General features: G+C 43.6%; 4 protein-coding genes and 1 long non-coding RNA gene across 11 annotated transcripts; 2 read left to right on the top strand and 3 right to left on the bottom strand.

Moving 5' to 3' along the window:
- The first annotated feature begins 14,349 nt into the window (after positions 1–14,349).
- Positions 14,350–14,706, top strand: LOC136503671 (secreted RxLR effector protein 161-like). The gene is made up of 2 exons (XM_066498671.1): positions 14,350–14,481; positions 14,524–14,706. Exons 1-2 carry the CDS (start codon positions 14,350–14,352, stop codon positions 14,704–14,706), a joined length of 315 nt encoding a protein of 104 aa, XP_066354768.1.
- Positions 14,707–15,368: 662 nt separating this feature from the next.
- On the bottom strand, positions 15,369–30,503 carry LOC136505052 (protein MHF2 homolog). Of its 7 annotated transcripts, XR_010771073.1 has the most exons (6): positions 30,211–30,503; positions 28,072–28,125; positions 27,875–27,968; positions 25,809–25,884; positions 15,765–15,818; positions 15,369–15,669 (listed from the first exon to the last, which is right to left on the bottom strand). XR_010771073.1 is itself a non-coding variant. In XM_066500132.1 (4 exons), the coding sequence occupies exons 1-3, from the start codon at positions 30,358–30,360 to the stop codon at positions 27,876–27,878; spliced, it is 297 nt and encodes a 98-aa protein (XP_066356229.1). In that variant the 5' UTR covers positions 30,361–30,503; the 3' UTR covers positions 27,309–27,688; position 27,875. The 7 variants fall into 7 exon arrangements, 3 of the variants coding, with proteins under 3 accessions (XP_066356229.1, XP_066356230.1, XP_066356231.1); XR_010771076.1 differs by lacking the exons at positions 15,369–15,669; positions 15,765–15,818; positions 25,809–25,884 and adding exons at positions 27,309–27,688; positions 30,006–30,111; XR_010771074.1 differs by lacking the exons at positions 15,369–15,669; positions 15,765–15,818; positions 25,809–25,884 and adding an exon at positions 27,309–27,688 and having other exon boundaries at positions 30,006–30,503.
- Positions 30,504–51,809: 21,306 nt separating this feature from the next.
- Positions 51,810–56,167, top strand: LOC136503672 (protein FAR1-RELATED SEQUENCE 5-like). Its single transcript, XM_066498672.1, has 8 exons — positions 51,810–52,288; positions 52,720–53,102; positions 53,498–53,961; positions 54,233–54,500; positions 54,603–54,740; positions 54,841–54,932; positions 55,046–55,147; positions 55,721–56,167. Exons 1-8 carry the CDS (start codon positions 51,810–51,812, stop codon positions 56,165–56,167), a joined length of 2,373 nt encoding a protein of 790 aa, XP_066354769.1.
- Positions 56,168–58,777: 2,610 nt separating this feature from the next.
- Positions 58,778–60,169, bottom strand: LOC136504186 (uncharacterized). The gene is made up of 4 exons (XR_010770803.1): positions 60,038–60,169; positions 59,862–59,902; positions 59,232–59,286; positions 58,778–58,881 (listed from the first exon to the last, which is right to left on the bottom strand). It is a non-coding gene; the product is annotated as an uncharacterized lncRNA (long non-coding RNA).
- A 19,109-nt stretch (positions 60,170–79,278) lies between these two features.
- Positions 79,279–80,448, bottom strand: LOC136503674 (uncharacterized). The gene is made up of 4 exons (XM_066498673.1): positions 80,314–80,448; positions 79,965–80,120; positions 79,575–79,872; positions 79,279–79,397 (listed from the first exon to the last, which is right to left on the bottom strand). The coding sequence occupies exons 1-4, from the start codon at positions 80,446–80,448 to the stop codon at positions 79,279–79,281; spliced, it is 708 nt and encodes a 235-aa protein (XP_066354770.1).
- Positions 80,449–110,795: the final 30,347 nt, after the last annotated feature.

The following is a 110,795-nucleotide window of genomic DNA, read 5'->3' on the forward strand; positions in this document are numbered from 1 at the left end:
TGATGACTACATACTTGGCTTCCTGGACGTAAGATTAAAAATATTCTTTCAAACATATCATTAATACATTAGATTCTTTAAGTTAACATAGTTTTGTACACATGCTCTCGACAGTACAACAAGAAGTTATCTAGCAAGAAGTGATGAACCTGCCAACGAACATCGGCCCAGCCAAAGCCAGACTGAGCTTTCACCTAGAACCACGTGCATCGAATGGCACCCCCGAGGCGGGCCACCGCAACCACACCAGCCACGAAGCCGCGCAGGGCACCCACACCAGCCACGCCGCCGCACAGGCACCCACTCCAGCCACGATGCCACACAGACACACCCCCTGGCCGACCAAGCCCACCCGCTGAGCAGGGTTGGCGGCGCCGGTGCCAAATGGATATATTCACCAAATTTGCTAGCTATTTTTTGTTAAATTTAATTAGGTTTGGCCTAACTTCAAATCAAATATATTTAAGGATTAATCTCATATGGGAAATTGACGGTTAAATAGGTAGCTATTGTGTGCATTTTTTTGTAAATTTAAGAAAGATGGATGGCGAGCCGCATGTTCGTACGTGCTCCACAAAATGTACATGCTCAGGTAACTAAGCCACGACACTAATGAGGTGACACCAATAAAGGTTTTACAGCTCTAAACTTAGAGTACTATGGTTGAGAGCCAGGGCTCAAGTAACCAAGCCATGACACAAGCTATGTGATGCCAAGCTTAAAGCAGTAAAGGTGAGTGCAAGGGCTCACGTGCCATGACATTAGTGGCCGGTGTGACGTCGATGAAGGTTTTAGAGCAAGATGATGATGCAAAGGGTGAGAGCGCGGGAAGACGAACCTAAATTAAGGACAAAAGAAGAGTGCAAAGGACAGATGATCCAAAGGGTGAGAGGCGCGAGAACGCAAATCCGAAGGACAAAAGAGGAGTGCAGAGGACAGAGAGAGTTTGAGATGATGATATCATTTTTTCACTTTTATATTAAAATATGTATTGTTTATTATTACTATTACTATTATATTTAATTTAATTAGATTTAAATATATCAATATTTTTATGACGACCAGGCTGTGTTTTGTTGTGTCAAACACCGTAGGAACACGAAAGCTACAAGTAACCATATGTGCTTCGTAGTTCGAACAAGTTTACAGAGTTACAACAACAATGGATATTCAGCTTGGTGTTTGGTACAGCTGTTCTAGCTGCTGCAGCTGCGGCTGAAATTGTCTCGGTGAAACATTGTACTAGCAGCGGCAGACGGCAGTAGTAGCTGCTTTTTAGCTGCAGCGACAGTGGCCTCACGCGACATCTTTGCCGCCATTGCCTCTTCTTCTTTTCCTTTTCGTCATTCCTTGCATCACATTCTTGTTTGCTCAAGTTGAAACCGCAAACCGACGGATCCAACCATGTTGACTCGGTTTGGACACGCTAAACAATCCAATCCGTATCAAGCGTCGGATCGGATGATGACTCCATCGAGGTTTAGGTGAGGGCATGTTGACAGCTATAAGTCTTGTCTTTATTTACCTAGAATACTTATCTAGAGTAGTGGGTGGCTGTGTCAGCCCTTATCTTTATCCTTAGCATCTATTTTAGTATCTCTAGAATATGTTGTAGCTTTCTTAAATTGCAAATAAGTTACCTTATATGTATCCCCAACCTAGCATAGTTATGGCAAGGCTAATGAAATAAAAATTTCAGTTTCAAACCTGTGATTTGGTTCTAACAAATGGTATCTGGAGCCTAAGTTTACCTGGGGGTTTTACCCTTACCAATCCTCAATCTACAGCCATGTCCCTCCATTCCTCATCCTCTTCCTCCAACCGTTCCACCACCTCCAGCACACGTGCTGCAGCGGCTGCAGCAGCCAGGTGCGAGGAGGCGGCGGCCGAGCGTGCAACAGCAGTGGAGCGGGTGGCTCGCATCGCCTAGGCGGAGCTTGCTGCGACGCGTGTGGCTGAAGCCACCCACCAGGCGGCAGCGGAGGCGCGGGAGGCTGCAGCAGCGGCGACCGCGCTCCGTGCAGAGGCAGCCGCGGGCGACCAGTCGGACGAGGGCGAGGCGGATGCAGAGGCATTGCACGTGGGCCTGCGGGGCACGAGGAACCGTGACGGCCTCGACCTGCGTGGCACGGGCGGACGCGTGGACCTAGAGCGGCGCGGCGTGGCACGGATGCTGGTGCAGGCCACGCGGGATCCTCGGACGCTGCGCGGGCCTAGCCCGGTGCGGATGGCCAGGGCGGACGGGGACTCCACGAACGCGACCACGACTATGACGCGGACGACTTCGAGCGGGCCCGGGACGCGCGAGACCGCGAGCGGGCGGATGCAGACCTGCGCGGACATGACCTCCGTGCTCTAGGCGGACGCGGCCTCGACGGCGCTCCAGGAGGACAAGACCTCGGAGGTGCTCTAGGCGGACGCGACCACTGGCGAGATCCGTGTGTCAAAAGCGCACTGGAGGCGCAACGACTGTGGGAGGAGGTGGCGTGGCTGGAGGCGGAGCAGGACATCGACCGGGAGCACGGCGGACAAGACGCTGGTGCACAAAGCCCTCACAGGCGGCGCGCCTCCCCTTCCCCGGACCGGCGCCGCGGTCGCCGTGGCTGCCTCGGCTCTCCTCCCGCCGTCAAGGATTCCGACGCCAATGAAGGATGGCCCATGCTCACCAAGACCAACTACACCAAGTGGTCCATGGTGATGAAGGTGAAGATGCAGACGCGACACATGTGGGTCGCGGTGCGGTACGGCGATGCCAACTTCGACGAGGATCGGCGGGCGCTGGAGGCACTTCTTGCTGCTGTTCCGACAGAGATGCACTCCTCCCTCGTGAACAAGCAGACCACCAAGGACGCCTAGGACACCATCGCCGTAGCATGCATCGGCCGCAACTACGCCTGTAGGTCCATGCTTCAGAAGCTGCGTCAGGAGTGGGAGAACCTAGCTTTCAAGCTAGGTGAGTGTTGACGGTAGTTAACAACTAATTTAAACGGTCAACTAAACATCGATAAGGGCATAAATGTAATCACCAATAAAGGTTTAGGGGTTTAAACTAATAAATTCTACGAGTTTTGGTGAATCTATGTTTTCAGCTGGGTATATCTAGAAAACCGCTAAGGAGGATCTAATCATCAAAAGAAAACGATGAAATTCCACCAAATAAAAGTATCTCAAATTATGAATTGGAGTACACCATTGCGAAGAGCTCATCGCGCTGATCGAAACGGATATATCAGTTGCTAAATTTGGAGTCCGGAATAAAAAGATATCAAATCCACGACAAAACCTACATGAGAAGGTTCTAGAGGACACCACACCGAAGCGAAACCCAAGAGGATGACAGGTGGTACCGACCGGTCCCACCCCCATACCGGTCGTTCCCTGGGTCCTACAAGTCAGCCTCCCCTTCGAACGTCGGTTTCCTACCGCCTCCTAGGCCGCCGTTCCTTAAGTCGGTTTGATCCAAGGGCTTACGTTGCTCCCCCAGGGCTATATAGCTAGACCCTGCCCCCTCTCTGGAGATCATCCCTGAAACCCTAATTTATATTCATCTCTTGGGATCAAGACCTCACTAGGAGGATTAGTGCATGGATTGAGAGGTGTCCCATTGAAGGATCAAACTCTCTCCAATGTAGTAGATTAGTTCTAGTTGAGAGTTAGGGAGAGTCGAGCTATGCTCAAGTTCTGGAGAATTCTTTGGAGGTCTGGTATGTCTATGTATCTTACCTTTACAAGACTTATGCTTTAATATATTTATCTTCTCTATCTACTTTTATGTCTTTCATATGATTGGTTAGTGTAGTTATTACACCTTAGCATGGGATCTTCGCTCGCATCGGGTGCTCTAGTTATCGTACATGATTAGAGTAGTAATCGATAGTATAGACATGGTGTCTAGACTAGAGATTACCTGAGATTGCACTCAACCTCACGGATAGTTGTGGTAGCCCCAGTTGGTGACAGCCGTGATGGCCGACGTAGTCCACCACGTGTAGGTTGATGTTTGTAGGACCGTAGTCAGAGCTTCCTAGCCCTTTTCTCATCCCTCTCTGTGGCTAGAGTTCTGATGTCCCAAAATGTTATTGTGTGTTTGCTATATCTACCTATGCTTCAATTATCATAGAACCAAAGTAATAGAGAAGTATATAGGAACCTTGAACTCTCCTGTTGTTTTCTCGATTTAGCTAAACTACTCTTTTATCATAGAATCCTCCCATGTGTGTCATTATGCATAACTCCTATCATTATCAGTACTTACCCTCACTTTAGTCAACTTGGTATATTAGTTAGTAGATATATGATGGTGAACTATCAAGTTCTTTAAAACATTGCTTTCCTATGGATAAATACGATACTCTGGAATACTCCTGGGTAAAAGCTATAATGGTATCCATGCGCTTGCAGAATTTTTCTATGTGCATTAATAAATATCAACAAGCTTTTTGGTGCCATTGTCGGGGAAGCAATTGGTGTAAGGATTTTGATAGTGATCTTGATGTTTGCTAATTTAGTGTACCACTAGTTTTAGTAGGATTAAGCATGTTCTGTTGAATTATGGAATAAGACAGGACAATAGAAGCCATTTTGACCTTCTGACAAACTTCCACAAGAAAATAAGAAATATTGAAGAACCCCAGGGTGCCTGAGCATTTATGATCCATCAACTTTGGAACCCTGCCATCTCACAGGTTTGTGCATACATATATATATATATTGTTCTAACCATGTGTAGATTGGAGAAAAGGTCGTCGTCACAAGAATTCAAATCACATCTCAAGTGACGAATAAGGATGGCAATGGGTAAATCCCCATCGGGTATGGCCACCCCAGACCCATCCCCACCATAAAAATTTGGTACCGCTAGAATACCCATACCCGCCATGGGTGGGGAATTTTCCCTAGACCCATACCCGGCCGGGTAAATCATACCCGGCGGGTCACCCGTACCCGCCAATAATTTATTCACGCACATGAAAATCAACAATTCAACAGCAACCACCACTAACCAGAGCACATAAAATTAGATAAATAATAGCATATAATAATATCTTCTGCAACCAGCAGTCGCATTATACCATCACACAAAGTCATTCTGTCATAAATCATTATATTACGACGCGCTTTACTCACACGCCTATTTTTTCGACGGCGGGACCGTGGGAGGCCAGGCGTCAAGCCTCCCTCGAGAGGTCGAGGGCTCCAGCGGCCAAGTCGCCAGGCGGGACCGATGGGTGAACCTAGGGTTTTACATGGGCTAGTGGGCTTATTTAGTTTTGGGCTAGGTATTTTTCACCCATGGGTAAACGGGTATGAGAATTGCTGGAACATACCCACACCCGCATACCCGATGGGTGAAGGGTTTGGTCCATTTACGTACCCGTGGGTAGTGTGTTTAGTCCATATTTAGACCCTAATGGAGTAAATACCCGTCGGGTATCAGGTCATGGGTCCCCATTGCCATCTTTAGTGACGAATATAGAAGCTACACTACTCACAGATTCCATCATGTGAGTCATGGTAAGTATGATCAAGAAAGGTGAGATAGTCTTGCTCATGGACTTTAAACTTTATGAGTAGTTACCTTCTTAATTCTTGCATTCCATTGCATGTTTACTTTAAACAATCCATGCATCCATCTCATTTAGCTCGAATTTTCTCATATCAAATCCACAACATGTTTAGTTCCATTTATATATCCATCCCACTTGCATCTTTATTAAATAAAGAAAAAAATATGGGCACATGAAGGTCCAAGTAAAAAAAAGAAAAAAAATATAAATACATGAAGACTCATGCTTGTTAAAAAATAACAATAAAATATATATCTCACCATGATCATGCTCTTTCATCTCCATTCGAATAAATCTCTTATGTGTTTTCATGCTATCTTTGTTTGCTATAGTATGCTTAGGTTTGGAGTATCTTCATACACCTTTTAAATTAGGCATGGTGCTTAGTTTAAACCATTTTATTAAATCAAATTAGACAAGGTGTTTAGTTTGATTTTCAAACCAAGAGGTGTGTTGATCTTACTTCTAAAGGTTTTTTAAATTAAGCATGGTGCTTTGGTTAAAATGTGTTCCTAAATCAAATTAGACGTGGTGTCTAGGTTGATTTTTGAGCTGATAGTATACTTTAGTAGATATTGGATATTTTGTTGGATTGATCCCTATAGGAAACTTTCAAATTCAATCTGGGTAAGTTAAGAGATGAATTCATATCGGAGATGAATCAAGGCAAGTGATGAACTCCAATAACTTTGCACAACGAAGATCCAACTCATTCTTCATGGAAGGAATAACTGTGAGTATCAAGGTTTATTCACTTATCTTTTATTGCAAGTAACTTTTGCCTTGAATCATAATAGAATGTAGCAAACACATAAACACATGATAAACAAAACCTATGCTAAAGTAATTCAAAACCATCTTTTCATTAGCATAGATGAAAATTATAGAATTCTGGACAAACAACCCATGTTTCAAAATTGTATGTTCCTTCGGGTATGTGTTGTCCACTAATCTTTTGCAGGCATAAAATAATAAGTGAGGCAAAAGGTTTAACAAGGATTTAAAAGATCAAAGAGCAGAAAGATGGCATGACAAAAGGATGAGAAAGAAATGTGTGACCTAAGAAATAAGAAGCTCATGAACAACTCATACTATGAGGCTAGCTGGACAAGGAAAACTTCAAGCAAAAGAGAAGGACCATCACGAGTCATCTACCCTTTGTCATATGGTGATTTCATGCTCTAATAACAAAGGTAACATCATAAGGTAAATGGTCATTATTTAAGATTTTTTCTTGATTCTGGTAGGCACATAAATAAGAAACAAAATATGTTAGAGTTATAATTTACCAACATCAAAACTAATTAACTCAACCTAGTACCACTTTCTTAATTTCATAGTCTTAACCAAATGAGCTAAAACACTACACATCTTATCTCTAGAAGATGATAGTCATAATCATGCAAAGTTTGATACATCATGTAGAGATAGACAATCCTTCCCTGGGTTACGCAACTCAATCCTTTCTGTCAAATGAACTTAAATGCTATATTCATACCTAATCTTCTGATCTTACCACCCATGATATCAATGAACAAAACATATAACCTCAGCTTCATCTAGTTCAATGTGCCTAAGGTTAGAGAAGAATAAGGAAAGTTTTGGTTCTGTTGGTGATTTCCCACCAACAGATCACATGCACTTGACCTCTACCGTGTTTGTATGAGCAGGACACACTTCAAGCAAAGTGCGAGAGAATCATTGATTCCCCAAGCGAAGGTCTTGAACCTGTCCAAACAAAAATCAAAACTCAAAACCAAGACGGGTTTGACGGAATAAGGTAACATCATCATTAGAGACACCATCACAAGATAGGCAGCCATCTAGGTCTCCATCGCTGAGATCGGATGATGCATCCGAAAGGTAAGAACTCTTCTCTAGCCGAGTCCTGTCTAGAGGACTTAAAAATCCAAACCCTTGTCGTGAGGTAACATCGGTAGTTATTCATATTTACCTTTTAGCATTGCATGAATTATTTTCACTTTTAGCATATTTACTTTTCTATATTAGCATTGCATTTAGAAAGAAAAATTAAAAAAATCATTACTGCATTACATTATTGCATCATAAAAAACTAAAGCCCCATGTGAAGCATTTTCTCGGTATGTAAAAGCCCAAGGTAATATTCACTGTGGTGGCAAAAAAAATATATATAGCATGCATACATATTCTCTCTATGCATATTTTTCTTTCTAGATTATATAAATAAGAAAATCCAAAAAAATATATTAATAGACATCCTGCTAGAACTTTGTCAATTAGAAAATCTTTCTAAACCTCCAAGGACAACATATCTCTGAATGGTTGACCGCTAACTTCTTATCCTAATATATGCAACGAGTTTTGGTGTTCTTGTTGGAGTATTTTACAGGATGATCAAGAGTAACATCATTCATCCGAAGTACATTATTACAAACCGCTGCTACACCCGCTATGCGAGGAACAGAACTTCTGGATGGATAGGAAAAACTATGATAACATCTAGCTTGGGGGAGGAGCATCCCCATATATCCAGCTAAGTATTTTTTCTCTTTTCGGTTTTACTATTTTTGAGTTTTCTATATATTTGTTAGAGTCATAAAAAGATGCATAATAAACTAAAACAAAATAAAAATTTATCTTAGCTATATATATATTATAGGTGTGATCTTAAATTATGAAAACAAAAATAAAAGGCATGTGTCTAGTTTTTTGTTTTTAAGAGTTGAATAAAATAAAGAGAACTCAGAAAAATCTCTTGCAATGGAAATGATGAATAGTTATTCTGTCATAATTCTTTTTAAGTACCTAGTTTTCCACCTTGAATTCTCCCGAGTTTTGTATAAGATTGATTTGATATAAAGATTTACTCTAAACTTGAAACTCATGGGTTGCGAATGCTTGATCTAAGTCTAGGTAATTGATGGATATGATATGAGTAGTTCTGAGCTGATGTTTATCTTATTCCTAGTGACACTAAAGTTCTAGAGATTTACTTTTTGAAAAACATAAAAATTCTACATGACGAGTTTCTTTTAATGACAAAGCTTGAATTCCCACCAGAGCTATACATGTTATTTAGGCTAGGAAAACTTCCATGTATATGCTGCTTGCTTTTGCATTGAGTTTTGTCAAGCTTTGTTAACCCTTATGAGAGGTTTGTCATGCTCTTAAAATCAAGATCACGTACACTACACTCCACCTACATATGCACTACTCCTACACTAGGGGTAGGAGTAGAAACATGTCATTCTATCTAGATCCACCCAAAAATATTTTACTCCTACACTTGGAGTAAACACCAAAAATTCTTGTTGCTATCTCTCAAGAGTTTTGTTGCAGAAAAGAGACATGGGGCTATGCAAAAGTTATTCATAGAAAAACAATATTGAAAAAAGGGACAAGTGTTCAAATTATCAAAACAATGGGTACTTAGATGCCCGCCTGAAAAAAAGAGAAGAGTTGAATAAGATAGCCCCTGTTCTCTAGCAGTTTTTTCTAAGTTTCAAAAGAGAGATATGTTTTCAAGGAGCAAAGTAGAATTAGAATTAGCCACCATATACATCCACACACATGCACATCTTGATTTGATTGTATGATTTAACTCTCTTTGAATCTATTGTTTGACTTTACAATATATGCATTGCAAATATGCTCCATCTTTCTGCCTACCTATGAACTCCACATAAACCTTAGTGGTAGGAAGAAAAAGGCATAACATCATTATTGCCTTGGTGAGGATCCACAAATACCACATATACTAAGAGACTTGAGAGTGTCATACAATGTAATCTCTAAGTTTTATTTTGAAAACCTATAAAAAAAACTATGAAACAATGAGTAAAACAAAGAACTTGAGACATAGTACTTGACTTGATCGTTCTGTCTTTCAATTGCTCAAGACCCAAGTGAAGGCTAAGAAGCCCCATAGCTAAAGGTAATATGGATAAGTTTTGAAACTCAGGTTAGTTTATTCGAATTAGGAGGAGAATTTTTGTTTGAATACTTGTGTACTTTTGAGGCGTGAAAACATTGTAGCAACTCCTGATTCATTACTAAGTTTAGATTTGCTAAGGGACTAGCAAAGGTTAAGCTTGGGGGAGTTGTTGACAGTAGTTAACAACCAATTTAAACCATCAACTAAACATGGATAAGGCATAAATGTAATCACCAATAAAGGTTTAGGAGTTTAAACTAATAAATTCTATGAGTTTTGGTGAATCTATGTTTTCAGCAAGGTATATCCAGAAAATCGCCAAGGAGGACATAATCATCAAAAGGAAATGATGGAATTCCACCAAATAAAAGTATCTCAAATTATAAATTGGAGTGCACCATTGTGAAGAGCTCATCGCGCTGATCGAAATGGATATATCAGTTGCTATATTTGGAGTCCGAAATAAAAAGATATCAAATCCGCGATGAAACCTACATGGGAAGATTCTAGAGGATACCACACCGAAGCGGACCCCAAGAGGTTGACAGGTGGGACCAGCCGGTCCCACCCCCATACCGGCTGGTCCCTGGGTCCCACATGTTAGCCTACCCTTCGAACGTTGGTTCCCTATCGCCTCCTAGGTTGCATCTACGTCGTTCCTTAAGTCTGTTTGATCCAAGGGCTCACGTTGCTCCCCCAGGGCTATATAATCAGGCCCTGCCCCCTCCCTAGAGATCTTCCCTGAAACCCTAATTTATATTCATCTCTTGGGATCAAGACCTCACTAGAAGGATTAGGGCATGGATTGAGAGGTGTTCCATTGAAGGATCAACCTCTCTCCAATGTAGTAGATTAGTTCTAGTTGAGAGTTAGGGAGAGTCAAGCTACGCTCAGGTTCTAGAGAATTCTTTAGAGGTCTGGAATAGCTATGTATCTTACCTTTGCAAGACTTATGCTTTAATATATTTATCTTCTCTATCTACTTTTATGCCTTTCATATGTTTGGTTAGTGTAGTTATTACACCTTAGCATGGAATCTCCGCTCACATTGGGTGCTCTAGTTATTGTACATGATTAGAGTAGTAATCGATACTATAGACATGGTGTCTAGACTAGAGATTACCTGAGATTGCACTCAACCTCATGGATAGTTGTGGTAGCCCCAATTGGTGATAGTCGTGATGGCCGACGTAGTCCACCACGTGTAGGTTGATGTTTGTAGGACCGTAGTCAGAGCTTCCTAGCCCTTTTCTCATCCCTCACAGTGGCTAGAGTTCTGATGTCCCAAAGTATTATTATGTGATTGCTATATCTACCTATGCTTCAATTATCATAGAACCAAAGTAATAGATAAGTACATAGGAACCTTGAACTCTCCTGTTGTTCTCTCGATTTAGCTAAACTACTCTTTTATCATAGAATCCTCCTATGTGTGTCATTATGCATAACTCCTATCATTATCAGTACTTACCCTCACTTTAGTCTAGTTGGTATATTAGTTAGTAGATACATGATGGTGAACTATCAAGTTCTTTAAACATTGCTTCCCTGTGGATAAATACGATACTCTGGAATACTCTTGGGTAAAAGCTATAATAGTATCCGAGCGCTTGCGGAATTTTCTATGTGCGTTAATAAATACCTACAGTGAGGACGTCGACGACTTTGCTCTCTACCTCTAGACCCTGATGTAGCAGTTGGCATGGTACGGTGACAATGACATCGACGAGGAGAGAGCTGTCGAGAAGCTCCTCCACGTCGTCCCCAAGAAGTACTCGCAAGTCGCCATTGCGATCAAGATGTTGCTAGACTTCTTCGAGCTGTCGGTCGAGGAGGTGATGGATCACCTCAAGGCAGTTGACAACCATGAGCAGCCACCTCCCTCAGAGCCAGTCACCATCGATGGCAAGCTTCTCTTCACCTAGGAGCAGTGGCTCGCCCGCTAGCGGGAGCGGAAGAAGGGGAAGGCCTCGGGTGCGTCTACATCTGGTTCATCGAGCAGCTGTAAGCGTTGACCATGCAAGAGGGACAAGGTGCATGGTGGTGCTCCTGATGGCAAGCGCAAGGCCACCCACGACAATACTTGTAAGAACTATGGGAGGACCGGCCACTAGGCCAAGGAGTGCTGGTAGGCGAAGCGCGGTGGCCAGTCACACGTCGCATAAGCGCAAGAGGGTGATGAGGTGGCTCTGTTTTTCAGGCATGGGAGCATCGAGCTGCACTTCTCTCCCACGCTGACAGCCGCCATGCTCCTCCACCTCGAAGAGCCATGGGCCCATGTCTTCCTTGGCACCGGGTCCAATGAAGACAAGATCGACGGCTAGTACCTCAACATCGGCGCCACCCACCACATGACCGAGCGGTCGGAGTTCTTCTTCGAGTTTGAATCCAGGATGCAAGGCTCTGTCAAGTTCGGGGATGCCTCTGTTGTGGAGATCAAGGGTGTCGACTTTGTCATCTACATCACCAAGACGGGCGAGCACCGGCTACTCACCGGCGTCTACTATATCCCCACACTGAGGAACTCTATCATCAGCTTGGGATAGCTAGATGAGAACAGCTCACACGTGGAGATCGAGCATGGGATCCTACGCATCTGGGATTGCCATCATCGCCTTCTCGCTAAGGTGAACAGAGGCATCAACCGCCTCTACGTCCTCCACGTGCAGGTGGTGCAGCCGGTGTGTCTTGTAGCCCGCTGCAATGACGACGCCTGGCGATGGCATGAGCGCTTTGGACACCTCAACTTTGAGGCCCTGAAGCAGCTCAGCAACAAGGAGATGGTACAGGGCATGTCGTGAGTCAAGCACGTGGAGCAGTTCTGCGACACCTGCGTCCTCACCAAGTAGTGACGGCTCCCCTTCCCCTGCCAGGCGAGCTTCCACACCAAGGAGATGCTAGAGCTCATGCACGGCGACCTCTATAGCCCCGTGACACTGGCCACACCTAGAGGCCAGTGCTTCTTCCTGCTCCTCATCGATGACATGTCCTGCTACATGTGGGCAGTGCTGCTTGACACCAAGGCAATAGCTACGGACGCCATCAAGCTGCTGTAGAGAAGGAGTGCAGGCACAAGCTTTGGGTGCTATGCACCGACAATGGCGGCAAGTTCATGATAGCTGAGGTCGTGGTGTACTACACCGATGAGGGAATCCAGTGCCACTTCTCTGTGCCATACACCCCATAGCAGAATGGCGTCATTGAGCACCACAACCAGACGGTGGTGGCCACCGCTCGTGTCCTCCTCAAGCAGAGAGGGATGGATGCCAGCAATCTATTAAGGGAGGCGGTGATGACTTTCATCCATCTCCTCAATCGCTCGCCCACCAAGGCCCTTGATGGCAAGACACCATATGAGGTCTGGCATGGGCGCAAGCCAGTGGTGAGCCACCTCCGTGTCTTTGGTTGTCTTGCCTTCGCCAAGGAGCTTAACCATTTCAGCAAGCTCGATGATCGGAGCACGTTGTGGGTCTTCATCGGCTACGTGGAGGGCGTCAAGGCCTACTGCATCCTCGACCCTACGACACAACGCGTCCGTATCTCCTGGGACGTCGTGTTCGATGAAGGGCGAGGCTGGGCTTGGGACAAGGTGGTGGACGATGGCTTGACTTTGACTCTTAGAGACTTCATCATCGACTACGTCCACTTCGAGGGAGCCAAGGGAGCTAGCAGCTCATCTTCACCGAGCTCGTCCACCTTGGCACCCGACTCACCATCAACTCCGACGAGCCCTCCACCGCCAACACCACTAGTGAGTCCTCCACCACTGGCTATGCCCCACTCTCCTACACCGACGGTACCTCAATCTCCTACACCGGCTCCTCACTCTCATGCATAGGCACCCACACCTCCATGAATGGCACCAGCAGCTTCGGTCCGTGATGGGCAGCGCTCGTTGGAGTTCACCACTCCATTGTCCAACGATGAGGATCGCGTCGATGCCTACCACGATGACGAGCCTCTGCGCTACCGCACCTTGGACAACATCTTCGGTGATCAGCCCGTCCCTGGACTGGCGATGCACGACTTTAAGGCAAAGTTGCACCTGGCGCACGAGGATGGCGAGCCTCACTCCTTCACTAAGGCGGACGAAGACACTGCATGTCACGCCGCGATGCAGCAGGAGATGGACACGGTCGAGCGAAACCGGACATGGGAGCCGGCAGATCTTCCCACTGGCCATCATGCCATCACCCTCAAGTGGGTCTACAAGCTCAAGAAGGACGAAGCCAGAGTGGTCATCAAGCACAAAGAGCGTCTAGTGGCGCGCGGGTTCGTCCAGCAGGAGGGAGTCGACTTCGATGATGCCTTCGCACCCGTCGCATGGATGGAGTCTGTTCGTCTCCTCGTGCTAGTGGTCTAGGAGGGTTGGCGTGTGCATCACATGGACGTCAAGTCCGCCTTCCTCAATGGTGACCTGAAGGAGGAGGTCTACGCCCACCAGCTACCGAGATTCGTCATCCCCGGCAAGGAGAACAAGGTTCTCCGCCTACGCAAGGCCCACTACGGCTTGCAGAAGGCGCCACAAGCCTAAATGCCATGCTAGATTCCACTCTCAAGCAAATGGGGTTTCAGCAGAGTCCTCACAAGGTTGCTGTCTACCGGCGGGGCAAGGGCGGCAATGCCCTGTTGGTAGGCGTCTACGTCGACGACTTGGTGATCACCAGCACCAAGGAGGCCGAGGTGGAGGCATTCAAGGAGGAGATAAAGGCCACCTTTCAGATTAGCGACTAGGGCCTTCTCTCCTTCTACCGGGGGATCGAGGTCCACTAGGACAGCTCCAGCATCTGACTTCACTAGACCGCCTACGCCAAGCGCATCGTCGAGTTGGGCAGGCTCACTGGCTGCAAACCTGCCTACACTCCCATGGAGGAAAAGCTGAAGCTGAGCCGCGATAGCATGGCCAAGGAGGTCGACGCCACGCAGTACCGGTGCATTGTGGGCAGCCTTCACTACCTCGTCCACACGCGGCTAAACCTTGCATTCGCTGTTGGCTACGTCAGTCGGTTCATGCAGCGACCTACAACGGAGCATTAGCAGACTATCAAGAGGATCCTCCGCTACGTCGAGGGCACCACCGACTACGGCTTACACTACTCAAGGTGTCCCGGTGCGGAGCACTTCATTGGGTACAGCGACAGCGACCTCGTCGGCGACATCGACACAAGCAAGAGTACCAGCGGGACGCTATTCTTCCTCGACAAGTGTTTGATTAGCTGGTAGTCGGTAAAGCAGCAAGTGGTGGCTCTGTCCAGTTGCGAGGCGGAGTACATCGCTACCACAACCGTTTCGACTCAAGCTCTCTAGTTGGCTCGGTTGCTGGGCGATCTCCTGGGCAGAGACACAGAAGCAGTGGAGCTCAGGGTGAACAACAAGTCCGCTTTGGCCTTGGCGAAGAACACCGTCTTCCATGAGCACAGCAAGCATATCCGAGTCAAGTACCACTTCATTAGGAGTTGTTTGGGTGATGGGAGCATCAAGGCTGACTACATCAACACCCAGGATCAGCTCGCCGATCTTCTCACCAAGTCTCTTGGGCGGGTCAAGTTCCAAGAGCTTCGCTCTAGGATTGTGATGGTTCAAATTCCCCGAAAGGCGCCACACAAGACTTAGGGAGAAAATGGCAGCTATAAGTCTTGTCCTTATCTACCTAGGATACTTATCTAGAGTAGTTGGTGACTGTGTCCGTCTTTATCTTTATCCTTAACATCTACTTTAACATTTCTAGAATATGTTGTAGCTTTCTTAAGTTGTAAGCACGTTACCCTATATGTATCCCTAATCTGTCATAGTTGTGGCAAGACTAATAAAATAGAAATTCCAGCTCTAAACCTGTGATTTAGTCCAACACAGGCGGGAGGTAGTCGATTTTGGCGAACCGATGAACAGCGATACATGCCGGTATAAACAGTCACCATTTCAGAGTCCATGTTACAGCAAACAAGAAAATATCATGCGTATGATGATATCTAGCTTTTTCCTTTCCAAGTTTAGCTGGTGTAGAACTAGAAGCTGCGTGTGTTTACAAGACATTGGGCAGCTATACGACTCTGCTGATGCATCTGGACATCTCTGGGTTACCTCAAAAATCCAAGAGCAGTTGTGGCAACACACGCTCTAGGTAGGTGGGCTCGACGACAGTACCATCCTCTGCTTCAGCAATAAAAGCATAGCGTTGAATAGTCTCTGCAAGAGAAATTTGAGTTAAAGTACAAAAATGCATATGATTCCCCAGCATAATTAGAGCCTGCAGTGATGCATCAATTTTCAGAGGTGCAGACCTGTAACAAATATGCGTAGAAGTTCGCAGCTGACCTTAAGAGCACTTGCATTGGCTGTCAGGTGAACATATCATGTCAGCATATCATGAACAATGCACTCAAGAGAAGTTACTTTGAACCCTATATTGTCCACATTAAACCAAAGGGTGATAACAACTGAGTCACATACATCTTTCGAACTCTTCTATTACCAAATTCTTCATCTCTTATAGTTACAGAAACAGAAAACCAGTCCCCATTTTTTGTTAAAGAACCATTTGTTCACCAAGTTTCATCTTACTGATATTCTTACCCGAGTCACCAGCAGAATTAAGCCACTTAGACATAAAAAACACAGAAATACCAAAGTTAAAAGCAGGTTTTAACATACTATCTGGGAACCTTACACCATCTAGTTCCAATTTGACAAAAGAACAGAAGATCTTTTTTATAAAAAAAAAAACACTACTCATGATGTTCTTGGATGGGGTGGAGAAGCAGCTCGAGCGCCTGAGCTGCATTAGATGGAACACAAGGGTGAGATAGAAACAAGATAGCTCAATCTATCCAAGCCAACAAACGATGTGCTTGTGAGCTTGTCTGACAAACCAAATAAATCATGCTTGTCTCCTAAATCCAGATGGCGGCCCTGTACTTTTATATCCATCTAGATTTAGGCTCTGTTGATTGAGAAAGCTAAATGTTAGCTGCTAGGTGGGAGAAAACCAGCTAAGGTCCTTTTTGAATCCTAAAGATAGTCGTTAGCTGATAATAATTAGCTTATTTGGATCTAAGCAGTTCTAGCTACCAATTTAGCTAATTGTTATAGTTGAACACCTAACTAACAACTATTTCACTGCTAGTTGGACCAAATTAGCTAATAGTAGTTAATATTAGCTATGAACTATTAGCTAGCTAACTATTAGCACCAAATGGATCCAAACAGAACCTAAGTTGGAATGAGGGAGTAGTATTTAATTAAATAGCAGCGGCTAATATTTTTTTTATTAGCTAAATAGTTCTTCTTGAGATATTAGTTGACCTATTAGCTGAGGTATTTGGATCGACAGGCCCCGGCAAAGAATGTTTCGAGGCACTTCATCTGAATTCTGTATCTAAGCTATAACTCAGAATGCTGCCACAGTGCCACTTATGGAATCAAAAAATGGCTGGCCTGGTCTTCTTGTCCAAAAACGAATCATGCTTGCCTCCTGAATCCAGATGGCGATCCTGCACTTATATCCATCTAGATTTAGGCTCTATTTGGATTCAAAAAGCTAAATATTAGCTGTTAGTTGGGAGAAAACCAGCTAATTTGGAATGGAGGGAGTAGTATTTAATTAAATAATGACGGCTAATAATTTCTTATTAGCTAAATAGTTCATCTTGAGCTACTAGTTGAACTATTATTAGCTAAGATGTTTGATTGAATAGAGCTAATTTCAGCTAACTATTTGGATCCAAAGAGCTAATAGTTAGTTGCTATTAATTAGTTGCTTAGATCCAAGCATTTAGCTAACTGTTAGTTGTATACCCAACTAACTAATAGCAGCTAATACTCCTCCGTCCCAGTATATATATAAGGCGTAACAACCACCTTTGGTTCAAAGACTAAGGAACATATTTAATTATCTCTATCAACACTAGTACTACTGTTTCGTTGTATGTGCATCTAGAGAGAGTACACCTTATATCATGGGACACGAATAAAAAATGGTTACGCCTTATATATTAGGATGGAGAGAGTATTAGTTGTGAATTATTAGCTAACTAACTAATTAGTAGCTAATAGATCCAAATGGAACCTTAATTTGACCCAACATAGGTCCTATTTGGATCCAAGCAACTAAGGCCCCGTTCGCTTGGCTGAATTTGACTGAAAAAACAAGTCAAAGCACTGTTCCAGTTGAATTATTGTGAGAGAAAAATACTATTCCGACTGAAAAAAGAAGCCGAACAAGCCGGATTTTAAGACAAGCGAACGGGGCCTAATAGCTAGTTAGCTGTAATAATTAGCTTAGCTAATTGTTAGTGAATACCTAACTAATAACTATATTACTAGTTGGACCAAACCAGCTAACTAATATTAGTTATGACCTATTAGCAATTAGCAGTTAACTTTTATCACTTCTTGCAAGATATAGATAGTTATCTTTATATATACACACACACACACATGTTATTCTACACCATACTGTGATACTGAACAAAATTCAATACTATTCAGTAGTCGCATTTCAGTATTTTCACGGTTTGTGTGTAGTGCTGACTGATACTGAATATGGTTCAGTACTACTCAGTATTTTTTAGGTCAGTTTTGACTTGCCGTGTAGAATCACCTGGTGTAGAATAATATTCCAAGTCAAAACCGACCTTAGAAAAATACTGGTTAGTATTGAACCGCGTTCAGTATAGTACTACACCCAGGAGCGCTAAATACTGAACAGTACTGAAACACGACTATTGAACAATACTGAACTCTGTTCTGTTCAGAATAGCAGTTTGGTCCTAGGGTATAGAATAGCAGTATAGTACTACACCTCCATTTACGATAATTTTATATACTAATTTACGATAATGTCAATACATATTTACGATAGTCAGGTTACTATAACACATGGGGATAGCTAGCTACAAAATAACTTATTCTGTAGCCACTTTGAGTTATGCTAATTAATATGTTAATTTACGAGATTATAGTAATGTTGAGACTTGCGGTCTCAGACAGTGTGGGGGATGTAGAGGCCTCCGCCCGCTAAGCGCTGCCCTCAGGCGGAGGCTCGGGAAACAGGCACGACAAGTGGGTGAAGGGAAATGGCACGTAAAATTAGGGTTTCATTAATACATTCACCAACCTCTCATACTGTTACAAGTGTACCCTATTTATAGGGCTCAACTACCACTTTTACAGAGTTTACAATAGTACCCTTCAACTGCTACAGTACATTCTCGAAATATTCCACTACTCGCCTTTCCTCTCGGGGGCAATCTTGTGATGCCGCCATCAGGTACTAGGCCTGCGCGATCAGCCGGCCCATCAGGCCCCAGGATTCGGCGATGGGCCTTTGGACCTCCGCCGTCGGTCTCCGCCCCATCAGGCCTCAGGATTCGGCGAAGGTCCTTTAGGCCTCCGCCGACGGTCTCCGCCCCTGGGACGTCGAGGTCGCAGACCCCTGACGCCTAGTACTGCCGTCCTCCTGCTTGGGTCTCTACCCCTACGAGCAGAGGCCGAACCGGCGCGCCCGCGCCATCCACGAGCGCCTTCCTCTGGTTACCTACACACACACGTAGGTAACGTTGGCACTTGATTAGCCTTGCAGCGGGGCGGCCTCCGCCCCACCTCACTGGAGACGCCTACGAATAAACCAGGCGAAGGCTGCGCCAGGGCCACCGGCAGCATCCTGCAAACAGTATGAGAAACCGTCATCTATCTGGGTCTGGAGGCGTGGTAGCTAGGCCTTTGCTTGGGTAGTTGGTTAGAGACGTCTTTGCGAACTACTGGCCGCATAGGTCTCCGCCACTCTCGGAAGCCGTGTTACAACAGTTCCCCCTTTTGAGACCACGGTTCGCCCGAGCGTGTCGTGAGCTCAAAACGCCCTAAGCAAGGACGTCCGCGGGGGCGGAGACTGCGCGTAGTCACGTCTTCGACCGATCCCCGCAGTTTCCCCCCTGGCCTGCTCTGGCGTGGCCGCTGGTCTTGTCATAGTAGCCGTTAGGCCGCAAAACTAGCCGTTGTCCTACGCTGTGGCCGTTTACGCCGTATTGCTTTCCGTTGTATACCTTGCAACTTCTCCGGAGATGACCGTTGGGTGGCAGGCGAATTCTCTGGAGATGACTGTTGTATGGCGGGAGTCGAACCACCCGCCCGTAGCCTATATAAGGGCGGGGTCGGTGGCGGGGTCCCCCCCCCCGCACTGCTCATTCGCTTTCCTTGCCTCTAAGAAATCGCTCTCTGCTCTCTTCGCTTTCGCCTGAGCTGCCTTCGCGCGTTCCATCTTCCCGCTTGCGTCTTTCGCCTAGGCTGCCGTCGCAGTGGCTTTCTTTTCCGCCTCCGCCCATACTCGTCGGCCCGCCTTCTTCGGACCCTATCGCCACCTTCTCGGCGTTAGGGGCGTCGGCTGGAGTGCCCGCTTTGAGGAGTGCATGCTTGCCTCCGCCTCCGCGTTGGAATTTGAAAAGCTAGTGGAGGAGGATTTGGGGAGTGTCTTCGCGTCCGTTGGAGACCTGATCGCTGCGGATTCTAGAGACATGGCGATAAAGTCATGGGATTTCGGCCCCTCCTCCATTACTGAAGAGGCGGCCGCAGAGATGCTGAAGGAATCATATTTTCCTTCTTCGAGGGTTAAAATCCCTCCACCTGGCCAGACCGTTCCGGAGCCGGAGGAGGGATATGCGGTGGTGTTTTGGGACTTTTTCACCTGTGGCCTCCGCCTTCCTTACGTCCCCTTCCTCCGCCGGGTGTTGGAGACATTATCGTCTAGGTTCACCATCTGACCCCTATGGCCTTCCTTACGCTCAACAAATTTTGTTGGGCATGTGTTTCTTATGGTGCCGAGCCAGATGTGGACACCTTCTGCGCGTACTACGAGCTGCAGAAGCAGCCGAAGAAGAAGGAGGTGCGGGAGGGCAAGGAGGTGGAGGTGACCTACCAGTATGGTAGTTGCACCTTTATGTCAAAGAGGAACCAAGGCGTAGACCGCCTGGAGATTTCTTTTTGCCAGAAGGGCAAGTGGGACCGCGGCTGGCTTGAGCAGTGGTTCTACGTGAAGACCTACGGGGTCCGCGGCACTACCGAGGATGGTGCGGAGGTCTCAGAGTATCCATTGACTTCAAGAATGGAGGAGATGGCGCTGCATATGCACGTGGATCCACCGGAGGAGATGTCTCCAGCGAGGAAGGCTTGCGACTGGGCTTTTGCGGTGGCGTGTCGCTACTCCAGGGGCCGTGACCTAGTGGAGGAGATTATGGCCTCCAACTATTGGCCCCTGGGTAGGGACAACCCAGCCTTTCAGCTAGAAAAGGTGAAGGTTCCCGTTTTTGGGCCGGAGGCCGGGATTCCTTTCCCCCGCTTTGGTCAATCTTTAGGGGAGGGGGTGACAGAGGACAGCTTCGTTGCCGACATTGAGGAGGCCACTGTCGGGTTGGTTGGCAAAATTTCCGAGCATGAGTACACGTCTCGGAGAGCTGTGGCAGGCACCATGCCACGGCTCAATCGAGTTTTTGAGGAGCTCGGGATCGTCTACCGGGAGCGCGAGGTTCCCACCGAGGTCCTGGCTTTGATTGACAAGAAGAAGAAGGCCTTCGCGAAGAATGTTACGGCAGAGGCCGAGTCCAAGAAGAGGAAGGGCGTCGCTGTTGCTCAGGCGCCTGTGAAAAAGAAAAGGAAGACCGGTGCTCTGGTGATCACGGCGGCTGCGTCTTCGACCGGTAGTGCTGGCGTTGCCTCCGCCGGTAGTGAAGACGTTCAGAGCTCCTCTGTCCCGTCAGTGGACGTGCGGGTCGCGAGCGGCGGGGATTGCGGCTCTCCTAGATCCCCGGTGCGCCCTATGAGCGGCGCTGTGAGCGGTGCGGAGCGTCCGAGGGCCAGCGCTGCTCCGGCGCGCTCCTTGCATGGTGCTGCAATTGTCTCCGAACAGCCGGAGGCTAGCGCCGCCGACCCTATGCCCGACATTTTTGGCGGGCTGTATTCAAGTTCTGAAGAGGGCGCAGAGGTCGCCTTGCAGCATGCTCCCTCATCTCCAGTCGTTGTTGCGCCTTCCCCCACGCCAGCGGCCGACGTCGGGCAGCCGGAGAACGTGCTTGCCGAGTAGGCCCCAGTGGCTCTGTCTTTTTTGAGCCCTCCGCCCGCCAGGCCGCTGGCTGAGGAGAGCCGGCCCTTTGGGCCTTCGCCGCATGATATGGCGGAGACTTCTACCCAGGGGGCTCGGCAGGCGGCCTAGCCTGGGCTTTTTATGAGTAAGTTTGTTTGGAGCACATTTTTGTGTTTACTATCTTCGCCCGGTTTATTTGTTTATGTATTCTACCAAGTGCTAATACTGTGTACTTGTTGCTTTGTAGGTGATGTCATGGCTGGACTCCTCACCCCGGAGGAGCAAGTGGTCGCTACTAGCGTCAGGTTTGGTCCAAGGCATCCGAGGCCGATGGCGCCGGGTCCGAGTGAGTATAGAGTGTTTTTATCTTACTCGTCTTTTGGCCTGTTGTTATTGTCTATTTCTAATCGGCCCTCTGACCTGAGTTGTTGTTGTTGTTGTTTTCTTTTTTTGCTACGTAGGCTCCTCCGACACTTCTATCTCAGGTTGGGAAGAGTGCTATCTTGGGGTTCTTGGAGACGTCGGAGGTGGTCTCTGGCAGTTGGTGTATGTATTCTGAGATTTGCTTTTCTCACCTTATGGTCTTGTGTTTGTTTGTTCTTCTTTGAATAGATCGCTTCAAACAGCGTCTGAGGGACATGAATTTCTTCCAACTTCTCCATGTTCATCTAGAACACCAGAGCTTGGTGCGTCTTCGGTGGTTTGCCTTTTTTGGTGTATGTTCGCCTTTAGACTTGTTTTTGTTTCTATTGCTGATCGCCTTGGTCTTCTTCTTTCTAATCGCAGGGGTATCACACGGCCGTTGTTATGGAAGAGCGCTGCACTCACGAGGTCTCCGACCGAGATACTGTGATTGAAGCGCTCAAGGCAGAGAACGAGCGCTTGGAAGGTGAAAAAGGGGGGTTTTCCAACTCCCTTGCAGCTCTCCGCCTTTCTCTGGCGGAGAAGGAACAAGAAAAGGAGGCTTTGAGGGCCGATCTCGCCAAGGCCCGGGATGCGGAAGCTTTGTCCGCCGAGCAGGCCCGTAGGGCGAACGAGTTGGCCGAGGGTCTTCGGCGAGAGATGGCCTCTGAGAAGGAATCCGCAGCTGCGGTGGGGGAGCAGCTGTCTTTGACGACGAGGTGTTTGGACTCGGTCAAGGGGGTCCTTGCTTCAACCGTTGGCCATTACTGGGCCATCGTCGCCGAGTTCAGAGGCGAAACCTCTGCTCCTCCGGAGGAAGATAGCGTCTACGCCCTCGCCTCCTGGCTTTAGCGTTACCTTGCGAAGCTCCCCGGTCTGATCAATGGCTGTACGAACTATGGGGCGCTGGCGGGAGTAGCGAATTACGCCAAGCTTTTGGTGCGCAGCGGGTGTATGCATACCAAAAGTATTCCAAAAGGAGCGCTGCCTGGTCCGAAGGAGCTTGGTGAGACTTCTCTTGGTTTGCAAAAAACCTTGAGAAATTTCATTGGGTACTTTTGGGCTCCATTTGGGAGACCTGCTGCCCGAAAACTGGCGGAGGAAAAGAGGGCGAAGGTATTTCTAATCTTTGTAGCTGCTATTTTTGTCTCCTTGCTTTTTGCGAAGCTACGAAGGCTTTCATTTCCTGTGCCCTTTATATTTTAGCCTGTGCTACAAGATGCGCAGAAGAGTCTTGTGGGTAGGCCTCCATCAGTTCCGCGCTCGGCGACCGCGGGCGGTGCCTTCGCCACCGCTGGCGCTCCGGTGGGCGCTACAATTGGCGGTGGTGATGGTCGGAGGCCACAGGCGCCGTCCCTGCCCACAGTTGATGCGGGCTCCGTTCCAAGGACTTCTGCTACGGCCGGGATGCCGGAGGTCTGGGCTCTTTGTAGGAATTAGCTGTTTTGACTTGTATATTGTAGTCCTGTTGAGCTCTTTTAAATAAAGTTTCTTTTGTTCTGAATGATTTTGTGGAAAATTTTAAACTTGCGCAGGTTCCAAATGGGGAGCCTGCGCAAGATGTCATGCCTTTGACTCTCTACAACGACGGTATTTATGTGAGTGGAGAGCTTTGGGAGTATTGGTGTTCGGCCTTTCCCCGCAACGTTGCGCGCGACGTGTTTGAGTCAGTTAAGTTTGACATAGACGACGAGCGCGTTGGGTTTACTCGCGCGCTTGCTTGGCACGGACCTCCGCCACAATAGTTTGGATTTTATTGTAAGTTTGTGTCCTGTAAGAATGCTACTTGATGTTTTATGGAATACAAAATAGGTTCACTTTCTTGATTGTTTGTGCGGGGGCTTATGTCTGTTGTGCTAGTTTACATATCTCGTCTAGTCCCGAGCTTGCACACCGTGGGCCTTTGCTTGGGCGAACATGCGCGATACAAAGGTGGTGGCCAGGACCTCTGCCCCATGTTCTCTCCTTCTCTGTGCTTGCTTGATGGCCGGGGTAGAAGTGTTGGCAGTTTTTTGGCCGGTGGAGGCGTACTTGAAGTCCGCCTGGTGAGGCTTGCTGAATCGGTGTGTGATCCGATAGGAGGTTTGGCGCGGCTTGTGCAGACGGCGGAGACTTTTGGTATTTCTTTAGCTGGGTGAGCGTGTCGTGAGCTCAAAACGCCCTAAGCAAGGACGTCCGCGGGGGCGGAGACTGCGCGTAGTCACGTCTCTGACCGATCCCCGCAGTTTCCCCCCTGGCCCGCTCTGGCGTGGCCACTGGTCTTGTCATAGTAGCCGTTAGGCCGCAAAACTAGCCGTTGTCCTACGCTGTGGCTGTTTACGCCGTATTGCTTTCCGTTGTATACCTTGCAACTTCTCCGGAGATGACTGTTGGGCGGCAGGCGAATTCTCCGGAGATGACCGTTGTATGGCGGGGTGGGCACCAATGTTGAGACTTGCGGTCTCAGACAGTGTGGAGGATGTAGAGGCCTCCGCCCGCTAAGCGCTACCCTCAGGCGGAGGCTTGGGAAACAGGCACGACAAGTGGGTGTGAAGGGAAATGGCACGTAAAACTAGAGTTTCATTAATACATTCACCAACCTCTCGTACTATTACAAGTGTACCCTATTTATAGGGCTCAACTACCACTTTTACAGAGTTTACAATAGTACCCTTCAACTGCTACAGTACATTCTCGGAATATTCCACTACTCGCCTTTCCTCTCGGGGGCAATCTTGTGATGCCACCATCAGGTACTGGGCCTGCGCGATCAGCCGGCCCATCAGGCCTCAGGATTCGGCGATGGGCCTTTGGACCTCCGCCGTTGGTCTCCGCCCCATCAGGCCTCAGGATTCGGCGAAGGTCCTTTAGGTCTCCGTCGACGGTCTCCGCCCCTGGGACGCCGAGGCCGCAGACCCCTGACGCCCATTACTGTCGTTCTCCTGCTTGGGTCTCTGCCCCTACGAGCGGAGGCCGAACCGGCGCGCCCGCGCCATCCACGAGCGCCTTTCTCTAGTTACCTGCACACACACGTAGGTAACGTTGGCACTTGATTAGCCTTGCAGCGGGGTGGCCTCCGCCCCCTCCTCGCCGGAGACGCCTACGAATAAACCGGGCGGAGGCTGCGCCAGGGCCACCGGCAGCGTCCTGCAAGCAGTCTGAGAAACCGTCATCTTTCTGGGTCTAGAGGCGTGGTAGCTGGGCCTTTGCTTGGGTAGTTGGTCGGAGACGTCTTTGCGAACTGTTGGCCGCGTAGGTCTCCGCCACTCTCGGAAGTCGTGTTACAATAAGTAACTCCTTACTAAGTGGTTTACTATAACGTTATGGTAAATATCCCCATGTGTTATAGTAACACAACTATCGTAAATATGTATTGACATTATCGTAAATTAGTATATAAAATTATCGTAAATAAAGGTGGCTACAGAATAACTTATTTTGTAGCTGGCTACCGAATATACTCTCCCTATATATATATATATATATATATATATATATATATATATGACCCTTGCTGCAAGCATTCGGTAGTCAAACATATATACATACATTAATCTCTGATCTGGAGAACCTCCTTATATGGTGAAAATTACAATGGAGGGAAGCAAGGCGGTCCTGTTCTTAATGCTGATCCTAGGATGTTTCATGATTCCTACACACTGTAAGTACACATGTGCATTCCAATAAAATTACTTATATTTCTTCCTCTATTTTAAATTATAAGATGTTTTAGCTTTTCTAAATATATTATTTTCACTGTACATCTAGACATGAAGGGAGTAGTTTTCAGTAAATATATAAATTGTTCCCATAGTGTCCTGTTCGAGAAACAGAGAAACAACCTTAAAGTACTGTAAAGTTAGGTTTACTTTACCTAATTTTTGAAGTGAATGCCTTTATGTGCATGCAGCTCGGAATGTTGTTGATTTGTGCCCATGCGAGAAACAGACCTGCAAAACGGGAGCAGTATCTGAAGCTGTTTGCTACTGCTGTTCACAAGACAAATGTTATGCGACGAGCGAGGATGGCGAGAGAGCTTGGCCAACTTGCCGCAAAACTTTGCATGCGCCCTAAATCTAAGAGACCGTGAAAATCCTGTCATTTATCATAAGGAAATAAAAAGAAGAGGTGGCGTTTATTGACATATGATATAAATAAATATGGGATCTCCTTTCTAGTCCCCTAGGTTGCTTCTTTAGTCCTACCTTTAGCTTTTTCCACAGCCTAAGCTGTCCCCTTTGTATTTGTTTTTGTACTTTCAAATCCTTTTTAATATATTCTCAGTAGGGGCCAAAAAAATATGGGATATATCTGTTCATTCACGCTTGGATCAGTGCTGCGCTGTCGACAAAAACTAGCATGACTTTAATTTTTTATATATATAAGAAGAAAACTACAAGTGACTGTTGGCGCTTCGTGGTTCGGACAAGTTTAGAATAACGACGACAATAACCATTACTATTACTAACAAATATACCCATATGGGCATATAATTTGTTGTGTGGTGTTTGTACCTAAAATTTGCTAGCTATTTTTGTTAGCTTTAATTAGGTTTAGCCCAACTTTAAATCAAATATATTTAAGGATTAATCTCATACGGGAAATTGACAGTTAAGTAGGTAGCTATTATGTGCATCTTTTGTAAGTTTCAGAAAGATGGATGGTGAGCCACATGTTCGTATACACGCCACAAAATGTACATGCTCAGGTAACCAAGCCACGACATGAGTGGGGTGACACCAATGAAGGCTTTGCAGCTCTAAACTTAGAGTAAGAGCCAGGGCTCAGGTGCCAAGCCATGACACAAGCGATGTGATGCCAAGCTTAAAGCAATAAAGGTGAGCGCAAGGGCTCACCTACCATGACACTAGTGGTGTAACACTGATGAAGGTTTTGCAGCTCCAAACTTTAAAACAATATAAGAGTGAGAGCGAGATGATGATCCAAAAGGTGAGAGCGCAGGAAGACGAACCCAAAGGACAAAAGAGGAGCACAAAGAACGAATGATCCAAAGGGCGAGAGCACAAGAACACGAATCCAAAGGACAAAAGAGGAGTGCAAAGGACAGACTAGGGAGAAAGTTAGAGACGGTTCGCTTGAACTACTTTAGTAGTACTTTCAGCGAACAAACATTTTATTTTTCTCTCATAATAAATCAACATAAGTATCAGCATAAGCCAAATTTCAGTGAAACGAATATATATTGTTTATTATTATTACTAGTACTACTATTATATTTAGTTTAAGTAGATTTTAATATATCAATATATTTATGACGACTGTTGTGTTTTAGGTTGTGTCAAACACCGTAGGAACACGATAACTACAAGTGGCCGTATGTGCTTCGTAGTTCGAACAAGTTTATAGAATTACAACAACAATGGATATATTCATAACAATGGTAACAGGTTCAGTTTCTAGGGTGTTTGGCACAGCTGTTTTACTAGCTGCTGCAGCAGCTGCTGTTATTGTCACACTGAAACACTGTACTAGCAGTGGCAGATGGCAGTAGCAGCTGCTTTTTAGCTGCAGCGACCGTGGCCTCACGCGACATCTTTGCCACCATTGCCTCTTCTTCTTTTCCTTTTCATCATTCCTTGCATCTGATTCTCGGTTTATCAAGTTGAAACGGCAAACCGACGGATCTACCCATGTTTACTCGGTTTGGACACGCGAACCAATTCAATTCGTGTTATGGTTCCATCGAGGTTTAGGTGCGGGCAGGTAGCCAATTTTGGCGAACCATGAACAGGGCTACATGCCAGTACAAACAATTATCAGTTCAGAGTCCGTGTTACAGCAAACAAGAAAAATATCATGTGTATGATGAAATCTAGCCTTTCGCTTTCCAAGTTTAGCTGATGTAGAAGCTGCGTGTGTTCACAGGCTTTGACAAATGCATTCAACCAGGTAAATGGATTTGGAGGCTCTAAGGGGTACCTCAAAAGTCCAATAGCAGTTGTGGCAACACACGCTCTAGGTGGGTGGGCTCGATGACAGTACCATCCTCCGCTTCAGCAATAAAAGCAGAGCGCTGAATAGCCTCTATAAGAGAAATCAGTTAAAATCCAGAAATGGAATTGCTTCCACAGCATAAATAGCTTGCAGTGATGCAGCATTTTTTCAGAGGTGCAAACCTGTAACAAATATGCGAAGAAGCTCGCAGCTGACTTTAAGAGCACTTGCATTGGCTGCCAGGTGAACATAACATGTCAGCATATAATGAATAACACACTCAAAGAAGTTACTTTGAACCCTATATTGTCCACTATAAATCAAAGGGTGACAACAATCGAGTCAAGTACATCTTTCGAACTCTTTCTAGTGCCAATTCTTCATCTCTTATAGAAACAGAAAACCAGTCAGCATTTTTCATTAAAGAAAACCATTTGTTCACCAAGTTTCATCGTACTGATACTCTTACCCCAGTCACCGGCAGAATTAAGCCACTTAAACATAAAAAATCAAAGAAATACCAAAGTTAAAAAGCAGGTTTTAACATACTATCTGGGACCCTTACACCATCTCGTTCCAAGCTAGACAAAAGAATAGAAGGACAAGATTATTTCAAAAAAAAAAAAAAACTAGTCAAAAAGTTCTGGGATGGGGTGGAGAAACAGCTCGAACCCCTGAGCTGCATTAGATGGAACACAGGGTGAAAGAGACAGGGAAAGGAGGTAGCTCTTTTCAAGCTTGATTTCCCAGTTCAGTCATTCCTTATATATAGCGCTGATTATAACAATCCATCCAAGCCAACAAACGATGTGCTTGTGAGCTTGTTTGACAAACCAAGTTCCAAACCTAACAAACAAACCTAGCTAAAACTTGATAACAAAGAAAATAAAATCTTCTCTGATCGCCTATGGCGTCTGGCACGGCCTTCTTGCAACCGTTGTTCAACTATGTGCCCCCAAGTAACACATGAGACATCCTACATTACCTAACAGTGCTCTGCACTTGAGGCATGTAAGTGCAGTTACACAAGTCAACTCGTGACAAACAATGTCAAATTGTCTTACCCATTTCATCCAGCTATTGTCAAATAAGATGACATTACATGTAATGTAGCAATATAGTTAACACTCAAGGTGTAGAAGGCTAGAAGCCATCTACTTGGACAGAAGACAGGTGCTAAGCTGAAATTATTTGTGTCTGCTAGGTGAAGAAGATAAGTGCTTACTGTTACAACTACTAATCAAAACAAATGGAAGACTGGTTGATCAATATGTGATCAAACCAGTTAAGTGTGTGGCTTGCCATACAGAAACCTGCTACGAATTGGATTTATGCAGACCCCTTGGTAATTTTGAAAAGAACTTTTAACCACAAAATTTGCCTGATGGGCATATGCTACTGCCTTAGCCTTACTGGCTGCCAACACTAAAATGGCTATGCACATAGGACATAAAAGTTTAAGCGCCAATTTTTCTTTATCAGCATTGACACTAACAGGGTGATTGGTTTAAGAAATGAGTCGGTCCATCATTTTTTCACTTCTCACTTTCTTGTTTGGTTTCTAGAATGGAATGAGTTGATCCATCATCATATCGTTTCTCATAAGCTAATGATTAGTGCTAGTATGAGGAATGAAGTCATTCTACTAAATTCGAGGGATTGACTTACGATGCATTAGTAACTTTCAAGCAAGCACTGCCGAATATTCCAGGACGCTGATGGGCTCCTCAATGTTCCTGAGACTAGCCCTTCATGGAAACCGAATTACTACTGCGAAACAATTTCTAAAATTTGCGTGACCCAAACATTTAAGCAAAGGAAAACGAAGATCATGTGCACAGCACATATCATCTACACACCATCGTCCATCTCTGCCAACTAATTCTAACCAAACCGACCGCATGATTTCAACCTGGGATTTCATAACAGTCCTATTTAACCACAGGGTGTACAGTAGACATCTACATCCATCAGCAGCTCAGAGGAACAAAGCTCTACAAGGTTACCCTCCAAGAAAACATCAACTTTTTTTTCTCAGTTACGCATGCACTCTGCACCCTGCTAACTCGATAACTCACCATTTCTCGGTGTCAAAAATCAAAACTTTCGGGCTCACCTAGACACGGGGAACAGTAATCCACACCATGCTCCAAGTTCTAGCTATGCTGGAAGCCGGAGTTCGAATCTATAAGAAAACTAGAAGAGCCCCGGCCCCCAGGTTTCTTCACTCGGGAAACCGCAAAAGGCCGCGGCTTTATTAGCAAACAAAACGGCAGGAAGTCAGAGGAAACGAAACGGCAGCGGTGTTCTTGGGCACGCACCAGCTTGTGGTGGGAGGAGAGGGAGCTGCGGCGGCGGCGGTGGTCGCGGCAGGGTCGGCGCCAGGGGTCGGGCGGCTCGGGGCCCGGGTCGTCCGGCGGCGCCGGCGAGGGGCGGCGCTGGAAGTAGACGAGCTTGGAGGCGATCGGCATGCAAGAAGGGGGAGGGGAGTGAGAGCTAGCCTGAGCTGAGAGGGAGGAGGAGGAGGAGGCTAGCTGTGGCGAATTGTTACAGCTCCACTCCACCTGCTTTCTTTCTTTCTTTCTGCCGATTTCTCTCCGATCTTATAGTGGCGTCAGTCAGTGAGTTCAACTTTCTTGGTGGCCTTTAGCGATGGGATTCAGGCCTTGTTCAGTTCATGGGCGAAAAATTTTTGAGCAGGGTGTTTGATACTAATAAAAAAAAGCCCAGGCGGTGCGACGACGGCTCCGACACTGGATACTAAGACTGGGCCAGAGCAGACATGGGCCCATGAATCATGAGAGAGGGAAATCAGGCGTGCACACGCACGAGCTTGAGGCGCCGCGCGGGTGGTGGGCCTGAGGGGCGTGGGTGTTGGGATGACCACGAGGAAGAGAGCCCCGCAGCTGCGAGCGGCGTGGCCACGCGGCGGGCGGGGGCTGGACAGCCGGACAGGGAACAGTAACCAAAGCCCTGAGAGAGCGCGGAATCTAGGAGCCTTATGGAGTTGTATATAAAAAAAACTAATGGCATAACTTGTCTGAAAATCGAGAGACGAATTTATTAAGCTTAATTAATTTGCGGGGTTACTGTAGCAATTATGATTAATCATGAATTAATTAGGCTTAAAAGATACGTCTCGTGGTTTTCAGATAAACTATGCAATTAGTTTTTTATCTATATTTAATGTTATATGTATGTGTCTAAATATTCAACGTGATGGGATGAAAAGTTTTTTAGGTGGCAACTAAACAGGCCTCCTTTAGGCCCCCTTTAGATCCAAAAATTTTTGGATTTTGGCTACTGTAGCACTATCGTTTGTATTTGACAATTAGTGTCAGTGTCTAATTATGGACTAATTAGGTTCAAAAGTTTCGTCTTGCGATTTCTCATTCAACTATACAATTAGTTTTTTTTTCGTCTACATTTAGTACTCCATGCATTGCCGCAAGATTCGATGAATATAAGCAGGCCCTTAGTTGTCGCTAATCTTGTTCATAGAAAGTGACGTTGTCGCTAATCTTGTTCATAGAAAGTGACAGATATTTCGTTTCGTGTGCTGCACGATCAGATGGGAAAGCGTCGAAAGCCTGGAGGGTCAGTCAGGGGAAGGCAATGCAAATCCGGGGCGTCCAGCACAGATGGAAATGGAACTGACGAGAGCAACATCAGTTAGGTTTATGTTGTCAAAAAAAAACATCAGTTAGGTTTAGGCGTGGTTTAGTTTCAAAAATTTTCACCTTAAATTGTCACATCAAATCTTACGGTACATGCATAGAGTATTAAATATAGACGAAAAAATTAATTACACAGTTTGGTTGAAAATCGCGAGACGAATGTTTTAAGACTAATTAGTCCATGATTAGCCATAAGTGCTACAGTAACTAATATGCGCTAATGATGGATTAATTAGCCTTAATAAATTCGTCTCGCAGTTTTCAGGCGAGCTATGTAATTAGTTTTTTTATTAGTATCCGAAAATCTCTTCCGACATCCTCAAAATATCCGATGTGACATCCAAAATTTTTGATTTCATAAACTAAACACAGCCTTAGATGACGGTTACTGGCGGAGTTAATGCTACCTCCTCTCTTTACGCTTTTATTTATTGCATTTGGAACTGATAATAGTACTCCCCTCCGTCCTAGAAAGAAGACTTTATACCATACAAGCTTAACTCTGATGAGATTTATAGAAAATATGTACAATATTTATATCTTTAATAAATAAATTTATTATAAAAATATATTTAACGATTTATTTAATGACACTAATTATATATTATAAATATTAATATTATTTTATATATAATTAGTCAAAGTTAAAAAAATTGATTTCTTAGGAACCAAGAACGTCTTCTGTTTTGTGACAGAGGGAGTACACTGGTATGGGTACTTTTTCCTTCCCTTCATCCATTTGGAATAGGTGATTTTGTTTTGAAAAAAACATTGTCATATATGCATGGTGTATTTTTAATAATTCCTCAAAAAGAAAGGTGATGGTTAGTTAAATCACATGCGTGTCCAAAGGTACAAAAGCAGTGTTAACTATAATAAGAGCATCTCCAAAAGCTTTTCTAAATCCCACTCTAATAATTTAGAGAGTCATTTGCATAAAAATCATTTTCTATATCTTTTCACTCTCCAACAGTTCTTCTATATCTTGTGCGTACTCTAGAGAGCCATTCTCGTCTTTTATATTTGGCTAGCGAATAATTCGGAATATAAGTCATTTAGAGAAGCTATTGTAGGGTAGTTTTTCACCAAAATCTCTATTCCTAGCATTTAGGAATGATATAAAGAGTCTCTTGGAGTTGTTCTAACACTCCATTCATTCCAAATTATAAAACATCTTTCCGTGCATGCATGTATGTATGTATGTATGTACACACTATGTTTAGTTATACAGTGAAAATAATGTACCCCTCCATTTTAAATTATAAGTCGCTTTGACTTTTTTAGTTTATCTATTTTGTTGTTATGTACATAACAAAATAGGTGAACCAAAAAAGTCAAAGCGACTTATACGTAACAAAATAGATAAACCAAAAAAGCAAAGCAACTTATAATTGAAAATGGAAAGTATTAAAAAAGTTAAAACGTCTTATAATTTAGAATTGAGAAAATAGATTACAGACGTCTAAAATACTTTTAAAATAAATATACACTTCACTACTTTGGCGTGCGAAGAGGTATTTCGCTAGAATTCAGCAATGGACTCAAACCTCGGTTAAGCTTCCCTTCGCTGTTGGTTTCTTATTCTTTTCTTCTGCTTTTTCTTTGTTCCCTAGACTTTTATTTAGTTTGAGCCCACTCGTGTACATACAAACCTCTCTGTTAATAATTTGTTATTGCAGTAGGGGTGCAAAACCCTTCCTGTTCTGTTTCAAAAAAGAAAAGATGATTGTGATCTTATAACGATTGACAATGTGAAGAAAAAGAAAATAGTATGGCAGCCTTCCTCCTCATAAAAAATGCCTTACGTTTCTTGACGGAACAAACACTAGATTTCTGTGGGTTCTGTCATAGGTGAAAACTTGGAAGCATTTTAGGTACCCTCAATCGGTCACTTTCTTCCGCTGAATACCTCGTGAAAACTGAAGACTTATTCTGGTAATAATAACAGGGCCGCTTGCTCCCCTGGATTTCTATGAATTCAAAGCGGTGATACTCTGGTCAGGACGTCCCATCGTTCGGACGTTGCGTTAGTGGGCCGCTGCACTAGCCCAAAAGCCCAGCTGGCATATCCCTTTGTCCGCTCGCCTCTAACCTTATTCTGCTACTCTATTCTCTAGAAGGCCCTCCACCGCAGCGCCACATAAATCGTGCTCTACCGTGACCGTGCTCCATAGCGCCACAACCGTGAGGTTCCTCCGCTGGCCGCCGGCCTCGCCAGCGCCCCTCGGAGTCTATAATCCACGGTGCCCCGTGGCCAGCTGTCGTCCCAACGCGCTCCCCTGCCCGGTACGCGACAAGGCTGCGATGTCCCCTGGTCGGTCCGCCGATGACACGAAGTTCCATAGCCGGGCTCGCAGAAATGAAGGGCGGCTCCGCTCCGGTCGCCGCCCCATCGCGCCCCTTGGCCGGTCCGCAGCTGCCCCCTGCCCGATCTGCTCCAAGGTTGTGGTGTCCCTTGGTCGGTCGCCGACAACGCAAAGCTCCATCGTCGGGTTCGAAGAAATGGAGGGTAACTCTGCTCCGGCCGCCGCTCACGACGGCTATGGCGCCCCCCTGGCCGGTCACTCTGCACCACCGGCAAGCTCTAAACCGATGAATTCACACGCCGACGAACTTCTATTTCTCCCAAGCAGCAAAGAGATGCTGCGCTGAAAGCACATGTTGCAAGCGTACATTCCAAATGTTTCAGATGTGTCAAAGGTATGTTGCAAGTGTTTCATACGGATGTTGCAAAAGTAGATCGGAATGTTACATTTGTTGCAATGGTTTGTACGCGTATGTTGCAAGCGTCTGTTCCCGATGTTTCATTTGTTTTTTAAACGTATGTTGCAAGTGTGTTTATCTAGATGTTGCGTATGTTTCACACATATGTTGCAAGGGTTTAATCTGGATGTTGTGTATGTTTTGCTATGGTTTCAAGTGTTTTTTTACAAGTGTTTCATCCTTCTTTTATATGTTGCAAGTGTTGCATCTGGATGTTTCAAAATTAGATCTGGTGTTACATATGTTGCTATGGCTATACACGCATATTTCAAGTGTTTCATTTATTTTAGACGTACGTTGCAAGTGTTTCATTTGAATATTTCGAAAGTAGATATCGGGAAAGCACATGCTGCTGTTGTTAGTGCGCCGCCGTGGGTCACCGCATAACGCGCCTACTGGTGGTGGTGCTGCTACGTGCATGGGGGCATGTGAAAGGGAGTGGGCTTAGAGTGGTCTCCGAGCATGTGTGGGCCCGTGTAGCCTCTGAAGCATGCTGGGTGCGTTAGGCGTGAGTTTGGGAGCACCGTCCGATGCTAGTGTTCCGGATTGGACGCTAGAAAGTCCCAGTTCAAAGGCTTGCCGCCACAACGTGCCGAGACAAGGTAGGACCCGGGCGCCGGCGCACCTCCGATCCGATCCGGTTTCCAGATGCTGTGCCTACCGTCTGTTTTATCCGGCAAACCAAGCGACCGACCGAGTGACTGTCGCTGTTCCTGCCTGCCCGCTCTCTCGAAGGGTCTTGCCTTTATTTTTTCTTTTGTACTTTGGATTCAGTCGTATTAATTAACGGTGGTTCATCAAAGACGGTGTGAGTGAGTGAGTGAGAGTAATCATGGTGTTGTTAAGAAAGTGGTCGCTTTTGAGCAGGTAAAAATAAAGGGTGACGTGCGTGCGTGTAAAAGCATAGCGCGATGGCCAAGACTACAATAAGAGAGGTTAAAATGGGGCTAAATGGCCTAGGTAAATTGACCTGGATGGTGAATTCCAGCGGCGACAAAAGAAGTGAGCTCGTGAAACCGACACGCTGCTTGGAATTTTGTTGTGGCATTGGGTGAGTTGAGTAGATCTTTTCACCACGCTTGGCGCGTGCACGGATTTTTTTTTCCACCTACGTACTACTTTACTCTCGTTGGCGAGTGCATGGATTTTTTTTCACATCGCGGGGTGGTAAAAATGAGCGCACGAATTTGGTACATGAGTTCACCCGAAGTTTGTTTTCTGTACTTTTGTTTTAAGTGTTTATTTACAGAGGAAAAAAAGAGAGAAGAGATTACACGAGCAAGTAGAGAGGTAGTACGAGTAGTAGACAACAAGAGGCAAGTGCAAGTGGCGCTGCCGCTGCACACCCGACAGGTGTTGCGGACTGGCCCCACCGGCCAGCCAACACATCCACCTCCCGTCGCATTCAGACATTCAGTGTGGGGGACCATTCTTCTACGGAGTATACCGAACATCCCAAATCCAAAATTAACTTCCATGCGGTTGCCCAGGCCGGCAGCCGCGTCCAGCCCGCCGCCCAGCTTGTACTGGCTGGCAGCAGGAGCCATCAGGCCACCTTGGGCGACCCCAGCCTCAGCAGCGGCCAGGCCAGCAACCGCATCCAGACAATTGTTTCGTTCAGTACTCTCAGACCAGAGCGGACGGGCGGGGCGCACGGGGAGCGCGGGGGCGGCGAGATCCGGCAAGCTACGGCGGGCTCGTGGCAGCGCGGCGCGCGACGCGGCCATGGCGGGCAGGTCGCGCGGTCCTGCGAGCTCCGGCGGGAGGGCCAGGCCGGGGCGGCGACCTCCAGCGAGCACCGGCGGGCGGGGCGCTCGCGGGCTCGCGGCAGGAGTCTCCCTCGTGGCTGCCGCAGTTTTGCAGGCGGCGCAGCGGCGTCCTCCAAGGTGGCGATCACCTGCGACCCGGGCGATCACCTGCGACCCGACAGCTCCGCCATCGCACCTCCCCTGACCGTGGTGGCAGGCTGCTTAGCGGGTTGAAAAAAATCTGACCCGGCCCGTTAATCCTTTGTATATATATTAGAAAATGTGACCGTCTTTTAGGGCGTCCGCAAGCTATACAACATTCGGCGGCGGCGGCAGCGGCGTCAATTCGTTGGCTCAGAGCATCTCCAAGAGTTTGTCAAATTTTACTTGATAAATCTTGTGATTTGCTAACTCCCAAAATTATATGCCAAGTAAAAAAATAATCCATCTCCAAGAGTTTGGCATTTTTGACTTGGTAAAATAAAAAAAACATGTTAACAAAACGAAGAGGCCCGCTAAGCGAACGAAGAGCCCCGCTAAGAAACGAAGAGCCCCGGATGCCAAGCCGTATACGCGCGTATATTTGCGCGCGCGGAGAAAAGATTTGCCAAGTTGCTATTGATGCCAAGTTGTTTTGCTAAACTGTTGGAGGCTATTTTTTCTTGTTTTACCAAAATTATATGGATGTCATGTTGAGATAGAAAACTCTTGGAGATGCTCTCACAAGGTTCCGCTTCCTTTGTTTCGCATCCATTCCCATCTCGTCTTAAGGATCACGGCGAGAGACCGGCCTACGACCGTATCATCCCTGGTGACATGGTATTGATTTAATGTGGCAAAATCAATGTCTTTTTCTCTAGTAGTATATTGATTCTTTCTAGTTTTTAGCATCAGGCGAGGCCAGGCGTCAAGTTCCTCCTGTGGTCTCTCTGGAATTTTGGAAGCCGTGTATTGATCTGTAGAAATTGGATTCCTGACACTTTTCTAGAGTTATCAATTAATTTTTTTGTCCACCACCGTTTCAAAAAGGCTGCAGCGATCACTGATCATGGTGCTCTCTGTTCTATACAGGCTGAAATGTGCAGATTGATCCCGTCATCTCGTTGGTAACTCAGTCCCGTTTTCATCAAATCCTCTATTCTGGACACGGCGTTTCTCTCATCTGATGGATCGCGCCTGACTGCCTTCGGGAGACGGCGTTTCTCTCAATCATCCGATGGATCGATCGCGCCTGACTTGCCTCTGCCCATGAATGGGCGAACTGGCTGAAAAGTTATGGCTGAAAATACCGTTCGCTGATTTATTATGAGAAAAAATATTATTTGTTGGTTGAAAAAAGTATGACTTATAAGATAAACGAACAGGACGAATCATCCATGCTCTTCTTTGATTTTGAATGGCAATCTGAGCCGATCTAGTACATGTGTTCGTGATATGTTTTTTTTTCATCCAAATCATTTGAATATGCATATATGACACCAATATTATTATTATTGTTTTTTTTAGTTTCAAGCTGGGTTCACCATGACGACTTTTTCTGTGGAACATGTATGTACTCGTACTGCATGTGCTTTTTTTTAATCTTTTTCTTGATTCAGCGAAAGAACATGTATGTACTCGTACTTCTATGTCTAATAAATCATAGATTATATTCCCCCTAACGTTATATTCCTAAGATAAGAAAATCACACCATATTCAACCGGAGATCTAAATATATGCACGTATATATTCACTCCTTCCATTGGTATATGGACATACTTCTAATAAAAAAAAATATGAACGCATACTACCGTACATATATATGGAAATATACTACCTAGCATGCCATGTATCCACATATACTATACTTCTCATAGGGTATATGGACATACTCTATAGTCTATACTTGTCGCAAGGTATATCCACTCCTTCCATTTTATTACACGTGTAGGAGTATGTGCACATACGTAAAGATTGTAGTATGTGTACCTACTCTATTATTATACATGTATGTGCACATACGTACGTACTCCGGCCAGGTATCGTATACTACCTATTTTTTTAATATGACCTTGGAGTATGTGTACATACTTCACGTTTATGTGCATATACGTACTCCAGGCACCATACTACATATTTTAATTGCACAGAACCTAGTCGCACAGACCAAATCGTGCTTATCCACGAGCAGATGAAACAACCCACGTAAATCACGGAGAGAGAGTTAAAGTAGTGCAGTCGTAGTCAACAAAACATATAGGATCCTATTAAGATCTGCTAAACAGATCACCTAGTTAAATCGGATGGCATTTTATGAAGAGAGTAAGGCCCGTTTAGATTCCAAAAAATTTTGCGTAGACACGTCACATCGAATCTTGCGGCACATGCATGAAGTACTAAATATAGATGAAAAAAAACAATTACACAGTTGGTCGAGAAATCGCGAGACAAAACTTTTGAACCTAATTAGTCCATAATTAGACACTAATTACCAAATACAAACGAAATGCTATAGTGAGCCAAAATCCAAAAATTTTTGGATCTAAACGGGGCCTAACTACTCCAGACTATAAAAAATGCACCATATATATATTCTGTTTAGCGGATCTGTAGCCAGCTACAGAGTAAGTAAGTGTGTGTATATATATATAGAGACTATTTGGAGCGCTACGCTCTAAATACTATTTAGGTGGTGTTTGGTCACTAAAGTTTAGTTGGTGTCACGTCTGACGGTACATGGGATGTTGCATAGGGTATTTGGATACTAATAAAAAAAATAAATTACAGATTCCGCCAGTAAACCGCGAGACGAATTTATTAAGTCTAATTAATCTATCATTAGCACATGTACGGTAGCAATACAGTGTTAAATCATGGACTAATTAGGCTTAAAAAATCTGTCTCGCAAATTAGTCGCAATCTGTGCAATTAGTTATTTTTTAATCTATATTTAATACTTTATGTATGTCTCTAAATATCCGATGTGATAGGAACTAAATTTTAGTTGGGGAAATCAAACACCCCCTTAGAGCGACGGCGACGCAACCGTAATAAGGTCTTGTTTAGTTCGCTGATTTGTTTATTTCCAAAATTCATGAAATCAGATCATCATTTAAGATTTTCTTTATCAAGTAGTAATAAATCAAGCAATTTACCTAAACCAAATAGTAGTTTATAGTATTAGTAGTAAATATTCGTGGCGCGCGGCTCTGTGGTCAGGTACGGTGAATTTGCTTCCTCAACCAGTCAACCGTAAAAAGCAGAAGCTCGCTAATGGTTGGTTGGCGCATAGTCCGGCATGACTGCCGCGCTAGTGATTTGTTTATTTTCCAAAAATTCTGAAATCATATCATTATTTAAGATTATTTGTCAAGTAGTAGTAATTTACAGTATTAAGTAGTAATAACCAACCAATTTATTCAAATCAAGTAGTAAGTTACAGAATTGGTCTCTAAACGTTTTCCATAATTAGTAGTAACATTCTTTTAAACGTTTCCATACTTGTAGTAAGATCCTTTTTTTAGCATTAGTAAGATCTTTTTTTTAACTCTATCGGTACCGTAAATATTCATAGGCCAAATTGAAATTTTTTGGATGTAAAATCAATCTGAAAATCTGAGTAGTAATTTACAAAATCATGACGATACGTGCATATTTCAAACTGAAATTTTTTGAACGTAACATCAAACTGAAAATCTGAGTAGTAAATTACAAAATATTAGTAGTAATTTCAAAAAAATCAGCGTTGCACAAAAACTAACATTACAAATTCACTCGCTCTAGCAGTGATTAAAACAACATGATGAAAGTAAATTCATCCCACAACGAAAATCTCAATTAACAACAAATCAGTGAAGCCAAATTCATCAAGGCCGGCCATCCGTCGCATCTCCTGTTCGCAATCTCACCATGCCTACAGAGAAGCAAATTGGGGAGAACATGCCACCACACGTATGATGTGCCTCCGCCTCTAAGAAGATTCCACCTCTGGATAGGAAGGGGTGCTATGGAAGAGGAGGCCGATTGGCCCAGACTGCCACCGTAAGAAGCCTGCCTCTGCCGCCAGGGGGTGAGCCATGCACGGTGAGGCCGTAGCAGCCGCCGCTGGACCTCGGGAGGATGTGGTGCCGTTGTGGTGGGGATGCTGCCGATGTAGAGGGTGCGAGGGAGGCGCCGACCGCAGTTACAGCCGGCCGCGAGGAGACCGCCACCGCACCCGTTGTGATGTGGAATCCGCCGCCTGTTGGGCTTGGGCAAGGCACACCATGCCACCGTCGATCTTGGACGCTGCCGATGTAGAGGACGCGCCACTCCGCTACTGGACGGCCAAGGGAGAGGAGACGCTGCTGGCCAAGGGAGAAGGGGGCGTCGCCGGTTGTAGGGAGGAGGCACCACCGCCGGAGGGAGCCGCCGCCCCCAATCTGGCCATGGAGGGCGCTGCCGCTGCAGAGGTTGCCGTGGAGGGCCGGCGCAGCCCCAGAGGTGGCCATGGAGGGCCGCCGCACCTCCCCTGCACCTCGTGCTCGACCGCCGACGCCGATGCCGAGGTGACCATGGAGGGTGCCGCCGCCGCCCCCAATCGGGCCATGCAGGGCGCGGCCGCCGGATCCACCAGTCGAGGAAGAGGCGGGGTGCACGGCCTGCGGCGGCCAGGAGCACCTCAGGCCACTCCGCCGGCAAGGGAGAAGAGGGAGGCCGCGCGGCCACCGGGATGGAGGTGGACGACGCTCAGCCTTGGGGAAGCGCTGCCGCCATGGACAGCCGCTGTCGCCGCCGTGTGGATGAAGCAGCCGCAGCCCGCGGTTAGGGAGGAGCGCCGCCGCCGGTGGGGAAGGAGGAGTTGCCGGCGCCGGTACTACTTTCAAGCGATAGGATGAGGAGGAAATGCGTGGGGGAGAAAAAAATGAAATAAAAAGGGTTTGTATCGATTTATATATGCAGGAAATTCCGTGATTAATGCTGCCTAATTAGGCAGCAGCCTTGCTTGTGCTATTTCTGTGCGTTTGCGAATGGTAGTAAAGCACATCGGTCTTTTACAGTTTACGGGTTTGACGACGTTGTACCTGGCTGCCTTCTCTCCGTGATTTTGGGGAACGATGAAGGCCGGCGCTCTATATATTATCTAGCAGTTAATTCTTGGATTGATGTTTGCGTTCGAACGTGAAAGGCCATTGCACTATTGACATTTAACGCATGGACGTGATAGCCTGCTGGGTCAGATGCATAGAATCCATCGCCAAGCTGTGCAAAAACAATTAGCTAGGTGCTCATGTTAATTAGAATGCAGTACCTAAGCGAGTAAGAATTAATTGCTTCAGCGCATAGAAACCTCGTGACGCAAACAGAATGTGACAAAGTCATGACGCGTGCTTGCATTCATGTTTCCAGGGCCATCTCATTGATTTTTTGCGACTAAGCTTCTACGAAGCATCGAATTGCATCAACGTTCTTATGCACGATTGAAGATCCATTTAGGATTAGTGTTTGGACGAATAACAAATAAATAGTATGGCGCATAAAATCCTCCGAACTAGATGGAAAATTGCATGCATACGTTCATTCATGTAGAATTGCATGTTATTTTTGCCATTGCTATTAGCATTTTTTATGCATGATTCAAAGATCCCATTTTTAATGCACGATTAAGGGGTCGTGGGGAGGTTTCTATCCAGCACAAAGTTATATTTGTATTCATCCATCCACTAGTATATATCTATTAATGGTGGGGGGGCACAGTTATCCAAAATTGTTTTTATTCATCCTTCCAGTATTCTTCTATGGGGAGCCGGCGCTAAACAACTTTTCCTCTGGGGTCACGTGGAGGCGGACGACCGCGGTGGGGCCTTGGTCACATCCTACTGGCCCCATATAAGGCCAGTCTCAACGAAGGTTTCATAAGGGTTTCATTCTCATTAATTACTATGACACATCAGCATTTTGGATGACTTGTCACAATAATTATGAAGAGAGAGACGACTAGAGTTTCGTGGGGATGAAACTCAACTGCTCCAGTTACCTATGCCGATGAAACCGAATGAAACGCGCATTGAGGGGCCGAGAGTTTCATCGGGAGATCCCGTGCGGCACCCGACGGTCACCTGCGCATCGTCAACCCACGTTCCCGCAATCACCAGCGAGCAGCCTGTCGCACCGGAGAGGTTGCTGTGCCCCCTGCCTGCCGTGCGGGGGAGCTCGCTGCGCCTCCCGCCTGGAGCCGCTCCGGGGAAGAAGCCGACCCAGGTGAATCGACGAGGACCTTGCGGCGGTGGTGGTGAGTTCGGTCCGTCGTCCATCTTGGCACCTCCATGTGCCCCGCGGCTACGGCGACGTATTCTGCCGTGCCTCCAACCATGCCGTACGAGATGACGGACAAGAGCGGCGGCGGTTGTGCCGGTGTTCACGAGTGGACAAGAAGCATCCAACGAAAGGGAGGATAAGGCCTCCATTCTTTTTTTATTTGATTTGATTGACAAGTCCAGAGCTTAGGGACGTTTTTGCTAGGCACGCATGATTTATTTGCCAACGTGGTCATGTTCCAGCATGTTAATATACTTAGTTTAGATACGATGTCAAACGGCTACACAAATCACATGGCACATTTGATCACAATACCATACAAGAATTAAATGTCACAGATAGCCTATGAAATCGTGAAATGAAACTGTGTATTGAGAGAGAGGTAATTTCATTCTTCAATTTCAATCTGTAAAGCTGACACACTAACACCCACGGCCTCGGTCCGAGCGCATATTCTCCGGAAGGATCTCCACCCCCTCGTGTGCGGAGAATGGCGCCTAGGGCGTCCTCGTCTGCGCCGGTCGGGTCTGGAGGCCGCCGGCGAGGATGTCATTGAGTCCACCTTCCGTCGCCGGCCCCTTTCCGTGACGGCAGCGGCCACAGCCGGCGATCCATGGAGGTCCTCAACGGGTGCACCCGCGGCCGCTACTCAATCCACACCGGAATACATCACGCCGGATCCGGTTCTTCGTGCTCCAGGAGATCCAGTCGTGGATGGCCGTGGTCGGGCTGTGCAAGGATGCTTGTGGCCGCCTGAGGTACCTGTTGCTGGCTCCCACAACATGGACACTCCCGCTGCAGCTCAAGTGCACACTCATGTAAGCTCACCACCCCCGAAAAACCCTCTTCTTGCTTGTATTGTATCTCTGTTTGTGCCGATACTAGGGGGCAAAATGTTCTTTTGATGATTGTACAATGGAGTTAAGAAGTTGGCTTTTTTTCTATGGGATCATTTTGCCTGGACAACCAGCTGTAGCAGTCACTACCGGAGACTGTGTATTTACCGAGTGCCCCGACAATTACCGAGTGTGAAAAGTCGGGGCACTCGGAAAAAAGTATTTACCGAGTGCCAACACTCGGAAAACATAAACACCCGGTAATCAACCGCTTTACCGAGTCAGCACACTCGGTATATTCAGACACTCGGTAAAACTACAAGTTTACCGACGGGGTGCACTCGGTAAAAATGGTCACTCGGTATTAACGTGCCACGTCACCTAGGACAGCAACCGTGCCCAGACGGCGTCAAGGCATGACATGTTTACCGAGTGTTATGATCATACACTCGGCAAACATGAAAATTTTACCGAGTGTTGGGCCAATACACTCGGTAAACACTATATTTTACCGAGTGTATTGGCCCAACACTCGGTAAAATTCAACCAAATTTCTTGTTTTTCCCTTCATTCTTTTTCCTCTATCCACATATGATATTTAGTACTCCATTCCAAAATATGGTGTTTATTTCGATTTATTTACTATATTTCACAAAAGTTTCATTCTTTATGAAAATTAGGAACATATCGTGTGAATTTAATTGTAATAATTAAAATCGAACTCGATAAATCACAAGATTGGAAGAATTAACATTGAAGCATACATCTATGTTATAGAAAAAATTTCATAACGTTTTGGAAGTATTTTTACATTCGTCGTTGCCGAACCGGTACATCTCCCAAAGAGACGCTAAACATTCACAATGACGAGTAGGATTTCTATTAAGAGTGAAATTCAACAATATGATTTGAACTTGGAATTTTTTAGATAGTAAATAGATGACATGAAATAGTTCGTGTGAAAGTTTGGTGAATTTTAGGATTAAATTGGCATTTTTTCTTTTTTGTTTTGCATGAAATAATGGATACAGTTACCGAGTGTGACCTGAAACACTCGGTAAAGGTTAGCCACGGCCCACTTCTACCACAGTGGGCTGCCATGCTTCTGTTTACCGAGTGCCGTAGATCTGGGCACTCGGTAATGTACCAGGCTTATGTTTACCGAGTGCCGTAGATCTGGGCACTCGGTAAACATGTACCCCACATGTCATTGGGCTGCGGTACTTGAGTTTACCGAGTGCCGTACATCTAGGCACTCGGTAAACAGAAACATTCAACACAGCCGTTTCTCCCTCAAATCGTGCACAGACGCACACACACACACACCGCACACGCCTCCCCACCGCCGCGGCCGCTGGCCTCCTCCCCTCCACCACCGCCGCCACCGGGCGGTCCCCCACAGCTGCCGCCACCGGAGAGACGGAGAGAGAGACAGCGGCACCGGCGCACCGGACGATGATCCCCTCCGCCGACGCCGCCCCGTGCTCCCTCCTTCGCTCCCGTTCCCGCGAGGTGGGGTGGGGTGGGCCCCAGCAGCAACGGCGACGGCGAGCACTCTCTCCCCTCCACCACCGCCGCCACCGGGGGAGGGCGGTCACCCACCGCCACCGCGGGGCTGCCGCCGCCGCGGCCGCCTCCTCCCCTCCAAGCTCCGGACCTGCTCATCTGCTGACTGAATTAGGTAACACACCACTGCTCCCATGCATCCGCTTGGCATTACAAAACTAGACAGCACAGCTTCATCACATCAAAGGGCTTATTATTATTAGTTCCATCAGAACTTGTCAATTAGTTACTCCAAGATTAGTCACCAGTTTGGTCGATGTGTGAATTTGGTTACCAGTTGCTCGATCTCATCAGTAGTCATCACAGCAGTGGAACAGAAGAAGAGAAACGAAAGAACATTGAGACCTATTGCTTGCTATATGGTACACAGAGAGAGAGAGAGGTGCCTTAGTAAGGCCTACGTCCCTGGAAGGAACCACCTATTAATTTGTTTTCCTTATTATTATACCACATTTTATATTCTCTTGATTTGGATTTATTTTACCACCCTTTTATTGTCTGGTTCACTCAAGTAGGAGTGTCATACTAACATGCGTGTCCGTGATCATGTGAGCTGTGATTGCGCTTAGGGTCTAGGCTGCTAGTAAAAGAAGCCAGCTAATAGTTTCTTTATTAACGTTATTAGCTAGCATACTATCTACGATCCTATTTGAATTCTCTAGCAAATACTTTCTCCGCCTAAAAAAGAATATAATTCTAGCATAGTACTTCACATCAAGTTAAAGTATCTCAAGTTTACCGACTATATATAAAAAGAAAGTATAAATAGTTGTTTCATTAAATAAGTATCATTAGATTTATCATAAGATATATTTTCATAATATATATCTGGTGCCAAAAGCATTAATAATTTTGCTTATATATTTGGTCAAACTTTGAAGGCTTTAATTAACAGCTAGGATCACTCCTTTAGTGGCTGACACTAAGTTGATTTTGCATGATGACACTCACGTGCCCAACGTTCACGGATGGATCCTTTCTTTTCCTACTTTTTTGTTTCGGTGGTAGATGAAGTCGGTGTGTTCTTATCTAGGAGCAGATAGAAAAGACGAGCCACAAAAGTCCTTTTCGTTATGGGCTCGTTGCAACCCAAATTAGTTTCGACTCTTCGCTTTTCGCCACTTGCCATCGCCAGTTAATCTCTCTTCGCCACGACAGTGGATTTTGTAGAAATAGAAATGTTCGATCACAGCAGTGGAAATTAATTTGGGTTATCACAGTTGGCCTCCAGTTGCTCGATCTCAAATCTCTCTTCGCCACTTGACGTTGACTTATCATACTTTTACAGACTAAAACAGATAACTAGCTTCCATGATATCTCCCTTTTTCCTTACAAAAGTGACCTACTCCAACCTAGGATGAAACTGTGCCACACACCAAAAATAGCGTGGTTAATTAGCGATGCATCATGGGTTAGTACAGAGTTGGTACAAACTATCAGTTGGTACAGGTTCTTCTATTTTTTGCGAATCGGTACAGGTTCTTTTAGCGGCTACACATCTGTCGATATATATTTTCCTCTACGTTTGAACTATCGGTCGGTGTAGGTAAATGTCATCTGTATAGAGGCCGAAGGCCTATGGCACACTGCGCAGGCCCATTCCCACGAAAAAGTTGGTCAAAAACCTAGCTAGTCCGAGCGGGCCCGTAACAAAACAACGCCACTGTGCCTCATTTCCACACCAAAAAATGCCGCTGCCTCCATGAAAAAAGGAAAGCTGCCTTGGCCTCCCAGAATATTAAAGTCACTAGGATTAGATTGGATTGTATTGGACCCTCATAAGTGAATTTTGAATGGATAGGATGGCATAGATAGAAAACTGTTGGTGGAGCTATACAGAGGTGGTTATATGTGAAATATCTCTTTTAAAATCATGTCTACTTTTACCCCGCGTCCAAATTTTCCTTATTCTGCTTCCTCAGCAAAAAAAGATCTAACATGGGGTGACAAATTCTCTTACTCCCTTGGTCCCAGAAAATGTCTTGCCTTTGCAGGAGTCAATCAATCAATTTCAAGTTTCACTACATTCATAAAACAATAGTATCAACATTAATATTTCCAGTAATGTTTACTGCAAAAATATACTATTATGTATATATTTGATTAAATTTAAAATTGGTTGACTCTCAACAAACAAGACAGAGGAAGGACCTAGAGCTCATAACTACCATCATAGCTCACAGGTGTTAGAGGAAATCAAATTGACAATTATTGCCAGTCAACTCAAATAAATAAAAGACAATGTTTATAGGGCACGATGCAATCATGGATTGCAGACAAGTACATGAAGCAACAAAAAAAACTCCCATGATTATCTAATCTCCTTCGGCCGGAGCCTATTGTACGGTTAAATATAAGTTATACATGATAGATTCAGATTTTCAGGTGCAGTGGGGGTGGCACTGCGATCTGACTTTCCTTCCCTCTCTGAATCCAGTCCAGGATCAAACCTCACAGCCGGACAGGCCCTTGTGCAACCCACGAATTGAGGAAGCAAGCCACCTTGCGATTCCAGCTCCCCAGCACCTGCACCTGATCTTGTTGCACCTGCAGATTCCTTTTCCTACTACCTCCCCTACAAGTTATCCTCCGTGCACATGGTGGCGTCTCCTCCTCCATCCTTGGCTTCTCGAACTCGATGTACTCAGTGCCATGTCTAGACTTCCAAAGCATTTGGCAGGCCGTCGCTTTGGGGTTCCGGTACAAGTAATCTGTTGCCTTTGGCAGCATGATCTCATTCAGCTGGTCCAAGGTAATGTCGGTATGCACATAGTGCTACTCTTCGCCGTAGACGGTCACTACCGCAGAATTCTCACCAGTAGAGAAACTACTTTTACTCCCGGTTCGCAACCCCCTTTAGTCCCGGTTTTGGAACCGGGAGCACGAATTCGGGACTAAAGGGCCCCTCCTTTAGTCCCGGTTTCGCGCCCGGGACTAAAGGTGGACCTTTAGTCCCGGTTGGTAATACCAACCGGGGCTAAACCCTATAGTCCCGGTTGATAATACCAACCGGGACTAAAGGTTTTTTTTTCTTTTTTTTGGTTTCTATTTCTATTTTCACGCTGCTACCAGGTTTTTTTGTTTCTATTTCTATTTTCCTTTTTTTTCTATTTTCACACTGCTACCGAACTAAAGGTTTTCTTTTTTTTTGTTTCTATTTCTATTTTCTTTTTTTAATTGATGATTCGTTTTGGTTTTTGAATACGCATTCTACGCTGCTAGAATATACGTACGTTTATAATGTTCAACATTTTGTATAAACTATAGTACGAAGGACCTTTTAGTCAAGGATCAGCGGTACAATCCCATAGAGCAGATCCTGTTCAAGTTCGTGTTGCATGGTTCGAGAGCTGAGCTTTTAAGTTAGCTTTCAGTTTTCTGAACAAGCGAGGTGGTGCTAATAGGTGGGACTGGCCAGCAATTCCAGTATATTGCGTACTGGGCCGGCCCATCGAAGTTCCTATAAACACCCGGGACTAAAAGACCTTTAGTCCCGGCTGGTAATACCAGCCGGGACTAAAAGTATATCTTTAGTCCCGGCTCGTAATACCAGCCGGGACTAATTGATTTCCTACGGGCAGCTAGCTAGCAGTCCTCGATGGTCAGCCGGGATCAGCCGGGACTAATTGATTTCCTACTTACTAGTCCCGGTTGAACATGTACTGACACGTACTGACATGTACTAGCTGTCCTGACATGTACTGACACGTACTGACATGTCCTAGCTAATGTACTAGCCGGGATCAGCAGAGAGACACGTACTGACAACTAGCTAATGTACTAGCTAGCTAATGTAGCAGTTACTCTACGTACTAGTCCCGGTTGAATAAAATGTCGCTCCTGTATTCGGTTGGAGACCTTTAGTCCCGGTTGAAGACAGCAACCGGGACTAAAGATTCATTTCTAATCTCGGACGGAGCCTAACCGGGAGTAGACTTTTACTCCCGGTTGGAGGGACCAGCCGGGAGTAAAAGTTAACATTTAGTCCCGGTTGATAGCTCCAACCGGGACTAAAGGTCCCCTGCAACAAAAGGCTGCCACAGTAGCCGTTGGGCAGGATCTTTAGTCCCGGTTAGAGATACCAACCGGTACTAAAGGTTTCTCTAGTCCCGGGCACGAAAAATACCGGGACTAAAGCCAAATTTCGAAGTGGATCAAAAGTCGTTTCTCTACTAGTGTCTTTTCTTCAGGAAGCCTGTGCTTCGTAGAACCATGGGGGGGGGGGGGGGTAAAGAGCAGTCCAGCTTTCAGATATGGAGAGTAGTCCTGTGTAGAACTTCTGCGTCGAGATGGCGACGTTCTGGTGGTCTGCTGCTTGTTGTACTCGGATAGTGAGACTTGACACTCCAAGTGCATTAGAATAACAGAATCTGAGCGTGCACAGTCGCCTCAGTGAGTACACGGCGATGGCGAGAGAGATCCATGGGCCAGAATTTGATCCGAGCACCGCTGACCTTGAGGGTGACATCGTCATGAGGTTGGGACCAGGTAAGCCACACGGGAGGTACTATATGGGCAACAGCACCATAGACACGGCCAACACTCAGACACTCGCCCAGATTAGAGCCCGGAGCATGAGTTCGAGCCCGGCCATACGCCCACGCTCACAGCCCCAGGTGGTAGCACTCCAGGTTAGTTCTGTTGCATTCGTTGTCCATTCATTTTCTACCCGTTCTTTATTTGCATTCTAACTATGTGATAAATAATTGTAGGCCCAGATTGAAGCCCTGCAGGAGTCACAGCAGGCCTCACAGAGCCAGTTTCAGGCCCTCCAGCTATCGCACCAGGCCGAGTTGGCACAGGAGAGGGCGCGAGTGCAGGCCCAGCTTGAGGCCTTCCAGCAGTCGCAGAAGGCCTGGTACGAGTACATGGCCAGCTTTTCTCAGAGCATGGGCCAGCCTCCACCGCCTCCGCCGCCGCCGATGATACCGTTGGTGCCTCCACCTCCGCGCGACGGCACTCCTGTGAGTCACTCTTCATCTTGAAAGGCTTTTTCAGTTCAGATTGTGCTACAGTCAACACTATCATGTAAGAACCTAGAAGAGAGTAGGATACATACATGTATAAGTTAGATTATTAGTAATATTGTTCAGACCTTGAAAGGCATCATGTTAGGTTCTACATGAGTACATAGGTGTTTGCCCAATTCATGTTCAGTCTACTCGACCATGTGTGACGATATCTTGCACATAGAGGAGAACTAAACAGCAACTAACTTAATATGTGTTATCTATTATATGCCTATATATTGATGTCATTGTTAACTGGTCTTTCGAAGGAATATTTGAATTTGGCATACTACCTTATGATTAATTGATAAATATGTTTATTTTCTTTTGCTCCCTCATTCCAGGGACCTTCTACAGCTGGATCAAACAACGATCAAGACTTGGACTTGTCTCCGTTTCTCGGTAGGGCTCCGACCATGTGACAGGACCATGTTTCACTTGTTTGTATGTTGAACTTAGAAGTGGGTTGAACTTTGTGGACTTTGGACATGTTGATGGTGTTTGTGGACTTTGCATTGTGCTTGTGACATTTGTTGTAGCTATATGTTGGTTATAATGAGTGGATGTGACATTTGTGGACATATATGTGATATATATTGTCTATCTGTTGGTAACTGTGATATTCTGTTATAATTGTTGTTAATTGTGGCTGGATATGCACTGAAACAAACAAAAAAAATACTGTGGACAAGTTTTACCGAGTGTAACACTCGGTAATGGTGATGTTTACCGAGTGTTACACTCGGTAAAACAGAGAACAGAACCAAATTGGTTCTGATTCTGTTAATTTTGCCGAGTGTGCCATTTTTTACCGAGTGCCACGACCCCACTCGGATATATGTGCCATTTTTTACCGAGTGCCACGACCCCACTCGGATATATGTGCCATTTTTTACCGAGTGGAACACTCGGTAAATGAGTTAGATGTTTACCGAGTGTTACCGGTACACTCGGTAAACTATATTAGGAAAAAAATATTTGCGGAATTGTTTTAATCATGAAAATGGTTATCTGTTTACCGAGTGCTATGTCTAACACTCGGTAAACGACGCCGTTAACGGCAAGCTTGGGGACTGACGACCGTCACGTCGTAGTTGTTTACCGAGTGCCGGCTTAGCACTCGGTAAGATTTATTCTCCGAGTGCCCCGTTAGTTGACACTCGGTAAACTAACTTTACCGAGTCGTTGTTTACCGAGTCATGTTTACCGAGTGTGGCACTCGGTAAACAATTTACCGAGTGTTTATCCATATTTGCCGAGTGTTTATCACACTCGGTAATTAATCAGTATCCCGTAGTGAGTAGTTTTGTAGAAAAAGTGAATCTTGTTTTGGGATGCAGTGGTTAATGTCGAGGTTCTTGTACTATGTGATACCACCCCTTGTTGCAAGTGATTTTACCTACCATATAGTCTTGGTGCAACCAGCTCTGTTGGTTTTTATGCATTAGTTCTTAATAGAAAATTGCATAAATGCATTATTAGATGCTTTGTGAGATGTGAAACACGTAGTTGAGATGTTTTATGCAAACTGAGAGTAGTTGTCTATGCATATGGTCGTGGCCATTTGCACTCCCCCCTTGCTTGCAATTTTTTTATATCTCTGTTTGACCAAGAAAGATCTACGTCCCTAGTTTTATGCACCACATAGTTTTCTATACAGTGAATCTTGTTTTTCGGATGAAGTGGTTTGTGTGGAGGTTCTTATACTATATGATACCCCTGATTGCAAGTGTGTGTACGTACCATATGGTTTTGGTGCAACAGGTCAGCTGGTTTTTGTGCATAAGTTATTACAAAGAACTATAAATGCATTATTAGATGCTTGGTGAGGTGTATGCAACGTGGTTGAGATGTTTATGCCAACTGACATTAGTTTTTTTTGCATATTGTAATGCCTATTATGAAGGCAGCACAAACATTGATTCTTTTTTTTTAAAGAGAAGGATGTTATACTGTATTGCTGATGTTTGTATGCTTTGGCTGGAGATTAACTTCATGTATTTATTGCAGCCCAATGATATTGATGAGAGAATTGTTCCATGCATGGTGGGTATGCAATTCAGATCGGTTCAAGATGCGTATGGTTTCTATGCAGGCTATGCTGGTGTTGTAGGCTTTGGAATCAAGAAGTATCGTGAGAAGCATGGTTGCAAATGGTTGAACTGTGTGAGGGAAGGTAAGTGTAAGTTCCATAAGGAAGGTGATTCGTGTGTGTGCAAGAAGACAACTAAGAGAGTCGGTTGTTTGGCTGGACTGAAGCTGAAGAAGGTCTATGGCGAGGATGGAAAGCTTTGGTCTATAGTTGTTGATGTGGCTAGACTTAGCCATAACCATGACTTCCTTCCCTCTCCATCAGCGGCCAAGAATTTCCATTGCAACAAGGCATTGGATCCCACATACCGAGAATTCATTGGAGCACTGCAAGATAGCCGTGTCCCTAACCATTGTGTAATGGACATCATGGCCGAAATGCATGATGGGCCTGAAAATGTGCCACTGACAAGGAGGGACTTGGAGAACATGTAAGTTTTTTGGAAGCCAAAAAGCCCTTTTTATAATCATTGGTGCTTCTGCTATGTTGTAATGTTTAAAGGAATACAACGCATCTTTTCTATGCATGGTTAATGTATATGCACATGAGCTATCGTTTCACATGTTTTTTTATGGCTCTGAAAATGTGGTTTTGCATGGTTTATATGCATGCTTTTAGGTCACTGTCCAAATGTAGTTTTGCATGGTTTGTATGCATGATTTTGTGTGGGATATCAATTAGTTTCAGATGCTAATGGTGCTGCATCTGAAAAATGTAGTTTTCCATGTTTTTTATGCATGCTTTGTTCATTGTCCAAGTGTAGTTTGGGATGGTTTCTATGCATCATTTTGTATAGAATCTCAATTAGTTTCAGATGCATGGGTGGCTGTACTCATAGTTGTAATTGCTTCATGTTTGCAGGAAGGCTGCCCGAGCACGAGAAGCACGGATGGATGATGTTGCCAAACTGCTTGCTTTCTTCACTTACTGTAGGCAACAGAACCCACAGTTTTATTGCGACTTCCAGCTAGATAAGGACGGCAAGATTGTCAGCATCTTCTGGTCGAATGCAAGCATGCAGGGAGAATACGCATATTTCGGTGATGCTGTTACATTTGATACAACCCATAAGACCAATCTATATCAAAAGCCATTGGCAATGTTTGTGGGTGCTAATCATCACCTCCAATGCACTATCTTTGGGATTGCTTTGCTTGGCGACGAGACAGCAGAGACCTTTGAGTGGGTATTCAATACCTTCAAGACATGCATGGGGGGTCAAGCTCCTCCAAGTATTCTAACAGGTGGTTATTTAACTTGACATGTGTACGAAACCAAATACCTGCATTAGTTCATTATCATTTCTATGCACTAGTTTGTTTAGTTTGGCGGTTGTGACTGAAATTTTTTGTTGACATGACATCTGTTTCTAATGCAAAAATAATGGTCGGTGTCCCTGCTGTTGTTTGTAGTTGTGTGTAACCCCTTTTTCCATGTTCCTATACTTTTGCGCATAGACTTTTACACATAGTCCTCTATGTTCCTATGCAAATGACTGCACCCCCTGGCTCAATTATTGAAAGAAACTTGCCTTGTTCATTATACTTTGGGTGTGCCCCCTGTATGAGTCTTATCACAAGGATTGCCTTGTTTTTATGCATTAGTTTTTCTAACTATTGTTGTGTTACTTGCTTTACAGACCAGGACCCGGCCATGCCGACAGCCATAAAGCTTGTCTTTCCAAACACAACACATCGTCTCTGCCTGTGGCATGTCATAAACAAGTTTCAGCCCTTGCTTAATGAATTGTATGCGAGGTTTGAAAAACTGGGTTTCAAGAAGAAGTTCCAATCTGTCATCCACCATCCTCTGACTCCGGGTGAATTTGAGTCCGCATGGTCGATGTTGCTCAATGAGTTTGAGTTGCAGACTGAACCAACACTGCGAAGCCTCTATGACATACGCCATGACTGGGTACCGTGCTTCTTCAAGGATGACTACTGTGGCACAATGTCCTCGACACAACGTAGTGAGAGCGTGAATCACATTGTGAAGAAATGTCATGTTGACGCGAACACACCCTTGCACCTGTTTGCCAAAAAAATGATGAAGTTCATCCATCGCCGTAAGATTGACGAGGCGACAGAGACATATGGGTGCACGGTATGTATAAATCTCTGCACTTGCATGTGCCCCCCTGTTTGTATGTTTCTATGCACCTTATGTTACTGTTTTCTACTGCATTGTGAAAGTTTCTATGCATTGCACAATGTCTACCCCTGCATGGTTTTTAGGAACCTCAAACTCTCTGTCACTTATCTTTATATTATAATTTATACACCTGCTAGTGCTTTTTCTATGCACATGGTATGGCCGTAAGCTACCAATGTTTCTACCCATAATCAATTTTACCCCATTTGTCCATTGTTTGCAGAGCGAAATAGTAATGAATTCAAGTTGGGCATTCGAGGTACGCCTAGCAAGAGTGTACACAAGGGCTGTGTTTGGCCGCTTTAAGGAATCAATGAAGTCTGCGATGGCCTTCCGCATAACAGAAGACCCTGACAGAGGGGGGCATTCATGGCTGGTAAAGCACACAAGTACCACAAAAAAGATTGTCTGGGGTCAGCATCAGTTTCGAGTCACTGTGAACGAAGAAACGGGGCTGCTCACATGCGAGTGCAAGCGATGGGAACACACAGGTATGCTCTTCATCCTCCTATGCCTTTTCTCATTGCTTTTTACACAAAACACTTAGTCAATTTGTGTGGTGGTTTCATATTAACTTTCCACTATTGCGCAAGGTCTATTTTGTGTGCACTTGCTGCGTGCATTCATGCACGTTCAGCTGGAAAAGATACCTCACAATTATATTTTAAAGCGCTTGTGCCGGAATGCCCGCCATGACCTACCATTCGATCGGGCTAACGTAAGGCTCAAAGGCATAGATGGGGAGATGAAGGCATACAGGCAGAGGTTGCTCTTGACAAAGGCAATGAAACTTCTGAGGTATGCTTGCATGTCGAAGCCTGGTTTCAACAGGGCCCATGGAGGGGCTAGATGAGCTTATTGGACTAATATCTGAGTTGGAGCCTGACATTGGTGCTGAAGACATTGATTTGGGTGGTGTGGAAGTAAGCACTTCAGTCCACCCCCTTGCTTTTATGTCTAATTACAATGTTTCGCAGACACAACTAAAAATATTTAGTTTTTATGCAGCTTGTCTAATCTTTTTATGCTTCTGCAGAACATTGAACCTGAAACAGGCCCAACCGTAGCAAGTGATGATGGTATGCACTTGGATCCAGCGGAGGTTTCCATCTTGCAGGCGGACCCAAATTCGGAACAGGTCACTACCGACTTAGTAAAAAAATGTTGTCTTGTCTCATGGCCCAGCACATTGATAAAATGCTATCTTGCTATTATAATGCGCTATGTATGACAGTGTATATAAATTCCAAAATTTTAATGCAGGTGTGTGATGTAACACAACAAACTGGTGTCGCTTCTATGCCCATTGTTGGGTCGAGTGAATGTGAGCCACAGGAAAATGGTGCAACAAAGATATGGTTTCTATGCATAGGTGGGGCATGTTTAAATTGTGTATTGCAAATACATGTATTCTTGTATACCTGCATGGTTTAGGTTTGTATGCAAGATAATTCCACATCATGTAACTTTTGATGCATGCCAGTCATGGTTTTTATGCACAGTGTGAGTACAGTTCTAGCATATTGATGACTCTTGCTCTCAGTCGTTTCCAATGGATAAAACTGGATGTTACTCTGTCCTTCTATTGTGTAGGCTACTTGAATCAATTATACATGTGCATGAAATTGTTCCCCAGAATTATATATGTATGCATTTTTTGTATTGATGTCTATACAACAGAAAATAATTATGAGTTGCAAATCATTCGCAGAGCATGGTTGAAGTTGGTGTGGGCATCAGTCTTGAACAACCGGACAAGGCGAAGCCAAAGGGAAGGACACTGGAGCCAGCTGACCTGAAAGTATTGAAGCTAGGTGCGAGAGGGCCCAAACTGAAAAGCAGGAAGTGTAAGGTCTACGGGATCGCCGATGGCCACAATGCAACCACGTGCTTGCAGGTGGAGGCTAATCGCGTGAGGCTGGCCAAGATGGCTGGCAAGAAGAGAGGACGACCCCCTGGCTCAAAGAATCGCTACAACTTGGGTGGAGTCGCTAAGGAAGTGGACATCGAAAAGAGGACACGTATGGTCGTGTCGGATGATATGATGAAGATGGTAATGAAAAGGGTGGCCACAGCCATGGAGGACAGCCCCCAGCTAGAGGAGCCTTCCCCTATACCAAGGAAGAGAGGGAGACCTCAAGGGTCAAAGAACAAGTGAACCACCTGGAACACAGCTATGCTATCCTGCGGATGCTATGAAAAAAATAGTAGCTAGCTATGAACAATGTCCTTTGTTTATGTTTCTACACCATTATGTGCCGATGAACCATGTGAACCGTTTGAGTGTGACATTGATACATGAGGATATTGTCAGTATGGTGCAATTTTATCTGCATCCAACATTTATGCTATGCAGCAAATAAATTCAATGCATTGTGCACATATAATTGTTCAAATGATGTATGTCCTATTGGTCTAATAATGCGTAGAAGAGTGCTCCAACCATGTATATGATTGTACAGAAGTGCACAAAATACTGTTCATGTTTTAACAAGCGCAGAAACCTTGCAGTGGTGCAAAAGAAGTCCATGTATACATGTTTTTGCAGGCACAAAAAATATAATATGGTCCCAACCCCAAACCTTGCAGCCTACTTGAGCGAATGTTAAATTGAAAAAGAAAACGCATAGAACGCACTAAAAGCCTTCCCTGTGCACGACTTTGGGGATGTATAAGTAATAAATGAACAGTGCATAGCAACAAGAATGCCCTCCCTTCCAAGGGTTTGTTGACCCGGGGTCGTGTCAGGCGCAACCCAAACAATGCATAGAATGGTATAGAATTTTGCAGCAACAGTGTATAGAACATTGTATAGATAGCTGCTCTAACAGTACATAGAAAATGCGCTACCAAAAAATGCTAAGGAATTCGAACAAACAATGTATACAGTAGATATCGCCCGTAACCAAAAATGTATGATTTAGTTTCAGTGCACATCATACCAAGTGCAAGCATAAAAAACAGTAAACACAACTCACATGTAGTTTATGAGAATTAGCATATCAAAGTTGAGGATAAATCATGTAACATGCATAGAAATAATTTCGGGTGCATCAAAAAATGAAGAACACAGCAAAACATGCTATTTGTTTTTCACAGGGCCACACCAGGTGCAACTCATAGATCAGGGCCAGCACGATGCTGGAAAACAAGAAAACTTGACCGTGCTGCATAGAACCTGCACTTCAAGTAACGTATATATGCATAGAAACTTATGAATGCATGGAGAAAAACAATTTTTATGTGACACCAGCTCACAATAGCATAATAGGAGGACCAACAGGCAGATGTGATTTTAGTTTCTGCCTAAATACACTATGCTGTCATAATTTGTACATTCATCGACCATACATTGCACAAGTTTAGCAAAATCTACATCATGCATAGGTGGTCCACTAGTATCTCTACTGCTACATGCAACTATCACGGAACACCAAAAAAAGGTCTAACTACAGGATAAATCAATAAGGAGGGCGGAGCTGCTCTATTTCTTCTGGGAGTTCTTTTTGCTCGTTGGCCTCATGGAAGATGATGTACTGGAGCACGTCAGCCCGCATATTCTCGGAAGATGCCTACAAATCATTGAGTGAAAGCACATGAAAAACAAAAACTCCGATAATCATTGTGCATGATTGTATAGAAATCTGTTTGAACAAAGAATATAAAAGCCATCAAACAGTGCATGGGAGTGTTCCAACAAGCTAGCTGCAATCTATGTTTCCAACAAGTGGACAGGCAGCGGGTCAACAGATCTTTTGGAAATGGGCTTGCACAATGTATATAAAGTCGCTCAAACAATGCATAAACACACATACCGAATATGGCCAGAGCACTTTGGCGGTGGATGCATCGTAGTACTCACTACTGGATTCAGGTTCTTTGTCGAGTGCCTGAGGCTAAATTGCACTCAGTAAAGCCTTTGCCGAGTACGACACTTGACAAAGAACACACGGTAAAAAATTGATCGGCAAAGCCCTCTTTGCCAAGTGTCTTTTATTAGGCACTCGGCAAAGGCTTTGCCGAGAGCCCCGGGGCACTCGGCAAAGAAAAGCGACCATCACGGCGCCGGCTCCGTTGATGGTCGCTTTGCTGAGTGCCAACCCTACAGGCACTCGACAAAGATTTTTTATTTTTTTTTAAAAAAAATCTTTGCCGAGTGCCCCTGGCCGACGCTCGACAAAGTTTGATTTTTTTTTAAAAAAAAATCTTTGCCGAGTGAGCTTTGGCTAGCACTCAGCAAAGTTTGATTTTTTTTTTTAAAAAAATTCTTTGCCGAGTGCCCTCTGTCTGGCACTCGCAAAGTTTGAATTCTGTCTGGCACTCGGCAAAGTTTGATTTTTTTTAAAAAAAAATCTTTGCCGAGTGCTATGGTCATGACACTCGGCAAAGCTGGAAAAACGGTTTACCGAGCGCCCATTTTTCCAGCTTTGCCGAGTGCTGTGACCATGGCACTCGGCAACGGGGTCCTTTGCCGAGTGCAACACTCGGCAAAGTGACCCAAAACATCAATTTTTTTTTATTTTTTTTACATTCCATCACGACAAATAAATTCATACAAACATATATCACATATATATATCTCATTCATCACATATATATCTCATCCATCCACACATCCATCCGCACATATCACATCCATCACAATATATATCACATATATAATAATAAGTGCTCAAGTCCATCCAAATAAATCCACAAGTCTATCAAAGTCCATAAGTGCATCACAAGTATATCACAAGTTCATCATCAAATGAACAACAAATGAAAAAATACAACGTGCACTCATCTCGGCCACTGCGATTGTAGTGAAGGCCCAGCTTCATCATTCGGAGGTGCATGAGGTGGATTATTCGAACCACGGTCAGATGGAGACTGCACAAAGGAGAAAAGATTACATGTGAGACAAGATTATTTGGATAGCTAATCTAGGAACAGCCTACTGCATAATCCTAGATCTTGCTAACAGAAAGAGGTGAAGAAGCTATTTTGACAGATATAGCACATGGCCAAGAGGCAGTAAAAAATATTTAACAGTCTCTAGCAGAAGGTCCCCATATCTAAGTATCTAAATACTGACAGTGCACTATTATTATTGAGTTGTAAATTCTTTGCTCATTCTTCTATATTGAATAGTCTAGAAGGAAAACAAGGCATGAACTAATTCCCATGCAGCACAACTAATATAAGGAAATATTGCAAGAAACAGCCACCACAAACTTAACTGTAAGTCATCATCATAGGCATCTACGATGGAAGAGTACATCAGAGAAGCACGCCCTGCAAATATTAAGAGTAAAAGTTTGGTGAGTCTATGCAGCAGCATCAGTGAAATAACCTCCAAAGTTTCTGTATAACACATGGCTTTCCTATGAGACAAATACCATAGATTAAATGAGGCAAAGTCAGTTATAACACCAAGTATCACAGTTCAAAGAGGAACAATGAAATTCAGTTTCAAGGACAATAATATAGATATAGCTCTAGCAACTTATACAATACAGTGACTTGTAGATATGGTAGTATGGGCTCAAGTTCATTCTGAATAGATTAAAATCATGAGCAGAACCATATTTGTTAATGTGGAAGGAGGGCTGCAAAAATTAGCGCCAAGCTGTATTGAAATAGACCATACACCATATATATGCTATAAGGAGTCAAGGGACATAAAAAAGCCTCTTATTTCAGAATACAATTATTATCTATTTTAAGGTTGTCAAGATGGAAATCCATAACAATTGTAGATAGACTTATTTGAAAGAAGACAGAAGCATATTGAGAGCCTAGGTAGTCCAGTACACTATCATGCATCCACAATTGTTACTTATAGTAGGCATCTTCACCACAGAACTCACCACTACTAATATTATTAGAAAAGAGCTGAATCTGCTACTACCTGTATAGAAAATAATTGTAGTCTCTGTCAGATGCAAAAGAAAAACTAATCTTCCTCAGGGCAATAATTAAAATCAGATGACAATATGAAAAAGTATAATAGAGCAAACACAAAAAGGATTGTAGGTAAGCTTACATCTAAGAGCAAAAATCCTTGCAGCCCCCCTATGGATCACAAGCGGAGGAACTGCATTAGCTCTCCCTCCTTGCCTGTACTTCCGTGTAACACATGCTTTTGTATGAAATGTGTAAGCCTGATGCAAGGGGATGGGAAACAAATTCATCTGTAATTCATTAGCAATTAGCTGACCGCATACTTTTAGTTGGAAATATGAACAGTTGGTACTAGAAGTAGCAGGTGCAAATCAAAATAGTTTTTGGCTCCTGCACTCCGAGGCTCTCATCAATGAACTCTAAATGGAAATATTTTTCATTTCTGCATGTGGAGCATTCATTTTACTAGGCACCAACATGTGAAATATGTACTATCAGGTTGTCAATAAAAAAAATCCACTGCTTGTGATCACAATAACATGTGAAATCAAGAAGACACTTGTGCAGTCACTCCAGGAAGATGACAGCAGTGATGTAAGTCTGCCATTTAGGCTTTTTCTTACTGTTAACTAAATAACCCAGAAACGACTAGCATTTCAATTCTTCCCTTGTTTATATTTGTAGCTGAATTGAGAGTGATTTATCTTTTTAAATAACAATTTATATTTGTCAGACGGTATCCCCCACCACACACTGCACATATTTCATTAACAATTGCAGCACTGACGATTTGGCTGCCACGAGAGCGAATGGAAGATCTAACAATCCAAAGGATGTAGTTACGTTTTACTGCTTTTGAACTAATATAGATCTAGTCCAACTCCAGTGGCAAATCATCGGGCAGAATAAAAGAGGAGTGGGAATTGGACTTATGGATGCGAAAAGTCGTGGAGGATATAGTGGTGGAACGCGTCGATGCCTAGGTTGCTGCTGCCTCCTCGCTGTGACCCGCCGTCGTGTCCTTGCCGTGACCAGCCGCCTCCTCGTCCACTGCCTCTGCCGCCAGATCTGCGAGAGGGAGAGAGTGTGAAGGAGATTTTGAGATAGAGGGAGAGAGTGTGCAGCGTTGGGTAGAGGCGGTCGAGGGTGCTGTGGGACAAGCTGAGTTTACCGGCTGTGCTGACCTGGAGACGGCGTCTTGGCAAGATTTGAGGTCGGCGACGCGGATAGGCCAAGCTGACGTCGCCGGTCGACCTGTGGTCGCCGCTGGGAGGGGCCAAGATGAGGTCACCAGCAGCTGCTTGCAGGACCGGCGGCAGCGTCGCTTTTTTTTTCTTTGATGAAAGAGCGTCCGGCGGCGGTGAAGTGTGCGCTAGGGTGGGGAATTGGATGGGCCGTTTGCCGAGTGCTCCGATCTGGCACTCGACAGAGGAGGCCGGTTTGCCGAGTGTCAGATCGGGCCACTCGGCAAACGTGTTTTCTTTTTTTTTTAATCTAAACCCTAAATCGTACTGTATCATTTTTTTTTAAAAAAAATACCACTTTACCGAGTGTCGGACGGAGAGACACTCGGCAAACATTTTTAAAAAATTTTTGGCATGCTCAAAGGGAACACTTTGCCGAGTGTCAAAAGATGACACTCGGCAAACCAATTTTTTCTTGTATTTTGACCTTCAAACTTTTTCTATAGTCCTCTTACAGTACTTGGTACTCCATGTCGAAATTTGGTACATTTTCCGAACTGTTTGCTATATTTAGTTAATTTATTTCATTTAATTGAATTTTTTTGGAAAATGCAAATTTGAACTGCACGTGCATCGAATAATGGAATTTAATGATTCAAAAAATGATATTCATGGTATTGAGTGTAGTGTGAGGCCGTATCCAGGAACAGGCCCGAAATTTCGAACATCTTATTCACGAAACATGACCACGAACTTGCGGACGAATTATTTTTAAATTCTATAAAATGCAAATGAAGTCCAAAAATCATGAAACTTGTCGAGATGTCATGATATCGTATGTGGAGAATGTGATAAAAATTTGAGAAGGTTTGGTGCACGTTATCATGTACGATGCTTACAAACCAGGACATCTCCACATGTGATATCTGATAGCACATGTAGAGATGTCCTGGTTTATAAGCATCGTACGTGACAACGTGCACGAAAATCTTCTAAAATTTTTATCATAGCCTCCACATACGATAGCACGACATCTCAACAAGTTTCATGATTTTCGGATTTCGTTTGCTTTTTATAGAATTTTAAAACACTTCGTACGCAAGTTCACGGTCATGTTTCGTGATCAAGATGTCCGAAATTTTGGGTCCGTTCCTGTATACGGCCTCACACTACACTCACTAACATGACTATCAATTTTTAAATCATTAAATTCCATTATTCGTACCACGTGCAGCTCAAATTTATATTTTTCGAAAAAATTCAAGTAAACGAAATAAAGTAACTAAATATATCAAAAAGCCACAAAAAATTCCCAAATTCTAATTAGGAGTTCCTGGTACTTTACAAGGGCTACACAAAAAAATTTGGAGGCCAAAAACAAAAAAAAATAAAAAAACTTTGCCGAGTGCCGGGGCATGGCACTCGGCAAAGGGGGTCTTTGCCGAGTGCCAAGAATAAGGCGCTCGGCAGAGAGGTTTTTGAATTTTTTTAGAAATTTCCTCTTTGCACACTCGACAAAGACATTTAAAAAAAATTAAATCTTTGCCGAGTGCCGTGTCAGGGGCACTCGGCAAAGTATTTTTCAAAAAAAAACTTTGCCGAGTGTCAGATCTGGGGCACTCGGCAAAGACATTTAAAAAAAATTAAATCTTTGCCGAGTGCCATGTCAGAGGCACTCGGCAAAGTATTTTTAAAAAAAACTTTGCCGAGTGTCTAACAGCAGGCACTTGGCAAAGAAGGACGTGGCCGAACACCGTTACGCGGGGCAGCCTATGCCGAGTGCCGCGCTTTTGCCGAGAGCCTAACACTCGGCAAAGAAGTCCTTTGCCGAGTGCCCGGCACTCGACAAAGAACTCTTTGCCGAGTGCGGCACTCGCCAAAGAAGGTTTTTACCGAGTGCCCGATTTTTGACACTCGGCAAAGGCTCTGTTTCCAGTAGTGACTCCATGTACCACATGCAATAGAACCCGCAGTCATTGGATCCAAGCTTTTGCTTATGTATACCATCTAACATCTCACATCTGTAGTTGCCGAATTTGGGGATCCCTGAGTCAGGCCTTGCAACCTGCATTGCTTCATTAAGCCTTTTCACCGTTATCTTGCACCACTGGCCTTTAGAATTTCTATACTGAACCTGTCCTTTGTGTGTTTCTTTCCACCCATCCCCAATCAAATTCCAAGGATTGGGATCAAGTATGTCAACCCTACGATATGATGCTTGAAGTTGACCACGTACACTGAGAAGTGGCCATTCCTCAGGAAAGGCACCACGATCTGCAAAAGGTGCATGGTACCCCAACATTAGAAAAAATGATGTAAGTTACCCCAATTAGCATTTCAAATAAAAATAACCCTTTTCTCGGAGGGACAGTACAATACTGACCTCTCTGACACCTTTTAGAAGATGTCGTTCTGGGAGGAACCTGTCTAGGGTGCCGATCAATATTGTTTGCCGATATTCGACCACTTCGCCTCCATACGCATTGCCTTCTTGGTAGATATCCCTCTACAGGTGGCATATGAAGCTGTGTCAGCATACATAAAAACAACATATATCATATGGTCAACCATCTAGAACACACATATGTTATCCTGAGTATGCTATGAAACAGACTACTAGCTAGCTATGAACCATGACCTCTCTTCTAGTCTAGAGGATTAGTGCACCAGGATCTTGACAGCCACAGCAGAATCAGTGCACAGAACAGTGTATAAAATTCTGAACCAACAATGTATAGAATTGTGTAATCGGTGGATAACTGTTGCAACAATGTATGTAAAATGTGTTGTGACAATGTATAGATGTCTGCTCTCACAATGTACAGAATTGCCGAATTTATACTCACCATCACATTGATGTCTAGGTAGATCCGTTCGTACTCTTTTCTCAGTAGACCGTTGTTGGGTTCACCTTTCATCAAACAGTGAACATAGTATTGTATCTAGGAATCAGCAACCCCTTTACTGGGGGCAAAGTATTCGCGAACTTCACCTGCTCTGGAATTGTCATCACCGAATCGGCAAATGACAGAACTGCACAGTAACCACAATAATTATGCAATCATACTAAAATATTTTATGCATATGGAATCACAGTACACACTGCAAAAAGGAGAGTGCTAACACTGATAGAAACATGTGAAAAAGGCATGTCATAGTAACCAATGCATAGAGACCAAACAGTTAGATGTGTTGAAACCCATAACAAGGAATCCTAGTCTACAAAAAAGTCAAGTTGCAGGAGAGTAGGAAGTCACATAACGTGTACCATATGTATTCATACGAAATGTTATATGCATATAAAGTCACAGAGTACAGAACAAATAAAGTAGAGTGGTAATTCTGAAAGAAGCATGCAAGCTTGGTACAGTAAACTGATGCATAGAGACTAGCAAGTTGATATGTTGGAACCCATGGTAAGGAATCTTACTCTTTGAAAGTCAAGTCGCTGGATAGCAGCAGGTCTAACAAAGCACTGGCTCTCTCATAACAGTTCTCTATTAATCGTTGGGTAGTTTGACATTGTGATGGGGTCCAATGGGCCTTTGCGGAATATAATCTGCTTTGGAGGCAGGAGTATGATCAAATGATGGGCCCTGGCCATTTACGAAAACATGTAAGTGTTTGACAAATTGCAGAAAGCAGCCCCTTGTTATGCATTCATAAAAAAGAAAACAGTTGCATAGAAAATATCAGACTGATGTGCTAAAACCGTATGGTCAGCAGTATAGGAACATAGAAACAAGATACTACAGTGACATTAAAAAATGCCCTTGGACACCAGCAATAATTAGGCATTGGTATGTAGCACCAAAAGATAGAAACAAGATACTGTTGAGATAAACAAGCTATGTGCTATGAGTACATTTGGAGCTTTAAAAATTGTTTTGATGCAGAGGAAATATGAATAGAGACTGAGTCAAAAGTGCATAAAAATCAAGGGATGGGGGTGTGGATGCATAGGTTGCACGCGATGAGCGAGGTATGAACGTCATACCTGATATTGTGGCGTATTATCAAAAACGGAGGACCATTTTGAGGCAAATCATGGATGTCATCTACATCGCTATAATTAAATATGAGTTACCTCATTCAACGCTTCTGTCACCCGTGGGTTCACATTGAACAAGCCACCATTGCCGTCCCCGTCGCCTTCTTTGCCCTGGTGTGGCAAATTTACGCGCACATCTGCACTCTCATCATTGCGTAGGTCTAGAAATCGGGAAGCTGGTGGAGAAAATAAAGGACAAATCAATTTTACATAGGGAACATATAGTGAACAGGGGAAAGGGTACATTTTAGACTGATGCATAAAAACAAGTCAGAATGTGCATATAAATTGTCAGATGGGGCTGCAATAATACTTATGTACGCCCCAACGAAATTACAGGGAAAAGGAAGCGGCCAAAAGGGTCGCTTCCTTAAAACAAACGGGAGCGGCCAAGAACTGGCTGCTTCCTTACAGCATATGTGAACTAATCATAGCAATCGGATGCGACAATAACGGATAGAAAGACTAATCATAGTAAATGTAACTAAATAGGAGTGTTGCTAATCAAGGTAGTAAAGCCTGTTTGTTGTCTTCACTCTTACGTGAGCCATCTTGATTCTCTGGATCGTCTTCCAGCTCATTGCCCAGCTTCTGCTTCTTTGCTTCTTGTTGTTGAAACAAGTACTCATTCATGTTCTCAATCTGACTGTCAGAGAACTGTGATTCATTAGGGAGCGTGCTGAATCCAGTGGAAGAGAGCTGCGACGTATCTGTACATGAAAACAGGGAGGTTATATTGCATATAGACCTGATCACAGATGTATAATAAGATATGAAAACAAGGAAGAAAAAAGGTTCTAGGCCTATACCAGCTTGAGTGCCCTCTTCTTTCTGGTCATCGTGCATTTCTGCGCTCTTTGTATGGGTACTGGGATGTCCATGGTCAATGGAGTGGCCCTAGCCAAGGTTTTGGTCTAGTTCATGTAAGCAAAAGTAGGACTCGTTAGTGAATGAAGGATGTAAACATGTATGAAACAAAGCTGCATGCTATATGCATATGAACCTACCCATAGATGCATAGTAATAATTTATAAAACAAGGGCGGACAAGTGATAGGACTATACCAGGTTGTTGGTCATGTTCTTCACGGTCCTTGTCAACTGGTTCTTGGTGTGTGGCGTCACTGGACTGGCCCTGCTGGCCAAGGTTTGGACCTGCTGGAGACGTATGAACAAATATGAAGTACTAGTTATTAAAAAGAGAAGCCTAGTAACAACGGCAGATGTAGTTGCAGGACTTTATGCATATGAACCAACCCAAAGATGCATAGTAATACATAAAACAGTGGCAGAAAAAGTAACAGGGCTATACTAGTTTGTTGGTCATGTTCTTCATGGTCCTCATTAACTGTTTCATGGTGTGTGGCTTCATGGTGTGTGACTTTATGCGTATGGCCCGCATTTGGACCACTAGTAGAGAACAGACCTTTGATCCTCGACCAAAATGGGCTTTAGTCCCGGAATTTTTTGCCCCCGGGACTAGAAATACCTTTAGTCCCGGTTGGAGGCTCCAACCGGGACTAAAGGTCCCTGCCCAACGGCTACTGCGCCAGACAGAGGTGGCAGGGACCTTTAGTCCCGGTTGGAGCCACCAACTGGGACTAAAGGTATACTTTTACTCCCGGTTGGTGGCTCCAACCGGGAGTAAAGGTCTACTCCCGGGCCGTGGCTGCGCCCGGGGTTGGAAAGTTACCTTTAGTCCCGGTTGGATCCATCAACCGGGACTAAATGTTCTCCCTTTATAAATCGGCCATCTCCTCCTTCCTCCCGGCCCCGAGCCCGAGCTCAGCACATTTTGAAGCTCACTGCAGTAGTGTTCTTGCTTCCTCCCTCCCTCCATTGTTCCTCCATCCATTCTTCGATTCCTCCGTCGATTTCTTCGATTCCTCCGTCGATTCTTCAGTTGTAAAGGTTACCAATCTCATACTCTCATTTTTTACCATTATCTTATGCCGTTTTGTTCACTATATATATTTATGGTTCTTTATTGTGGTTTTTTTCATTTGTAAGCAATTTGAGCTCAAAATCACTTCAAGCTTGTATATTTACATGAAAGAAGGTTAAAGTATATATAAATATAAAGTTAGAAAATAGTTAGAAAATTATAGCAAATCCTTACTAGTTGAACTTGCGGACCGTGTTCAGGTCGGCGAGGATGTTCTCTACCGAGCGGTAACGGACGTCAAGGAGGAGCTTTGATTCTACGAGGGAGAGCGACAACGGTCGTGGAAGACCGTGTTCCCTTCCTCGTAGAATCGGAGCTCTTCCTTGACCAAGTACGGTGTCGTTCGGTGGAGAAATGCTCGCCGAGCTGATCATGTAAACAAGGTCAACTAGTACGGATGGTTATTTATTCACATGTCCCGATATCGTCGCAGTAGTCTGTCAATCACCGTACCTAAACGTAGTATATATAAATATAAAGTTAGAAAATAGTTAGAAAATTATAGCAAATCCTTACTAGTTGAACTTGCGGACCGTGTTCAGGTCGGCGAGGATGTTCTCTGCCGAGCGGTAACGGACGTCAAGGAGGAGCTTTGATTCTACGAGGGAGAGCGACAACGGTCATGGAAGACCGTGTTCCCTTCCTCGTAGAATTGGAGCTCTTCCTTGACCAAGTACGGTGCCATCCGGTGGAGACATGCTCGCCGAGCTGATCACGTAAGCAAGGTCAACTAGTACGGATGGTTATTTATTCACATGTCCCGATATCGTCGCTGTAGTCTGTCAATCACCGTACCTAAACGTAGTAGTCTGTTATGTGTGTACATTCCCATTCTTCTGTTAATTTGCGGAAATATCATATGAATTACTTACCTGCCGCAGTAAAAGACGAGAACACAATGACCATTAAAAATATCATTGTTTAGAGATCTAGATAATTTTATAGTTTGTTAATTTTATTTGTTTATAAAAGGAGAAATTTATAGTGTATTAAAAAATGAGTATAGAGAGTAGATGGCAACTGCTTCCGGGTCCTCGGCCTCTCATGGGTTTCCAAAGCGACTTAGGCCGAGCCTTCCTCTCATTCCATGCGGCAAGTGTCGTGATGAGACGAAGATTGTGATGGAGTACCGAGTGAAGAAGGAGGGTCCCAACAAGGATCGTATCTTCTACGAGTATCCGGATCGCAATGTGAGTTATTTTATCGTATTTAATGATTATGGTTAGTTTATACCTATTTTTATGATGGTTGTGATTAAAGTTCTAATTTTTTGTTTTAATTTCAGTGGGATGGCAGCAGTGTTTTCCTAAACGCTAAACGGTAAACAGTCGGTCACCTACCGTTTAGCCATTATTCGGGCAAAATGTCCCATTAAACGGGCTAAACGGCCAATTAAACGGGGTAAACGGGTGATTAAACGGAAACGGCGCACCACCGTGTAGCGTTTACACGGTGTTTAAACGGGCTAAACGACCGTTTAGGCGAACAGTGGATGGCAATGGACGATGTTCAGGCTTCTACTGAGAGGAAGAGTATGTTGAACTCGTGCAAAAATATCTTGCACAACAGGCAAATACGGCGGCTAATGAGGCAGTGATCCAGCCGAAGAAGCCCAAAGATGTTGCACAATCGGGGGATCTGTCTGTTTTAGTTGAGATTGGTCGCGAAATCCTTGTGCTCCTGAAATGTATTTTAGCTTTAGTTCTTTTAGTGGTAGTTGGGATTGTCTACATTGTAGCGATGCTTTCATAAATTTGTATCTTTTGTGGTGGCACGCATGTTGTATAAATAATTAATTATGATCTAGGTTTTAATATGATATTTATGTCATGTAATGCAGATGAGCCGTTATTGGATGTATAATGCTGATCGCCGCTCCCAAGAGTTCATTGACGGCGTGCATTCTTTGTTACGTGCGGCCGAGGCAAACAAACACGACGGTTTCATGTGCTGCCCATGTGCCATATGTAAGAATACGGTGGAATATCCTTGCTCAAGGACTCTTCATTCACACTTGTTCAAGTCGGGTTTCATGCCAAACTATAATTGTTGGGCAAAGCACGGAGAAACCGGTGTTGTAATGGAAGAAGGTGAAGAAGAACAATGGGACGACAATGATATTATTCCTGATGGTGCGTGCTTCAATGATACTGCAATGGGAGAAGCTAAAGAAGAGGTAGCCGCAGAAGATGAGCCGGCTGATGATCTTTGTCAGGTCATTCGTGATGCACAAAGAGAATGTGAAAGTGAAAAGGAGAAGATCAAGTTCGAGCGGATGCTAGAAGATCACAAGAAATTGTTGTACCCAACTTGTGATGCAGGGCAGAAAAAATTGGGAACCACACTAGAATTGCTGCAATGGAAGGCAAAGAATGGTGTATCTGACAAGGGATTTGGAGAGTTACTAAAAATCCAAAAGAAGATGCTTCCGAAGTACAATGAATTGCCCGCCACTACCTACGAAGCAAAACAAGTTGTCTGTCCTATGGGGCTAGAAATAGAGAAGATACATGCATGTCCTAATGACTGCATCCTATACCGTGGCAAAGAGTACGAGAAATTGGATGCATGCCCGGTATGCCATGCGTCGCGGTATAAGATCAGGCGAGATGACCCTGGTGATGTTGAGGGCGAACGTCCGCGTAAGAAAATCCCTGCCAAGGTTATGTGGTATGCTTCTATAATACCATGCTTGAAACGTCTGTTCAGAAACAAAGAACATGCAAAATTGTTACGATGGCACAAAGAAGACCGTAAGGTAGACAATATGTTGAGACACCCTTCTGATGGGTCCCAGTGGAGAGCAATCGACAGAGAATTCCCGGAGTTTGCAAATGACGCAAGAAACTTAAGGTTTGCTTTAAGTACAGATGATATCAATCCTTTTGGAGAGCAGAACAGTAGTCATAGCACTTGGCCTGTTACTCTAAGTATCTACAACATTCCTCCTTGGTTATGCATGAAGCGGAAGTTCATTATGATGCCTGTGCTCATCCAAGGCCCGAAGCAACCTGGCAATGACATCGATGTGTACCTAAGACCACTTATTGACAAACTTCTCATTTTGTGGAATAAAGAAGGTGTATGTGTGTGGGATGAGTACAAACAGGAACACTTTGATCTGCGAGCATTGTTGTTCGTAACAATCAATGATTGGCCTGCTCTAAGTAATCTTTCAGGACAGTCAAACAAGGGATATAATGCATGCACACACTGCTTCGGTGATATTAGAGGTGTATTCTTGAAAAAATGTCGAAAGGTTGTGTACCTTGGCCATCGTCGATTTCTTCCTGCAAATCACCCCGTAAGAAAGAAAGGTAAGCATTTTAAAGGGAAGGCAGACCACCTGACCAAGCCTCGCAACCGAACCGGTGAGGATGTACTCGATATGGTCAATGATGTGAAAGTCGTCTTTGGAAAAGGACATGGAAGCCAACCTATTCCGAAAGACGCTAACGGTCACGCACCCATGTGGAAGAAAAGTCCATATTTTGGGACCTACCCTATTGGCAAGTCCTGGAGGTCCGTAGCTCGATCGACGTGATGCACCTGACGAAGAATCTTTGTGTGAACCTGCTAGGCTTTATGGGTGTGTATGGAAAGCCTAAGGACACATTTGAAGCACGACAGGACCTGCGTTGTTTGAGAGAAAGAGACAACCTGCATCCAGAGAAGACAGATGATGGACGCCATTACTTACGTCCTGCTAGCTACACTCTAAGCAAAGAGGAGAAGGAAATCATGTTTGAATGCTTAAACAACATCAAGGTACCATCTGGATTCTCCTCGAATATAAAGGGTATTATAAATGTGCCAGAGAAGAAATTCTGTAACTTAAAGTCCCATGACTATCACGTTCTCATGACGCAATTACTTCCAGTTGCATTAAGAGGAATTCTACCTCCAAATGTACGTCTAGCCACCGTAAAGCTATGTGCATTCCTCAATGCAATTTCTCAGAAGGCAATTGATCCAACTGATCTAGCTAAACTACAGAATGATATGGTTCAATGTCTCGTCAGCTTTGAGTTAGTGTTCCCTCCTTCCTTCTTTGATATTATGACACACCTCCTAGTTCACCTAGTCAAGGAGATTTTCACTCTCGGTCCTGTGTTCCTACACAACATGTTCCCCTTAGAGAGATTCATGGGAGTCCTGAAGAAATATGTTCACAACCGTGCTCGCCCAGAAGGAAGCATCGCCAAGGGCTATGGAACAGAAGAGGTCATTGAGTTATGTGTTGACTTTATTCTCAACCTTGACTCGATTGGTGTTCCTGAATCGAGACATGAGGGGAGACTAAGCGGAAAGGGGACACTAGGGAGGAAAACATATATTGGTACGGATGATGATTATTTCAATAAAGCGCACTACACAGTTCTACAGAACTCCTCTTTGGTAGATCCGTATATTGAGACACACAAGGATCTCTTACGATCCGAGTTTCCAGGGAAGACTGAAGCTTGGATTACGCATAAGCACATGGAAACTTTCGGCGGTTGGTTGCGAAAAAAATGTCAAGGTGATGAGAGCATCCATGAGCAACTGTATTTATTGGCTATGCAACCATCATGGCATATCGTCACATACAAAGGGTACGAGATAAATGGGAACATATTCTACACAGTAGCCCAAGATAAAAGGAGTACCAACCAAAACAGTGGTGTCCGCATAGATGCCACAGACCCGAATGGGAATAAGCAGACATATTATGGACGCATAGATAAAATATGGGAACTAGAATATGCACCTACTTTGAAGATCCCATTGTTCAAGTGCCAATGGGTCAAGGTGACCGGAGGCGGGGTAACAGTAGACAACGAGTATGGAATGACAACAGTAGACCTTAGTAATATTGGGTACAAAGACGAACCATTCGTCCTTGCCAAGGATATGAATCAGGTGTTCTATGTCAATGATATGTCTACCAAACCAAAAAGAGGGAAAAACGATAATGACTCAACCAAAGAGCCAAAGCGCCACATAGTTCTTTCAGGGAAAAGAGTCATCGTGGGAATTGAGGACAAGTCGGACATGTCAGAAGAATATGAAAAGGATGACCGAATTCCGCCCTTCAAAGTGAACAAAGACCCTAGCATCTTGGTAAATGATGAGGACACTCCATGGTTACGAAGCGATCATAACCAAGGGACATACGTAAAGAAGAAGTTCACTGCTGTGCCCACTTGATGATATAGTGATTTAATATAGTGTGTGTTTGAGATATTATGTAATAATTGTGAATTCAGATGTTTATTATGTCATGTTTCAAATTAAATCAATGTTTGATTTGGTGGGATTTCTCTCTCAAAAAGGTAAATTAGGATACTGAGTGATGAAAAATTAAAATATTAACGTTAAAATGATGTGAAAACAAATTTCCTGTCCAAAACCAATAATTTTAATAATTTTAATTAAACACTACATTTTTGCATTAACGAAATAATAAATATTAGTTACATTATGTTTTATAATTCTAACAAAAAATAAAAAAAAGTTAGGTTATCGATTTTTCCTATGTGCAATAAACAAAAATAAAATTCATATTTTTAACAAAATAATTTTATGCCTTTTATTTAATTTACTATGTATTTAATAAAAACTATTGCATTTCTATTGTATTTAACAAGACTATTGCTTAAAACAGGCGGGAAACGAAACTGCAGGCCACCTTTACTCCTGGGTGGGAAGCCCACCCGGGAGTAAAGGTGGGCTGCAGTTTCGTGGCCCGCCAAAAAAAAGCCTTTACTCCCGGTGCGTGTTACCAACCGGGAGTAAAGGTATACCTTTACTCCCGGTTGGTAACACGCACCGGGAGTAAAGGCACCTTTACTCCTGGTTGGTAATACGCACCGGGAGTAAAGGGTTTTTACTCCCGGTTCGTGGCTGGCACCGGGAGTAATTCTCTCTGCTATATAACCTCCAGCGCCTGGCAGATCGATCCGCTCGTCTTCTTCCTCGTCGAACACCGCCGCCCTCTTCTTCCTCGCGCCGCGTCCGTTCGCCTTCCGTGACACCGGCGCCGCCGTCTTCTTCCTCGTGCGGCCTCCACCGCGCGCGCCCGTGCCCCTCCTCTGCGCTTGCCCGTGGCCCTCCACCGCGCCCTCCTCCGCGCCCGAGGCCCTCCACCGCGCGTTGCCCCACCGCGCCGGCCCGAGGCCCTCCAGTACACTGCCGAGCTTGATCGAGGTGATATATTCGTCGATCTCTTTGTACATTCGTCCGAGCCCTCCACTGCCGAGTTATAGATCACGTCGAAAACTACAACTTTGGTGTAAGCCATGTCAACGGTCGAGGTCGATTGAAAATTCCAAATTTTGAATCACAAAATCTAGAAACTAAAAATGAATATTTGGAACTCTAAATGATTTTAAATAAAAACATATCTTAAGGCAAGTTTTGAATATTTGGATATTATATGGATAAATTAGCAAGTTTAATTAGAGTGTCAAAAACTGCATTTTATGGTACAAAAATACATTTTAAGATCACTGGGACCTGAACTCATGACAAGTATAATTAAGGATCACCAATGAAATTACTTTAGAAATTAATTAGATCGATGTAAATCCATGGCTTGTATAATAAACACGCTATATATTATTTGGAAACAACGCTACGAACCATCCGCTAATGATCCAGCCCATCAACCGCCATATATTCATCACTATATGATATGCCATTATTTCAAGATGCAGTTTTAATAGAAGAATTTTTTCTATCTTCATAGATCAATGTTTGTTAACGAAATTTTATCCAAATATATTCATGTAGGGTCTTTTTTTTGAAGGATTTGTTGTAGGATATATAATGGTCAAATAGGAACTCAATTTTGATACCCAGTTTGTAAACTAAGCGTTTTTTAGTTTATCAAAAATATCACATGTGATGATGTTAGCAGTTTTTGTTGGACTTGCATGCATGGCTACAGACAAATGAAGGAAAACTTCAATGTTTCTTCATTTGTGAACTTTGAATATACAGATATAATATATTAATGTTGCTAAAGTAATATGAGCATTACATATTTTTTTCCGGGAAGACTATCTTCAAACTTTATATCATAGCATCAGAGATCGCCTGTAGAAGAAGAAAATAAATTCTTATCATTTCGGAAATAGTAATGGTTATATGAGCAATAAGACACATATACTTACATTTCATAATGACTTATACTTACATTATTAACATAGAATTTTCTCATATGATGAATGACTACATGGTTCACATGGTACATAGGATCACAACATCACGCACCGACACTGCCCCGGCCCGCCTCACGTCGTCGTCGTTGTCAGCACACCAGCCCGCCTCACGTCATCGTCGTCAGCACACCGGCCACCGCGCCGACACGTATATATACGTCATTTGTATTCATATGCATTTCGTCCATGCGTTTCTATGTATACGGCGGAGCACCGCCGCCCTCGTTCACCCATGTGTACAGACATATATACGGCGGAGTGGAGCACCGCCACTCTTGTCACACCGCCCTTTCTCGTGCCCTAATTCGCCCTAGTACTGACGTAGTTCGTCCTAGTGTGGCGAATTACGTCCGTGATCGAGGGGCAAGATTTAATAATGCATATTGTTTGTAGATTTACGCATGTAATAAGCAAAGATTTGACGTACTATATATTGGTTTTGTTTTTTGAAGCTAGATGGCCGACCCGAGAAATATGGATGAGGAGGAGTTGATGATGAATTTGATCAACACTGGCACTCAAGTTGCCGACGATGATGGTGCTAAAAATAACGTGCAAGAGGATGTAGATGACGGGAGTCAGTACTTAGCTCTTGAACAAAATGAGCAACAACATATTGGCCAAGTATATATTTTTTATTATTAGCTATATATATATATTATCATATGTCTTATGTGTGCTCATGACATTAAAAATAATGTTTATGTTTTGTAGCCCTCTGGATCGACATCAACAACTACAACGAAGAGTAAAAATGTTCGAGGTCCCAAAAAGCCATTGGAGGGTCGCTTCATCATCTCGGAGTTCAATGTGGACACAGGAGAACCGGGGGGCCGAATAAAATGAAATTTGTGCACCACTGTGGTTACCTTGTACGGGACCGGCTCCCGATTAGTACCCGTGAATGGAAGAAGAAGACCAATGCTCCTCATATCAGTTTTGTCTCCGATCGTGACAAGGCGTTAATTTGGAATGATGTCTTGGTACATTTCACGCTCCAAACAGATGGTTATGATGATATAATAGATGGTGATGAATTGAAGGAGCGAGTTAGGGATTGGGCAATGAAGAAGATGGCCACCTAGTTTCAGACTTGGAAGAAACACCTATACACGACGTATGTCAAGAAGAACATAGCACCAGATTTTACTGTCCCAGGCCCGATCTCAAAGCAGAGGCCCTATTGGGATGAGTTTGTACAGTACAAGACTTCGGAAGAGGGTGTGAGTCGGGTGATAAAGAACCAACGTAATGCCCAACAGAAGACATACCACCATACCTTGGGATCAGGTGGCTACCCGACTGCCATTAAGAAGTGGAACAAAATGGAAGCAGACCTTCTTGCCAAGGGTATCAGACCAGAATCACTCGAGTGGGGAGAACGTGCAAAGAATTGGTTTTTCGCTCATGGGGGAACACTAGACTAGGAGACAGGGAAGTGCGTTTATGGCGCAAGACTGCAAGAAGCAGCAGAAAGATTGTTTTATGCTCAGAGAGCTACTGCTAGTGGTGCGTTTAGGCCCAATAGAGAGAAGGATGAGCTGACATACGCCATCGGGACTATTGAACATGGTGGCCGAACTAGAGGCAAAGGAAGTGTCTCGTGGGAGCATGGATTCCCTCAGGACAGACCTTCCTACAGAAGTCGCCAGAGAAAGAAGGAAGAAGAGGCACAGCGGCTCTAGAGGTTGGAGGAAGCGGTGCGTGAAGCACAGGAGCGGGAAAAAAAACCTTGAAGCGAGAATGCAAGAGGAAATCAAAAGGCAAGTGCAAATAGCAGTGAGTGCAAGCAAGCAGGCATCAGAGCCAGGAATCAACATTAGCCAATCTGTTCAGTTGAAAAGCAGCTGCGCTTCCACGGAGATACCAAATCAAGGGGACACAGGACTGCGCTTCCCTGTGGATGACGTCACTGAACCTTGTACAACGTGTGAGCTACACATTCCGAAGGAGAATTCCACAATCAAGGTGGCTATCGGTCTTGTTAATCCTATCGACCGAACCAAGACACCTAGGATTCATGGGAATATAATCCAAGAAGGATATGCTACCATCTCGGTAGATAAAGCTGAAAAAGGTTTTAGTGATTTGCCTCTTGACATTCCTGGAGGTGATGGCGAGAAGACTCTAGGAGAAGCGGAGAAGACATTCATTCTATGGCGCAAGCGCTACATCATCATTCTAGGGATGTCGGCTCCACCTCCTCCTGAACTACCTCACCATAGGTACGTGCAGATGAAAACACTGCATCATTAATTTGTATTGGCTTAAATAATTAACAATCTGCTCATAATAATATGTCATTCCTTTTTTTGTAGCAGATCCTCCCCCAACCTAAATCCAATTGTTCAATCGCCAGATCAACATAGTGCTCTGTACGATGACATTGTGTTGGAAGACGAGGCTGCATCCACACCCTCTCCAAGGAGGTCTCCAACGCCGCAGCCGCCACCTCCAAGGAGGTCTCCAACGCCGCTGCCAACACCTCCAAGGAGGTCTCCAACGCCTCCCCCGCCCCCGCCTACCAAGAAGCCTAGCAAGAGGCCAGCCCCTCAAACAAAGAACCAGTCCCCGCCTGCAAAGAAAGCCACCGTGAAACCAAGGGCTATTCCCAAAATAATATCTGAAGAGAAGGAAGAAGGAACTGATGCATATAAAAAAGACATGTCTAGATTCTATGACAAACTTAAAATGAATCAAGAAGCAAGGAGAAACCCAGAGAAACCGTACTTCTTCGTAGCTCCGGATATTTTAAGAAAAAAGGTGACTTCTTACCAGCAACAACAGCGGGAATCTCGTAAGCCGTCCAAATCAACGTTATCAGACTATGACCGCACTCTCACCAAGTCAATTGAGGCGGCACAGAAAAAGAAGCGGGCAGGGAAAGGAGTTGCCCAACTCGGACAACAAGCGCACCAATCAATCCCCCCGCTAGTTGTTGGTAATGAATATGGTTCGAATTTAGGATTAATGCATCAGGCAAACATACCTCCGGATGTCGATTTGGATCACCTTGGTGAATTTCTTGATGAGACTGGTCTCGACCTTTACCAGATGTTTGGTGATGGAAACATTGAGAGTGCGGCGGAGGTTGATATTTGGAAGAAAAAATTTGTACTAGGCCAGAGTCTATACAACCCTCAAGCCTTATCTGATCTGGGGACGCAAATGTACCTGCTAAACAAGTGGTACATGCAGGCGTCTACCAGTGGAGACTTCTGCGTTGGTGTCAGAATTAGAGACGAACATTGGTTCCGTGGCGATGATGTTATGTATGTTGACTTTGCAGAATTTCATCAACTATGCCACCTGACCTCTCTGGACAAAGTTATCATTAGCTGCTATTGCCTGTAAGTAATAATTCTTTCGATCTATTATTAAACTCATCATATGTGTGTATATGCATATAAATTATCCTAACAAGTACTATATATATGCAGATTTACAATGACAGAGCTCAGAAAGGAAGGCTGCAATGAAATTGGTTTTGTTGATCCCCATATAGTATTCAAAGACCCAATTACTCCAATGACTAATTGGAAGTCTGAGTCAGAGAGTAACCTCATGAACTTCTTAGTGAACCAACGCCACAAGAAGGATATACTCTTTCCCTATAACTTCAAGTGAGTGTTAATCATGTCGATCATACCCTTAATGGCTCATATGTTGATTCTAGTTAATTAATGAGTGTTATGCGTTATATCCTATAAACACATGCAGCAATCACTGGATATTGATGGACATCGATCTGGTGAAAAGTCACTTGATAATCTATGACTCGATGAGAAAACCACAACAAGACTACCAAGATATGATAGATATTATACAGAGGTAATTTCGGGATCTCTAGCAACTATATATACACACAAACATGATGATTAACTATATCTGATGACGTGGCAAATTTTTTATTGGGCAGTGTTTGGAAAACCTTTATTGAGAAGCAACACATGGAAAAATACAAAGCGCCACTGAATGTAATCCCTTTGAAAGTAAGTCCCCTGAATCGCATCATCTTTATTAATTAAACATATAGCTTTCACCGGATCACCAGATTGGATGACAAATCTTTTTCTCGTAAAGTGGTGTCTGAGGCAGGAAAAGGGGAACAACTACTGTGGTTACTATGTTTGCAAGTTTATCAAGGTGCTCTCCCAAAGAACTCCTACAGAGAGACTCAAAGTACGTTAAAAATACACTATATATTCATTTAATTATTATTATTGATTGTGTTACTATGTCTTTATATATATATATGTGTACATATATTAATTTATTTTCCTTTAATTCAAACCTGTAGACTCGATGGTTGGAGGAAAAGGTCATACGGCAAGATCAAATCAAAGCAATTCAAGAGTCTATAGCCGGATTTTTTAATGAGCAGGTCATCGATTCCAAGGGCGAGTTCTACTTCGACCCAACACTGCCATTGAAGCCAAGCTAGAGGATGAGAAGAAACTTGTTATGTCACAACAACTATAATGCAATCTTTTGTAATATATGCACATGAAATAATATAATGTAAAATACACATATGCATGCATGCATGTAAATATATATATGATGCATGCATGCATATATATATATATATATATATATATATATATATATATATATATATATATATATATATATATATATATATATATTTCTATGCTTGAATTGTGTGATTTAATACGTTCATTGTGCTTGAACCGAAACATACTATATGCGCGTATAAATGTATAATTAGCAGCGTACAATACGACTTCAAAAACCTATTTTGAAAAGAAAACAAAAAAATGAAAAGAAAAGAAAAAAGAAAAAAACCTTTAGTCCCGGTTCGTATTACCAACCGGGACTAAAGGTGCCGGCCATCGTGGCATGTCAGGAGGCACTTTTAGTCCCGGTTGGTGTTACCCACCGGGACTAAAGGTCCTCCTTTAGTCCCGGTTCCTGACCCGAAACTAAAGGACCCCCCTTTAGTCCCGGATGCTTGCTCCCGGGTGGGGAACCGGGACTAGAGGGGGTTCCCCACCGGGAGTAAAGCTCGGTTCTCTACCAGTGGACTGGACGGCAGGTTGAGATCGGTCTGGAGCCCAGGATGTCCATCGTCGGCCTGGGCCGAAGGGCTGTCAGCTATTTAATTTCATGCACACACAAAAGGAGAAAAGAGAGGGTGATTAGTATATAGTACTTACATGCATATGAGCATGCAGAAAGATGGGATCGAAACTAGCAATTGTTGTTGACGAAAATGTAGAGGAAGGAGATAGTGTATACAAAATGCACGATACTTTCGGGATGGTGTAATACCTCCTACGTTCTCATCGGCCTCGTTACCGCCACCAGCCAGCAGTGCCTCGTCGATCATAAAGCCAAACGTAGTGACCATGTTCTGCTGCCTCTCAACAATGTTGTTTAGTGCAGACTGAATTGTCTGGCACTGCCAATCAACATCTTGGTCATAAGAAGTGCACACTTCCTCGAACCGACGCCGGGTGCTCCCTCTCAAGGCCGCTATCTTGCCAGCAAGCAACTTAGATAGCCGAGGGACGTAGATACTGCCCAGATCAGGTGCAGCCATGTAGCAGGTCTGAGTTGGCGGTCGGAACTACAAAAGTTGAAGCAATTAAAATCAGTAAATGCAGACAGTGATTGAACTGAAAATGAACAGGTTATAAATAAACAATATAGGAAGCTTACATTCAGACTTCCGTAACCTTCAATAGCCTGCCCGGCATGGACGACATCGGCCCGACTCAGGTTGTTTACCATATCGGTAGTAAACATGCTGATGCGGGGAGTTAGAAACCTATCCTCAGGACCAGCAGGATGGTCAAGCCAGTCCAAATAGTAAATCTGCAATTAAAGCATATAAATGTAAACAAGATTGAATATAAAGTACCATACGCATGCATATTGCAATCTATTGTTATGAAATGCATAAAAAAGGTCCAGACACGTACATCTGCATGTGTTGATGCATAAAACTCTAACCAGGGTTGAATGTAAAACTCTAACCAAGTGCATGAAAAAAGGATTTGACACGTACCAGTATGACTGTGCTACAGCCCCATATGGTGTACGCAGTTTGCTCTTCATCGATCTTGTCATGCCACAATTTCACCGCGTGGTACAAATCTAAGTAGATCATGTGGCACCAATCGATATCGTCGAAATTCCACATTGTCCATGGTTTTCCCAATGTCAGAGTTGTTGATTGCCCAGTTAGGTGTTGAGAAAAACAGCCTATTGAATAGAATTAGGAAGAAGCACCGTTTTGTCAGGTCGTCAATCCCACCTTTTTCTATTCTCTCAATGCAGACCTAGACACAGTAAAATCCTTAGGGTTGGCGACGTTGAGGTCCTCGCGCAGCCTTTTTGCTTCGTTGACTTTAGCAGTATATGAAGCATTATCTAGTAGCGATTGTCCTTTGCTGGACACGCCAAGGATAAACTGCACAACTTCCTTAGTGATCTTGATCTTTTTTCCTGGACCAACTCTGAGGATCATGGTCTCAGGATCAATGTGGTCATATATGTAACACCCTAGGTGTTACTTCACACATTCGCACTTGCATTACATAGCATGAGCATGTACACCTCTCATTCATGCATAATCATGAGCATAATACATGAAACATTACTATGCAACATTACATACATTGCTACTTTATGTTTCATTATGTGATTGTTTGACTTGTGTGTTAGGGTGATGCAAATGTGTGCCAACTGCCATAACAACATTTCATTCATGTTTAGGACACTAAATAAAACTAAGTTTGTGTTGGCGGTTTAGTCAAATTCAAATTCAAATGAAGTTTGACCATATTTGACCTCTAGAGTGATTCTGTTTGACCTGCTTTGAATGTTGACTTGGAGACTTTGCATGTCAGTGGCATCTTAACAAAATTTGTAGTAAATTTTATAAGGAACAAAAGTCATTTAGTGACCTTGAGCTAGAAATGTGCAGAACATGTTCGAAAAGGGCCCACAAGGCAGATATAGGGGCTGTTTTCAAGACTTAGAAAATTTTCCAAGTCGTAACTGCGTTTTCCGTTTCATGTACCTATGTTTGACGATCTGTTTCTCCTAATCTAGGCCGAACCAGATCAAACCCATGTTAGAAAAGTTGGAGATATCTTGTATCTCTACAACTTGTATTACTGAAGTTTTAGCTAGTTCGCACTGGTTTGGGAGTTTGAGGGCATCGAAGTTCGGAGTTCAGTCATTATTTCGTGGTAGTATTAGTTAGCTCCTTCAGTTTTTGAATCTGATCGGGGGTAGGTCGTGGCCGACCGGCTCAGCTCGCGCGTGCCGCGTGTAAGCCGTACGTCGGTGTTAGGCTTGGCCATCGGGCCAGTCCGGCTCGGCATGGCCTGGGCACGGGCCAGGCACGGCCGAGGCGGGACTGCGGGAGGCGATGGCGGCGCTCGACGTTGGATCCCACGAGAAGAGAAGGGGATGGAGGGGATTTAGCGAGCCGCGGGGAAGCAGGAGCTCGAGGCGTCGGCGGCGACGCGCGAACACGAGGTTGCGCGGCTACTGTGGCGCGAGAAGCCAGAGAGAGGGGGAAGGGGAGGAAGCGCGAGCAGCTGGGCCACGGACGACGCAGTAGGGTCACCGCGTGGCTCCCGCGCCGCCGCCGCTGGATGAGAGCGCTGGGAGGCTCGGAGGCTGGGGGAGGAGTGGAGGGAGTTAGGGTTCGAAGGTGGGATGGGGCTGCGGCGCTGCGCGGGGGAGAGCTAATGCAGCTGGCATGTGGGTGCGGCTTATATATGAGGAGGGGGGGAGGTCAACTGGGCCGCGGGGACAGTGGGCCGGCCAGCTGGGCCGCGGGGAGGGGAGGAGGAGTGAGGAGGGGGAGGGGATGGTCGGGCTGCTGTTGGGCCGGTTGACTCAGGTCGGGCCGTGCCGTGCCGTGCTAGCCCACGGGCTTGAGCAGCGGCCCAGGCACGGCCTGCTGCCTCAGGCCGGGCCAGCCCGAGCTCGCATGTCTCTAGGCTATACCGTGCTCGTGTCAGGCTAAAAAAACGGGCTTCATGCCGTGCCGTCGTGCCCTCGGACTGGACAACTATAGTTAGGCCCGCATCGCTCCGTGGAAAGCCAAGCACCACGCGACCCCGCCGATGCAATCGTGCACTCGCTCGTTCGCCCTTTCTTTTTCTCTGTCGAAGGGGAGAGCCGCCGCCGTCGCCTGCTGCACGCTCGCTGCCCAGCACCCTCAGCAGCTAGGCACCATCCTTCGATTACTCGTAGCCGAAGCAGCGCCGTGAGCTCCTCCACGTCTCCGACTTCGCTGCGACGCCGCTCCATCACCGGTGAGGGCACCATGTCCAACGCCGCTGCGCTGCCATGGATGCCGCCGAGCTAAAGCTCGTGCATGGCCGTCGTACCTCGCGGCCCTCTCTGCTATCTCCCCCTCGTGTCCTATGGTTGCCTAGGGTTGTTTCTACTGCTCGCGTGACTGGCCTCCGGCCAATGCCGTTGCCGACGAGGCCACAGCATGCTCGCCGCCGCCTGAAGCCGTCGCCGTGCGTGCGTTCCGCCGCCATTTTGCGGAAGTCGAGAAAATCGTTCGCTAACCTATCCTGATAGATGCGTCTCGACGAGAGGAATCCGTTGGTGGTGGTCGCGTCGCCGGAAAGTTCGCCGCCGGCGAGCTACGGCCGGTCAAAGTGTCACTCCTGCCACTATGCTTCTGACGTGTAGGGTCGGATTGACCATGGGTCCCAGCCGTCAGTGCCTCTGGGTGCAATACACTGTGTGCACTTAGCAGCAGCTAGGGTTTAGTTGTTTTCGTTTTAATCTTTTCCTGATTTTAGTGCAAACTTGTAAAATTCATATCTTGAGTTTTAGGAGTCCAAATTGAGTGGTTCAAGTTGGGTTGTGCTCCTAGTGAGGTCTAGTTTTTATTAAAAATCTGAAACATGCCATGTTCTGTAGTAAAATAAATTTTTTTGACTTGCCTTGTTTATTCCTTAATAATCTTTGGAAAATCATAACTTGAGTTTGGTGAATGATAAAAATGTGATTCCACTTGGGTTAGTCTTGTGTTGATTTGTAGTATGTAAGAAAAACATGAAATCTGTTGTTTGAAACTTTTCAATATGCTTTCTTATTTATGCTCTTATGATACATGCTAACTTGTCATTTTCCCTAGGACATGTTATACTTGTTCAAATGAGTTGAAATTTTTATAGTGGTCTATTGGTAATATGTAGGAGCTACTATAATTTTTTGTGGAATTTACTGTGCACTTTTGCTATATGTTTAATATTCCACCTAATTATCTAAATAAATTAATAAATGCATGAAAAGAATTTATTTATAGATGGACACCGTGTTTTCTAATGTTCTTAAGATGTATCCTAACTGTTGGTAACCTTGGTGGTGCATAGAAGACAATTCTATATCATGTTGAATTATTAATTGCTTATAATTCCTAGTTTTACTTAGTTGCTGCAACAGCTTTTGGAAATGAGCAATTTGGGTGATGCTAGCATTGTTTTCTGAGAATATTGATATTAATAAAGTTATAGATAACTTGCTTATCTTGCTTGTGTTAAAATTTATTGGTCATAGGCCTTTTGGTTTGAGAGTGACACCTGTTCAAAGTTTGTCTTTGCAAATGCTTACTCTCTGGAATTTCTGAATAGCCTGGAATGATGGCTCTATTTGGGGATAGTTACTGTTTGAATTAGCTAAAATCATTTATAAGAAAGTTGTAAATAATTTGTTAAGCTTTCCAGAAAGTCCTAGTTCATGTCATTTGGATTTATGGAACTCCAGTTATGGTGTCAGCAAGTGACTATTGTCTAGCGGTACAGAAAATGCTTGTTTTCAATATACTTGTTTGGTGCATGTGATGCTTGTTAAAATGATTAGGCTAATTAAGATAATTTGCTAGCTGTAGGTGTTAGGCCTCTCACAAGTGATGAACTTTTGTATTTTAGATTGTTAAGACGAGGTAAGTGTATGTCTACTTTCTAGAGAGGAGATATGCACCTACTCAGTAAACGAAAGTAACTTGATTAAGTCATAAAGAATGTTGGGATCCTCATGTTTAACATAAGCATCTCATCATGACATCATAATGTTTCATATCATGTGCATTCCCGGTATTCATTCATGTTTGCATACATATAGGATCGCCGGAGGGGGTAACTCTGCTCGAAGTCGAAGCAGTCGAAGAAGAGGTGCCTCACAGCAGACCGAGGAGCCCGAAGGAGGACCCGCAGCTGATCTTCCAGAGTGCCCGAACCACCAGCCCAGTACCTTTCTCAAAGGCAAGCCCCGGAGCATTATAAGTCTCCTATGTCTTTGCAAAACTTTAACTCGAATCCTTTATGTTTGATGCATTAAGTTATAGGAATTGGGTGACACCGTTGCTGCATATATTATTCCTTGTCCACCATGATATATTGTTATCCTTGTTAGGTCCACGAAACTAATGCTTAGTCATGCTTAGACCGATAGAAGTCAGGTGATTCTCTGTCACCTGCGAGCTATAGGTGGATACCTGATCATGGTTGGCTATATTTGCTATCGTGGAAATTAACCATGTGTTGATGAATAAATGGAGACCGGGCGGGATGTGGTATTGATATTCCCGTCTGTGTCGTTTGAGGACTGTGCGCTTTGTTGGACATCAGTCGAGATTGAACGCATGCCTCACACTTAGCTGGAAGGATAAGGCGTTCCGACCGCGAAGCCTAGTAGCTCTATTCGAGCAGGGAATCTAGTATATATGTCGCGCATGCTGGAGGAAGGAAGTATGTGCGGGGACACAGATTGATCCAAGGGCAGGCAAGGCCTGAAGGCATCTTGGCAACTGGTTGGTCCCTGAGTATGCGGCTCAGCTCAGACCCGCGAGCGATCTCGAATAGTACCAATGGTGACCTGTAGCTCACTTGGCCAGTGAGTGTGGTTTGTGTGGGGAAATTTCACCAGCTGGTTAGGAATCGATTCGAATCGCCATCTCTCCTGGATAGTGAGAAACTGGACTATTCTTCCTGCACTGTAGTAATGTAACTATGGAACTTGATGATGGTTATAATGATGAAAAGCCAAATATGATATGGTTATTATTGATTGCATAAATCTTACTCAAGTGATTGCTCTAGTATAGGTGCTAACCTAGAGATGCCTAAATGAATAGGTTTAACTTGAGGCTAAAGATTTAATATGCAAGTTCTGTGCTTAAGCTTTTTATGTAAAATATTGCCAAGTTAGCTCCACTCATAAAAACATTGCATACTCTTTGGTGTCATTTATTTTTGGTTTATGACAGGTAAGTCTAGCTGAGTACATTCTCGTACTCAGGGTTTATTCCCTCTTATTGCAGATGGCAATATGTATGTGGGCAACTGCAAGAACTGCTTCTATCCCGCTGTGGATGAAGAGTAGGGCCGTGGGCACGGCCTTTCCATAGATCTTACCTCTGATGCTTTTGTTGGAATGATCAGGAACTGGCACCGTACTTGAACTCAATGTGTGAAATGTTTCAAACTATTTGCTTCCGCTACTCTATTTCCGAACTTGGTATTGTAATAACTTTATGTTGAACTCCGATGTATTTGAACTATGTGCGAACTTTATGTAACATGTGATGTGTGATTACTGAACCATGTACGATCTTGGCTGTATGTTGTTGAAAGATTGAAATCCCTCGTGATTTCACGGACTACCGGGTTTATATGGGCTCAAGTGCAGCAAACCAACTGTCTCGGCAGCGGTTTCAGTACTTGTGCTCTTATAAATTGGACGGCTAATATAACCTCTTGATCAAGGAAGGAGGGCCACTACTCACCAATTTAATGTCAAGTAAGTTGGAAAGGTGGTAATCATGGACGAAGACGCACTTTTGTTCTTCAGTGAGCTTTGACATCATCACCGCCACTTCATCCGGTGCACAGCAGATGTTCCACCGGGGACCTGCATAGAACAAACTAGGGCTGGATAACGAGCCGGCTTGGCTCGTTTCGGCTCGGCTCGTTTTGGCTTGTTAAGATAACGAGCTAGCTCGGCTCGGCTCGTTATCCTAACGAGCCAGAAAGCCAGCTCGGCTCGGCTTGTTAAAAGCTCGAGTTGGCTCGTTAAGCTCGCGAGCCAGGTATAAAAAAATACACAAAATATAATATTTGCATTTATCTAAAGTTTGAGAATAATAATAATACAAAAGAAATGCATCTAACAACCTTAAATCGAATAAAAAAATTAATATGCGCTAATATATATACAAGTATAATAAAATACTATAGTACTCATGCATCTAACAACCTTAAATGATACTTTTTTTCCTGAAAGCTTGGCTCGTCTAGCTCGCGAGCGGCTCGCAAGGTGGCTCGAGTTGGCTCGTTATAGCTAACGAGATAAAATCTTGGCTCGGCTCGGCTCGTTATCTTAACGAGCCGAGCCGAGCCGAGTCGTGCCAGCAACAAGCCGAGCGAGCTAACGAGCTTCGAGTTTTTCGTCCAGCCTTAGAACAAACATATTGATTGCATAAAAACCTCAGAGGCAAGGAACTTAACAAAGCATAAAAATGTAAACTGCAGGGATAGACCGCAAACGGAGGCATAGAATAGACATATTGATTGCATATAATTGACCCCCAACAAACTAAATGCCAACTAACTATACATCTTCAACTTTGTATACATAGAAGCACATCTTTTGTATGCATTTATACATAGGGTTTACACCCAGGTGTTTAACACCAACTAGTGTGTTGAAAACAAATGCACAAAACTGAAAACCAGTGCATACAAATAGATAGCTGGGTGAAAATGTATCACTGAGTATGCTTCTTCAACTTTCTATACATACTACCACATGTTTGTGTGCATTTGTACAGGTAGACCCCTCCAAAGCTATTAAACAAGAATGGATAGCATGGATACATAGTGGTCGTAAAAAAGCTATTTAACAAACATGGCTTGCATTAAAATGTATCCAACAACGCATACAAATCTGACAAACAGTGCATAAAAACAAATGTTATCAAAACAAAACATAGAAATCTGACAAAGCAGTTCAACTTTCTATACATAGTGGCACATGTTTGTATGCATTTATACAGTTAGACCATTCCCCCACCAAACCTATTTAACAAAACATGGGCATGCATAAAACAATTGCTTGGTGAAAATGTATAAAATGAGGCATAGAAATCTGACAAGCAGTGCATAAAAAAATAATGTTATCAACTTTCTATACATAGTGGCACATGTTTCGTATCCATTTATACAGGTAGACCACCCCCAAAGCTATTTAACAAGAATGGATAGCATGGATACATAGTGGCCAAAAGAGCTATTTAACAAAAAATGTGCTTGCATAAAAAAGAATGCTGGGTGAAAATGTATCAAACAATGCATAGAAATCTGACAAGGGCTGCATAGAAACAAATATTACCTTGCTTTGCTTGCCGCTTGGGAAGGCAGTGGCACTATCATTAGACTTTGCAGCCCTTGCAGGACGTCTTGCCTTGCATGCCGATTGGGAAGGGTGGGATTGCATCTAAATTGAATAAGATAGACAACATATTACCAAAAAATATGTATGCAGCACGAAAATGCCCAAAAACCTCGCAGCCCAAATGCACAACTCAAGAACTTACAGCATCACCCAACTTCCTCTTTCTCCGATCTGGTGACGGCGCCTCCTTTGCAAAAAAAACATGAACAACCTTGTGAATGGAAAGCAAGGGGGTTTTTTTGAATAGTGCCATGAATTTAATGCTTGAATAGTGAAGAGTTTGGGTGCCTAAGCCACTCCCAGGTGAGTGCTCGTGCACTATTCATATTCCAAATTTAAATAGTAGCAAGTATTTTGAATAGTGCCATGAATTTAAATAGTAACAGCTGAATTTAAATAGTGCCATGAATAGTACTTATGAATTCTAAATTTGAATTTTGAATTCGAAGTTTTTTCCAGTGTAATCGACCCTCTTGTAGCAGTGGTGGTGGAGTAATACAACGGTAGTGGAGGATTACTATTAGTGGTGGACGAACTCAGAGTGCTCCTGAGATCGTGTTCTTCATGGTGTATGTGGGAGAGTGGAGAGGTGACTTCCATGGAGGTATTGCTGGTGGTGGTCGTGGTTGCTCTCTTCTGATGGTGTCTGGTGTCTGGTGATGAATGCATTTGTCTGGCTTCTCCTCTTATAGAGCAAGAAGAGCCTTCTGGAGCGTCCTTCGTGCTTATCTTCTGGAGTGCCTTCGAGGCGAAGTCTTCAATTATTTTCTTTTACTGTTGCCTGGACAGCTAGATGGTACCGATGTCTTCAATAATTGTCCTAGCTACAGTAAAGTCGCTGTATATTCCTTTTGCACTGTCCTCATGTGTATTTTTTGGATTTTCCTCCTGGGTATGGTCTTCCATGCCCGAATGAATGATGTGCAAACATCAATCCAAGAATTCTAGCCCGAATGTTTGATGTGCAAACATCTCGTACTTAACAAGGATAACATGGGTTATGAAGCTCAAAAGACTGACACAGATTGTACTGCGGTTAGCATTTTTATTAAGTCACAATGTTAACCCTATATTAGCATATAGTTGTGCTTAACCCCAATTATACCACATGATCATATAAAGCAACATTTTATCTCATCATTAAACATCAGCAATAATAGTCCTCTATTCTGTGAGTTTTTCGGGCTGCTCGTGTTCGTGAGCACGACTGATATACCAGTTTTAATACTCTACAGAGTTTGTACACTTTCACAGTGAGCCGTGATTTACCCTTTCGCCCGAGGTAGTTAATCTCTTAACACCCTTCCTAGGGAGGTTGGTAGGGTTCACTATGAAGCTTTTCAGAGGTTTCCCTAACAAGTCAGTGGCCACTAGGTTTCTGTGGCCTACGAATATAGAGCTCCCCTTTCTAAAGGCACATTCCACGTAGGCTATACGCTTAAGAACAGAGGCTGCACTACACCCAAACTGGAACACACCCCTTTTGTGCCTTTCGATATCCACTAACAAGCTAGAAAAGGTCCTGCTACTGGGCTAAAGCCATAGCCATGTGGCACTCCCGGTTGTACTATAAATCCTAGCTTTTGCCGATAGATAAGTCCTTAGAGAGGGCCAAGAGCATCATGATAAAGCAAGAGCTCTCTCGCCCTATGTCCGGTTTGCTAAAAAACAAGTTTTTATAGGTGTTGCATATAATCATTAGTCATTGTTTAGATCAGATATAATTAATTTAAGCGCTAGCAACTACCCATATGCAAGTATAACCCATCGGTAACAAGGTACAAGACAATCAAGAACTAGGATGTCCTTACAGTTATCAAATTGACATGCATATGACTAATTAATTAAATTGTGAATAGGTCAACAAGGAATCCCATGCTATACTTGCCTTCATCCATGAACTCTTTCTGGTCCTGCTGGTTCTCGAAGTATGGGCCTTGATCAACGTTGTAAGGCTCACCGTCTATACTCGATCATCAATAAAGCAACACGCACACATCCACACAATCATGCACAGGCAAACAAGAGCTATTATTAGAACAGTACACCAACAGAGGAAAAACAGGTTTAAAAGCTTATAAAATTACTCTACACGTTGCTACGAACACACAAACGTGAAAATCACCTAAATCGGATCTAAAACGTGAAAGCTATGAATTAAACGGGGTTTCCTATAGAAGTTTAATAGAGTTAATCTAACCACGAATTTTGACAATGAAAAACATGACTAACAGTACCATAAGAATGTAGATTACTTAATTACGAACCTAACGCAATTTGAACGGATCGAATCGGAGCTAAAACGAATAAATTATGATGAAAATAGCTCTGGATGGCAAAACCGGAAATAACAAGAACTAATATACAAATTAAAATAAATCAAATTCGGCATTATGAAACTGCTGAGGACCACGGTTTTGAATACTGGAAAGCCGAGGGGCTCTTTAAGAAAAGTGCCGCGAAGGGGTACGGGCCAATTTGGTCCGTTGGGTCGATGCTGGACGACTTAGATTAGAAGGGAGAGAGAGAGAGGTGACTACCGGTCGGAACAGTGTCTCCGGCGCAGTTGTTGGCCATGGCTGGCGGCGACACTTCGCCGGAATTCCTGGTACGACGCCCTACGGGCCATGGCGACGCAAACCGAGGGAACAGGAATGACGCGGGGGTGATGGCGATCGCGTCTAGGCCCTTTGCGCGGCCGTGGAATGGCCCGCGTGGTGACTGCCATGGCCGGTGGCGAGAATAGCTCGTCGGTGCGCGAGGAAGCAGCCCTAGCGGCCACGGTTCTACTTGGAAACGGCACAAAAAGAAAGAGGCGAATCAGGGATTCTAACCGCAGATGAAAAGCGATGACGGAGGCGTACCGGAGATGGCGGGCGGTAGGAATGGCGGACGGTGAGCTCCTGTGAAGGTTCGGCGTCGGCTTATGAGCGACAGTGAACGAAACGGAGAAAGAGAGAGAGCATGATGGGGCTTCCTCACCTTTTCGTGGAGCTCGGCAATGAGTTGCGAGGGACGGAGAAACAGCGGAGCAACGACCGGGCGGCGGCTCTGCTTTCTTCTCGGTGAGATCAGAAGCGGCGGCTGCGAGCACTAGGGTTCGAGCGGGGGCACGAAGGTGGAAAATGTGGGCGGCGCGAGGTGCAGGGGTTCTTGTAGAGAAGCTTGGCGTGGAAATCACGCCGAACCACCGAGAAATCGGACGCGGGGCCGCGGGATTTGGCGCACTGGGCGTCCGACTCAAGAGGAGGGAGGTAGAGGGTTACACTGTAGCGGCGGGCCCCGCGCGTCAGTGAAACAGAGAGAGGGAGGCGACCACGGCTGGGCCGGCCCACGAGAGAAGGGAAGCGTGGGCCTGCGCAGGAAGGAAAAGGGGCTGGCCGGCTGGGCCAAAAGCCAAGAAAGAGAAGAAGGTAAAGGAATTTTCCTTTTCTTTTTATTTCCAGAATTATACAAATCAAATTTTCAAAAGCATTTGATATCCTTTTCAGTTTTGGCCAAAACCAGTCATCACAAAAATAGATATGCAGCAGCATGAATGCATCAACATGTATCTAGGCTTATAGTGGATTTTAATTTCACAAAATTCATTATTTCCCAATGTTTGAATGCTCACACAATTGCATAAATAATATTTTGAAATTATGCAAATTTTAGGGTGTTACAATTCCTTATCAAGACAACATTCCATATATAACAGAAGTACGAAAGTCTATAAATTCTAATCCAGGGAAGACTAATTTAGAACTCCAAGGATCTGATGAAAAAGTCCCTGATAATTATATAAGTGAAGAGCTAGGTGAAAATACAGAGGAATTTTATGTAGCAAACTCATGTATAGAATGTATCAGTCTGCAATCACTAGCACCAAATTGGTATAGAGATATAAAATCTAAAAATGATATAGATAAAATTGTACAAAGATTAGAAGATATTCAAATAATTAGAGAAATACCAATGAAGCATTGTGATAAAAATGGTATAGTATGTAAGATTAACATAATAAATCCTGACCATATAATTGACTTATTAGTTTTCTCAAAATCCTACAAAGAGCATATAACTCATTTGAAAACGTTCTTTGAAAAAGTAGAACATCATGGGTTAATATTGTCTAAAAAGAAAATGGAGATATGCAAGGAAAAGATAAATTTCTTAGGTCATGAAATAGGTGTGGGAAAAATTTATTTACAAGATCATATTGCAAAGAAAATCTTACATTTTCCAGATGTCATGAATGATAAGAAAACCCTGCAGCAATTCTTAGGAATAGTAAATTATGCTAGAAATTATATTGAAAATTTAGCTAAACTAGCTGGTCCATTGTATGCAAAATTAAGAAAAAATGGGCAAAACCATTTTAATTCTAAAGATATAAAGTTAGTAAGGAATATTAAAGAAAGAGTCATGGACTTAAAACCCCTAGAATTACCTTTAGATGATAATTATTTCATTATAGAGACAGATGCATCTGAGCTAGGATGGGGAGCTATACTAAAACAAAAGCCACACAAGTATTCTGCAAAATCAGAAGAAAAAAAATATGTAGATACGCTTTAGGAAATATAAGCTAAAAGCAATAAGCAATACCGATAGGGAAATTTTAACAGTTATTAATGCAATAAATGCTTTTAGATTATATCTAGAATTTAAAGAGTTTACAGTAAGGACATACTGTGAAGCTATATGCAGATACTACAATAAAGACAATAGTAAGAAAAGTTCAACTAGACGATGGGTATTATTTAAAGATATCATTACTGGAAATGGTTATAAAGTGATTTTTGAGCATATAAAGGGTAAAGAAAATACTTTACCTAATATATTTTCACGATCATCTATTTTGCAGGAATGAAGAAAGAAGCAACCCAAGTGGGAAAGAATATTTTAGTTTTGTGTAACGCCCAGTTTTCTAAAGAAAACCAAGCTCGCCATATGTGTGCCCAGGAAGTCCACACATACAACAACAGAATAGAAATTATCAGAAACAGTGTTATTAAATAATGTATAGATAGCTTTATTAACACTTACATCAGAGTATCACGGAACAATAACTAATCATTAAGCTCCATTCTTTACAAGGACGGATGACTAGGGGTAACGTATGCCTAGCACTTCCGTAAATCTTCTAGGAACCTCCATGTCTTCATCAATCTTCTAAGCAACTTTTGCTAGAGGCTGTGGTGTGGGGAAAATAGGAAGGGTGAGCACATATCATACTCAGCAAATATAACATGGGGTTCAGGGAGCTCAAAAGGATGACACTGGTTTACTGCGGTTAGCTATTAATGAGTTACAATTTTAAGCAATTAAGTGGCCACAAGTTTATCATAAGTCCATATAAACACATGATCATGTAAACATGAATAATGAATAGCATAAACAATTAACCATTAATGATCATCTATTCCATAAATGTTCCAAGATCGCTCGTGACCGTTAGAACGACTAATATACCAGTTTTACACTATGCAGATGTTGTACACTTTCACCATGAGCCGTGATTTACCCTTTCGCCCGAGGTGATCAGCCTCTTGACCCACTACCAAGGAAGGTCGGCATGGTTCACTATGAAGTCTTTCAAAGGTTCGTCTAACAAGTTAGGGCCGCTAGGTTTCCGTGGCCTGCAAATGTAGAGCTCCCCTTTCCTATGGCGCATTCCGCGCAGGCTATACACTTAAGAACAGAGGCCGCACTACACCCAACCCGGAACACACCCCTCTTGCGTCATAAAGGTAACCACTAACAAGCTAGAAAATGTCCTCATAGTTGACTAAAGCCAGAGCGATGTAACACTTATGGTTGTACTGTAAGTCCTGGTTGACCACTTACAGATAAGTCCTTAAAGAGAGGAATCTAGAGCATCACAAAAACTATGCTCTAGCCCCCCTTGTTCCTTGTTGCTAAAAAGCATTTTTAGTGTTTATTGCATATTTCAATAGTCAAGTTACAAGATCATGGTCTTTAATTGAGCGCTAGCATTATACTACCCAATGCATAAACCCATAGATGACAAGGCACAAGTACAAAGTTAGGAAATCCTTAGTGGTAATCAAGGTAATCAGATGCAGTATGATTTGAATGATTAATAGTGAATAGGATAACAAGGATGATCCCATGCTATACCTGCCTTAACACTTACTCAAACTTCCTCATATTTTGCTTCTGGTCATCACCTTCTGATCTTCAGCGCTCACAAGCGGTTCTCGTTCTACTCATAGCAAGCACCACGCATAGGCAAACATACAAGCAACAAATAAAAGCAACTAAGAACAGTACACCACATAAGATAAAACAACGTACTCAAAGAGAGCTAGTTCTACGGACATGGGATCACAGGAAACGCCGATAGTGGAACTATCGTTAAAAAGAAACGACTATCAAGAGTTTTTTTATTATAAAAGAAACAACTACGAGCTTGATTTATTTTAATTAAGAAAAACTATGTGAATGCTATTAATTCAGATTAATCAACGTGCATGAAATTGAAAAGCCAGGCTTAAAACTAGTTGGGTTTTATTTATTTACAAATATGTCACATACTATTAAATCATTTAAAATTTACTTTGCAAAAGAAATAAATATATGAGAGCATCTAATCGAATTATATGTAGCGTGTTCAAACTACCCAAATTATAATTAATGAAAACATATTTACGTTGGTATTAATGAGTTTAACATTTATTTGTAAAAGAGCGTTGTATAAGCATATATTGCTTTTAATTATAAAGCAAGTTGCATAACATTAATCAAGTTAATAGTTAAATTATAAAATTCATTGACACGTGGCATGCTAAACGTTGTTACTAACACGTAGATTACAACAACACAAGACCAATGTAACAAGAACTACTCGGAGTTAAGATGATTAAACTGTGCATGATTAAAAGTAGACCGATTAAACTAATGGTGGAGGATTTTGCAAAATTACCCTAGCATGCCTAGCGTGGCTTCCTTCATGGCTTCATCCCTGGTTGCCGCTCGATGTCCAGGAGACTCGTTTCCTTGCTTTAGCAGGGGCGTCGGCAAAGACCGGAGGTCAGCTGCAGATGAACAGGAGGCAGCCTGCTTGTTCCTTCGTGACCTGATGTTTTGCTTGCTGAATTTAATTGCTCGAAGGAGAATAGAGTACACGGCCGTCTATGCAGCTCCCTGCTGCAGCAGGGAGGCAAACGACAGACAAGAGTTTTGCTGGCTGGGCATAGCTGCAGACTGAGAGATCAGGTACTGACCGGAAAGAAAACGAGAAGCAAAACAAACGATAAGTACTCAACAGATCAGAGGGAGTCGCGCACCAGAAGAAACGATGATGGTCACCAGAGGCGACGCAGTGGAGAGACGATGGGAAAAATCTAATTTACTACCGTGGAATTCCCAGACTAGGGTTCCTCATATGGCAGTTCGGGTGTACTTTGCCCAAAGGGTTAGTGCATATATATAGGGAGGAGAACTCCGCACCTCTAGATCAATTAGCAGTATGATACTAATTGATGTTGCACCCTCCAACTTTACATATAGGCCTAAAGAAACATTAAAGCCTTTCTTGTAAATAAAGACATGAGCCTTTAGTATTATTGTGCATGGGCTTCGAGCGTTGAGGTAAAATGAGAGATTTTATTATTTTCGAAATTAATTAATTTCATGAATAAAACAATTTCAGAAAAGTCCAGAATTGCTTTTTAAGCCACGAAAAATACTCGAGGTCTCCGAAAATTTGGGAGAAATTCTCTTAGACTCTTCAGAACATGAGGTAGCCAAATAAAGTATTTGGGGCTCATGAAAATATATTTTGGAGCATCTAAAAATTAGATTATGCTCGCGGAAAAGTGAGAATAAGTTCCGGAAGAAGCAGGGATTTGATTACGGAAAAAGATAGAGACATGACGAAGAAAGATAAAGACTTACTAAATGCGTTTTTCAAAATTTTACTTACTCACAACACCAAGTCAAGCAACAAGCAAACCTTACATCATCCAAACGCCCATCAAAATTAGAAAACTTTAAAAATTCACATTTTCCTATAACTAAATTTGCGCTAGTTCAAACTTGGTAAATTTTATCCAAATATTAAAACCTTTTATTTTATTTAGTGTTTTCTATGCACAGCCTAAAATCAGAAATTTTGGGGTGTGACATTTTGGTACTGAAAATAAGTTAAGATTTTTTCCACCAAATACATATAAATTCAAGCCACGAGATCACATTATTCTAGATGAGATACAAGAATGCATTCCAGACAATTTTTGGTTTCAATATAACAATAAAAGAGAAGATAAAGGTTATATGCTAGCAATATTAAATAGTATGGTTGAATATTTTCATATGATTAATGAGAAAATACAACCAAAAGAACCATCTGGCAATATAGAGAAAAGATCCATATATGTTATATATAGGGGAAAACACCAGGAATCTATGTAACATTTGAAGAAGTTATAACTCAACAGATAGAAAAAGAAAAAGATGGAGGAGTGTCTTGGAAAAATATTCAGATTTTGATCATGCTCTTTTATATGCGAGAAGTATTCTAGGAGTAAATTATTTCTTAGAACCAGCAGCCAAAGACTATATCCAAAAATATAGAAAGGCCAAAGAAATGAAACCAATATGGGTAGGACCAAATATAAGAGAAGAGGGACCGTCCAAACTACATACATATAAAGAAGTTCTAAAGAAAGAGATAGATCCATTGAACGAAGAATACGTTAATATGAAGATGAAAGAAAAATTAGAGTCAGTAACTCTACAATGGAAGAAAGATTTAAAGGAAGAAATCTTACAAGAAATAAGAAGTAAAATAGATGAAAAATTTGAAAATATAATGAAAGACTATGAAGAAAATATTAAGAAAGATTATTAGGCAAAAATGAATATATAGATATCTGATGATGATAATGAAGATAATGATGACAAGATGTTGGATATCCGTGGTCATGGGCAACGACCAGAATATTAGATTTCAAGATTATAAAAACTGAAATAAATAAATGTTCAATTATACAAGAAATATATTCTTTGTGTTGATAAGGGGTTATCAACAATTCGACCGGGGGAAGAGATAATACTACATGCCAGAATTCTTGGATTGATGTTTGCACATCAATCCTTCGGGCGTGGAAGACCATACCCAGAAAAATCTAAAAAATACACGTGAGGACAACGCGCATCAGAGGACAATACAAAAGGAATATACAGAGTTATTAAAACCTTTGTTCCTAATTTCTTTCTTGCCATTCCTTTAATTCCTATGATATACATTCCTTGATGTATATATTTATACCCTGAATATTTTAAAGCATTCTCAAATTTTTTACTAACAATTTTTAGCAGAACTGGTTCTGTTAATACACTTAATTCTACTTCTCTAGATATTCTATATAATCCATTTTTATTTTCAAACCAACCCATTTGATATATTTGTTGAGGCCTTATTTTTCTTAAAGTATCTTTCTGATATCTTTCAAGATCTCTTTCTACGTCTATCATTTCTTCCAAGGTTTCGATATCATCACATCCTCCCTTCAGTTTATCTATAAAACCTAAAGGTCTTATGTCTCTATTTACTAGCAAGAGTGACTTGTCTCTTTTAGGATGCATACGTGAATAGTGAATATGCGTATGCGGAGTAATACTTCTCAGGATCTTTAGCAGGCTAGCGAGACCAACGTTTCAGTTGGTCGTGCGACTAAGCTTGTGTCAGTCCTACTCGGTACTCACCGTATGCATCACTGGCTCGCTTTAGAACCAGGCTAGCCAGTTCTTCTCCCTCGCTATCCCCAGTCATGTGCACATAGGACTCAGGCTCTATCGTCTCCCTAGGCAGTTCCACCCGAAGGGAACACTTCTCTGCGCAATACAGGGTTCTCTACAAACACCGCTACCAGGGCTAACACGAGAACAACACATGCAGAGGTTTCTCATCTAGGGTCCCTAGCATAGAGACATTGCCCCATATGAACGAGCTTAAAGGAAGGCCAGGATTAAAATAGGAAATCTTAATTCATTTCCATAGAGCAAGCTAACATACGACTTTCCCTTTCGAGAAATTCCAAGCACTTAGCACAAATCTTAGGGATTGCCTTACAAGCCTAGGAAGATCACATAGACTTCCTTTATTCTCTAATTTACAAAGGTGGTGAAGTAATACAGCGGTAGTGGATTAGTACTACGAGTGGTGGACAAACTAATAGTGCTCCTGAGATCGTGGCCTTCATGGTGTATGTGGGAGAGTGGAGAGGTGGCTTTAGTGGAGGTATTGCTGGTTGCTAGTTCTTCTGCTCGTGTCTGGTTCTTCTAATGGTGTCTGGTCATGATTGCATGCGCCCAGCTTCTCCTCTTATAGAGCAGGAAGAGCCTTCTGGAGCATCCTTTGTGCATATATTCTGGAGCGCCTTCGAGGCGAAGTCTTCAATTATTTTCTTTTACTGTTGCCTGGACAACTGGACGGTACCGCTGCCTCCAATAATTGTCCTGGCTACAGTACAGTCACTATATTCCTTTTGCGCTGTCCTCTAATGCGCGTTGTCTTCATGTGTATTTTTTGGATTTTCCTCCTAGGTATGGTCTTCCACGCCCTAATTTCAATCCAAGAATCCTGGCATGTTTATCCAAGAATTCTAGCATGTAGTATTATCTTCCCCCGCCGAATTTTTGATAACTCCTTATCAACAAAGGGAATTTATTTCTTGTATAATGCATATATATTGATATTGAACTGAGGCTATATCGACTCTTCTTATTAATCCTCAATATTTTCTTCGTTGTCTACTTCAGGTTGCCATATTTCGACAACAATTCACGATATTCTTTTCATAGTTGACATTCTTTGCCTTAGCTAGGCTTTATTAGTCTTCCAACTTCTCTTTGTGTTATACTATATCTTCTATAGTATTCTTGTAAGAATACTTTAATTATTTTATTTTGGTACATCATATAATATTCAGGAGCAAATTTGATATTTCCTTCTAATTCTTTTGCTTCACTGAAGATTCTCCAATTATCATGGATTGTATCTTTGGCAAATAATTCTTCATAATTTATCCAAGAGTCTGAAGAACATGTAGATGGGAATTTGTATGAACCTTTTGTGATATATATATATCATGGCTGGCTGGTTGTATTGGTTGTGTAAATTTTAGAGGATTGGAACAAAACTTAATTTTATATCTCCCTTGAATAAAGGCTAACTTCTTACATGCTTCTTTAATAGCCTTTCCAAGGTCAGATTGGAAAATTTCTTCAAGTGTACCATAGATATCATGAATTAACCCATGATAAATAATGGTTTGTAAAGAGATATCATCTCTAGTATTTCTTTGTATGTTTTTGAAATATTTTAAGTTTATGTCGGCCCTTAGTATTATAAATTTTTGATGATGTTTGACAATAAATTTATCATCAAGATGAAGTAAGGGAAAGATATTTGTATTAACAATTATTCCTAGATGCCTTTCTTTTCCTTGGTATATCTTCATGAAGTAGTTTTGTATATCATGAAAGGTCTTATGATGCCTTTTAGCATATTTCCTCTAAATTAAATCTATAATATCTTGAGTAAAGTATGACAAAATTTGTTCACTCTTAAAACTTAATCTAGGAATAAGAAACTCTTGTGCAATATTATTTAGATATTTGTTCATCTTTTTATCTTTCTCTAAGTTGACTTCTTCCTTTGGTTTCATGTTATCTTCTTCATATATTGTGTTAACTTGTAACTGATTTTTCTTATCATTCTGCTACTTTAAACATGAAATACATGCTTGTCTTAAACATAAACTACATGTTGCTCTTTCTCCTAGGTCTTGATAATATATGCAAAATACACATCTTATATTAGAATCACCCTTTTTATGATCCCACTTATGTTTACAGCATCAGAGGACAGCGCAAAAGGAATATACAGTGACTGGTGATGAATGCATGCTAGGATTCTTGGATAAACATGCAAGGATTCTTGGATTGATGTTTGCAACATCAATCATTCGAGCGTGGAAGACCATACCTAGGAGGAAAATCCAAAAAATACATGTGAAGACAACACGAATCAGAGGACAGCACAAAAGGAATATATAGTGACTGTACAGTAGCTAGAATAGTTATTGGAGACAACGGTACCATCTAGCTATCCAGGCAACAGTAAAAGAAAATAATTGAAGACTTCGCCTCGAAGGCACTCCAGAAGATAAGCATGAAGGACGCTCCAGAAGGCTCTTCCTACTCTATAAGAAGAGAAGCCAGGCGCATGCATTCATGACCAAACACCAGACACCAAACACCATCAGAAGAGAGCAACCACGACGACCACCAGCATTACCTCCACCAAATCCACCACTCCAATCTCCCACATACACAATGAAGACCACGATCTCAGGAGCACTTTGAGTTCATCCACCACAAATAGTAATCCTCCACTACCGTTGTATTACTCCACCGCTTTTGTAAATTAGGTAATAAAGGAAGTCACAGTGATCTTCCTGCACTTGTAAGGTAATCTCTAAGGTTTGTGCTAAGTGCTTGGGGTTTCCCGAAAGGGAAAACCATATGTAAGCTTGCTTTGTGGAAATGAATTAAGCTTTCCTGTTTTAATTCCTACCTTCCTTTAAGCTCTCTCATATGGGGCAATGTCTCTATGCTAGGGACCCTAGAGGAGAAACCTCTGCGTGTGTTGTTCTTGTGTTAGCCCTAATAGCAGCGTTTGTAGAGAACCCTATGTACGTAGAGAAGTGTTCTCTTTGGGTGGAACTACTTGGGGAGACGATAGAGCCTGAGTCCTGTGTGTGTGTGGTTGGGGATAGCGAGTGAGAAGAACTGGCTAGCCTGGTTCTAAAGCGAGCCAGTGATGTATACGTTGAGTACCGAGTAGGACTAACATAAGCATAGTCGCACGACCGGCTGAAACGTTGGTCTCGCCAGCCTGCAAAAGACCCTAAGAATTACACGCATACTCATAATCCGCATATACCTAATCACGCACGCATCCTGCATCCACAACAAGTGCTCCAAATAGTGATTGAATAGTGAGAAAGTTTAGGTGCCTAAGCCACTCCCGGGTGAGTGCTCATGCACTGTTCATATTCCGAATTTGAATAGTAGCGAGTATTTTGAATAGTGCCATGAATTTGAATAGCAACCTCCGAATTTGAATAGTATCATGAATAGTAACTCAAGAGTTTTAATTTAAATTTTGAATTCGAGTTTGTTGTAGCAATTTGTACCAGCCGTCCCAACAGTGGAAGATAATACTACATGCCAGAATTCTTGGATTGATGTTTGCAGCATCAATCATTCGGCGTGGAAGACCATATCTAGACAAATCCAAAAGCATCAGAGGACAACGCAAAAGGAATATATAGTGACTATTCTATAGCAGGGACAATTATTGAAGATAGCGATACCGTCCAGCTATCCAGGCAACAGTAAAAGAAAATAATTGAAGACTTCACCTCGAAGGCACTCCAGAAGATAAGCACGAAGGACGCTCCAGAAGGCTCTTCCTGCTCTATAAGAGGAGAAGCCAGGCACATGCATTCATCACCATCAGAAGAACTAGACACGATCAGAACAACCACCACCACCAGCAATACCTCCACCGAAGTCACCTCTCCACTCTCCCAAAAACACCATGAAGACCACGATCTCAATAGCACTTTGAGTTCATCCACCACTAATAGTAATCCTCCACTACCGTTGTAAATTAGAGAATAAAGGAAGTCCCCGTGATCTTCCTACGCTTGTAAGGGAATCCCTAAGGTTTGTGCTAAGTGCTTGGGGTTTCCTAAAAAGAAAACCGTATGTAAGCTTGCTCTGTGAAAATAAATTAAGCTTTCCTATTTTAATCCATACCTTCCTTTAAGCTCGTTCATATGGGGCGATGTCTCTATGCTAGGGACCCTAGAGGAGAAACCTCTGCGTGTGTTGTTCTCCTGTTGGCCCTGGTAGCGGCATTTGTAGAGAACCATGTGTGCGCAGAGAAGTGTTCCCTTCGGGTGGAACTGTCTAGGGAGACGATAGAGCCTGAGTCATGTATATGTGGCTGGGGATAGCGATGGAGAAGACCGGGTTAGCCTAGTTCTGAAGCGAGCCAGTGATGCATACGGTGAGTACCGAGTAGGACTGACACAAGCATAGTCGTATGACCGGCTGAAACGTTGGTCTCGCCAGCCTGCAAAAGATCCTGAGAAATATTAATCCGCATACGCATACTAATCAAGTACGCATCCTGCATCCACCCACCATATTTGCAAAAGCAAGTGATCCAAATGGTGCTTGAATAGTGAAGAGTTTGGGTGCCTGAGCCACTCCCGGGTGAGTGCTCATGCACTGTTCATATTCCGAATTTAAATAGTAGTGAGTATATTGAATAGTGCCATGAATTTAAATAGTAACCGCAAAATTTGAATAGTGCCATGAATAGTAACTCATAATTTGAAATTTGAATTCGAATTTTTTTCCAGTGTAATCGACCCTCTTGTAGCAGTGGTATCAGAGCCTGGTTACTAAAATTTGAATTTGAGGGATTTACTAATATCTAGTGAAGATTGAAAAGTTACATTATTTAGAAGAAAACAGGAGGCATAGTGTATGTGAATTTATGGAAAATTTAGATAGCCAGATTCAATACTATGAACAAAAGTTAAGCAAAATTCCTGTTGAATATAATACATCCATGATATGTGAATGGAATGCTATAAGAGAAAAAGAAATTTACTTTAGACAAGAATTATATAGACTTAACAATATCAAGAAAGATAGAGAGTTAAATAATAAGAAATCCAGTGTTCCAACAAAGAAAAATGAATCTGTGCAAATAGAAAATAAGGTAAGAGAAGTCCAAAAAGAATTAGAATATAGCAAAGCTAAGATAAAGGACATAGAAGATAATGATATAAGTGAAGATGAGCAATGGGAGATTAATAACAAGCTTTTGCTAGAAAGCTATGAAGAAGAAGATGAAGATGCAATTGAGACATGTAGTAGTAACTCAGTAACTCTGATAAATGTAACACCCCATGTCCAAAACTGCTTATATGGCCCAGCTCTGTGGAATGGGCCTGCATACGCGTAGCACCCCACTTATACTTTCGTCCTCGCTTCATGTAAAAGGGTTAACCCGGAGGTGCTACATTTGAAACGACAAGGCTTATAAGCCGGCCCTCACCCTCCTAAACTATCAAGGTGGTACTAAACTCACCAACCACAACCACACATAAGCCACATGGACCAACTTCACAACTACTATAGGCTACTAATGGGCTGGGGTATTACATTCAACCCCCTAAGGGCTGACGTCCTCAGCAGCTCACCACATTTGTGGCAGATGTCCAGGACCACCCCTTGGTACACCCCTCCACGGGCAACGTGCAGCAAGAGTTGATGCTCCGATACCATCTGTAACACCCCGCGTCCAAAACTGCTTATATGGCCCAGCTCCGTACATGGAACGGGCCTGCATACGTGTAACACCCCACTTACATTTTCGTCCTCACTTCGTGTAGAAGGGTTAACCCGGAGATGCTACGTTTGGAACCGTAACACCCCAGGTACCACGTAACCCTAGGATGCTACTGCTCAACACTACAAACTTGCTAAACTATTAAATTCGGCAACTTCCACACAAAAGAGGAATGCAAGCGGAAGAAAAAACATATTGTTGATGCAAAAGTGGATCTGCAAACACAAAGGGCTAATACCCGAATCGATATCCAAAGCATGCCAGTCGATTTGACCTGCTAATCGACAAGGATGAAGATACGAACACTTTGGTCCTGACAACAGCGATACGCCCGGAAGTCATGGCCAAGAGGTGCTCACGCGGAACTCAAGAATCGCCGAAGGTCGCACTGAAACGATGCAGCTCGCCGAATCAATGAGAACTCGTAAAAAAAGAAAAGTATGCAAATTGACGAAGTCGCCGAAAAGTAAGTAGATGCGAATAGGAGTAAAAATTGGTTTTGATATTGATTGATGTATCTATTACATTGCCCCTTACTCCATATTTATTCCCTGATCTAAAGAGATACAACCAAACACAACTAGGACACCAATCCCATATCTAAGGAAACACGTGACTCTTACATGAATCATACCCTAACAAATATAGAAAAGGAAATCAACTCCTATCTATTTCCCTGTCCGCCTCAATTACGATGGAAATCTCACCGTCCTCCTTCCCATCGGCATACTCCCTACTTCATCGGCAGTAGTCTTCAAGTCTTCCTTCATCGGCATACTCCCTGTTTCATCGGCAGTAGTCTTCAAGCCTCCCTTCATCGGCATCGACAATAACACCTCCAACCTCATCGGCAACGCCCGAGTCCAAATCAACCTTTCCATCGACCATCACCAGCTATCGGCAACCATCTTTACAAACCGGCTTTCATCGGCTATCAAAGTATTCAATAACTTTCCCCTTGCCGATTAGTCCACTCCGATTATTTTGACACGTGCAAAAAACGGTGTCAACACATGCCCCCCAATTTCGGAGTATAAAACCATTAATGCTCCGAAATTTACTCCAGATAACGCTTGCTTTTGCCCGATTACCGTAACTCATTCTCCAAGCCAAAACTTGATTTGTTATCAAATCCAATCAAATCTAATCTTGATTCACGCACTTTAGTAAATATCGCACAATCACCAACCACTCTTGCCTTGATTATGGTTAAGATACCGAAACAATAACCCATCGGCAAGATCTTAACATGATAATGCTGCCATTTTCAGAATTAAAATATCATATATCGATATCCCCTCCGAGTCATGATTACTTGTCATCAACTTATCTGTACAATCCCCTGATTATCGCGCGAACAGTTACCATATCCCTCTGAACCGCCTTGACCTATATGCGCGCGACATAGAGATAAGTCCAAAATACCCTTATTCTGGGCGGCTTATAAATAGATTTCTCCGGAACCCTCATTTTCTACCTTCAGCCTCCAATCCTTGGCATTCTCTCTCTCCGGCGGCGACTCCGACGAACAACCGCGCGACCTCAACCAACAAGAACCCTTCTCCGGCGCTAACTTCAAGTTTCCGGCTCGTACCTCCACCTTTCTCAAGACAATGGCCATCAACTTCGATGTCCCCGCGGTTCGCTCCACTTCCATTACCTTTTACTTTGATCTTTTTGCAAATTCATTCAGTTGGTGATTTTTCCTTTCTTCTGTCTTCTGGATTCCATAACCTTAGGAACTGCGCAACAAATTAGTTATCCCAACCGATCAGCCGCACGTCCAATGCCTTGGACCAATGGGCAACCCAGATCCAACCGATCTGATCAATGCAGAGGTTAACAGAATCCCCTTTAGAGCCCAAAATTTCTCTTTGAATTTGTGGAAAGACACATTCCGATCTTGGCCCAAAACCACCAAAGGGTGGAAAGATTGGTACTTGAGGGTTAATAGATCGATGCAAGTATACTGGGCAGAACGAAGGTTAGACCAATGCATCAGGCTCTCTATTGCCGATATGCAGAAAAATGAATCAATGATAATTGCAGCTGCTTATTTCTGGTCAGACACGACCAATACTTTTATGTTTGGACATGGCCCAGCTACTCCTACCCTTGCCGATGTCCACATGCTTACTGGCTTGGACATCTCAACTGCCGATGAAGGCTCCATTTATGGTAGAAAGTCTGAATATAGGGTGAATACCCGCAACATCGGCGGTTGGACAGGATATATTCAAGAATACCAGAAAACCGGGACACTTAGCCAGAGGAAACATGCCACATTCCTGAATATGTGGTTAGAAAAATTTATCTTCTGTGGTCGATCAGTAGGACCAACCAACGCCTTCCTCCCTGCAGCTGAACTTTTGGCTAATGGCGTAAGGTTTCCTCTTGGCCGATACCTTCTGAGCTCCACTTATCATCTTCTTCATCAAGTGTCTCAGAAACTTTTGCTTGGCGAACCCATCGGCAACCTGGGAGGTCCGTGGTGGTTTATCAACATGTGGCTGAATGCCCATATGCACAAACGTTTGCAATGGGACTTTTTTGCTCAACAATTCCCACGAGAAATTGCTGAAGACTATGTGCTCGGGGATGATGAATCGGCAACACGCTCACCCCTCAATTTTGGTGAAGCCATAATTGTCCTTCCTGGAACAGAAGCCAACGAAGACCAAATCGGCAGATTCTTTCAAAGCTTCTACAATGGTCTTTCTCGTGATCATAGGGCCTGGGTGCCTTATATCGACGAAGAAAACAGATTCCCCCTTCTTTTCAACTTTGCCGATGACACTCTGAATCAAGATAATGAGCTCATGATGGCTATCATCACTCCCAGGGCAATTCCAGTAAACACATTCGGCAGCGGGAAAAAACACCAACATTACATATGAATTTTACAACCCATCGGCAGTATCCCACCAATTGGCTTTTGGGCAACTGCCAATCAAACTCTGCTTTGCCAATGTGATCAAACCCAGGGAAACAATCACCTGCGGAACAGACTGGAACAAGGTAGTACAACTCTCCCCCGATGCCGATACTACAGATGTTGATATATCCACCTGGACACCAATATCTTTCATCACCGAGTCATATAAGCAATGGTGGCGAGAGTGGAAGGAACAACTGTTCGCAACTTCTGTTCACACATATCGGCACATGATCGACCCTGAATATGCCATCCCTGACGACGCGGTAAGTTTCCTTTAACTCTCTTCTGCTTTTCCCTTTATATATCAGTAACTGATTCTCTTGTAACAGGTTAACAACCCAGCACCATCGGTGAGTAAAAGTGGGAAACCCTTCAATCTCCGGCCTGTTTCCCCAATATCGCCGATCGGCTACAACGCTCCCACCTTAGCCGCTTTGACCCACCAGAAGATTCGTACCAAGACCATCACTTCTAAGTCCAAATTGGCTACATCCAGGGCTACTCCATCGGCCGCTGCTACAACCTTGGTCAAAGCATTTAAGGTAACAACCTTGATTATTTTCACTTATGCCGATCACAAACTGTATTAACCTTAATCATCAGGGGGTAAGAGCTGCTACTGGATCATCATCGGCAATTCCGCCGATATCAAGCACCACTTCTTTCGATAAACCTTCAGAGGTAGCTTCTTGTCTTTACATTTTATCTGTTAAATATCATATCTTACACTTGTTTTGCAGCAACAATTGGGTACATCGGCAAACGTACCAGATGTCCAAGCTTCACAACCAACAAGTCTCGATGCCCCCCAGCCAATCGTTGCCGATGCCCAAGCAAAGCGCAAAGCTGTAACAGATACTGAAGCACAGCCAAAACGACAAAGATCTATGCCGATCCCTACATCTGCCCCAATGTCATCGGTCATCATACCTCAAGAGCCCACCACCGATGAAGTCACAGAGGATATCCCATCGGCAAGCTCAGCCGATCCCCCACACGACATACTCCAGGTTGCTTCCTCCAGTCAAGCACAGGAAATTACCTTGAAACAGGTAAACCAATCAACCTATCTGATTTTACAATACTCATACTTACCCCTAACTGATCTCCTTTTCTCTCTCTCAGGAACAAGATTCCCCGAACAGCCTATTTTCCTTTGCCATTGACATTTCTGACGATGATGGAGAGGAGACAAGTTCTTCCCTTGCGCTGGGAACAATATCGGCAGAGACTAAATCCAAGTTGGAAACCCTCCTGAACTTGCTACAGCAAGGAACCGCCCAACTAGTAGATGACTCGGACCCTGCAAAGGCAATTTTCAAAACAATTCGTGGCCAGGTCCCTGCCGATGTTGAAGAAGTACTCTTCCCAGCAGCCCACTTAGAAAGCCGCCAACTGCAATATCAACGGGCTGCTCAGCGCATTGCCGATAGAGCAGCTCAAGCTCAACTCAAAGAAGAAATGCTACAACTGAAACAAATCGCTGATGAGAAGCACAAGGGCATCGTCAACTTGCAGACTTCGGGTGCTGCACTTAAGCAGAAAATCTTGGATCTATCGGCAAGGAAGGCAGCTCTATTGGCTGAATTGAAAGAAATCGATGCAGCCTTAACTCATGCTCAACAAGAAGAAAGCCAGCTACCCAATGCCGTCAAAGCCCTTCAGCAAGAAAGAGATATCCAAGCTCGCAAAGCTTTAGCCATGAAGAAAAAACTCAAGCCTGTGGAGGGTGCTGCCGATGACGATATCAAAGAAATGGAGGAAGCCGACCAGATTCGCCTGCGTGCGATATTAGCTATCCAATCCTTGTTGAACGTGTAATCTTATTTATTGTATCGGCACTTTATGAGACATTGACATCCTTGCATAATTCTAGCCGATAGTACTGTTATCGGCACTTATACTTTTATGCATCTATCCAGATACTAGGGTAATATTTCTTTAAATATTTTCCATTTAACGCTCTGGGAAAGACAACCCCTTTGAGGGTTTCTAAAATATATGCATTACCAGGAACAGACTGATTTATCCGATATGGACCTTCCCAATTGGGAGACCACTTTCCAAACTTTGAACTTTTAGTCCCAATCGGTAAAATCAATTTCCAGACCAGATCTCCATCGGCAAACTCTTTTACTTTCACCTTCTTGTCATACCATCTAGCTACTCTTTTCTTATTTTCTTCGATACTAACTAAAGCCCTTAACCGATGACCCGCCACATCTTCCAACTCATCCTTCATAAGAGTATTATAATCATCGGCTGTCAGCTGATTTTGAGAACGTATTCGTCTAGAGCCAACCTTAATTTCCCAAGGCAATACTGCATCGTGTCCATATACTAACTGATAAGGCGTTACTTTGGTTGCACCATGGCATGACATCCGATATGACCACAAGGCTTCATTTAATACTGTATGCCACCTCCTAGGATTTTCTTCAATTTTGCGCTTAATGAGTTTGATGATCCCTTTGTTAGAAGCCTCAGCTTGACCATTAGCTTGAGCATAATATGGAGAAGAATTTAAAATTTTAATTCCCATACCTACAGCAAACTCATCAAATTCTCCTGATGTAAACATAGTGCCCTGATCGGTAGTAATAGTCTGAGGAATACCAAATCGGTAAACAATATGCTCTTTCACAAAATCAATCATATTGACCGATGTCACCTTTTTTAAAGGAATTGCCTCAACCCACTTTGTGAAATAATCGGTAGCAACCAGAATAAATTTATGTCCTTTACTCGATGGCGGATAAATCTGACCAATGAGATCAATAGCCCATCCCCGGAACAGCCATGGTTTGATTATAGGATTCATAGCCGATGCAGGCGCTCTTTGAATATTACCAAACTTTTGACACCCTTGGCATCCCTTAAAATATTTAAAACAATCTTCAAGAATAGTCGGCCAATAGTACCCATTCCTTCTGATCATCCATTTCATCTTGAAAGCCGATTGATGTGCCCCACATACTCCTTCATGAATTTCACCCATCAAGCTTTTCGATTCATCATTGCTAACACATCTAAGTAAAACTCCATCTATAGTTCGATAATATAATTCATCATCGAGGAGCACATATTTAGTAGCTTGGAACCTTATACGTCTCTCAACCTTTCTATATGGATCCTTTAAATAATCGACAATTTCCTTCCTCCAGTCATCGGTATCAACTGCCGATGTTAGCACTTCCTGAATAGGCTGATACCCTGAAGCATGCTGAGCTAGTCGATTAGCTTCCTCATTATGCAATCGAGAGATATGTTCAAGACGAAAATCTCTAAATCCTTTCAACAATTGCAAACACCTTTCATAATACGAAATCAAAGCTTCACTTCGGCATTCATAAATTCCAGCAAATTGATTTATAACTAGCATAGAATCACCAAAGATTTCAACAACATCGGCACGTATCTCCTTTAGCAATTCTAACCCTTTTATCAAGGCTTGGTATTCAGCTTGATTGTTTGTCGCTGTAGCAACAATCGGCAATGAAAACTCATACTTTCTTCCTTGAGGTGAAATTAACACAATGCCGATACCTGCTCCTTCACCACATGTGGACCCATCGAAGAAAAGTGTCCAGGGAGCAATCCCCAGAGAGTCCACTGTATTACAATGCTGAGTGACAAAATCAGCCATCACTTGCCCTTTAACCGCCTTAGTTGATTTGTAGCGTAGTTCAAATTCTGATAATGCTAAAATCCATTTGCCGATTCTACCACTTAATATCGGCATCGACAGCATATACTTGACCACATCGTCTTTGCATATGACCGTACATTCGGCAGATAACAAATAATGCCTTAATTTGACACAAGAAAAGTATAAACACAGACACAATTTTTCGATGGCCGAATACCTCGTCTCAGCATCCACTAATCTTCTGCTCAAATAATAAATAACACGTTCTTTCCCTTCAAATTCTTGAATAAGAGCTGAACCGATAACTGTATCATCAGCTGACAAATACAACCTGAAAGGCTTCCCATGTTGAGGTGGAACTAGCACTGGAGGATTTGATAAATATTTCTTAATTTCATCAAGGGCTAATTGCTGTTCAACTCCCCATACAAATTCCTGATCAGCTTTCAATTTAAGTAGTGGGCTGAAAGCCTTGATCTTACCCGACAGATTAGATATGAATCTTCTAATGAAATTAATCTTACCGATCAAAGATTGCAATTCAGTCTTATTGGCAGGAGCAATCACCTTGTTAATTGCATCAATAGACTTCCTACTGATTTCAATGCCCCGCTGATGCACCATAAAACCCAAGAATTGTCCTGCCGATACACCGAATGCACATTTATTAGGATTCATCTTCAATCCATGCTTCCTTGTGCACTCCAGTATCTTTCGCAAATCGGCTAAATGTGCTGTGATATCTCCAGACTTAATCACTACATCATCAATGTAGATCTCCACTAATGTGCCGATGTACTCATGAAAAATAAAGTTCATAGCCCTTTGATAAGTAGCACCGGCATTTTTCAAACCAAACGTCATGACTATCCACTCGAACAAACCCACATGACCTGGACATCTGAAAGCAGTCTTGGGAATATCTTCCTCAGCCATGAATATTTGATTGTAACCTGCATTACCATCCATGAAGCTGATAATTCGATGTCCAGCCGCAGCATCAATCAAAAAATCAGA

This window comes from Miscanthus floridulus, chromosome 14 (assembly GCF_019320115.1).
Source record: "Miscanthus floridulus cultivar M001 chromosome 14, ASM1932011v1, whole genome shotgun sequence".
In the NCBI taxonomy this organism is placed as follows: domain Eukaryota; kingdom Viridiplantae; phylum Streptophyta; class Magnoliopsida; order Poales; family Poaceae; genus Miscanthus; species Miscanthus floridulus.

Excerpts from the sequence above, each read along its gene's own strand:
- LOC136503671 (XM_066498671.1), top strand. The coding sequence starts at position 14,350 with ATGGAGGAAAAGCTGAAGCTGAGCCGCGATAGCATGGCCAAGGAGGTC. Across the intron at positions 14,482-14,523 it reads TTGCATTCGCTGTTGGCTAC|ACTATCAAGAGGATCCTCCG; the intron begins GTCAGTCGGTTC and ends GAGCATTAGCAG.
- LOC136505052 (XM_066500132.1), bottom strand. The coding sequence starts at position 30,360 with ATGCCGATCGCCTCCAAGCTCGTCTACTTCCAGCGCCGCCCCTCGCCG. Across the intron at positions 28,126-30,210 it reads TCTCCTCCCACCACAAGCTG|CCAATGCAAGTGCTCTTAAA; the intron begins GTGCGTGCCCAA and ends TTCACCTGGCAG. Across the intron at positions 27,969-28,071 it reads TCTTCGCATATTTGTTACAG|CGCTCTGCTTTTATTGCTGA; the intron begins GTTTGCACCTCT and ends GAGGCTATTCAG.
- LOC136503672 (XM_066498672.1), top strand. The coding sequence starts at position 51,810 with ATGGTGGGTATGCAATTCAGATCGGTTCAAGATGCGTATGGTTTCTAT. Across the intron at positions 53,103-53,497 it reads TCCTCCAAGTATTCTAACAG|ACCAGGACCCGGCCATGCCG; the intron begins GTGGTTATTTAA and ends CTTGCTTTACAG. Across the intron at positions 54,741-54,840 it reads GGCTAACGTAAGGCTCAAAG|GGCCCATGGAGGGGCTAGAT; the intron begins GCATAGATGGGG and ends TGGTTTCAACAG.
- LOC136503674 (XM_066498673.1), bottom strand. The coding sequence starts at position 80,448 with ATGTGGAATTTCGACGATATCGATTGGTGCCACATGATCTACTTAGAT. Across the intron at positions 79,873-79,964 it reads AAGGTTACGGAAGTCTGAAT|TTCCGACCGCCAACTCAGAC; the intron begins GTAAGCTTCCTA and ends CAACTTTTGTAG. Across the intron at positions 79,398-79,574 it reads GGCCGATGAGAACGTAGGAG|CTGACAGCCCTTCGGCCCAG; the intron begins GTATTACACCAT and ends GAAATTAAATAG.